At 39.2% G+C, this 133,092-nt stretch overlaps 5 protein-coding genes, 1 long non-coding RNA gene and 3 other non-coding genes across 19 annotated transcripts in view; 6 read left to right on the top strand and 3 right to left on the bottom strand.

Moving 5' to 3' along the window:
- The first annotated feature begins 12,728 nt into the window (after positions 1–12,728).
- On the top strand, positions 12,729–16,407 carry LOC136773175 (uncharacterized). 5 transcript variants are annotated; one of them, XR_010822577.1, is made up of 9 exons: positions 12,730–13,029; positions 13,106–13,563; positions 13,652–14,425; positions 14,507–14,743; positions 14,816–14,952; positions 15,021–15,244; positions 15,420–15,504; positions 15,578–15,942; positions 16,018–16,407. It is a non-coding gene; the product is annotated as an uncharacterized lncRNA (long non-coding RNA). The 5 variants fall into 5 exon arrangements; XR_010822578.1 differs by having other exon boundaries at positions 12,729–13,029; positions 15,021–15,504; positions 15,578–15,924; XR_010822575.1 differs by having other exon boundaries at positions 15,021–15,504; positions 16,058–16,407.
- Positions 16,336–27,509, bottom strand: LOC136773174 (protein shisa-5-like). 3 transcript variants are annotated; one of them, XR_010822573.1, is made up of 7 exons: positions 27,081–27,505; positions 26,128–26,284; positions 25,601–25,731; positions 24,473–24,589; positions 24,271–24,396; positions 16,730–16,798; positions 16,336–16,652 (listed from the first exon to the last, which is right to left on the bottom strand). XR_010822573.1 is itself a non-coding variant. In XM_066726599.1 (6 exons), the coding sequence occupies exons 1-5, from the start codon at positions 27,151–27,153 to the stop codon at positions 24,317–24,319; spliced, it is 558 nt and encodes a 185-aa protein (XP_066582696.1). In that variant the 5' UTR covers positions 27,154–27,505; the 3' UTR covers positions 16,336–16,798; positions 24,271–24,316. The 3 variants fall into 3 exon arrangements, 2 of the variants coding, with proteins under 2 accessions (XP_066582696.1, XP_066582698.1); XM_066726599.1 differs by having other exon boundaries at positions 16,336–16,798; XM_066726601.1 differs by lacking the exons at positions 16,336–16,652; positions 16,730–16,798 and having other exon boundaries at positions 23,850–24,396; positions 24,473–24,586; positions 27,081–27,509.
- On the top strand, positions 17,181–23,540 carry LOC136773172 (guanine nucleotide exchange factor subunit Rich-like). Of its 3 annotated transcripts, none has more exons than XM_066726596.1 (10): positions 17,181–17,353; positions 17,695–17,955; positions 18,036–18,143; positions 18,208–18,363; positions 18,433–18,747; positions 18,803–20,924; positions 20,995–21,277; positions 21,358–21,827; positions 21,890–22,253; positions 22,352–23,540. In XM_066726596.1, the coding sequence occupies exons 2-10, from the start codon at positions 17,821–17,823 to the stop codon at positions 22,677–22,679; spliced, it is 4,281 nt and encodes a 1,426-aa protein (XP_066582693.1). In that variant the 5' UTR covers positions 17,181–17,353; positions 17,695–17,820; the 3' UTR covers positions 22,680–23,540. The 3 variants fall into 3 exon arrangements, with proteins under 3 accessions (XP_066582693.1, XP_066582694.1, XP_066582695.1); XM_066726597.1 differs by having other exon boundaries at positions 17,181–17,955; positions 18,433–18,538; positions 18,671–18,747; XM_066726598.1 differs by lacking the exons at positions 17,181–17,353; positions 17,695–17,955; positions 18,036–18,143 and having other exon boundaries at positions 18,331–18,363; positions 18,443–18,747.
- Positions 27,510–27,817: 308 nt separating the features above from the next.
- sturkopf (lipid droplet associated hydrolase sturkopf) lies at positions 27,818–29,520 on the bottom strand. Of its 3 annotated transcripts, none has more exons than XM_066727086.1 (4): positions 29,329–29,520; positions 28,877–29,253; positions 28,625–28,816; positions 27,818–28,555 (listed from the first exon to the last, which is right to left on the bottom strand). In XM_066727086.1, the coding sequence occupies exons 2-4, from the start codon at positions 29,180–29,182 to the stop codon at positions 28,121–28,123; spliced, it is 933 nt and encodes a 310-aa protein (XP_066583183.1). In that variant the 5' UTR covers positions 29,183–29,253; positions 29,329–29,520; the 3' UTR covers positions 27,818–28,120. The 3 variants fall into 3 exon arrangements, with proteins under 3 accessions (XP_066583183.1, XP_066583182.1, XP_066583181.1); XM_066727085.1 differs by having other exon boundaries at positions 28,877–29,226; XM_066727084.1 differs by having other exon boundaries at positions 27,819–28,555; positions 28,877–29,226; positions 29,311–29,520.
- Positions 29,521–29,746: 226 nt separating this feature from the next.
- Positions 29,747–29,819, top strand: TRNAF-GAA (transfer RNA phenylalanine (anticodon GAA)). Its single transcript has one exon. It is a non-coding gene; the product is annotated as a tRNA-Phe (tRNA).
- Positions 29,820–29,913: 94 nt separating this feature from the next.
- TRNAF-GAA (transfer RNA phenylalanine (anticodon GAA)) lies at positions 29,914–29,986 on the top strand. Its single transcript has one exon. It is a non-coding gene; the product is annotated as a tRNA-Phe (tRNA).
- Positions 29,987–30,077: 91 nt separating this feature from the next.
- On the top strand, positions 30,078–30,150 carry TRNAF-GAA (transfer RNA phenylalanine (anticodon GAA)). The gene has a single exon. It is a non-coding gene; the product is annotated as a tRNA-Phe (tRNA).
- A 1,679-nt stretch (positions 30,151–31,829) lies between these two features.
- Positions 31,830–86,412, top strand: wge (winged eye). The gene is made up of 20 exons (XM_066726670.1): positions 31,830–32,897; positions 65,457–65,672; positions 66,057–66,182; positions 66,866–66,874; positions 67,675–67,959; positions 68,042–68,377; positions 68,975–69,199; positions 70,770–70,934; positions 71,088–71,396; positions 71,678–71,773; positions 72,204–72,485; positions 73,563–73,717; positions 74,639–75,376; positions 75,555–77,422; positions 77,497–77,764; positions 77,845–78,054; positions 78,136–78,861; positions 78,933–79,576; positions 79,654–80,176; positions 80,270–86,412. The coding sequence occupies exons 2-20, from the start codon at positions 65,477–65,479 to the stop codon at positions 80,480–80,482; spliced, it is 7,374 nt and encodes a 2,457-aa protein (XP_066582767.1). The 5' UTR covers positions 31,830–32,897; positions 65,457–65,476; the 3' UTR covers positions 80,483–86,412.
- Positions 86,413–130,311: 43,899 nt separating this feature from the next.
- Positions 130,312–133,092, bottom strand: part of LOC136773620 (uncharacterized) — a 21,651-nt gene continuing 18,870 nt past the window's right edge. The window contains exon 6 of the mRNA XM_066727408.1: positions 130,312–133,092. This exon is cut by the window's right edge and continues 1,745 nt beyond it. The gene's annotated coding sequence lies outside the window, so the exon portion shown is untranslated.

The raw sequence follows: 133,092 nt of genomic DNA, 5'->3' as shown, positions 1-133,092 counted from the left end.
CTTGTCAAATCTTTTTGGTGAAACATGCGTATTCTCCCAATGACATAATACAGTTGACAGAACTTGTGGTGCCAAAGGCATTCTTATTACGAAAGGACATTTCATACCCATTGCAATTACCCACATATAGTGAACTTGTGGAATAACTCAGAATTTTTATTCGAATGCAGTAACATATTTTATCTTATACATTGTTCATATATTTACTGAAAGAGCTATTTTATATTCTGGACAAACTTGTAAAAATATTTTGGTAGTATAGTATAGCTGATATCCTTGTAGTGCAAATTAAGTTGGTAAAACTTTTCATTTTAACTGGTTAAACTTATCAGATTTATTTGGTTTATTTTGGTGATATATCCCATTAATAATACCTCTACAGCACACTTGACTAAAAGTTCTCTTATAATCTTATTTTAGTCATCCAATTGACTAAATTATGTTTAAAAGATATCTTTAAGTCATTTGGTCCTGTATGGGTATAGAGGGAACAGAACTTGTAGTATGAAATGAGTTTTTAGTATATGTTAGAAATAGTTTTTTTAAAACAAGTGTCCACAAAATTCTAATTACATCCTCGTTATTCGGTACTGGAATTAAAATTGCAAATTGCTTGTCATTTTCTCTGTTCACGTGTTTATCCGATTGAAAATTCATTACATATCTATCAGTAAAAACAAAAACCTTTGAAACTCATCATCCCTACAGGCTTTTGCTGAGAATAATATATTTATTATCAAGAGCCAATGAGACTATTAAAATTAATAAGATGCTATGATACATGAAATTTTCTGTGGATGGAATTGCTTCATTCATTTTATTATGAATCGCCTTAATATGTAATAAACATGCGTCATAAAGTGTTTACAAATTGGTTTTTATTAATTTTTTCAATACTATTAGGCTACACTTCTAGAATAATTTCAGAATTATTAAATACAGGATTTTTCAACTGAACAGGCTAACACAGGAAAGGATTCTTATCATTTATCAACCAATTACTTCAGAAATTTGGACAGCATGACTCGATCAGTGTGCTGTATTACATTATGCGGTCATAAGCAGGGAAAAGAGAATTGCACTTTCTTCCGTTTTCCACGTGATCTTCAAAGGTTAGGGGATTAATATATATATATATATATAGCATGACCTAAAATTATGTAGAAAAAATTATCCAGCTTTTCAAAGCGTATAATTCCTAATGGCGGATATTGGCGCACGATTCATTAATGATAGACAGAGAAATGCATAACTAACTTGTTCTTCCCTCTATCATTCCTACTTCCACACGCAATGAAATATTTTCAATTGCTATTCTAACAATTGATGGACTCAGAGTGAAAAGGAATTAGGGTACTCTTTTTTCTAGCCTTTTTTTGAATTTCAAACATATACACACAGTAGTAGGTTTATTTTTACCTTTGTTGAATATAACACAGTTAATATTTGAAGGTTTCTGTATGTACATGTGAATAAGAGAGAGGGAGGGAAAGAAAGAGAGAGAAATAATTGCACACTATCTTTCTCTTACTCTAATTTCACCGATTATTACATTGATAAAAACATGTTGCTTATTCCGCGAAGCTGTATTAGTGAAGAAGAAACGTAACGAGCCGCTTGTTCACTTCTTTATGTATCATCAATCAATGATACGCCTATTGATTTTCATCGCGACTCTTTCGCTTTCGGACACTAGATCACTTTATTTGACAGTCCCTGTGTACAGAGGGGAAGCCATAATATAGGTTTTTGTGAAAAAATCTGTTCAATGATTCCATCAATTGAAAACGTTATCTCTATGTTCACAGTTCTAAATGTGTCCCTTTAATGTGACTTTCTTTTTATTTTTTGCCATTAATTATTTGAATTATAGAAAGATCTAAATGTAGTTATTCCTTTTTTTTCCTTTTTAAATGGACATCGCTAGCCTATATCACACATTCCTGTACCATATCTCAAGACCTTTCGTAAACCCTTCTATTATTTTTTAATTGCATTCAGTAGTTTACTATATATTTCAAATTGAAATTGCATGCAGCTGTAGCTTTGAGCGACATAGCATGCCTGCTCGTTACGCATATACACTCTGGGAAATTGAATCGTTCCGAAATGTCAAACGAAATTAAATAGGCCTAAGTTAGCTGATGGACAAGATTTTTCCTCGTTGCATAGCTTACCTGCTATACCACCGAATCCCAAGCAATAAACAGAGGGCAATAAACCGACCGAAAATGACTAACCCTTATATACCTACACTCGAATGATCAATCAAAAATTCTAATTTTAATATTATTAATTAAACATTTTTAAAACTGTTATCAATACATTGCTTTTATTTTTAAGATGAGAATGAGCCTAAACACGAGGCTAATTGGACGATTATTTCTGTATTAGATTTATCTTGCAGTTCTCGAATTAATTAAATCTAATAAAACTTTTTTTTTGAGAAATTTAGATAGGACTTTAAAGTATTTACGCATATCTTTTAATTACATATATATTTAAATGAAATAAATGTTTATCCATTATTTAATAATATTTTTGTACATAATTTATATTTCGCCCTTTCTTGAAGGTTGAAAAATTCCTATTTTCATTGACATCGTATTAACTCCGATAATTGTTAGTCGATCCTTTCTGCTATTTTGTTTTATATATATTTTAATTTACTAAGTAACACAAATACAAAATAAAACAGAGTTTCATTAGAATTTAATAAAATATGAATTATATATATATATATATATAGGATACACCTAATACAGAAATAATCGTACGATTAGCCTCGTGTTTGGGCTCATTCTCATCTTAAAAATAAAAGCAATGTTTTGATACCAGTTTTAAGAATGTTTAATTAATAATATTAAAATTAGAATTTTTGATTGATCATTCGAGTGCAGGTATATAAGGGTTAGTCATTTTCGGTCGGTTTATTGCCCTCTGTTTATTGCTTGGGACTCAGTGGTGTAGCAGGTAAGCTGTGCAACGAGGAAAAATCTTGTCCACCAGCTAACTTAGGCCTATTTAATTTCGTTTGACATTTCGGAACGATTCAATTTCCCAGAGTGTACGTGCATATTATAGACCTATATACGTACAATTTTAAATTAATAGGTCACATAAAGTTCTGAAAGAAATTTGAAAAAATAATAATGCGGTTTTAATAATATTTAGAAATAAGAATACGCAATGAAATAGAAAAGTCTGTTCCTCCAGGGCTGAGAGAGATAGTGGTTAAAGCATGAAAAGAGACTAACTTCAAGCAGCACATGCAGAGTTCACAGAATAGAGTTAACTAAGATTTTAGTATATATAGTTTTTTTAGAAATTTTAATCAATGACACTATAATATTAGTCACTTTGTCAATATTTAATTGTTTTCTGCATGCAATATTAGTGTTTGTACTTTAAAAAAATTCATTATGATTACTAAATTTTTAAAAACAGATGCAAAAGATGGATACAAATTGTTGGCAATGAAGACCTAATTTGCTTACCCATCAGTTTCCTTTCAAGAAGCCGCTTTGTTTGCAGCTGTCACTTTAATGTTACTGATTATAAATGTACGCAAGCTGGAAAACGACTTGTGAGCACAGCATATCCGATTGTACACGGGGCACAATCTTTAAGTGACGAACAAGTAGCAGAGTTCATAACAATTAATTCAAATGTTGTTAATGAAGGTAACTAGATAATTTTGAAAACGTTAATAATGTAAACTCATTAGGGTAAACAAGAAGTATGATAGTCGCGAATGTAACATTAATATTCAATTGGTTTACTGACGTAATTAAATCTGCTGAATCATACAATTTTTTTATCGCTTTGTACATCAAATGTTAAATAAATTTATCGTAATAGCTCATTTCGGATGAACAGAAAATTAAATTGACTGTACAAACTTATGTCAAATAACTGAACGCGAACATTAATAATACAATTTTGTCCTGTCTTTGCCTTCTCTTAATCTTTACGTTATTTCTATTTAACTATTTCAAGTAAACAATTTCTTTGCGCATTCTTAAAGCTGCTGAGATACCACTTGTAAATACACCTGTAAATACTGACGAAGCTCCTTTGTGTGCAAGTCGAATTTTGCATAATGAACCTTCCACATCATTCATAAATTATAATTTGAATGACAATCACGAGCCGGTTATTACATATCCTGAGGTAATTAACAAATGGTTTTTTATATCACTGTGTACCTTTGCATCGGAGGTATACATGCATGCGTATTATATTTTTATTTATTCTCATACACATACAGCACTTACAAACTAATCGTTTTTAACGCTTCATTTTTCCAAGGGATGTAGTCTTTTAAAACAAAATACTGAAAACTACAAATTACTTTTTATAATAAAGAAAAATCAACATTACAAATTCTAAAGGTACAAATATTCTATAGACACGGCTGAAAGAGCCGTGGCTTTTCTCGACAATATAATTTGGAAAAACATACATTAAGCCATCTTAAAACCTAGCAATTATTAAAATTAAAATTTTAAATCGACGCTTATTATCTTTCTTTTACAATGCGTTGGTTTCAAAATAGTCCTAACGTCATTTTCTTCAGTATCAGCCAAAATTCCTGTCATAAAACACTCCGAATTGCTTAATCTATCTTTACTTTCTTGTTCGCTGTTTGTACACTCCATAAAAATCGCCCAAAGTCCAATCTGTATAGATTAACCGACCTGTTAGCTTATAACCATCCTGGTGACTTGCTATAAGCCCCTGCCAAACAAAGCCACTCGCCCGATTTCAGTTTGTCTATTGAAAAAAAATTTCGCGTAATTTTTATACAAATTTTCAAAATTTGTTCTCCAAATCCCCGATTAACCTGTCCTGATCACTTATATAATAGTAATTGTTTCCTTGTCAGCACACGACACTCGCTTCCGTCACTCTTACAATCTTTCCTTCTTGGCGCTTTCTAAATTAATCTCCACGTTAGCGCTCATAGTCGAATGATTCATAAATTATGGTGCCAAATTTCGACCTTAACGCGAGAGGCTTCTATAGTAACTGTCATGTGATACATAGTAAAGATATCATTTAGTCATGTGGATGCTGTATGGGTTTTCACTAATATGTAAATATGAACGCAGGCGTTAATTTTTAATCTTATATAATAAAAAGGAAGTGATACTTCATAATATAATCTCCATTTATTTCAATAATGCAAATGCGTCACATACTATTAATTTTAACTCGACCTTCTCGAGACATATACATTTATGAAATTATTAATAACCGTATTCTGCAGAAAGTTGAGAGTAATATGATTGAAAATACGAATACCAAGAGAAAGAGGCGACCTTCAAGTATGTGAATTATATTTCGCTTTATTTGTTTGGTATTATTTAAGAAGAATTCTGCTGTTATTAATAATAATTACTTTCAATTTATATAGATTCAACTGAACGATTGACAATAAAAAAGGTGGCACAAGACGCGGGCATTTCGTTAGATACGCCACCCTCTCCGAAAACTAAAATACTGCTAACGAAATTACGAAATTCGTATAATGATTTTTGTGTAATGCAACAAAAGTATTTTGACAAAATGAAGGAATGCGAAGAATTGAAAAAGAAATTGCAAGACCAACCTTCCTATGGTAATATAAATTCTAAAGCTCTTCGAGAAATAGTGTCAATGAACATTCATAACCAAAATCGAAACATTCATGGACGTCGTTACGGAGAAGGCGAGAAAATGCTAGCTGTTGATATTCAGCGTCGTAGTAATAAGTGCTACACATTTTTAGGTAATACCATGATATTGCCCGATAGAAAGACCATTTCTCGAACAATTAAACGTTTTCCTATAAAACCAGGTAAAAATGATATTTTATACAATGCTATTAAAGAGAATGTAGCTAGGCTAAGTAGTTTAGATAAAGTTTTTGTACTTACAATGGACGAGACATGCTTGAAAAGAAGGTTGATTTACACAGAGGGGATGGCCTCCGTATCCGGCTTTATTAGTGGTAAAAGTGATTTGGTGGATCATGTTCTCGTATTTATGATTCAAAGTATAAATACCCCAAGGAAACAGCCTCTGTCGTATTATTATTCAAAATCGGCTATGAGTGGCGCAGAGCTGGAAACTTTATTGTTAATTACCATAAAAGATTTAATAGATATGGGCTTAACCATTGTTGCTGTTGTATCCGATCAAGGAGGTCCGAACAGAAAGGCCTTAGCTAACCTTGCGCGGAAGACAAACGTTCATCAATCAGGGAATTTCTTTACAATCCCAAATTACGACCATAAAATATATATAATTGCAGATGTTCCACACATTATTAAAACTTTTGTCACATCTTTAAGGGGGAGATATGAAAAATGGTTGAAAGAGCACCCTTCTTCTACTCAGGGTATTAACATTAAATCTCAATATCCTGGCAATACGATACACTGGGGTGGGAAGATTGGGTATTGGTCTGATGTTGTAAAGTTATTTTATACATATTGTCAGGGTAATATGACGAAATTAACAGAAGACCATTTATTTCCTTCCTCAAGGAGTAAGATGAAGGTAAATAAATCTGCTCAGATAGTCAGCAAGTCAATAGCAGAAAGTTTAAGAGAAATGTGGAGTAACGATCCTGAAAACAATTTCACGGCAAAAATTACAGCAGAAATATTTGACGAGATAGACGAAATGTTTGACTCTATTCTTGGTAGTAGTAGTAATGATAAAAAATCTAATTCGACCAGAGCTCCAATTTCTGCGACGTCCGATCATATTCGTAAATGGACAAGCTATAGATTAAAAGCAGAAACTTTAAAATTTTATCATTATGACGGAAGTGCTGTAAATACGCCAACACCTAAAGTCTTGCTAAGCAATTTATTCGTTTTTCATGATTTATGGATAGATTTGCAAAGATTGGGTTTTCAGGAATTGAACCTTCGTTACTTAAATCAAGATCCTTTAGAAAATTTGTTTGGTCTTTTGAAAAGCGAGCAAGGCGACAATAACCATCTTACCGTTGCCCATTTTGAATTTGCGTGGCGAACCGTTTTACTCACAAGATATTCAAATTTAAGAATCGATGGAACTAATTGCGAAGTAGATGGCATGGATCAATTAGTAGGCTGCGATGACTTGTTAGGCAAGCGAGATTTTTTCAATGACCAGTTTGCACAGGATATTCCTGCTGCTGGCGTTGAACATGAAATCCAGGTAGATTATCCGCAATTACATATCGATGAAGATGATTTAGATGATTCTTTGCGAGATATTCTTGGTTTAGATACATCGCAAGAAATAGAAAAGTAAATATAAACTTGTTTTATCAATTTATACAAATTTGTTGAATGTTTAATTACAACAATGTAGTACATTGAATCACAGTATATGCTATAGACACAAGAATTGAAGAATACAATAACTTTCTACATTATTAAGAATTTTTCAGAATTCTGTCATCTACATGATGCTCGAGTTTTTCTAAAAGGATTTAGAGACTATACACGGTGTTACAGCAATGATGCTTAATATTTCAAAGACACATTCTTCAGGCCAAACTGGGACTAAAAGTCCAGTACTCTAATATTCTTAGTAAATAATCAGTATATTGGTTCTGAATATTCTTTTATTCTCTTATTTAGGATTTAGCTCAGATGCTCTTCCGTCATCCTCAAGAATGTGTCTTTAAAATATTATACATCATTGAAGTTACACCATGTTTTAAACCAAAATTTTGAAACCAATACTTTCGAATGTATACAAAATTGTATTTCTTCATTTCTTTAAATACCACAATATTGTTTTTACGAAGTATACTCTGGGAAATGTAATCGGTCATAATATAATTTAAAGGTCCCTAATTAGCTATTACATATCACTTTTCCATGTCTCGTTATGTTATGTAGCAGTTGTAGCATGGAGTCCCGTGGTATAATCCAATGGCAATGAACCGATCGAAATTGTAGCACCCTTATAAACCAGTCATCCAATGCCCAATCAAAAATTTTAATTTTTATAATATTAATTAAACATTTGTAAAAGTAATATCAATAGATTAAGCGTAATTTTAAGGTGAAAATATGCCCAATCACGAGGATAACCGGACGATTATTTATATATTAGTGGTACCTTACAGTTTACATTTTATTATATTATAATGAAGAAGGCTCTGAATTTTCTGCACATTTCAGCTTGGTTTCCGAGAGCGTTGTTAAAATATCTCTGTCACTCTTGTACCCGTGACGCATTGTAAGGCGACCGCGAGACAATTGACCGAAATCCAGGTACGGTTAAAGAAAAAGTTAGAGTGGTGGGCAACGACAAGTTTCTAATGTTTGAATTTGTTTGTTTTGCATAATGTACTATATTTAAAACAACAAATTATAAAAAAATTCAAAAGGGTTACACCTGACCTAGAAGGCTCTATTACTGGTGCTTCTTTTTAGACTGTTTACCCAATATAGACTTACTCCGCTTAAAATTATGTAAATGTAGAGAATAAACGTTGTGACACGCTAACTGCTCATGACGTCTATTAAAGTCGTAGAAAATTTTTAATTATAATTTCCATTAATCGAAGCTTATACATACTTGGAAGTAATGATATATAAGTAATTAATAGTAAAAACATAATTTACTTTTATCGGATACTAAGCCAATTTATATTACAATCAAAAGTTCTCAATGTTGCAGTTATAAAAAACAATACACATATCATCCATGAATGTTTATTAATTAAACCTCAGATAAAGTAGCATCCAAAATTTCCTGTAGAAAGATTTACCATTATAAATAAGTAATGCTCGAAGAGAATGAAGAAATTAATAAATTATATTCCTTTTGGTCCTATTCCTGCGGAACAACTTTTTTCTCTCTATGAAAACTATTCATAACAATTAGTTGAAGCTGAAATATTTGCACGTCAATGTATTTTTAGTATTATGTGAATTAGATAAGAAAGTTTGGTACAGACCTTCGCTATGTACGTGCTCTTTTAAAACATTTACAATTAAGAATGTAATGTTATAAATCGTTAACGCGGTTATATCTATTGCTCCTCTTATCAATATTACTATTTTCATTCTCAATGAGCTTCTCAGCAAACTGTATTTCCACAACAATTTGAAGCATGATCATTTGTTTGTCCGTTAAAAGGAAGGCTTATCCTCATTATTTATTGTCTAAAAATTTCTAGCAGTGTCGATGATCCAACAGTTAATATCACATATGACGAAGGCCCCAGTAGCAGAAGGTTTGAGAACAATGTTCTACCACTTACTGTATACGACTATCAACTATTACACGATATTAAAGCACAAATTATGAGGTACTTTCAAAAGAAAGCATGTCCTGCTTGTAAGGCTTGTTTATTACGTGGCAATAAGTTGAATGATATTATAGAAGCTGGAATAATTATAATAAACCGAAGAATTTCATTACATGACATATTTGTCTATTTGCGTTTGAAAACATTCATTCTTGAAGAATTTTCTTTTGACGAATGGTTCATCTGTAAGAACCATGAAATATTATTGAAAGAACAATTATTACATAAATTATGTGTAATTTTGATACAAAAGGAATGTAATAAACGTAATAGAAAATTAAAACATGACGAAGAAGCGTCAGCAGCTTCTAGAAAAGTATGCCAACAGATGGGTAAAGCGAAAAATTAATGTTTTGAAAAACTTGTCTCGCCCTTGATTTTACAAACACATGAACTGTGGGATTATTATTGTACATAAATGACTTGGATTAGTATTTAACTGTCTTTTCCGAGAAAAACATTAATTAATTGCAATGGTTTGCAAGACTGTCTTCTTCTATTCTTTTAGTCCATTATGGTACTTTATTTTTGAATCGAAAACCAATGTTATCAGAAGATACTGCAATATACTAATAATATTAGACGCTCCGAATTGCTTTTATGCTTTTCTCAATTTCTTCTTTCGACGTTTTGCAAAAAAGGTAATAAATTTAAATATATATATATATATATATATATATATATATATGTCGAAGAACAGACCCTACCCCGATTCACTATTTTTACATCCGAACCATTCTGCTAAGTTTCGAACCGTTCGCATGCCAGAACGATAGTAACTGTAAGTCAACCCTTCTGTCTACAGTTCATTTATGTTTCGTATTTCTCCTTTGTTAACATCCTATTTCTTTATGAATTGTCAAGCCTAGGCCTCATTGCTTTATTCAAAATTCCGCTGTTCCTTTGAAACATTTATCTATCTTTAAAGTCATTCCGACACATTAATAAACCTTTTATTTGTTTTCAATCTATCTTAATAGAAATTTCTTTAAATACTCAGTTCACATTTTCGGTGAATGCCCTTCCAATTTCTCAATAAAAATTTGTTTCTTCGGAAATTCCTCCTGAAATGCATTGATTACTGATTGCTGTGTATAATGTGAAAAAGCTAACTCTTCGATATTTCGAAACGATTGAGTAGCGTGTCTGAATGAAATATTCCACCTCCACAGTTGCTCCGATCCAGTAATATGCGGGGTTAGGCCTCATAGCGTTGACTCATCGCGCTATGGTACCTACTCTTCGTATCTGGAGGTACCGGAGGCTAAATGGTTCACAATCCATCGGGAAATGGATTTTGGGCCATGGAATATACGAATGGGATTCACTTTTCATTAGCCACCCTTGTGACCAGAGATTCGTAAATCGGATCATGAATATCGCCAAAATATCCATGCATTCGTTTCTGGTTCAACAGGTGCGGGCAATAAATGACAGTGAATATGAATGAATCTTACAAGTGTGATACTTATGAATGATAGCATTTTTTATTGCAATGAATGGCATAGGTTATCAAGCAACTTGAGCAATAGCATTATAGGAGTGTTTTCCCATTAAATAAATAATGCATAACATTCACCACGCTTTACCTAATCCAATAATTATCACCACGCAATAGTTGCCTAAATCTCGCGCTTGAATAAGATAAATCTCTAATTCCCCTCCTTATTATCGTTAATTTTTTTTTATTCATTTCGTAGACATAACGACCATCTTTTACGTACCTCAAGTATAAAGAGTTAACGTTCCATCAACCCCGGTGAAACGTGTGAAGACATGAAAATGTATCAACTAATAAATCTTCTTATTTCATTTAAAACTCCATGGATAATGGATACCTTGGAATAATTATGGAAGGAGGAATGGCTCGTAGTTGTAGCATCGTCAAGGAGTCAACCACGTTCAATCGCTATTGTAAGCAAATAGCATGGGTTTTTTAGTTGGTAGGCACTGTTTAAAAATAGTGAGTCCAACACTACCCTGAGGTGGAACACCCGTCGGGCTGGTTCGTAAGTTGCCTAACCTAGAACTAACTTGAGGGGTGTTATATCCATCCCAGGGTGTCCTAGGAGGATTTTTCCCATGTAAAAAAAAAAAAAAAAAAAAAACAAAGGAGAGAGTAATAAGGTGCCATTACACGGCGTGTGGGGTGTGGAGTATCGCGCGGTGTGAATATTGCCATGCCATACCTATCACACGGCGCGGCGATTTAAATATACATTTTTTATTATTAAAAGTAACAACAATAAGGAAAAAATGCTGTAAGTTCGTGACAACCTTAACGTCCTTTTTTTAAACAATGAAGGGAACTTGCATAAGAAAAGTAGGTTTTGTAACATTCTCAAAATTTCGGCACCAATTTCAGGATGACAGAAAATTTATTTCATTTATTTCAACCATACTATCTTCTACACCATTAAATAGTGAAAGCTGCGCGTAATAATATTCATGAGTGATCGTGACACCCTTATTATTTCTTTTTTAATTAATGAGGAAATGCTACCTATCTCGTGTTTACCCTTAAAAGAGCAATATTAAAAATATAAGACAAAAATATTGAAGCCTCATAAAGATCTTCTCGAAGTTTTGCCTTCCTAGGGCATTCACCGGATTGGTATGCATGAAGCATTTCCTCGTTACTACAAGAAAAATTGACACAAACCCTTATAAATATTATAATGTTAATTTTGCAATTTATTGTGTCACAAGAAAATGTATGTTCTAAGCTATCTTAAAAATGCTTTTCAAACTTCCAAAACGGTTAGGTTTCAATTTTACGGTGCAAGTACCCTTTTTCGTTAAAAAAATAGACGTCACGAACTTTTATGATTATTATATCGTTATTTTCATAATTTTATGGGCTATAAACCTGCATGATTTAAAAATGTTATAAAGATTATTTAGTATGTTAAAATAATCGAAAATCGGTGAAAAGTAATTTGACGGTTCGCAAGTGCAGTTGTGCGATTGCTTTTTATAAAAGGCGATCTTGCTCACCCATGAAGCTGGTAATAGTAGACGCTCCATTATCGCTATTAGTGAAATGAGAAAGGATAATACTTCTTGATTCAATTTTTCTTATTAACAACGAACAGGAATGTTAAAGCTATATAAGGAGTATATGCAATTGATGCATTTAGTGTAGCTTGAATATTAGAGATGCAGAAAGGTTCATTCATTCTTTCGTAAGACCGAATCTACTTTATCAAAGAATTAACAGATTTTCGAAATTTATAATAAGTTTTCGATATATTATATAATATTTTGTGGCCGAAGCAATTGGTTCATAAAAATAAATCACTGTTAAGAATCAGATATGGGCTCCTTAAAAATACGAGCGACTGCGAGTGACTATATATGCTTGCGAAAGTGAAGCCAAGATGGAGGGGATAAAGGGATAAATTGCTGGGCCGCCATCTTGAATGTTGATAGATATCATATAACACATAATAGGTCTGTTCTCGTTGCCTACACTTTTTACACTTTGTGCACTTTTTAGGGTGTCAACTTATACAATGGACAAAGACAGAAATACGGAAAGTGTAGAAAGTGTTAAAAGTGTAGGCCAACGAGAACAGACCTAATGACATATATATATTTTAGTTCAAGAATGAATCAAAATGATTTGTGCAGAAGGAACTAAACGTTGGATGGTGGATTAGGAGTAACATATTTGTTAGAAGATATATAGAAAAAATAGCCATAAGCAGCTTTCCAACGTAAGCAAGATCCATTGGACACAGCAATTTATCATTTAGGCATGAAGAAGAAAAATCTTACTCGGGGTCTTTTTAGGAATTAGAGAGTCAAAAGAATGACAGAATTCTTTGCTAACAATTTTGCTAAGAACCACTGGAGACAAACAGCTTTAAAGAATAACGTTGCTTTGCTTGGGAAGCAAAGATTTGAGTATGCAGAAACATTTTCCTTATTAGCAGGGGCATTGACAAATGCCATTGAAGTTGTGTGAATAAGTTAAATAACCTACAAGTTGCAATGGTGCTGATGAGGCTTTACAAGGATAATATAGCATCTTTAAATTTAAGAAAAGTGTTGTACGAGGGAATACTAGGATGTGAGAAAGAAAGAGAAAATCAGGATATGCCAAGGCCCATACAGATCTGCCCTGCATAGTACGGTGCTTTGGATTTTAAAAAATCATTCTGTTTCTCTGAATACACTGTTTTTAACCAACATTGGTATGATGTATCTACAATACAACGATGAATCTAAAAAGCCTTATGACAGAATAGGTAAGCAACGGTGTATCTCTTAAATCACTTTCCTAAAATTTTTTTTATATTATATCTTGACTAATATTTTGTTTTCACATTGATTCAGCAAATCCAAACGTTTTCAAATTTTATGTATCTTTACATATGCACTCAGTGCTACTCAGATAATAAATTAACCTCAACAACACAAGATAAAAGGGAGGGTCATTCTGTAGTAATTTTTAACTTTACTTATGGTATTGAAAACAGAAGCTTAGGCCAGATAAATAGTGAATGTTGGAAGGTAGTATTATGCCACTGGTGCAACAATTATACTTTACCACTGCACATACCCTCTTCAAAGCTGGTTATCCTGCTCTAGCATTTGAATTCTTATCAAAATTGCCTAATAAAGTAATGGATGCTAATAGAGAGGACAGTTTGAATTTGTATCTTTCCTACTTAATGCTGCTGTTATAATGTGTTACTCTTATATTATTAATCTATTTTAATATTCAATAACAGGCATTCTTAATGTCCCCAGTAAGATCAAGGTACAGGGTTCTCAAATTAATACTGGAATAATAGATTAGGATATAAGCATTACAGAAACTACTGTCGAAGGAAGTCATAATAATGTTAACAAGATCCTCACTCACAAAACTTATGTCAATCTGTTATTTTTATAAGCATTATTCTGCATTCTATGTAGATTCATGGCAATGAATAGATTGGAGCACACTTGCTATTGAGTGTGGTAAAAAGAAAGAAGATAAGCTAGTATTAAACTAGGACGATGATCCAGTTAATAGTGAAGATCCCGATCTTGGAAGTCCTCCTTTAACAATGAAGATGGATAGAGGAGAAATTGGTGGAAGCATTAAATATATTGGAGATGAAGGTATTTTTGTATTTTTTTCGTTAAGTTAATTAACAAGCAGGTATATTATTCTAATCAATTATTCTTATATTCTTATTTTAGGAGAAGCTAAAGAAGGTAATAGGACAACTGGATATCATGACACAACAGCTGTAATTTATAGCCTGTTTAAAAAATCTCATGGAAGAATTGTCAACATTATCAACTGGATTTGAGGTTGACAGCGAACAGTTCAGATATCAACTATACATGGCTTGAACAAGCAGATGATGTTTTGAGGCAGCTTTGCAACAACAGCACAAGCACTGATAACGATGCTAACAATGTCTCACAATGCAGGTCTTATATCATTTTATTATGTTCTCCACTAACTTTCTATAAAAGCACATAATACTTTATTTTACTTTTTAGACGATGAAGCAATGACTAATGATGAACCTACTTATAGGCCTAGAGAACAACCAAATTTACATGAAATTCTTGCAGCAGAAAAATTAGATTTCGAAGCAAAAGTTCAAAGAACGGCGAAATGAAAAAGTGGATAAAAGGTAACTAAATAGCCTTTTAATAAATAGAAAAAATTTAAACCATTAATCATATTCGATTTATTCCATAGCTTAACGAAACGTCATTAAGAACTTTATTGTCATATTACTCGTTACACGAAGCATTCGGTGGTGGTTCAGCTTCTGTAAGAATGGAATAAGTACTTTTATTTTAAGAATTGCAACAGGAAAAGACTCAGCAACAATTGCTTAGCTCCCTACAACGCTACCTCTATTTAGCGCCAGTGTGGCTTACAATAAAACTATGGTCACTGACCCAGTGAGACATTTGCAAGTAAGATATTTGTTTACAAATCAATTAGTATCCTTTTATTGATTTTTTCATACTTCCTTTATCCATTATTATTTCCGGTTTCTGGCGCATAATATGTTACAAACACTGGTTGAACTACGAAATGCACCTATGCCCAATCGAAATACACATTATTCTGAAATATTCACAATGAGAGATCTTACGGTTGCACTAAGTGCATGTATCTATCAATCACTTAGTGACTCTGGTACAATTGTGATAAAGAACCATGAAACGGACAGGTCAGTATTCCAATTTAGCTGATAAAGTTAATTTGAGGATTGTTAATAATTTATCTCTTCTGTTAAACATAAGAGCAATCTACCAGCATTTGTAAACGTTAAAACCTTTATGGGAGGTCGTTTAATAGTATCGTATAGATACCACAGACGATATTTAACAGACGACGGTGTTTATATTAACACTTCACCTGAAAAATGGTCAAGTATCACGAGTTTACGTGCATTTCTAGCAAGAGAAAAAGATGAAGATACACCAAATCTAAATATATTTCTTTGTGATTCATTCTTCGCTACATATATGAGCCTGTTTATGCTTTGGCTAGCTGCGACACTCATACTTTACAGATTAGTTGGACAGCATTTTGGCAATAGCACTTGATCTTGCCTATATGGCAGTGACATAAAACATTGATTCGAGTGGCAAGTACAAATAATCAGGTCAATACTTTATCATTTTCCTCTTTTAATTCTTTTATCACTATAGTAATATGCCTTTATGGTAAAACTTTTCAGACTGCTGTAACTGTAATCAATAATTATTCTGCTACCACAGAAATGATTCTACCACTGATACTACTGCTACTGGAACTATGGCAGTCAAACATCATATCGCTTTAATAATGCAATACAAATAGATGAAGGTTCGTTTGGAGTACTTTGTGGCTTTAACTATGGGACTGGAAATAAAATTTTGTTGGAAGATAGTATTACACCAATGGAATTAGAATTATTATTGAATACTGGAACATTCGATTGGGTTATTTTGCATATAAGAACAGCTACTGAATATATTTATAATTGTATAAACAAAACTTTATTATAATATTTACATGTGAAAAAAAAGTAATTCTTAATTATAATATTTATATGAAGAACAAAAAATAAATTCTTTGTAACAGTCATGTTTAAATAAAAATATTATTTACTGGAACAATTGTAATAAATCTGGAAAATAGAAAATGTCATGTTATTAAAAGGCTAAATTTTATATACTATAAATATATGTCAATTTATAGTCACAAAATAAAGATACAGCTATACTATATATATCTAATTGTTAATTGTTATGTAGATTGAAGTTCCTTTTACATATCTATTTATTCTTTTTCCCTTCCAGACTATTGTCGTCCTTTCTCTGCCTCCTACCTCTTCTCAAAATTGAAAGAAATAACATTAAAATGTTAAATTTATTAAACTAAATATTATCAAACGTTAAAAATATTACCAGCTTTTGATGCTTTAGCTACTACATTTTCTTTTTCGAATTTTTCTTCTTCAGAACCAATCTGGAATTCTGAAACCAAAGTAATCTGTTAAATTTCCTCTTGTACCTATATTTATATAATTTTATATTATCTTATTTCTTCATTTTGTCTTCGTTTATGGCAGTTCATGGGATTTTGCAATCCACAAGACAACATATATATATGTCATTTATGTGCTATATCTATCAACATTCTCAAGCACTGCTACCAACTTAAATACAGTATTTTCTTCGAATTTAACTTTCTTCGGTTGGCTAAGAATTGCCTTCGGTACAAATAATTCGAGCCTTCGAGGCCTGAGTGTCCAGCCCCTGGTGAAGACTAGTTCCATTCATTCCATTCTTGATCATTCCATCTCGTGTATAATAGATTAGAAATCTTTTTTCATATTTCCTTTATTAGTTTTAGGCATAATTTTTGTGAGTTGATATTTTTATAGGCATAATGCTACGTCATGCTAAAAATTTCAATATTTTTAAAAAATTTTTTACGAGTTTATGATTAATGTAAATAACGTACACTATTGTATGATATTGAATTTTATTGTAGGAATTTGGTAGAGAAAGTACGGAATGATCAGAAATGTATGGCTCCAATTTTCTACAGTGTATATACATGGGGTTTATTTTTTTAACTACTCTACTGAACTAGTATAATTATTTGAAATAAGACAAGCATATGTTTTTTAATTCCAATTTATTGCATTAGTAACTTTACTCCCCAGGGCAGTTAAAAAAAATAGACCCAATGCCAATGTTTATGCATAAGACCTTGCTGTTTAGATCATTGGATGGTTTTTGTTTCTCCCTCCTAGCTTTATTTGCAATATATGAACGAGTTTATCGTCTTATCGATCGTCACAATCGAAGGACGTGGACAACGAGTAACTTCAGGCAAATCTATAATATAAAATTTTTATTTTTAGGTTATGTCAGTTAGAAAATGTTTACTTGTGTCTGTCATAAGCAGAAATGTACCATCTCGAAAAGTAGTAGTTTGAAAATGTTGGAAAAATGTAAGGAAAGGTAGAAAGTTCACGATTATTATAAACATGTTTTTCCCTATTGGCTGGCCTCGCGTTTTAAACGCGATGGAACCAGAGAAAATAAATGCAATAGTTTGTAATAGAGACAAAATGTTGTTTGCTATTTTGACAACTAATTCCTTAACTATTTGGTACTGTAAGGTATAGTTTGCTTCCATTTTTTAGATAAATTGAACTTTATTCTGTAAAATTTGGTAAACCAAACTTTTTCTTATCCCCAGCCCTGTGTTCCCATTGTATTTAACAAACGTTCTCCAGAATCTTTGAAAAAATATGGTGAAAATGTACTAGTACAATGGAGGCCTGACTCCAGTATGCTAGTTATAGCAGTAAGTAAATATTGTAACAATTGATTGTATAAATTTCATAAATTAATGTGAACCTTTGTTTCAGACCTCGGACAGTTATTTACTATTTTATAGATTGTTAGATTCAAGTCCAGTTGGACATGGCTTATATGAGCAAAAAGACTCTCCAGTGACTAGCTTAAGACGTGACAGTGCAGAACTATTTATTAAAGAAATAATTCCTTCTTTAGCTTTAAATTTTGTAAGAAATTTTTCAGAGTTATCTTATAATTTTTTTGTAAAACACATAATTTTTCAAGTATTTTAACAGGAAAAATTAGCTTGGATAGATGGAGGAATTAGTTCACTGGTTTGCATACGTGATGAAATGATGGTTGCTACAAAAACAAGTCATGTTATTAGACATAAATGGGATGGTACTGTAAACAGAGATTATTCTTTAGATTTACGTAGAATACCATTCAGTCTAGATCAACAAATTTCGACAGTAGCTGTACCATTAACAGAGAGTAATATCTATATCACTGACATTGAATATTCTCCTTTAGTCGGTGGATTTGCTATTGTTCTTAATAATGGCAAAGCTGCATTTCTTACTGCGCAGTCTTTAAAATTTGATCCAAACGTAAGTGGTATTGTTAGCTTCTCTATACATTTTTAAATAAAGCAAATTCTTACAGCAAGTTCAAGGAATTTGGGCAAAAGATATGGATGATGCATCCTGTGCTGCAGTGAATCATAAATATAGACTGATAGCTGTAGGAAGAGAAAATTCAGAAGGTGTTGTCTATTATGTGGATGATACAACAGGAGGCTTAGAAATATCTCACACTTTAAGCTTATCATCAAAGGATTATCCTGGAAAACCGGGAAGCGTTAAGTGTCTCAGATGGACCCCTGATAGTTGCGCTATTGCTATGGCATGGGAAGGAGGTGGCTTAGCAATATGGAGTACTTTTGGCGCTCTCTTATTATGCAGTTTAAAATGGGATTATGGCCTCAGAGTGGATTTGAGTCACGACAATCCTCTTTATATTCACACAATGGAATGGTCTGCTGAGGGTTATCAGCTTTGGATGCTGAGAGAATCTCCTGGTCCTTCAATAATTGAAGAAAATGGTAATGGAACTGATATATCGAAACGATCTGTTATACAATTGGATTTTGCGAAAAGTCCCTTGACAGTGAATCCCTGCATGGGACATTATGGTCACTTATATCTACAGGGTGAAGACAGATTATATTTAAATGTTGGGGCTGGTGTATCGGCAAATACAACGGGTTTTCATTTGGCGAATGAAGTATCTGGCGATTCTGGAATACAGACATTAGCAGGCTGCAAGCAGTGGCTAGTTGTACCAATTCCTACAGCATACAGTGGGTCTAACTGGCCAATTAGATACACAGCAATAGACAACGAAGGTTTGAGTATCGCTGTAGCTGGTCGAGCTGGTTTGGCTCATTATTCTTTACCGTCTCGGAAATGGAAACTATTCGGTAACGAAACGCAAGAAAGGGATTTTATCGTAACAGGAGGTCTATTGTGGTATAGAGGCTTTTTAATAGTAAGCAGCTATTTTATTCTTGAGGACAAAGATGAAATAAGGATATATCCACGAGACACAAGGCTCGATAATAGTTACGTGAGAAGCGTCAGAATGACATCTCAAATTCTTTTGTTGAATACGCTCAAGGAACGACTTTTAACCTTCTGTGCTAACGCTCAAATCAGTATCTTCGATATGACGTTAGAAGGTAACGAGGGAACAGGAAGCATAGAATTAACGAGAATTCAAACTGTGGATATCAGCGGATTATGCATCCATCCAGCCTGCGTTGTCAGTGCAACTTTGACAACGATCAGAGCTGAGACTGCTGGAAGCCATCCTCATCCCGAGAGTTTGTTGCTTAACGTATCTGGCAGACTTTTAATGGTACAAAGAGAGCATTGTATCGACAACTCTGAGGTTCTATTCACGTGTGGCTCTCCTACGGTACTAGCATCCTGTGTCGAAAATGTCTGGGTTCCTTGGAGATCTCGAAGAGACAAACCGCATCTAACAGAAGCTTTATGGTTGTTCTGCGGGGCTCACGGAATGCGAGTATGGCTCCCACTCTTTCCACGAAATCATCAAGAGAAAGCTCACACCTTTATGAGCAAACGAATCATGCTACCATTCCATTTACGCATTTATCCACTAGCTATACTTTTCGAAGATGCAATACTGCTTGGAGCGGAGAACGATACAGTTCTCTTTACATCCGATACAAACTCACCATTCTCTCTTCCATTCAGTTTATTGGAGCTCACTAGTCAGGTTTATCTTCACCAGATTCTGCGTCAGCTCATTCATAGGAATTTGGGCTATCATGCTTGGGAAATAGCCAGATCTTGCTCCGCTCTGCCATATTTTCCTCATTCGTTGGAGCTTCTTCTTCACGAAGTTTTGGAGGAGGAAGCCACTAGTAAAGAGCCAATTCCAGATGCTCAATTACCTTCCGTTGTGGAATTTATTCGAGAATTTCCTGGAGTATGGGCCAGAGCGGTTGTACAGTGCGCGAGGAAAACTGAAATTGCTCTTTGGCCTTATTTGTTTTCTGTTGCTGGACCACCTAAGAAATTACTACAAGATTGTTTACAACGTCAAGAGCTAGACACCGCTGCGAGCTATTTAATTATTTTGCAAAATCTAGAAGCTTCCAGTGTTAGCAGGCAGCATGCTACGTTATTATTGGATGCTGCACTGGAGCAGGGAAGGTGGGAGCTGTCCAGAGATCTTGTTAGATTTCTTAGAGCGATAGGTGAGAACAAATAATTCTAACGTTTGCAGATAAATTAAATACTATATCATTTTTATATTTAAAAATCTAGATCCAAATGATGTGGAATCTCCTCGGACTTCTTGGGGTGGAACTGCAAAATTAGGAGGTCCTTCACCCACGCCACCGCTTTCACCACACGAGGACGATTTGTCCTTGGTGTTAGGCACGATGCAAGTTTCACGTAGTAGAAGCTATAGTACAACAGCTACGCCTAAAGTTCAGCCTGAATCCAAAGATATTGCACCGTCGTCCATGTTGGAGAAAACGAGAAACGTCGTTATGAGGCGAAAAAAGTCCGTGCCCACTGTTAAAACCGAAAAAACTGATAGCAAGTGAGTTTCAGCTGCAGTTTTTTTAGTCATTAAATTATTTTTGTCCTATTACTAATTGCTTTATCGCATTTAATTTCCAGGGAAGGGTCCGCAGAAGAATTTTTCATTGACGTAATTTTACAACGGCATGCGAGACGGTTGCTTACAGCGCGCAGATTAGCTGATTTAGGAAGATTTTCTGCACGTTTGGATTTTCATTTAATAACCTGGCTAGGCAGGGAACGCGATAGAGCAGCTAAAATCGATGATTACGTTGTGGCATTGAAGGCTGTACACGAAGATTTCATTTTCCCTTATCCAGTGTTATCCTTACCCACTCTACAAAAATTTAGAAGGTCCAGTCTCACTTCTCTGAGATCTTTGCGGTCGGTGAATCTTGAGAGTCCCGAGGAGGAAGCGATCAGTCCAAATTTCGCAGTTGATTTGCCAGACAGTGGATACACTAGCTTACCCAGTGGCAGACCTTATACTGCTTTAGTATCTCCCGTTGCCAGCTTAGAAACTCAATTTCCGGCTGTCGAGGCAAAATTAACGCCGAATATATTGAACGGTAAAATTATTCCGAAGATGGGTGGAGTATTATTAATTTAACATACAAATTTTTAATTCCAGACACGATGAGTGTAATGAGCGATACAAGCACAGTATGGCGGGACGACGCTGAGTCTATCGTTGGTACTGGGGTTGGTACTGTTTGTTGGGTTTCTAACAATGAAAATACTGAGCCAATCGAAGTCCATGCAGCTTCAACTTGTGCACCGATTAGCCGTGCGGAAGTTCAACTTCGTTACTTGCTACAATTATTCCTAGAAGGTGGCTGCTTGGGATGGGCAGCAGTTTTGGCAGCAGTTTTGCGAGACGCGCCTGCTATGGCGAGAACGGTCAGAGCTGCTCATGCTCCAATGCAAACCTACGATTCTGCCATTAATTTAAGAGATGGTCTGGTTACTTTGACCAAATGGTCAAACACCGAATGGTGAGTATTCATTATGATATCTTGCTAAAGTTTTGCTCGATCTACTGTACTTTCAAAAATTGTATATAAATTTCTCATCTAATTTTTTATGATACCAGCTTGGGGTACCGACCGTTTATGTCAAGCATTCAGAATCAAATTTCCTTGTTGAATCGATTAATCGCAATGAAACAGCAACAGGAGCAGGAACAGATTCTTGAAAGTCCATCGCCGAGTCCAGCTCCATCAGCGAGCAGCAATCAACGGGGAAACGCATCCCGATCACGGCATTCATCGATTAGCCACGCTTCGACAACTGCGCCGCTTGAAGAAGAAAGATCACACGAATCTATCGTTAGTAATGACGACACAGGGTTTCGAGGGAGCTATAGTAATGCTAGTACTTCACAAAGCACCTCACCACAATCAAATTGTATTATATCTTAATGACTTCTTTACTGCCTATTAGAAAATTCCAATCTTCTCTTCCTACATTTAACTTCTCCTTTAAAGAAACAGCCTTATTAATTTTATTATTTGTTTAATAAGGCTTTTGCAGTGGGGTAATTAATTTATGAATAAGGCAAAATAATTGGTAGCTTAGATATTCTATTAAAACAATTTTTTGAAAAATCATCAGCAGAGTGGTTGATTAATATGTTATTGAAAATGTAGTAGAAAGGTTACTTAAAATATAAGCTATGCTACGACATTTGCCGATCTCTAAGTTCGATATTGTACATATTGAAATTGATATAACGTAGGCAGTTTCAAATAATTTCTGTTTTTATTCTATAGTCAAAGTGAATAGAAAATTTGTTAAAAAAAAGGAGAAAATTTTACACACTTTTATTTTATGCTAAATATAAATTTGCTGAAAAATAGATTAAAACAAGTTTTAAAAATTAGATATTTCTTTCAAGATCTTTCCATTTTTTAAAATTTCGTAAGCATAAACCAAAGTCTTTTACCCGACCTACTCGATGAAGTTACAAACTTTTTCGATGAAACTAGTCTCAGTATTTTTTCTTATAAAGAATTATTTTCATAAATATACACGCGATGTTTTTAAAGTTATTTATATGATATATTAAAAAGGTGCCAAATGTAATTAGGATATTTCGTAATTCCGTCACGAAGAAAGATATTATTGATAAAATAAACTGACAAACATTAAGTTATCAATCTATTATTATAGTTTTTAGTTGAAATAATATTATTGTATAGATTAAAAATACTATTTTAATTACAAGGATGAAATATAAAACAATAAAAATCATTGGCCAATTAAGAAGAGAATCAATTTAGGATGCATTGAAAATTGATGCCAATCAATGTGTACTGTGTACGATAATAATATTAATAGTAATAATTATTTAGATGAAATTTAAAATGATAATTATCCAATTATTTATAAATTGTAATATAGTTAATTATAAATACATGTTATATTTTCCTCTAAGTGATGTTGCATTTTGTTTTGAAACGTAACTTATATGAAAAATTCATTTTTTTTTTTTAAGATGAAGTACTGTTTTCAACATAATCTGTAGTAATCTAAATAAGGTAAGAATATAGTATTGAAAGAAGGTAAAACATTTTTCAAAGCTTATGAACGTTATTTTACTCTTATTTAATCATTATTAGTAATTTATTTCATCTTATAATACCATATAAATTAACCTTGAGGGGATCGGGGTGATCACGTATGTAATCAGTAATAAACGTACAGTTTGCATTCACCGTATAGACTACATACCTATATGTATAACATTTACTTCAGAATATTAGTAAATTTATGTATAAAACGCCAGCCCTCTGTAGGTTAAATAGAAATGGTTTTTTATCAAGTGTAAATATTTTTGCAGAGAGTAGAAATAAACGTTATGTACAAATACATGAAAAATGTATGGACATTAGAAAGTAAGAAAATATTATTTTGTAGTTTTTTTAACGTGCCATTAGTGTGACACGAAATTTGTTGCGCATTAAGTTAGCGGTATAATATTCGCTTATGTAAGATACTGTAACAACGTACCTTGCAAAAACTTCGGAGCTGAAAAGTTTATTTAAAAAAGTAATTCCTAACTGCGATAATGCGGATTGTACGGAGACTGTTGTGTATACGCTTCGTTGCAATATGGAGGAGGCGCTACCGGCATACCTAAGATATTTTATTTACACATTGATTATAACTTTAGGAAAACTGTAAAAATCAATATTCGAATTTAATTAATTACCTGATGGATTAACCGGGTAAGGAATAAATGTGTTTTGGTTTGGTGCACTGACATAAGGTTGAGCTTGGACATTAGGCTGAGCTGGCACTACGCGAACAGCTTGAGCTCTCTCAACTTCTGAAATAAATGTTTCAACGACAGTTAATTTGAACAATACTTCTTAAACTTTCGAACAATGATGAATATGCACGGTAGTTTGTTTACATACAATTAATTCCATTCTGTCCTGTTTTTTTCTGATTAAGGAACTTTATTCATAGCAAATTAAATAATACAAAACATTACACATGTTCTGCAAGAGTAAAAGGAGTTTGATCCCTCGCATCTGAGGTCGGTCTGCACAAAGAATGTGCTGGTTTTACAAAGGAACTTTTGAAGGATCAAAGCCTTGAGTTAAAGAATACATATATGTATATCATGTGCGTAGTACATACAAAAATAGAATTAATTAATCTGGCATTACCCAACAATACAAAAAGTTACAATAACAGCACAATATTTTAATCTTACATTTAAACTTTAGGAATGTTTAGATAGAATGTTAAGTTTTTATAATATTATCACTACATATATATTGTTACCATCCAGTAATCTGAGCTTTTTAAATATTCAGATTTTGCAAGCACTGTATTATTTCTTTTAAATACTATTAACATGTATAAAATATGGGGGCGTATCTTCAAGCAAATACCGAATAAAGTGTTTCTATAAGCGAATGAGCGTGAAAAATTAAAATTGCGCAGTTTTATCAGTATACTAGATAAAACCTGACGCTCAAAAAGAATCCATTTGCCGCACGAATGGTTCAGTCAAAATTCTTGAGCCTTCTCGGAAATTTTGGTAAAAAGGAGAAACTCTTTGGCACATTTTGACATTCCAGATGAGCAACAGTGGTTGTTGTAACAACCGATGATCGCGGTGAATTGGATTCAAGCAAATGATGGTCCTAAAATGAATTATATGACAGGATAATAAATAATTATGCGAAGACTGTTAACAATGGTGTCTTTCATTAGCAAATGCCAGAAATTTTTTCTGTTCTTACTTTCGCTCTTATAGTATTTTATAGAGAGTGTGAATTTAATGATTCGAATGCTAATCTTTAAACACACTGTTGTCTCAACTTACTTCCATAGACGACTCCAGGGTTACGTCTACGGTACCATGGACAGCAGCGGCAGCATAAACAGGAGACGCAGGCAACGATTATCGCTACAATTACCGCTATTGTCACCACCACAGGAAGAACAATTCCAATTCTGAAAGAGAAATTCTATTCTGTAAAAAATGACTTCTCTCGAAAGAGAATCGATAATAAGCCGATTATATATTTATTCGATCGCTTATTTACTCAATACTTTACGCCAAAGTTATTCAAACAAGGATTGGACTTAATTAATTATATTAAAGGATTGAATGAGTTTGCTGCTGACTAAAAACCAAGCGACGGCGATAAAGCACGCATAGCAGCAAATCTAACGATAACAGTTTATACTCCACATAACTAACACTAAGAAATAAAGGTTCATATGGCTCGTATCGTTTTACACCACGATAGCATATCGAATAAACTCACCGGGATTTTATCTCGTCAACTTTCGTTTGAAAATCAAATATTATCAATTTAATTTCTAATATTATTAAATAATTCTTACCCATTTCTTAGAGTATATTCGACTATGTCGCAACATTCAAACTTCTCACGCTCAAAATCGTAGCAACAATAGGATTTATCGTTAGAGTCAGTTAGTCCCGGGCAAGAGTTTACTAAATCATCTATGAAATTTCCTTTTTGGAAACTACAAGAATTTCCTATAATAATAATTAATTAAAAATTATTAAGAAATCATTTAATCCACTTTATTGACATATTCTTGATCATTGGACTAATTAATATTGCACAATGAATTTTGTCATGGCATATCACATGGCAAAAATTTGTTTGCAAAAGTTCATATAGGGTGAACAAATGATTTGCGATAAATATTTGAACTATAGAAAATATTATTTTATAACAAAATTCTCTAGGGGGGGGGGGGGGGGATCAATATTTATTTCCTAAAATTTAATGAAATTTATGAAAATTCACAATGCACTAACATTGCATCGGTAACTGTAACAAATTTTTACCGCTTCTGTCATGATAAATAATCTTTGGATTTTTTTATGAAAATCAGACGGATAAAAATGATTGTAAAAATTCGAAACACAGGATATTTTCAAATATTAGTCTATATGCAATTTTGAATAACTATTTGTATTTTTTCGCAAGATTCAGGTTTTATACTAATGATCTTTCTTCAAACCATATTAATAAGATTTTGTTATTGTTTTCATCAGAGTATTAACCTATTGGTATCTGAAATGAAAATAATAGCGTGTGAGAACCACACAATAATAGTCAAAGTTATAAACTCGAAAATTATCAATAAATAAAATTTTAGTGGTAAAACATTTTCGATTTGTTACAGATTACATAAAGATTTTTTTCAATTGAAGTCCGAAATAGCGGTTGTTTAAGAATCAATGAAAGGATTTTTAACTGCCAAGATGTGTATTATTTGTAGTCTGTAGATGCTTCAAATGAATTTTGTACATAAAAACTTACTGTGACTATAAACGAGACCAGAACAAAACGCTGCCAGGAAGAAAAATGTGATTTTTGCATTGAACATCGTCATTTTTTACTAATCAGATTTTCAGGTTAGAATAACTATTAAACTTTTATTCTGATGACAATGTAACTACTTGTTGTGCTGCCGGACGAACCACTTCTGTGCAGTCAGCAGTGTGCGTATCACTTTCTTTTCTTCTCCTACCGACACACCAAATCAAGTCCTAGTTCCTACTGGTTCCTACGTCCTACCATCACACACACACAAGCTATAATTTAACTTAATTCCCTCACACTTTAGAGAACCTTAAAGCGCTCGGTCAAACTCATCTAACATCATAACACAAACACACTTTGAAGCTTTGTGCCTGTGTGGACTGTAGGGTGTCTGTGTGCGTAGTGTATGTAGTTTATAAACACAACGAACACAAATACTAATAATCTAAATGACTAATCACAGTTCTCAGAAAAGCCAGCGATAAAATGTTTAGTTGAAATTTCCACTAGATGTCGCTAGATGTTTCTTTTTTCTCTCTTTTGTCACGCACGGCTACGCGGGCCACGGCGCGCCAAAATGATTCACCGCCATAGTCATTTGAAGTGATGTTCCAGCTATACAATTGTTAGGAAATCTATTTATTGTTAATCATTTGTTTGTCATAATCCTTCAACAAAAAAAGTTTAGAAAAAAAAACAAATAACAATAACCTAGCAGGTATGCAAGAAAAAACTTTTTTAACCTCTATAGATACTTTATTGTTTAAATCATGTAAAATTGTATAAAACCATATAAAAAGTATAAAGAAATTTCTAATAACTGTTTTAAGTAACTCTATCCACTATAAACTAATATATTAAAATAATTAACAGTATAATTTTTATGTCCGGATATTGTATAATACAACCTGTGAAGAAATTTAGTAGCACAAAAATATTTTCTACAATCACCAGAGTAGATTTATGTAATAAAATGAAGTGGTATATTAGCTCAGATAGAATAATTACATTCAAAATGTACTATTCATTAAGCATTTTTAGGCAGTTGTTATATTTCTATTAATAACGTCAGCAACAATATGTCCCATTTCTTCCTCATGCTTTAAAACAAATGAGTGACTGATTCCTTTTTTACAAAGTTCAGCTTCTACATTAGGGTGATCCTTTTTCATATTCTCATAATAACTAACTGGTGTCCAACCATCGGTAGTACCATAGTACATCCATATCTTATTTGCATTTTGAGATATTAAATCATGATCCATATCCTTTACTCTTGTCATTTCTTCCTTTGCCAATCGAAATACTCTAGTCAGTACATTTGGATTAATTAATGTTAGGACTGCATTGATACTTTTTGCTGGTATGCCAAAAAATATACCATAAAGTCTTACGCAATAATATTGAAGAGAGATTGGCAAAAAGGAGAAGAGCCAAGCAAGGTATAAAAGACAATTAAATATTCTTCTTGCCTGTATTTATATTGGAAATAATTAATCCAATTCTTAAGGAAATTAAACTTTAATTATTTATATACTTACAATACTTGTTAAAAATCGTCCATTAGGGCTTTTAGCCATATGCTCTATTGTGGGAAAAAGCAGATAGCATTTTGCAATTTTATCTCGCACGATTGAATCTTTTAACAAGTTTATACTGAACCAGGCTCCAATGGAATGTCCTATGAGATGAACTTTAGCATTTGCTGGTATATATTTTTTGATAAATTCAGTCTGATAGAAGAAAAAATGATTAAATACGCTGATTGGAATATATAATATAAAATAACTAACCTTGTGCTGTAATTGACCAGTCATATCGTAATAATGTTTGCCTTCACTGTCTCTAGGCATGGCAAGCAAGAGCTCACCAGGAGGTTGTACATGTCCAGCATGTCCAACAATCCAAATTGGAATGTCTTCTGAAATTCTTGACCTTATCGCCTTAAGAAAGCCTTCATAAAATTCTGGAACTCCAGGATTTCCTGGAATAACGAGCACTATATCTTTACTGCCTTCTGGGGCAGTTTCCTCAATCCAACGACCTTCTGCAATAACTTGAGTTTGCACTCCGTTACATTGAATCATAGCCTTCTTCATTTTTATCAATTTTTTGGTAAGGTTAAACGTTCCTTTTATTTATACTAAAAATAATTAACACTAACAGTTACCTTTTAAAACAATAAAACTATTTTTAATTAAATAAATTAATGAGCAATAGAGCTTACAATAATTAAAAACTTTACCAGATGTGCAATCAATTTGTTGTTACACGAGTGTCAGAATCCATGCAAAGCGTCAGAGATAAGCGGTGATTCGCAATAACGTTATGTTTTTTTATTTTAAACTTTAACCATTGTACCTACCGAAAAATTACACTTAATGACGCGGCACATAAAAACGCTTTACGCTCCTTCCTTTCCGTTCCATTACTCTTTGAATAAAATATGCATTATTCTTGCAATAGAAATTTACATTACCGACCGAACGCTATTTCGCTTTCACATTCGTCTATTAATTTTTATTTTTTCTCTTTTACAAGAAACTGATACACAAAACTAAATGAAACTTTGCAAAAACAGAAGCGATATAATCTTTTTTAAATATGTTGATAAATGTTATATCGTGCACACTTGTAGAGCTAAAGAGAACAAATCTTTGTGCGCCGAAATAGCTCAGTTGGGAGAGCGTTAGACTGAAGATCTAAATGTCCCCGGTTCAATCCCGGGTTTCGGCAAATTTTTTTCCATCTGCATTTTCCAGCTCTTTTATAGAAAGGCGTAAAGTCGATTGTTAAAAGTCAGTCTATCAAAGACTTTTTACAAATAACGGCCGAAATAGCTCAGCTGGGAGAGCGTTAGACTGAAGATCTAAATGTCCCCGGTTCAATCCCGGGTTTCGGCAATACATTTTTTAAACTCCTATCAAATTATTATTAATGAATCATTCATTATTTGCGGAAGGTAAAGTTACCCAAGTTAAAGAGAATTTGTGCGCCGAAATAGCTCAGTTGGGAGAGCGTTAGACTGAAGATCTAAATGTCCCCGGTTCAATCCCGGGTTTCGGCAGTCTTTTTTTTTTTTTTTTTTTTTTGAATCTTTCATATGTTTTTTTTAAATTTATTTTACTTTATTAATGTTTCTTTATTATTTATTTAAATTTAATATTTATTTACACCGTATCAATTTTTCAGAAAATGTCCATGATTTATGTACTTGGAGAAATCGAGGAACTGGAAGGAAACAAGTACCACAAAATTCATTAAATGTTCAAACAGGTAATATAATTATATTAATAATTGTTAATAATAAGAACAAAAAATCATGTCGTCAGTAAAAGATATTTTAGTATTAGAAATATAGAATTTTGATAAAATAATGAGATGGGACATAACGTTTTTAGATGTGGAGGACAATGATAGTAGCACGCCATTTTGGTAGCAAATCTTCAGCATCGGCAGAGAAGACGCGGAGTAAGCTGGAAAAGCTGAAGGGAGCGGGAAGACAGAGGTAGGAAGATGGCGGAAGTGTAATTCGAAATATGAAGCTATCCCGTTCCCGCTTCGATTGGAAGTATAAGGAAGTCTCCTTTGCGCCAACGGAGTCCCAATACTCGCTTGGTGTTCCGTGAGTGCGCAGAGCGTGTGCGCGTGATCATCGATGGTGTCGGCCGTGCCGAGTTGGTACTGGGTAGGCGGGCCGGTCGAGGAAGCCAATTCGTGCCGGTTGATATCGCATCACCATCGGCAAAAAGCACGCACCTCATTTCCTAGCATAACCGGAGGGAACTTAGGGTGGTGGCCTCCAATCGTTTCCACGCCCGCCCCCTACGTCATTTCGCTTCACCATCTTTGCGCTTTGTCCCGAACACCCTGTAGTATGTACTACAGTACTATCGCCGTTCCAAAATGCAAAATTCCCTTCAAAACTTTGACCGTCATTGTCATAGATAACGATTAATCAATCGAGCCATGGAGGTAATTATCAGCACCTTAATTTGACATATTAATCCTGTTCCATATGTCAATAACACGATTGCAGATGATTCCCATTGACCATTATTGTCTCTCTAAACTGCCCCTCTATAGCTACGGATTTCGGAGCAGGTAGTTGTTCAAGGTCCAAAGGATCCTTTTATTAGTGTTATGTATACTAACCGCTTAGAAAATTTATTGTATGTAAAATGTATAATCCTAACCAAAGACTTCATTGTGTGTAAATGAAAGATCAGCGATCGACGATATTTCACATTAATTCTATAATGACGATATAAGCGCGGTTTTACTAAATTGGAGAAACCGAAAGCAATACTGACAAGTTGAATGAAAGAAAATGATTTACGAGTGTTTACATTAATTTGTATATTGACAAACAGTGAAACGTGATTCGGGTAAACCGTGCATAGGAAATGAGCATGTTGATTGGTTAGTTGCGGTGAAGAATTTAGAATGATGTGAAAATGATAAAAAAAGAAGGGAAGGTTTTGCGTAGTGAATTTTAGCGTTTAAAAAGAAAGTAGAAACTGAGGGGGGGGGGGGGAGAGAGAGAGAGAGAGAGAGAGATAGAAGGAATCTTGGTGTCGTAAAGTGTAGAAAGCTAAATGGGCGAGGCTGGAAGGTGGAGAGAAGTGAGAGGCGTACCAAAGGGTGTGGCTGCCAGTTGGTTGCTGCCCTGGGAGGCGTTCCAGAGAATGATCTTGGTGGAAGTGGCGGGGGCAATAACGAGGAAACGACCGGGATGCAGTCACAATCCAACCGTCCGACGGTGAGCACGTTGAACCGCGTCGCGTTACCGGCCAAATTTTTCTACCGGAAATATTAACGCCACGCAGTAACTTGCTTAGTGCAAAACCTCATTGACAAGTACCACCCCGATACATCAATTTAAAATAAATTCGCATCTAAAGCGTGAATTTCCTAAGACAGAAGCGAGATTAAAGCCCGATTTTCCAGCTCCGTCGGCAGTGCGTACATACAAAACGAGTTGTAGCTGATAAAATCGTGATGTACACCGAGGTGAGGCTACTCTTCGGCACGAATAAAGGATTAAGATTGTGAAATTTTGTGCAATTTTGTGGAAGAGGCAAGAACAGTGAAGCTTTAAGGCCGGCCGGCGCCCGCATTAAAGGGAATATCTCCAAAGCTGGTAGACTGCTCTGGAACATCCGCGGACTTTAATTTCCTGTTTCAAGCAGTTTCATGATTCTCTTGAAAAATACAGTGATTTTCCCTGTCACAGTATTTTCCGAAGGACGTCTGGCAATTTAAGGAGATGAGAGACTGTTGCAAGCTCTTAATAAAAGTGAAAACATTTGGTGTGCTTTTCACAACAGTCGATAACAACAATCGAAGATGTAGCTTACAATGAGACAAAGGAGCTGGCCGAGCCTTCCTCGGACAACAAGGGAGACTCGCGTGCTTTTTTCTTCCCCCCAATATACTCTACTTTAACACAACAGAAACTCTATTGACAATAACTGACGCGATATTCCTCCTCCGCGATTGTACGGAAAAGTCGCGCTTAAGGAAATAACATCGCCTCTGCTCTTCCCTGCCTGGATTAATATTCTTGTGCAGTGCAAAGCATGAATTACTGCATCTCGTTGTGTACAGTGATAGAAAAGTGATGGTTTCCTTTGAGAACAAAGGATCGTCAGCTGCGAGATTTCAGTGAGCTTTTAATGGATTTGGATTTGGTCTGCAGGAGCAAAATGGAATCTTAAACGTGTCCTTCCTGGAGGTCCTTCGGGATGTTCGAGCCCTAATTGAGGCTACGCGTCCGCCTAGTCTTCACAGTGGAGTTCTGCTTGATTGCTGGTGAGACGATAATATTTCACTTTCATTACAATAAAAAGCAAACATCATCCGTTATTGCCGAGGGTCTATAAAAGCCGGGAAATAAAAGTACGCGTGTTACCTCGACTCCGATTCTACAAAATGATGTACAAGGAATCTATTATATTATAATATCATTGCACAGAGGTTTGAAATTAGTAAAATTGGATTCTTGCCGATAGAAATTAAGATTGAAAAGCGGGAGAGCCCTTCGACGACTTCCGTCGGTAAATTGTCGTCGAGTCGATGAGAGCGTTGTCGAATAAAAGACACCTTTGGGAATCGAAGCGGTGCTTTAACTTAAGAATAAACATTATAGGCACGAGAACGATTGTTGTAATTTGAATTTGTACTCCGTTAGTGTCTACTGGCGAGACGCGTGCTACGTTGTTCCGTCTGCTTTAGCACGGAAATGGACGGAAATCACGAGCCTTTGTGGAATCTTGTAGAAACACCTAGCCCTACCTGCTCGTTTAATCTCTATAGCTTTTGCTGAACGTCAGTATAATTATTCGATAAATATTGAAGAGCGTAGAATCATAAGATTTACAAAATTTAACTTTTTTTTTATTACTTTTCCTCTTATCATCTTCAATTAATAATTTGACATATTTCAAGTGAAATTTACACACGCGTTTCTGTAATGTAAGTATTCTTTAAAAAAATTATTGACTTTACATAACGAGACACAAAATTGTAATCAATGTGCGTTTCTACTCTATAATTTTATTAATTATAATGGTGAATCTCTGATGAAACAACAAGCGTAGTGTTTGAATACAGTCTGCTGTAACTACCACAGATAAAAACAATCTTTTCATTCGTTAGAATTCTATTAACCGGCGAGGGGGCTGGGGACTATAAACAAACTTCGATTCTTGGAAATCCGAAACATTTCATGCCACTCTGTTCGAAAAATTTTACGCGCGTGATCTGATTGAGTAGAAAAACTTTTCATTGAACAATATATCTATTGATATTATTTATAATATAATTTTGTATACAAAGGTGAGTATTTTTACTATTTTTTTTTATAATACACTCTTTAATCGATGTAGCGTGTTGCAGCAACAGCTGAAAAATTATAAAGAAAATTCTTGAATTAATATAGTTTAATAAGTTTTTCGTTTTAAGTCATTTTTTCGCGTAATCCGGATAATATTTATTTTTCCATATTTATAAACAAGATCTCCTCTCGTGTAACTTTCACGTGAAATATCAATGTTCTATTTTGCTTTTGCCCATGAATAGCTCCCTCGCCTTGTCTTTCACGCTTATGCATGCATGTGTAGAAACCGCAAAGGTATGACTGCGTGTGTGTGCGTGCACGAGTACTCGTGTAACAACTCGAAGAACGGGTTATGAAGTTACGAAGGTGTAGTATATGTATATTATTCTGCATGCTAATTGTCTGTTTTTTTTCTCAATAGATCCGGGAATTTCTCAGAAAAAAAAAAATTAAAAACAGTCTTGCCTTACTCGAAGTCCAGCAACAAGACGTGTTTTTTCTTTAATTAATCATTGAGCATAATCGTTAAATAATTAATTACGAAACGTACTATCATCCCTTATATATTTCCCCCTATTACTTCATACCAATACAGTACTCCTTATCAAGCATGCACATCGTTCACAATATAATTAAAACAAATATTTACATAGTCGAAATTTCTAAATTTGCGTAAATAGTGAAATAAATAAATAGTGATCATTATATATATACATTATTATTATACAACAACATAGAGGAAAATATTCATAAAGTAGTAGAGAAAAATGTAACGAGAAGTAAAAAACGAAATTCTCCTGCACGAAAAATAAAAGTATAATGAAGAGGATTGGTAGAAAATAGAGTAAGCGGTGTAATTATAGAATGTGTACAAAAAAGGGTAATTTAAAGGAAGTTGAACGAAGCGTAGTAAAAATGGGCAAAATTCAGGCTTAAACGCTATAAGAGTACCAGCTTGACGAATCTCACGTGTTCGAAAATAAGAAAGCAAGAAAAATAAATGATGTTTGGTATAGCTGCAAGACCGACAAAGTGGAGCATCCAAGTCGAATTTGTGCCGATGACGCACAGAAGGTACACGATCTTCGTTAATTGCACTCTCGCGGGTTGTAATTGGTCCGATAGAGATAGGAGAGGGGATGGAGAAGGATATCGAAGAAAGGAATGATTAGGAAGACGTGGGGATAAATATCATTAACTCGGTAGGAGGAGGTGAATAAATAAATCAGCGCTTCTGATTAGAAAAGAGCATAGGCCGGTGTACAATGATTGGTCGAAATTTCGCAATACAAGGCGCCAGGATTGGTCGACCGGTTCTCTCGTTTCGCACAAAGAACGAAGAGAGGTCCGTTTCGTTCTCTTACATCGGCGCGGCCTCTTCTCTTCCAACTCCGACTCCACTCTTCTACTAGTCACGTCCTGGCCCTCTCGGCCCAGGTATACAGGCGTATAAAAGCCCACACGTACACTCTGTACACAATACCCCCTACAACCTTAACCTCGTACTCACACAAATATCACCTCTATCCTTAAACGTGCAAGACTTCGCATACATTGACATTTTTACTTCTACGTTACCTTCCATTTATTCCCCTCACCCCCCCCCCTCCCCCTCCCCACCCTCTTTCCACTCCTTAACCTCGCTCCTTGTGTATAATACATATGTATATATATACGCACGATAAAATTCTTTACGCGACTGTATTGTGTGTACAGGCAAAATCCTCTTTCGCGCCCATCGGACTGCATTTAGCATTAGAATTAAACAAAGAAAAGTGTTTACGCTGCAGAAAATCAAGCAAAAGTTGTTTGGCTAATATAATTTTGTACACATTATAGATAGGAATGATTGTAGAATATACTTTGAGAAAGCTGTTTATTGTTTTCTCGTACCTATACTATTTTCACCTTCTTCAGCATTTCTCTAATTGTCTTTTTATGAGCTTCGTTGGTTATATATATGTATGTGTGTATACACATATATAAACTGAAGTAAATAATAAATTTCGATCGGAGAAAAACTGTGGAGATGTCACGGCTTTCATTTCCATGCAGACCTGACGTAAGTGTCGTTTCCTGCCTGCTCCCCGTTTGACCCGGACGCAAAACGACTAGCCATTTTTTTACGATCCACTTTGGTCTCTTCACACCCGTCCTTCCTAATATCAAACGACGAAGAGTCCACGCTCATTTTTGACGGTTCTCCAACTCCGAAAGTTTAGCCGTTTTAAGAGTTCCATTCGAGGTTCCCTTTTGTTTCGGGAGTAACCGGAAGCGTCGAGTACAATTTTTTTTCCATCTCGTTTAGGAGGAGGTCGAGTTTTTCCGCCGGTTGCATGGTGCGAGCTGAGAATTTTCCGGCATTGCGTTGGTCTCTTCAGGGTCAAGGCCGGCGACACGCGGGGGCTTAGGATATACGCATTTAGATTCTTGGCATCCGACAAGCCCAGGGCCACCTCGACAAATGTCGCTCCTTGCGACAAGCTCCGTTCTAACTTTTCACTTTCCCTCTTTTTTCTATCCCCCCCACCCCCACCCCCTCTCCCTCCTGCATCTCGAGCCCTAACCTACGACGACCACCTCGCGACGCGCTCGATCCGAAGGCATCCTCCTTGGAGGGAAAAATAAGTTTGACGAGCGTTTTCCGATAGTGGATTAAACGCTGAAAAACTGACTCATTCTTCAGCCTGTTGGCCGTCAATCACCGAAGGAGCAAACTTTCTCTCTCTTCTTCTTTAAGACCCTTTTTCACACAGCGCGATGCGCTTTGCTTCCAGTTGTGATCCGTGGCTATATAGCATATATACACATTATATATCTATCTCCCCCCCCCCCCCCCAACGCACTCTTTCCCCGAAGCGTCGAGCAAAAGAATTCTCTCTCCCTTTTCATCTGGCTTGAACAAATATACCTTAAACTAACCAGCCATTCCCCAATAACGAACCGATTCTCATTTTCCACGAATTCTCTCCTTCGTTTCTCGGACGCCTCCTGTTTCTTATTCCCTTGCTTTGTTTTCGTTTTCCTTTTTTTCCCCGTAATACTGAGGAGCCCTCGGGGAAACATTTCGTGGCACACGAGTGTATTACTAGGTCTTCGAACGCGTCAGAGACTAATAGTCGCCATTTCTATAAACACGAGACAAATGCAAGATTCTTTTATAATATTTACACGAACTTATCGTCTATTTACGTGTTTGGGCGTCGGTGACGCTCAAGCTGTTCTCTTTTTCTTCGTCCTCTTAGGGATCAGTGATTATTTGGTCCTATAGAAAAATAATTAAGATATGTATGTATATATATAATTTTTATTTTCTAATATATAAGAGATAGAAAGGAGGGGGGGGGGGTGATTCCTAGCAACAGCCCGTAATTATTGCCAATGCGCATTTGTCGGCCATATACGTTTCTACTCGGCCTTAATGGAACTTGAAACCTTCGCGTCGTCGGTGGCGTTGGTTGCCTCAATGTCATGCAACAATCGACGTGCAAACACCACTTATCGGGAAATCCCCCTTTCCCCCCATCTCTCCTTACTCCTCGATGGAGATATTTCCGCATTCAATTTTCACAACCGAAATCTCTCGTGGTCGCTCGCATTCATTTCCGGTCCTCTCGTTAATAAGCTTTGAAAGAGAACATCGGGTGGCTCCGAAAGGATTCCAACGGCGAATAAGTGTCGAGTGAATTCGGAGGTGGGAGTGACTGGAGTATGACGTGGTTGGTTTCACGCTCAATTTTCTGCTCAAATTTGTTGTGGCTCTTCGCGCTCATTTTAGCTGAGCAAGTAACGTGCGAATTTGGTTGGTGGGGGGGGGGGGGGGGAGTTGGATATGACGTAGTAGTTTTAGTTTGGCGTTTAACTTTGAGAGAAAATTTGTCGTGGTGTTCGTATTATATATCTTTCGGTTTGTTTAATACACTCTCGGAAAGAGTGCACTGGATGACTCCGAAAAGGATCTAACGTCTAGTTTGTTAGAAACGAATCCGAAGATTAGGTGTAGGAGTATGACGTGGTGTCTATAATTTTGCGTTCAATTTTCATCGATAATCTCAGTCATTTGCACTGGTTATATTACTAATCGCTGTAAACTTTGAAGGAGAGACTGTGCACGTGGTGCAACATGGAATTCGAAAGCATCGAGAAATTCGGAACAGAATCTCGCGCTGAGTAAGTTATAGCTGAGAATTCCCTGATGAGTGGGGATAACGATGACGTCATTGGTGACGAGCGAGCAAAGACTGGATGACGCTCTGGCCATGGAAACACAATGAAAATCGGCTTAAAGTCGACACTGTCTGAAATGAGTTGAACTATAAAGCTGTGTCCCTATTGAGCCGATCCAAAATATTTGTTCCGTGTGAATAGAGCTTAACGTGGAAGAGTACATTACACAAATTTGTATTTTATTATTTTATAACAATTCCGTGCTAATAAACATTGGATTATGCACTTGCGTGAAGTCCTCTGTCAATTTACAACCATAATAGTGGATTAAAAGTAGTCCATTACTGTCGTTATATATATAATTCTACAATTTTTGTGGAGTGTAGCACACACATTTATAACGAAAGGAGACCTGCTCCGCGTATCTTAAATGTTAAGCGCTTGAAAGGTAGAAAAGAGACTTCGCGAGGTAAAAGTTGTAAAACTAGCTCGGGGATATGACGAAGTTCTGGTTTAACTTGACGAAAATCGAAAAAAATAAAATGAAATCGATGAAGAATATTAGTTACTGTGGACAGAGCTTTAACGTGGTTTTTATCGAAAGGAGTCGCGAGTTCGACTCATTCTAAATATTAAACGGTTGAATGGAGGAAAGAATAATTCTCAACGTAAAACATAGCCGAAGATTACGATCTATTTGTGATGGAGAACGCGAGGAAAATCGAGAAAAAGAAAATCAATTGGGAATGTCGATTCAGTGTGGACAGAGCTTTAACGTGGAAGAATAGCATAGGTTTTTAACGGAAGGAGTCGAGCTCAACGTATCCTGAATGTTAAACGCTCGAATGGTGGAAAAAGAGAGTTCGCGACGCAAAACTATCCCGGGGATAGCACGCAGCAAGCTGCTTGAAAACTTGACGAACATGGAGAAAACTTGGCGAGGCGAGTGTCGTTAACTTCTCACGAAAGTAACTTTGTCCCCCTCGAATTTCCGACCACGTGACAATTTCCCACATCTCGCTGTATCCAAGCAGATTAGCCGATGCTCTAAAGCGAGTTTTTGCCGAAACTCTTCTGCAATTCCGATGACGATTCGTTTTCCAGTAATTCGAGTAATTTGAGATACGAAAATTCCGAAGAGTCCGGAGACTCGCGTGTCGTGTGAGAATTGGCAGGTGTACCTTACTCCCCTATATATATATATATATATATATATATATATATACCGCAGTAACGATAGACTGTTATTATTCGCTCGCAATCAGCTGAAAATTACTAGGATAGTATATATATACGATCTGTGTTAAAATTTATTCTATCGCGACGAGACTGTTTCTTTGCAAATCCGAAGGTTTAGAGAGAAATTTGATAAAACGACGAGTTTAATTGGATAATCCGACATATGGGACACAGTAGGGATAATAAAAGGATTAACTTTTAGGGATGAATGGATAGAAAAGTAAAAGGAATCGATCCTGATTGCCCGAGTCTATAGGACGAGACGTAAAATTACAGCGATGGCGAAGCATTTGATTGGTCAACGGATGAAGGATATCGGCTCATCGTAATTGCGACGATTTCATTGGCTGACCAAAGTCTAAATAGGAAAATTATGGTCATCGGACGAAGCTAGGCTTCTCTTGTTTCTCTTATATATACATATATGTATCAGGAATACACGTGCGAAGGGCGTCGTTCATGAATAACGGTCAAACCGGAAACGAGCGATGAGCCACATTACTCGTTCGGTTCCGTTTTACCACTTTGACTCTGTTCAACTGTTTTATTCCATTTCGCGCGTTTTCGTCGCTTTTCTTTCATTTTTCTATCTTATCGCATTTCGTTCATTCACAACAATTTTACTCGTCCACTTCATCCTCGCCTTCGTTCCGCTCTATTTCGTTATCCAATCCATTCGTTTAATTCCATGGAACTTGTATGTACGTGCACTCCTTATCCGTTCCGTTTCAACTGAAAATCGGGGTTGCTGCAGGGGAGGCAAGAAGGATGGTTCTGAAATGCAAGATGAGATCCTCCGCAGTAGATTGCGATCCGCTGCGCTCACGAGGAGTCGTAGTTGGACCAGCGGCTCTCCTCTCGACACGCTCGTGCTCCCCCCCCCCCCCAGCCTCCCCCAGTCAACCAGAGTCCGAGAAGCCTGGTGGAAAACTGAAGAAATATCAAACTGGTCGATCCCATCTGGATCACGAGTCCTGACGAATTAGCAGGACCCTCGTCCGGGTCCCGCCAACCAATCATCTCTCTCGATCTCGAAAAACCACGAAGCGTCGCTCGGCCACACGAACGATTCCTCCTTGCTTGCCAGCAAATCATGCGTTTTTACGAAATTTGCCGACCGTTTAACGAGGCCCCCAATTGCCACGCTCACCGAACGCCGAGCATCGATCTCTCAATCGGCCCCGACGTTTCGTTTCTCGCTCCACGAGCTAAAAACAGCCCGAGAGAGAGAGAGAGAGAGAGAGAGAGAGGGAGCGAAAGAGAAAGAAATTGGCCGGAGAGAAGGACACGTGTGGCCCAGTGACGGTCACCTCCCCCGCGAAGGTCCTCGAAAGGGCGGGAAAAAAATGGAAGAAAAAGAGTCCATGCTGATAGGCGAGAGAGTGCGTGAGAATGCGCGAATATCCGTGTTACGCGCGTAGGAATGCGCGCGGGCGCGCGTCCGGAGGCGCGCCCGAGTGTGCGCGAGTGTGTACGTGTGTGTGTGTGAGAGAGAGTTAACGCGCGGCTCTCCTCTTTCATCGGCTTTTTCCAGGCCCGGCGAGCACGGAAGAAGCGACTGAATGCGAGGACTGGTAAGAAAAGAGCGAGCGAGGAGAGTAGGAGGTGGATGGAGGGGGGGGGGGGGGGGGAGGGAGGGACGAGTTTCCACGCGTGAACTCCACGTGGTGACTGGTCCGAGTGTAGCACTCACACACGGTCGAATCACCAGCAAAACGCGTCCGCCTGTATACGTGTGTGATACGTAACTACGACCACCCCCATCTTCCCCTCCCCCTTCGCCACTCGAGCAAACGAGGAATATTCGCGAGACTCTCTACCGGTTTCTTCCGTTTGTGTGGGTGGCCAGACCATCTCTCACCAATACACCGCAATCTTCTCCACGTGTGAGACGAATACACGCGGTGTATCGGCGTCTCTCTCTCCCCGTTCACCACCCCGTACCTATATTGTGTGTATCTGTATATATATATGCAGCCGAACCCAATCGACGCGGCTCGACGAACGAACGACCCCCTCGAACCTTAATCGCGTTGACTCCTCCCAAACCTCCCTGCGTATCCGTGTATTTAGCGTTACGTCAATGCGAGGCTCCTTTTTCTTCCCTTTGGCGAAGCAACAACCTTCGGCTCGAATACCTCCGTCGATATTAAAGCAGGATCATCGCTGTCTTTTAACTTCCCTTCGGATGGCCCATTCTACCAATTACCGTCATCCTCGAGCCATCCTGTTAAGAAGCTTATTGTTTTTATACGACCATTCATGGATTATATACGTTGAACCGCTGCAATCGCCACTGAAGCGCTAAGAAAATTCACCAATGGTTCAGTGCACGTTTATCGCACGTTCCTTCCATCTACCATGTCCTATAAACTCTCTCCCTTTGTCCACGCAACTCTTTCACCTCGGAAACCCTTCGATTCTTATCGGGCCTTTTTTTCCTCCACTCTGCCCTTCAACTTTTTTTCAACGATTCGACGAGCTCCGAGCTCCGATAGACCCTCTGCCGTTCTCCACGCGATAACCCACTATGTAGATATATATGTGTATATGTACACTATACAAGCCAATGCCCATTTTCTCCGGAGGATTTTTTGCCAGGCAGAAACCCAAGTTTCTATAACTCTGGATAAATAATGTGTCCGAGGAAAGTCCGAGAGGAGAAACGTTGGATGGTTTAGAATAGGAAAAAAAGCTGTAAAATTCTGCAAAGAACGCTCGAACGTCCTCTCAATATACTGGCAACGTTCTCGAGGTTAATCGCAGTTTTTCTTGGAAACGGGAGAGTTTAGAGGGTACTGTAGCTCGATAATTCCAGGAGATAAAATTGGTTGAGCGAATGAAATTGTTGCGATTTTCCGGTGAGCGTTGATTGGTGACTTTTTCGAGGTTTGGCAGAGAGATAAGGTGGATTCGGTGCATGGAGGAGAAGGGTAGGCGGAGCGTCGTTGGAACGATAAATAGCGGCCGTTTGGAGGATCAAAGGACCGAAGTCCTCGCGGGGACGCACTAACGAACGATTGTCGATGTACTAACGAAGGAAGAAAACCGAGAGAGAAATATCGTGGAAGGGAGTGAGTGAGTGCGTGCGAATGTGTCTGTGTGTGTGTGCGTGTGTGTGAGAGAGAGAGAGAAACCGCGCAAGAAACCGGGAAGCCTTATAATCCGGGAGATCTTTACTACCATCCACTATTTTCTATATATATATAATATACACAGTCAACGTTGAAAGCGGCTTGCGATTTAACAGAGGAAAAATCCAATCATCGATGTTGGAAGCCAAAGTCAACTGTATATACATGTTCCAAGCGAGGCGCAAGTGTTTGAGAGGTTACCAAACTAAAATCTTATAACCGGAAGAAAACGTCATATCGCGCGACGGATGAAATCGTTACAGTTGATACGATATTAATTGTTTCGTGTGGCAGAGCGGAAAAGCTCCTTTGATGGGAGCTTTAAAGGAGCATCGGGTTAGATTGGCCGATGCGCAGGTTAAAAGCGGTTAAAGCAGCCAACTCGGCTATAGTAGTTTGGTATATACACACGTATGATACGTGGTATATACATATGTAGTCAGGTATAAAGCAGACACGCGCATTAGCGAGCTGTCCAACGCGTTGCTTGCAACGGGGTGCTTATCCCTTATCAGATCGCGCGTTAAACACAGGTGCGAGACGCGTTCGCTGCCTTCTAACAGCCACTCCTCTCCTCCACTTCCTTTTTACCCCCCCCCCCCCCCCCTATCTAATGGAATTTCACAAGTTTTCCCGCAACAGGACCACGCTTTAGCCCGGTACACATATACGCACATATATATATATATATAGATATATATATATATGAATATTCTTCGCAAGCAGCTGAGGGAAAATTTTCCAACGGTCGATATACGGTGGCGGCGCGATTCGGTCGAATGTGCCACACACGATTCTCGTACAGGCCATTTCGCTGCCACGCAATTACAGCTATGTCCTGCCTTGTCAGATTTTTCCGGAAGTTGTGAGCGGGTGTATATAGGCAGCATGAGGGGAGGATGAGATCGGTGGGAGGAGAAAAAGCGCGCGTGAGATTGTGCGAGGCGAATCCCTCGCGAAAGGAAATTTGTGGAGGTAGGAGAGAGCAGGAAATGGAGACTGAGAGATAAAGGATGATGGAAGGAAAACAGGTGGAGGTTCCATGATTTATTAATCGATACAGGATTGATTTCTTTTTTTTTTTTGCGCGCGAGAGATTTCACGGAACGCAGTTGGATTCGGAATGGATATAGTTAGACGGGCTGAGTATATCTGACTATATTTAATAAAACTTGTCAGATTTAACGGATTGACTATGTCTGATTATATACAGGGTCTGCCAGTTGAAATAACTCGGAGATACAATACGATTGCTATCTCTGTAATTATAAGAGATGTTAAAATTTTGCAGAGGACCTATTGGAAACTTTAGCACGGGCATTCAAGAAGGTCTCGTGCAAAATTTCGATAACTATAATGGTTACGGAGATACACGTCTACTGTCATCTTATATACTCTAGGGTATTTTAACTGGTGAATCTATATATATATAACCTAGATTGTTAGACGTAGGAACAGACCATATATATATATATATATATATATATATATATATCCGAGTATATCTAAACCCAATTGTCAGTTGTAGAAATTAACTATATCTGACTATATTTAATCCCAATTGTCAGAGATATTGAAATTGGCTATATCCGACTATGATATCCAATCGGAATAATTAGATATTCAACTAGATCCCATTCTAATTGTCAAATGTAGGAGTGGACTATATCTAACCACAATTACCAGATTTTCCAGCTACATCGAAGCCTAATTGTCGGATACAGGAAGTGACTATATAGGACTGTATCGAATTCGAAATCGATTACCGCGAGAATCGCCCCTTCTTTCTTCCTATATTCCACTCTTATCCGACAGTGGAAGAATTTCTCCTGGCAGGCTGAGAGAAAAATGGGCTTTTCGAATAAGACAAATTTCCTCGAGTCTGGCGAGAGAAGCGCGAATGCGTGGGAGAAGAAGGAAGTTGAAGAAAGGAGCGAAGAGTCTAACGATTGAATTTAATAATGCTTTTAACGAGCAAGACCATGCACGGAGGGCTGGGGAGGGGGAAACCTATGGGAACGTAGAGGAGAGGAGAGAAGAGGAAAGGAGAGAAAAAAGATGGCGCCAGCGAGATACACGCGTTTCGCACGCCACGTTCTCTCGTCGATGCCTCGATCCAAGATAAGCAGCCGCTGCTCGCAACTAGGTTACTTCTCCACGTTCTTGCGCCATTTTGCTTAATTGCCCCAAGAACTTCGTACCCACCAACCGCGAGCTTTCCATTAGAAAACTATCATTTTCTATAAACATTTTTTACCCACCATTCTATACAATCTCTATATACATTTATATATTTGTGTATATGCTTCATACAACAACGTCTACGTTTCGTTTAAATTTTATCTTGAATTTCGAAATGTTGAAGTTGCGGGATGGAAGGTTGGTTCAAGTTTAATTTTCTTGAGAATTTTTATTGGACTTTGTGGAGAATCACTATGTAATATTTGGGGAACTCGAGACCCTCTACGGATCGGACGCATGCAGGGATGTACGAGAGAGAAGCAAGAAAGAAAAGCTCGTACGTCACTGAAATTCGTCTGCTTGTCAAATATACCGAGAGTTTCTCATTAGAAAATTATTATTCTTCGGATATATTTTACACGAGCCAGTGTTTCCTTCAGGATTTTTAGGTAAATGTATATAACAGATTGGTTTAACTTTTTTCTTGAATTCGAAAATGTTGAATTTGAAGCCGGAAGGGTGGTTTAATTTTTTCGTGAATTTCCATGGCAGTTGGAAAAGAATATTATAGTGCGATATTCTGAAAGTTTGAAAACTGCTATAAGCAAATTAAGCGAGACAAATGGATATGGATGGAAAGAAGAATGAGCAAGCTCGTGTGTATCTCTAGAGTTTTTCATTAGAAAACTGCCCTTTTCAGCTATGTTTTATTCGCGATTCAGTAGTCTATATACATAATACACATTGCAGTTATAGATGAATGAATGGTTTGATTTATCCGTGAATTTACATGATAGCTATAAAAAAGAATCATTGTAATATTTTGAAAGTTTGCGAATTCTAATATAATCAAGCTCTATATATAAGACAGGTATGAATATAAGAAAGAATAAGAGTAGGAAAAAAAGCTCGTACGATAACGAGATTCAGCCACTCGCTTAAATACCCCAAATTTTCGCTTAGAAAACACTCATTTTTCAGGTAATTTTAATCTTTTCTTTAACCTTGAACATTTAGTCTTTAATATAAGCCGAAGTTGGAAGGATTGAGTTGCAAATGGAAGTCAGGATGGTTCAGTTTTCTCGTAGATTTTCATGGCAGCTGGAAGAGAATCACTGTGTGATATTCGGGGAGTTTGAGAACCGCTACGGGATAGATAGGGATGGATGGAGGGAAGGATGAGCACAAGAGAGAGGAAGAAAGAAAAGCTCGTACGAGACCGAAGGCCGTCCGCTCGTCAAACGTCTCGCGCGCTTAGTAATTCTTTCTCAAAATTTTATTTCATCCCACTAAGAACGCGCGTGTTTCCCCCTCCCCCCCCCTCCTTAACAACCACCACATCTCTCTCTCTCTCTCTCTCTCTCTCTCTCTCTATCCTTAGCTACGAATCGCCCAACTTAATCCTCTCCGCACGTGTCATTTGCCAAGCTGTCCATTTTCAGAAAATCAGGCGAGCCGAAATTCTATAATTCATATTCACGATCCTTTCCCATCAATTCTGAGCCTCCGATCAATTAAAAAATGATGAGAAACGTTGGAGGAGTGAGTGAAATATGATTTACAATGTAATCTATAACGAGACACGATAGGATTTAATTTGAAGACAGCGTTGGGCCGGGGCTGAGAGGATGCTGAATGAGAATACTAGAGAATAAAGAAATGGGATGGAGGAACGAGAGAGGAGGAGGAGGAGAGAGGGGGAGGGAGAAGGGTTTTTGTATTCAGCCTCTGGCATTTTAGCATCGTTTGACTCGAGAGATATCCTTCTTTCCTATGCGCACCCCTATCTCTTTTTCTTCTTGTTTCTTCGACTCTTTCCTCTGCTAGTCATCCTCTTGGTGCACCGTCTCTTTTCTTTCTATTCTGTTCCCCCGCCCCCTTCTTTATCTTCTTACCTCACGCGACGTTACATCCTCCTGTATATAATTTTTGATCGTTTCGTAATACTCGCTACCTCGCTTTGAGACGATATTTTGCCTCCCCCCCTTTCTACTTCCTATCAAGTAGCTGCAGATCCACTTAATATTCACTCACTCGATTCATCTCCATCCGAGATTTTCACCGCTGAAAAATTGTTATTTCTTCGGTTGATTCGATCAAAGCTTCTCGAAGACGGAAAAGATCTGTGCCGTGTTATGGTGGTTCGTCTATGACGGGAAAGCTAGAGGGAGAAAGATACTGCAGTTAACCGAGCGAAAAGAGAGCAAACTATGGAAGAAGGAGAGTGAGGAGGGGGGATGGTTTTTATGGCTGCCCTCTGGCATCGTGCAATCGTTCCAAGTCAGAAATGGTTTTTCCTCTCCCACACTCCATCCATGAAACATTGAATATTTCATTAAAGCTGCAGCCGGGGATTAGTCAGTTCACGGATAATATATATATAGATATATATCGAAAACAATTTCATCTATTCACCATATGTGTACCGATGCATTCGGAAAATTAGAAGTCGCTCGATGAAAATAAACAGTGATCCAAACGTTCCGGACGGAGAAAAATTCGCTTATATATGTATATGTATAATATAATAGCCGGTCATTGGTAATAACGGAACGTGCGCTGTGTGTTTGGGGTTCCGGACAGTGTGTTTGCTTACGTCTCTCACGTCTCGAGTGCTCACGTTTTTCTGCATGCGCTGACCCGTAGACAAAATATTTCACGTGTAAACATTGATGCAGCGTCCTCTACACCGATGCACGTACCATAATAACCTCGTGATAAGAAAGAGTCGGGACGGACGTTCGGAAATCATTGGGAAACGCTTTATTTCCACTGGAAAATGCCGTTTGGCGAATTTCCAGGGAAAATCACGTGGACGAGTGCGTGTGGCATTGAATGGAATTCGAGAGGAGTTGGAAGGAAAAACTTGAGTAAATAATTAATAAAAGGGATGTAAGATGGGAGTATGTGAAAAATGCAGAAAGAGTTGGAAGGGGAGCAAGAAACAGGGAGCAGAGGAAGAAACGTGAGGAAGCGAGAAGTGTGCATGGGGGAGGGGGCAAGGAGGGGGATGTTTGAGTAAAAGGAGCGAAGGAGCGCGCTCAAGTTTTAGCGTCTCTCTTCCTCCAGCTAAATCTCTATCTCTGTCGGAAACTCGTTGTTAAAGCGGATAGAGCGGAGGCCGTCTGGCACGGGGAATACGCTTAAGAGAGCTACCAGGCCAATACGGCATATCCCCTTTAGAGCTTTGTTGCCTCTCTCCCCTCCCCCCCCCCCCTCTCCCCCATCCTCACTCTCTCCCACTTACTCCCTCAAATATCTTTCATCTTTCTTCGATACAACCAGTCGCTTAATCTGTAATATATTTCGCCTCCTCCTCTCTCCAGCCTCCTAGCTCTCCTTCTCCGTATCTTCCTTTCCGTCTTTCTAATTTCTTTCTGCCCCCTCTCTCCCACTTGTTTCACGCTCTTTCTTCCTCAGTCCCTGTGAGATCGAGTGCTTTCGTCCCTCCTTCTAGCTCTCTCAGCGAGAGCATCCTGCACGCTTCCTATGTATCTCTGGCGTCATGCACGCGGGGACGGGACGCGCACACGGAGCAGTTCCACCCATATTCCTTCGTTTCTCCGCGTGTGTGTGCACGCGCGTGCGTTTGTGTACGTACGACAGACCGGTGGCACGTAGCCCAGCGTAGCTATATAGCCCAACCTAACTCTTCCGTAACTCTGCCAGCATCGACGAACAGCTCGGTTTCCTCTCGCGAGCCCTAACGAATCCACTGGGTTGGCCGAGCGTCTTTCACCCCTTCCCCCCCCCCCCCCCTCTTATTCAACTACTTAATCGTTTCTACGGATCTTCCTACTTCCGCAAGAAAAACACGAAACGAGCGACATTAGCGACGAAGCGTGTGACACATATTGCGCAATAACGCGAAGTCTACGCGATCGCGTAGTACTCTTAAGCGGGTCGAAGAGGGCACTGTGAGAAAGTGGTGGGGAGAATGAAAAAAAAAGAAACAATAATTTCAGCTGCTCTCTAATTTAACATCCCTTTTTTTACGACCCCCCCCCCCCCCCTCCACATACCACTGCTCTCGGAGAACATAGCTCGTCCTCCTCGTCCCTCCCCTCGAAGCCGCAATAAATTTTTTAACGATGTTTGAATTTTCATCCGCCGACCGATCGATTTTAGCCGGACGGGCGATTAATATAGGAATCCTGAAAATTTCACACACTCTGTATTGACAGCGAGGAAAAAAATTCAGGCGAACGCGATGAATTGGTAAATGTGCACATAATGAATGATATAAAGTTATCACAGCGTCGATTGGATGTTTCGACGCTTCCTTCGAGCGTGCATTTTAAAAACGAATCCATCGCGTTTACGATTATTCCGAGGAAAGTGATCGGTCGAATGGGGAGAAGATCTCGCAACGCGAGTGCGGATCGTATTGGCAGGGGAGATTCGCGTAAAGGATGAATCGCTGGATAATGAGATTCGCTCGGCATAAAGTCGCGTCGATTCCGATTGGACGTTTCAACCTATAGCTATCTATTCGTGCATTTTAAACTGGTGCGTTTACGAATATTTGCAGGGCCTTGGGGGAGGCAGGAGGAAAGAGGCGAGCTCTTGACGAGATTGATTAATGAAATTTTGGGTTAATTTAAAAGACTGGGAATTGGGTGAAAATGATGGATCGGGAGGGATGGTGGATTGGTGCTTTGCATGGTTGGTTGTGGTCCGCGCGTCTGTCGGTCGGTTATCGGCTTAATTCGGCCGATCCACGAGGGGCACTCGGGGTACGGTCCGATGAGAGTCGGCGTATAGTCATCGCTACAGTATAGCGGAGTGGACTGTGTCGGGGATGGGCATTATGGGCCTTGCCGGTTTTTATGGGACAGAGCACAGAATGAACCATTAACGTGTGATTGTGGTGGCAGAGGCCGGGCGGTCGCCGCGGCAGCTCTAGTCCGGCCGAAACTTGACACCGTGATCCCGCCTTGTGCCAAGGCTAGCTTCCACACCATAAAACGTAGTCTCGACCCGTTACAACAACCTTATAGTGTGTATATATATGCATGTAGTATATATAGGTAACCTCGTCTCGCTTCGTTACAATCATTTTTCCCCTCGTTTATACATCTCCGCCTTCGTTCTCTCCTTACTCGAGATCGGCCACTGATCGTGCATATAAAATTGTATATGTTATCTACGATTCCACAGCAAAGTTGCGCGAACCTCGCTTGGATAAGAGCTGCCAGGACTTTTGTGCCGGTCGATCGCGTACGTTGCAAAGCGGCAAACTTTTCCGCAAAACGACCTTTCATGCTGCTTATTCACCACCCGTGTCCGTGTGGATTTGTTTCATCGATTCCAGCAAATGGATGAGGTGGGTTTGAATATTCGAGTGGAAGGTCTCTAGTACTTTTTTCTTCTTTTTTTTCTTCCTTCGAGTTTTGTGACTTGTTTTTATTTTTTTCTCTTCCGCGAGTGGTAAAGTGCGGTGGCTGATAATTAAAGCGGACGAGCTGACGGGGCAGAAGGAAAATCGAGTTGAAATACCGCGTGTCAGACGCTGTGTATGTGTGCGTATGCGTTTAAGAAAGAGAGAGAATTTGTAAGAATCTTGCAGTGACACCCGGTATAATAAGAAGCTTCGGTTAACTGACAAAAATTATCCTGACGTTTGCCCGCTACCAGCCAGGTGTATATGTGTGTGTGCGTGTGTGCGTGTATACTTCTGTCATTATTTGTCCTATGAATAGCGCATTATTATTGTTCCGTTGTTCCTTCCTCTCGGCTGCTTCGCGTTTGTATTTTTATTCAAATTTTCAGTCATGCTTCGACTCGAATGAGCTTTTCTATGCCGAGTAAGATTTCTGCGATGTTTTGGCTAATGACGTCAGCGTCATCTCGACAAACCCATCAACATCACGTAGAAAAGTTTATTTCTCCATGCGTGAAACCTTTGGATAGTCCCTCATTTTAAACGTGTCTTTCTTTCTTTCGTTTTTATTAAAATAAAACACCTTGACGATTTTATTGTTGAGAGAGAGAGAGAGAGAGAGAGAGAATTGTGTTATTTTAAAAGCTGCGATTAAATTTTTTATCGATCAATACGAACGGCTGCAGCGTTATCAAGCATTTATATAGCCTTATAAGAGAGCCAGTCAGCGATTGGACAAAAAGGGCAAGGGCGCCTGAAATAACAAGACATTCGAAAAGTTATCGAAGAAATTAGCGAGCTCTGCAGAGAAGTTTGAACTTTGGTCAAACGGGCCATGTGACTCGTAGACTAAACACGATGAAATTTCGCAAACGTGTTGCCTGTCTCCGCACGTTTCGCTTTATTTAGGATCACTTTTACCCTCGCGATTTTTTCACCCTACGACTCTTCCTTTATTCCTTCCTTCCGTTCAAGCGTTACTTTAATCAACCACCAGATTCTTTTGTAGTTTTCCTGCTTTGAACTCGCCAAGAAAACATTTTTAACAATGCCCAATAATGATTCAGAAAAATTGATCAAAAATTGTTAATGACGTCGGAGAATTTAAAAGATTCAATTTCCATCAACGGGAGCTGATAAAATTGCTGAGCTTCTCTGGCTAATTGAACGTTTCTCGGTGAATTTTCGACGGATCCTTTCGACACAAGGAGAAGGAATAAGCAGGTGGTCTTATTATAATTGTAAAGTCTGTAAATTTAAATGATATTAAAGATTTTTATTCTCGAGATTTCTATTCGAACAAATCAATATGCTTTTGATCGCAATAAGTTATAGATAGGTTTGACAACGACTTTTATTTTTTAAAAGTCAGTCTTCATTGTATGTTAGATTTTTATCATTTATATTCACTCGGCTAAACAATCGTTTTCATTTCTATGTTTATCAGTATCATTATTTTAACAAAAAATGAAAGAAGTTTTTCCGGCCTATATTTCAACTTGATATTGTATTATTTCGTCAAAAGCTGGTAATCCTAGTTGCGGTCGAATCACATTAAAGACGTTTGTTATACAAAGTTATGAACACTTGTTAAACGTAAAAACTATAAGTAACTGAAATATATAGAACATTCGCATAATAAAATAATAATAAAAACGTCATTACTAATATAATCCCTTTGCGGTAACTCTTAAAATTCGAATAAAAAATGTTACAAATTCTAGTAAATCTGAGTAATATAATTGTAAAAATGTTTCCCTTGCACGCTCGTTTGACTTTAGAGCCTTAATTACAAGAATCACCTTAAGACTGGCCAGTGTTGAAAATGTGGAGCCCTGTACAGGTATAAGTATATACAGGGTCTTTTCCTAACAGCGGAGCATAGAAGATTCGTGTTAGTTGACTATAGCACTCGGAATGATGGAATCTGAGAGCGCTGATTGGTCAATATTGCGTAGTACCAACATATAATAGGCCGTTACCAATAGTTGTATAGGAAAAATGAGATTCATCCGCCATTTTGGTGTGGAGAAATGTTTACATGCTGATCGTAGCAGAAAGAGGTGTAAAAAGGAAAAATGTCAAATGTTGTCGTTACTAAAGTAAAAATTGAATGCTTTGAATGAAAATGAAGATTATTCGTACTTTCCATTCATTATTTTCAATTTTTACTTTAGTAACCTTAGCATTTGACATTTCTCCATTTTACACCTCTTTCTGCTAGGATTAGCATGTAAACATTTCTCCACACCAATATGGCGGATGAATCTCATTTTTTGTATCCAACTATTGGTAACGGTTTATTATCTGTTGGTACTACGTAATATTGACCAATCAGCGCTCTCAGATTCCATCATTCCGAGTGCTATAGTCAACTAACACGAATCTCCTATGCTCCGCTGTTAGGAAAAGACTGTATATATATATATATATATATATATATATATATAAAGTTGGCTTTGGCATGTAAATACACAAGAAGGAGAGTTGCGCTAGCATTAAAATTTTGCATATTTCCCCTTCCACAAGCTGCATTTTATCTCTTGAAAATCCACCACGCTGTTTTTCTCCCTTTCCGAGAAATACATCGATTCTAGTGCCAAGGTACGTCGCGAGGTATTATTACACAGACTCGTAACGAGCGATCGATAGTGAATACGAATATATAAATCTCTTTCAATCTTTATAAATATTAATTGCGCCTATTCGAACGTCAGTTTCCATACTTTTAGCGGTGCTCCGCAGCGATGAAAAATGATTGACTCGAGAATCACGCGGAGGAGAAGGTTCCATCGGTGAGGATTGGCTGCTGCTTTGGCAAGAAATAAATGGCGAACCGGGTAATTTGACAGTTCTCGGTGTCGCGCGTCGACAAACCGAAACGGCGCACCGCTTTTCTTTGGTTTTCTTGGCACTCTTGGCAGTTCCCTGCTCGATGCACCAGACGCGTCAGCTTGTTTAGTCTGAACGTCATTACTACCCCCCCCCCCCCCCCTCCCTTCTACGTCTCTCTCTCGCTCTCTCTCTCTCTCTCGCTCAGTCCAACTCCTGGTGAATTCTATTCGCGGAGGAGAGGCTACCCGGGTGCCACGAGAATATTTGTCCATTTATCGTACGTGGAAGAAAACGAGCAGAGAGGATCCAAGGACGAGTATTGAATTTCGTTAATTACTGTTAGAGTCTCGCGTGTTTAAGGGTCTCGAGTGGCCAGGGAGGGGGGAGAGCACTGGTAAATACGAATGGGCAGTTCAGGGTGTGACGCGAAATGAATGCAGCAGGCGCCATTTTGAAAGGGTAAAGCAGCCGGGAGGTGTGTGTGGATTGCAAAAATCGTCGTTAAGCATCGGTTGCAAGGACTCTCTAGCTAGTCTCTCCCTCAACCACGCTGCCATTTCTGACTCCTCCCTCTCGAAAAATCCCCTCCTCTCACCCTTTCACCCCATCTTTGACGCCAACAGCGAAAGTATGTCCTATACGTCTTTCGATCGGTTCTCATCGGACTCGTCTCGGTTCGACCTTTTCGAATTATCTTTCTTACAATTATTTTCCAGCCTGTATATAACATGTACGTGTGCATATATATACTAACAATTTTCCAGGAGGTTTCTTTTCGATATTACATCCGTGTATCCTACACCAACGTTTCGAAAGAGACTTAATGGATGGTACACGATTCTTATTGTTCGCTGGCGCGAAAGTTGGAGAGTACTTTGAGACGGCGTCGCGAAATATCGTGTAAATGGGCTGCATCGGTAACCTTATAGATTTACAGTGATTCGCGCAGAGAGAAATCTCTCGGCAATCCTCGCAAATCCTTTCTGGATCGCAGAGTCTCTCCGCAAAGATAAAAGACTGTGATTAAGATTGGAAAATGACGTTTCGAGAGTCTCTCGGGAGGAAAGAACGAGATTATCCATTATTGAGCAAAATTTCAGCTATAGTCGGGAGCTTTTTCGAGCGAGGCGTTTCGTATAAGGAAAATGAAATTAGAGGGGATCCTGTGGATCCTGCAGCAGCGTCTGGGATCAGCTCGAATTCCTCCAAGACGGTGACTCATCGGTTCTTTCATATTTTATACACTTGACGCGTTCGTCTGACGGACTGTTTGGCCGAATGGCGAAGCGTCGTAACGTATATAGGAATGGTGTGGTGGGGTCAGCGAAAAGTCACGTGTTCCCTCAAGCACCCCTAACGTTATTCCGCACACACGAGTGCGGAGCGCACGTGTCACGCGGTGCTGATTCCACGCAGAGAAGTAAAATAATGTGGATCGTTCGGGAAAATATCTGAACACTTTGGTCCCTTTGGAGAATTGAAATTAATATAATTGCTGTGTTATTATATATATATATATATATATATATATATATAGGTATAGGGAAGACTCTGGAGGGGCGAGATTTTTCATGGCGAGTGGAAAATTCGGATTTTCCGAGCACCCCGTAGACGAGGCGGGTTGTTCGCGTGTGTTGGTGATACGGGCAGGGGGTGGGTTGCCTAGCGACCAGCTCTGGCAGCTCTGCAACCCCTGGACGAATTGCCCGACCACCCCCACCCTTCGCTTTTCCCCGGCACAGTTGCCCCCTTTGTTTGCCCTAGCCCCGAAAACACAAAGCTTTTCCGAAATACGTCGATGGCAGGAATTTGACGACCCCACGAATCTCAAATTAGGTCCATGCTACATTCGTTCCCCACATTTTCCAATACGTCCCTCCCCCCTGCCCTAGGTCAACCCTCCGACTTTTAATCATAGCTACGTTGCTTTTCCATTTCTACTCTGCTCTACTTTTCTCTGCCTCCTCCCCCCCCCCCCCTCCTCCACCCTCTTTTCTTCTCTCGCTATGCCACCAGTTGCTCTCATCCTCCGAACGATAATCCGAACGAGAAAAAAAAGTATAATTCCATGCAAGGGAAGAGAACTCGCGCGTATTTCGAGAAAGTTGCGTGCGTTCGAGAGAAACGCCAAAGTCGCGAGTGCCAAGATTTCTGCTCGGTTTTTCCACCACTTTTTTGCTCCGTCGAACCTCTCAAGGATCAAGGATCAAGGATTTTCCGCGAGACTTTCACTCGGCGCGCGAAGAGGAGCGGCTTGAAATGCGGTGCGTAATCCCCACCTTGGACTCCGCGCAAGGAGGAAATGTCGCTCGACCAGCCAGCGATATAATTTCTCCGTCGAGTCTATTTGGTTTATGGAAATATTGCTTGATGAACGTTCGAAAGGGGACAGGATTCCTCGCGTTGAAGTGTTGATCCTTCCGAGGGTTGAACAGGGATGTGGCAGGTCCTGGAATGTCCAGCTTTAAAGCCCCGGTCTCTTCGTTCCTCGGGACCCTCCAAGAGTTTCTCTCTCTCTCTCTCTCCAACTCGAATCCTCTTTTCCCCTCGTCACGCTTGGGGCTCTCATTTCCCTGAGCACCATAACGGACCAACTTTGAAAATCCCACAAAAACAGGAAAGGTTCAATCAATGTAAAGAGATGGGAGATAATGGGACAGTAACTGACATCGATTTAAGCAAATGGGACACGATCGTTGCTGAAGAGTGATCAAAATTGTGCCAAAGTATTCGAATGAGAGTCACTGAGAGACACACGATCCTTCATAGGGAGCGGGGCAGAGAAGGAGACGGTTGACTGAGTGAGTGAGTGAGAGAGAGAGAGAGAGAGAGAGAGAGAGAGAGAGAGAGAGAGAGAGAGAGAGAGAGAGAAGGTAAAGGTAGGAGCAACAGGGGTTGATTGGATGAAGCAGGATAAGTAGAGGGTACGTAAAGCGTAGCAAGCCAAGCAGGACAGAGATAGACGATGCTATAAAATTTTATATAAATAAAGTACAAATTAATGATGATATTATACAACTTAAAATCCTTCGATAAACAAATATTTTCCTCTTTTGATTTAAATCCATGACAACTGTACAAACAGATTTAAATCTTCTATTTGTGCATTATTAAAAAATTCCACGAACGTTCGCAGCTTTAAAATATAAATTTGTTTTATTAATTTGCTGGGTTTACAAAAGTTATGAACCATTTTACCGTGAACCTGTATCTTTTTTATATACACTGTATGATACGCATAGAGTGAAACAAAGCTGAGAGGGATAAGCCGGGATGAAAGCTGATAGCACGAGATGGAAGGTGAAGAAAATACGAGACGGAAGAAAACTGAATTTGGTGTGTGCGGGTAGCTCTCTCTCTCTCTCTCTCTCCCTCCCTCTCTCAGCCAGGCATAACCGGGCGCAAGGACCGCAACGAGCCTATAACGGCGAATCCCGTTTGGTTCTCGTCAGGGACCGAGAACATCATTCTTGCCTCTAATCTTTTTGCCAGCAGAAGCGACAGAGAGCGAGAGAGCGAGAGAGAGAGAGAGGGAGGAGGAGCCTCGGTCCAAATTTTCTCTCGCTCTCGGCACTTTATTGCCCTCTCCTAACTCACCGAAATTCCGTCCCAAACACTCGTAAACATCCTTCTGCCAACGATGCACCCAACGATCCATCTGATCTCTACTTTTAAATACGCTCTGTGCTTGTATATATACGAATTGTATGTACGTTTTATTTGTATTTATCTGTCCTTTCCCCCTTTCAGCCAATGTTCCTAGACCATTCTCCGATGCAATCGTCGAAATAAGATGGAGCTTTCGTTGTTGACGCTTTGTCTCTCTCTCTCTCTCTCTCTCTCACACCAACGATCAATCGTCTGTTGACTCAAGTGGACAGTTAGCGAGCCACTGCTAACTCACCAATACATTTTAACACGCTTTCCCTCACCTCTATCCCCCCTCTCCATCCCTCCCAATAGAAAATAACACTTTTTATTATTTCTCGCCTCGATCGAGAATCTTGGTAAATTCCGAACGAGGCGTGGATGTGTGCAGGAGAGACCGAACCAGCCTCTATATATATATATATATATATACATACAATTCTCACAAATGCACACGGTTAGCTTTTGCCTCGGCCGAGCGCTATTGTGTGTCCAAGGCTGTGGTCAACAGGCCATCCAGAAATTTGGCCGCGCTACCCATTATTATCACAACCGGTTATTACTTCACCGAGAATCCCTAATTATTACTTCCTTATCTCCAAACACTCATCTAGCTCCCCCCCCCCCCCCCCCTCCTATCGGTTAACGCGAACTTTGGCAGCATCACTCGTACAGCAATTGTAGCGGAAAGTAATCTCGCGAATTGCCCTAATGATAGCTGTAATAAAATATAGAAATAATAGTAATAATGAGATTGGTTTCGGTGGTCTCTCTGCACAGCATAGCTTACTATCCGGGGCTCACGTTTTTCCCATCTCGTCCGGGCCTGGCAGGATGACCAAATGCGTGCGCCCGCGCAAGAGTTTCTGTGTGAGCTTCGTGGATGAGTGTGCGTCCAAGGTTGCGAGCCTCTACCGCGGTTAGAAAGGACCTTGGCCGCCCCAGGAAAGACTATACCACACGAGGAAGAGCCTTTCTCCCCCCCCCCCCTTCCATAATGTTATTTTACTACGCGTTAAATTACATAATTCCAAATTTACTTAAATTTACCTCATCAAACATCAATAGAATCTCAGCTTGAAACTTTCATCACTGAAAAGAGATCAACATCGGTATCTTCAAAGTAAAACTGAAACGGTTCTCAGAGGCTTACAGACGCTCTAATAAGGGACGACTCGCTAAATTCCCTAGGTACTCCATTAACGAGTAGCCGTGTATATGTGTGGGTTTTGTAAAGGAACCACCAGAGAGGGATGTGGCAGACCGCTTAATAATCCTGATAAAAAATGTCAACTATATACGTTGCAAAAAGATTTTTGTTAATATATTAAAGATGTTAATGATGGTCTGAATTTTTTTTTTAGAAATATAGTTATATTGTAGAAGAGAGAGAGAGAGAGAGAGAGAGAGAGAGGGGGTGGGGAAGGATTTGGAATGGTGCATTTAATTCTGGCACGTGGATCCATCGAGCCAAGAGAGAAAGAGAGAAGGGTCGGCTCAAGCTGCCAGCAATTGCTGCCAGTTTCTCCCGTATCCTCGTATAAAGGTACATCCATACTTGCCCTTTTTGCTTCGTACTCAGCAAACGAATTGAAATAGAGAGATTAATGTTTGATACGCGTCACTTTATTTTCGTATAAAAACGGCCAAAAACAATATTCTAACGCATCAAACTTGCAATGTTACATCAGTAACATTGCTGGAAGATATTGTTACTTTGTAATATTTTAGGAATATTACTACAGGTTTGATGCTATGTAATATTATAACTTTTCGTTCAAATGAATATTCAATTGTTTTTTAGCAATGAAAATTAGGGGATAATATATTTGAACGTGTCTGTGATAACCTTAGCTCGTTCGATTTGCTGAGGACTAACGAAGAAATGTGATCGCATCTTAAAATATTTGGCGCGTCCTATTCGTCGTAAATCTCTCAAGTGTGTACGCACCTTAACAGCGCGTTGCACGATACGGACGGATCCAGCTGTGTTGGTGAGAGAGGGATTCGTGTACGTGTGCCAGTACTGGCAGTGTGTTGGTAAAGCGAGAGCCACGGGGTGCTTCCGAGCAGAGATAGGCTACCCCTACCCGAATACCCGCCCTCCCCCTGGGACCTTTTCCTTCCAGGAAAAATGAAAATCCCTCTACCCAAGCAAATTCGCACATGCCAAAATTTCAAACTCGATGCTTTCTTCAGCATTTATAAACTCTTATTTTTCTCTTCTTTGTTTCTAGTGGAAAAACTATCATCCTAGCTTTTCTCCAAGCTTGCTGGAAACTTGTAATTGTTGCAAGTATAGTATATCACGATTTAACTTGGAACAACTGTATGAACGGTTCTTAATGCGGGGAGTTTTAATCAGGATAAAAAAGTTCAAACGATTTGGAAAGCTCGTTTAAAAAGTTACATGGTATCTCTCGTTTTAAAAACATCCGCAGCCCAACTCTGGCATTTCGCACCGTGCTATGGATAATTATTGAAAATTTCTGTCGATAAATGTTTAATTTGCCCTTTAGAATAGCTATAGGATTCACGATAAAACTTTTCTCGATATTAAGAGGCAACGTTGGAGTAATAATCTATTTTTCATTAAGCTCAGTTTTTTTAAAGGGCTGGACGTATTTTCGAGGAGGATAGAGTTTTGTTAGCATCGGTATTGTATAGTGATATAACTTCGTCTAATGAGAGAGAGAGAGAGAGAGAGAGAGGGGGGGGGGGGAGAGAGAATGAGGACCTTTCAGAATTTTTGCCTTAGGAAAAGCAGCCCGTTGTTCGTTTCGGCGTGGATTTAACGCCCAGAGGAGAGGCATTTTTATTACGATTTTATTACGAAGGCAATAAAATCTTTAGACGATCCCTCTCACGATGGATGCTGTACTTGTGCTTGTTCAGTCTCGTGTTTCGCAAGTAATGCTACGTTCCGCTCAATCATTTCCTACAACTGTCCCTGCGCACGTTACTACCTAATAAATTCCGTTCGCCGTTTCACTATTAATTATTCTCCTAACGTAATTAACCTCACTCGTCCTTACATTCCAGCTCTCTTCTATCTTCAACAAACCTCCTTCGTTCATTCTCTTCTTCTCATGCTTCTCTCGGGACTCAATTTATACTTGATCCACTCTAATATAGTAAACTTCCTTGGCTGCTTCGCCAATCTTTTTGGCTGCTTAATTCTATTGCTGAGAGAATGTTTAAAAAGAGTAGTAAAAGGGGATAAAAATCCTTTCATTCAAATAAATATTTACGTTGTTTTAATAAGCGACTGATTCAATTAAATAGAAAGTATTTGAATAAAAATCCATTTAAACCATTATATTGATATCAAGTAAATATTTGCTTACGACTATTACAATAAAGAATTATTTAAATCAACTAAATTTTTTTTTTCACTGTACAAAAATATTAGTAATATTAATATTTAAGAACATCACACAGTAGCAGCTGGTATGATAGTAACAATGCAGAAACTAAAGGTACAAGAAGGTGAAAGAAATCAGAAACTAAGAATGTTTGATATTAGAGGAAAAACGAAGCATATAGGAGCTTTCGCTGTGTCTGTATATTCGTACGTGCACGCACATCTTCTCAATGAGCGTGCATGTGTATATAGGAAATAAAGAGACGCGTGCGTGTCCGAGGCAGATATTCTCCTATCAGAAACGACTGTCGTTATCGCCTTTATCAGGACGACTGACACTCTCTAGTCGTCTCGAATGATAAACGTTCGTAAAACTTACTCGACCTCTATATTCGCTTCTTTCTCTTCTCCTGCTCCTCGTCAAAAACCAAATTTCTATATATATAGTGTTTTGGTGAAATTGCACAGAAAATGGGATTCGCTTTGTTATATTGATCATCCAAACTGTCTGATAAATACGGATAAGAAGAACGGGTTCTGAATGGTGTCTGGTATATCGATTGAATTTTCCTTTATTCCCCACATCGAAGTAGAATTTCTTAGCGCGAAATGTTTATTTCGCGTGATGATACAGTGAATCTTTTAAGAGGGAGAGATATGGGAGGGTGTGCTTAGAAGCGGATGTAATCGTGATGGGCGTAAAAGCATGTCCAAAATTTGTTGATTCACATAGATTCCCTTTGTTGCTGCTGATCGATGGCGATGAGTTAAAGGGAATAACAGATGTGTATGTAAGGGCTTTCTTCCCCTCCCCTCTCCTCTCTTTATCAGCCCCACTCTCTACCACACGCACGCACACGCTTTTACCCTCCCCCCCCCCCCCCTCCATTGATGTATAAATATCAGTCTATCCGTCTATCTCTATCTTTATGAAACGGAATTCCAGCCATGCGATATCGCTCAAACTCTACGTTAGACTCTTTGTCATGCTGCCAGTAACATTAACCTGTCTCAATTCCTCCATGAAGCAAATCGCCCCTTTCTTTTTTTTATTCGTTCCCTCCCATTTTACAATAGGCTCCTATACCAATTACTCCTAATTCGGTTGGAGATTCTTTTTTTTCATTCTCCCATTTTCCATTTGCTACTATATAGTCTTCTTCCTTTCACGTTTTACTAATTTAATTCGTTGTAACGCTATATTGTAATTGCATTTTTTTGTTAATTTTTTTAATTAAATACAAGTAGGAAGAATGAAGGTGTAAGGAGGTTAGACAATTTTTACAAATTTTTGCTAAAGATATATAACGTTTTTTTTTATCATTTTTCCATAGTAATTTATTTCTATGGCTAATCGAAGCGAAAGAAGCGCATTATTATCGGATTATCCAGCCATATCTTGATTCGTTCTTGAATAATTGCAGGCCCTAAAGGCCAAAGCACCGATTTGTTCCCGCTGAAAGAATCGATTACGATCCTTTACTTTCCCATATCTTCCGAATATTATCAGTGGTTACCCATCTCTTCGTCAATCCCATCGACGCTTCGCGCATAATTAACGGCAAATCATCTGCCAACAATAATTTTCCTTAGCTTTTTCTTTTCAAATGTTTCTATCGGAGTACACGTTATTACATATACGTAAGATTTCGAATCGCTATTTATAAGATCTTAATACTTGCTCGGTCCACTACTAACTCATCGTTTTCGTTCCAGCGATTTATCACGTAATTATACTTCACTCCCGAATTAACTCGAGCTGCAAAAACTAATAAATTATCTCAATCAACATTATTTTCCAGCTGTTTGGTCTCTATCTTTTGCTTTCCACGGTGAACACAAAACGCTGCTGCATATTCTGCCCTGTTGCTTCACAGCGATAATTTATTTACCAATCACCCAGTGTTTTCTCGCGCTTATCCAGGTACGACGAAAACTGTGGTAGACGCTTCTTTCAATTTCACGTTCTCTTCTTCCCAGTATTTATGAGTTTCTGCGTGAAAATTGAACTCGGGTACATTTTTTTGTCTTTGCAAAGGAGTTTTCCAGCGTTTCGATTGGATCGCGAGGGCCACGGGTAGTCTACGTATCAAGCCTGTCAACTATATGAACTACGAGTGTACATTTGTGCTAAAGAGATTGCTTCAAGGCATGCCAGCCTTCTACTTTCCCCATTTTCAGCCACAATTTCAATCTCAACATCAATTTCTGTGTCTCGTAATTTCATCGGATAACCAGTGGAATGTTTTTTCCTTTCTGGTTTCTTCGCGTCAGGATACTCCATTGGATCACCGGATCAACCCTCCGTATTTCTACGAAAATCACACTTTGAGAGGAGCAAAAAAGTTTTTGGCAAAAAAGTATAGTTGAGATGTAATACACACTTGTACATATAGAGTTAGGTTTTGCTTCTGAACAAAGCCAATTTGTAGAATGGACAGTTTAGTCCAATACTGCAATGGTATAAGGTAGACACGGGAAGATCAAGTTTTGGGAGGAACGAATACAGGAATTGAACGAAGAATGGATTCATTCTTGCGAAATAATTCCATTATTTTACTTAAGTATCGTGACGCGCTGACTAGACAAGAGCTGTAGTTACAAATGTTTTACCGTCGACGTCGTCGTCGTCGTCAGCTGTATATAGCTTTCATTAATATTCAGAGCAGCCAGTGTACTGACTAAGCACGCCAACTTTTCTCTCTCTCTCTCTGCGTCCATTATTTTATGGTCTTCCTTTAAGAAAATTCTTCATTTCCTCCCACATGTCCCTCGTAAAGTATGTAGTTTTTTTTTATCGAGCTGTTGAGCAAATTTAACTCTCCTCTTCAACCCCCCCCCCCCTTCTTGTCTTTCTTCTTTATAAATTATTTTGATTTCTTTATTAAATATTATAAGCTCCCTGCTTAATTTACCTACAATCGGATTTAACCTGTTCGGTGGTTTTAATTTATGTCTCCTGCTTCTCTCTCTCTCTCTCTCTCTGTATCTTTCCGGCGCGCGCGCACAGGCTGTCTAAAGCTCACTCGTTCTATCCTGACATTCGGTCGATATGCTAGAGGGTGGCTCCAGCCAAACTGGCTGTCATTTCCATCGTGCCAACCCAGACTCCCCCCCCCCCCCCCCTCTACCCCTATAAACCCAATCCCCCACGAAGCAGTGCTGCACAGTGGCCGATATTATGCTCCCGAATATTGCTGAGAAACAAACGACCAGTTGCAAAACTTACTCGCAACTTTTATCAATAGATTTCGAAATAAGCTCCTCTTTTCTTTCACTTTCCCAGAATTTCCAGGACAAAATGCTCTTTCTGGCCTCGATCATTGAAATGTAAATGGCAAAAGAAAACTGAAAGCAGAAAAATAATAAGAGCAAAAGTTGGAGAAATGTTGGGCTTGTTTGATTCGTTGGAATCAATTAGTTTGGACATTGATCTTTCTTAGCAGTATATATGCTCTCCGAAGAAGGTTTTAGGTACGAGTAGAGAAGACGGCACATTAAATTTCTGACACAACAATGGGCACGGTTAGACAAGTGGAAGTAGTTCTAGCTCTCTGGACCTCCTCCTTTACTTGCTTCCTCCTGCATACGAAATAAGTTTGTCGAGGAATAAGAAATGAGATAGCGAAAAATGGTTGTTTCTTGATCCTCCCTCTTATTCTTTGTACAATCTCTATCTCGGAATATGAAATAAGTTGCACTTTTACTACATTCTTTTTCTCAATCATTATCCACCCCTCCCCCTTTTTCTCTCTCGTAAACACATACGAATATAAAATGTTCGTTAAGAGAAACTAGAGATACTCGTCACTTTGCACAGCTTAAAACATAAAAATCCTGTGTTTTTTTTCCAGGATTTGATCTCGAATCACCCAGGACACGATTTATCCTGGTTTTCCTATAGGGATTAATCCTTTCAGGTAGAAAATAAAATGTGCGAATTTTCAGTGCGTTTAGCAAGACTCGAATGGATCGAGGCAATTTTCAATGCGTCGTTGCTGCGTTGCTGGTAAATAATACCGATCGTTTGGACTGCGGCGGATTCTGCATCCGCTTCAGAGCCTGTCCCCGTGTTCCGGCCGCACCCTTGTGTATTTAAATTTACTACGCCATTCACGTTTGCGCCTATTCTAGCCCACTCACACTCACCCACAGACGTTTTCCACGCAATCTTTCGCTATTCTACATACCTCTGACGCTCATTGTTCTTGTAATGTGTTAGTATCTATCTTGTGCTGTGAAATTTTAAGAAAATCCTGGTAAAAATGGGGGAAAATAATATTGTATCTATCAGTTGGTTCAAGAGAAACTGCAAAGATATAACGTATATAATTTTAAGTCTATGTAGTTTTGGGAGGAAAGCGAGCATAGAGGTCTAATTTGGAATTTTCATCATTCTCTTGCATCGGTAGCAAGGCCAGAGTTCCTCCCGCAGGACAAGTTATGGGGGGAGGGGGGTGGAGAGAGGAGAAGGGAGAGGGTGCTTCGGAGAAACAGGTTTCAGGTCGCCAGTGTACGAAGGGACTCCGCGGAGCGTGACCACTTGACGATGTGGCCCGGGCATCAACTTAACCCCCCCCCCTCTTCTCCCTTCCACCACTTCCCCCACCAAATCACCATTTTTTAACCATCCACCCATGGAAAATGGTCAACAGGTGCTGCTAAAAATTCCACGCCTTCAAATTTTCTTACCACGCTTCGACTCTTACCCGAATCGTTTTCCCTCGATTCTTATATTATAACAGCTTGGAGGAAAATTGAGCTTTTTTTCTCGTAACTCAAACCTTTCCTCTGCCATCGTGAATCACGAAAATTATATGATTTAGAAATTCAGTCGCTTGAAGCCGATTATTAGAGGCACGGAAAGGAATCCGATAAGTATCGGTTACGTCGGGACGATTCGATGAAAATTATTAATAATTGTGAAACGTTTCATTAACGGGGAGCAATGCGATTGGAAGAAAGATCCAAATCGAAGGAGGCGAATAGCGTTTTCGTTTGTTTTACGGTGGAAGGGAAAGTGGTGGACATTGAATGATAAAATGCGAGACGGATAACGCACAATTTACGTTTATGTGTACGTCTAAAAGACAGTGTATTACGCCGACCGACCTGTTGCTATCACGTTACTCGGCCAGCCACCCCTTTCATCCCCGGAAGCCCTTCCTTCTCTATCCCCTCGATCTTCGATACCTTTTGTCTTTCTCTCTCCTAACTTTCCACCCACTTTCACTATAATTATACTCTCTTCTACTTTTACTTTATCTACGATCACTGATATGCCTACACAATATTATTGCAATATATAATAATAAAACAAAATAATAATAGCAGTATATATTTTACAACGATAAGTTTTATCACTGCTTCTTTGTCTCATTTTCGAACATTTAGAGTGCATTGAATGAGTGACTGAGAAACGATATGAAAAATTGTTGGTCGAAACTGTTAAAGATATTTATATATATTTTAGTAGGTTTTTTGAGAGTATTTCGAATGAGAAGGAGAATTGTGCGAGAGGGGAGAAATTATGGATGATGATTTTTAAAGTTTCGCCTTTTGGTTTTTTGATTGATTGCAGCCTCGGGAGGGGGTGGTCCGATGTTGGTCCCTCCCGTGGCCCAAGGTGGAACAGGGGCTCGTCCCTTAGGGGATTCTGCTGGCCGGACTCAGCAATCCGGCCCTGCAGCGGCTGCTACCCTCTGGCCCCTCGCACCTGCTCAGCCCAATCAGCTACCGAGTCAACAGTCTCAGGCTACGCCACCCCTCGCAGCTACCCCTGCACCGGCTCATCAAGGTAAATCATCTCATTTGCATTATTCACTCTACTCATTATACACATGCACCATAGTATATCAATTCCATCTCTTTTATACCCATGCATCACAATCATTCGCTACATATAATCGCTTCATCTTTTACTCTCTCTCTCTCTCTTTCTACAATTTCGAACATTCCAATAAACCATCTGGTTACTCTCATTTTATTCATCGTCATATATCTCTCTCCATATTTTCACTTTCTCTCATCTGAAAACGTGTAATTCCATTCACCGAACAGACCATCCCTGTGATTTTTAACCGATATTCTTTTCATTCTATGACATTTAACTTGATTCATCCATTCTATCGAGTTTAAAGCTCCTTTTGCTAATCTTCTTTTTTCCCCATCGCTGACTCAGGTGTTAACCGGTACGGACTGTACTCCTTGTTTCCTGGGGGTGGCGGGGGCAGTTACGTTGCAGCTACCCCCGCTACTCCCGCGCCGCCAACCCCAGCCAGAGCATATCACGCAACCACTCACAAAGGTAAGTCTATAGTCAATATTTTCATGGACCAGGAACAAAATTGCAGTCCACCTCGTTCACCTGCTGGCCTAATCAACGCTAATTAAACTCGACATTCTCCTTCAGAAATTATTCAATTTTAATCGGCTTCCCCCTATTTCTAAATTAATTCACGTTTATACTCACGCTGCTACGCCCACGCGTCGCTCTTTGCTCGAATTTTGTCCTTGAGAGTTCTCAAGCCCCCTAGAAAGTTTTTTTCACTTCGCCAGGACAATGATGCAATTATGCAATTAAAGGAATGAATGAGGAGCGAGCGAACAAAAATTGGTCCAAATGGAGAACTTGACCCCTCGTCGTCCGCTTTGCTCCTTCTCGGCTACAAAGCTTTTGGATTTGATATTCCTCCAGCCACGGCTCCCCCCCCCCCCCTCTTCTACCCCATCCCTGTTCCTTACCAATCCTATTGTCCCAAGGTGTAATTCTACACGCTCTACCGGATCCCGAGGGAGCTCGTGGAATAAATTAAAATCCGAGAGTGACCTCCTCGCCTCATTACAATTGCTCCTAACTGAATCTCCAGACTCCTTAGAAACATGTACTATATATATATATATATAAATTTATGTATGTGTATGTACGCGTTACCATAAGTTTAACAGTTGAAATAATTTATCTCAAACTTTCATGCTTACTCCGAAAAGAGAGGACAGGTAAATATTATTCTTGCATTATAATAATACAATATCTCAAGATTGATAACGAACCAAACCGTAGAGTATATTTATCAGCCAACTTTTTATATTCGCGAAGAATATAACCGATACGATTTTAAGTATAAATCCTGCGTCGTAATTAATGAAGGAGAGAAGCAAGACACGAGATAATCAATAGGCATTATCATTTAAATTTAACCAAGATACACAGAGAGTTGATCAGGGCTCCATCCAATTCATTATTTGGAGAGATTGAGTCGCAGTGGTTTTCGTTGATTTTTCGCGAACCCATCGCCGCGCTTCTTGTGCTTCGATACAGGTCGTTTTTTGTACAACTGTGAACGTAAAAGCCACGCCCTCTGCCCCCTACTTCAGTCATTGCTCGATTAAAACGAATCTGCATAGATTTTCCATTAATTCGACTCAGTCGAACGTTCATTGCATATTAATCGATTGTGACGAGAAACAGTAACGCGATAAATTTCGATTCGCCCGGCGGCCCAACGTTCGGACGGTAAAAGAGATTTAGAAAGGGCGAGAAACTCGCACGCTTTAATATTCATACCCTTTAAACAGTCGATGCGGCATTAATAAACAGTACATTGGAGTAGGTTCTGTCGATGATTAGTAGCTATATATATATATATATATAAACGGTTCTAGGGTGTTTTAAGGGTTAGCATGTATGGATTTTTGTATATAAGAAGTAGTTGGGGGTGGGGGAGGGTGTGGATAAAACGGATGTCCGGATGCGAATGGACTAGGATCGATTAACGTGTTGTTGGGGGGTCCTTCAGTTTCAGAGAGCGTGTTCTCGGCGGCAGTAGGTGTGGGGGTAGGTGGATACACCTGGGGCGCTCCCACGCCACCCCCGGGCTCGCCGTACAGTCCAGTGCCCGTCACTCAGCTGGAGCTTCTCGCCAAGAATCTCGCAAGCTTAGCCCCATCCGGACAGCAGGCCCTCAGCCTCCAGAGTGTTGGCCTCAACGTCGGCGTCAACAGCCTCCACCATACCACCCAGCATACCACGCAACACACCCTCAACCTTGCCGCAGCAGCTGGACTTCATCATCTTCATCATGGTAATCTCATCTTCTTCCTTTAATCTTCTTTATTTTTTTCTCTTCGCACACCGCCTACTTTATTTTTAACACTCTCTTCCAGGAGGTCTCCATCAGAACAGTTTCTCGCCGCAGTTGTCGCTGGTAACTAGCAACGCGCCGACTCTGACCATCAACGGCTTCAACTCGCCGAACTCTAACGGAAGCGTCGTACCGACGACTGGAGTACTCCTTCAGGAATACCAGTCACCGACGGGGTCCACGGCCAACTGCCAACTCCCCAACAACTCCATTCTAACTCAATCGGACACCAACAGTCTGCTGCAGCAGCAGCAACACCCTCCTAAGAAACGAGAGGCCTTCCTGCCTAGCCAAGGTCAGCCGGTCAAATTGGAGAACAAGTCCTCGAGACAGCCATGCATCTGCAGAAACAGCACCGGTTCGTGCTATTCTTCCTGCAATCTTCCAACTTCTGCTTCTTCGTGGTCTCCATCGAAAATTTTATACAGAGCGGAACACGCGGGATGATTAGCATCGCTGAGCGATAAATCATTTTTTTCTTTAATTGCGATGGACGACCTTGAACTGTAATAATGGTAGCGGTTGGGTTGATCGCGCAAAGAGCGGATGGAAGTGTTTTGCCTGGTGTGAAAAGTGGAGGGAGGAGACTTACGCAAGGTTCTACACAACTTCTATATTTACCATTCGAGCCATCCTCCCTCCTCTATTCGTCTTTCAACCGCCACCAATCACCGTCCTTCTCGACGTTGCTGTCATCGTTCTTGAAGAACGTCTGCTTCGCCAGTTTTACGCTTGGTCCTCATGAATCACTCCCGGTCACCACGTGGCAACTGCGAGAACCGGTCTCTTATAAAATCTTATTCAATTTCATATCCACTGCTACCATTACAACAGTTAATTTCTTCTTTGTTAAAATGAGCTTGCTTCTGATAATTATATATTCATTTTTTTAAACCATTTTTTAAATCTTCTCTTGGTAGATGAAGAATTAATGTTTTCTATGGGAATATCTTAGGTAAGACGAAAGTCGTGCATTCGGATGCAGGATGCAGCAGGACACTTCCGGTTGTGTCGTCCTGGAACGGGCAAGATAGCGCTAGTAACAATGTATTGAGCAATGGAGTGGTGAAACGAGAACCGCTGGCATCGGTTCCTTGCCAGGTAGCCGAAGTCTCCACGTCCCTTCATGCTACCACCACCGCAGTGAAAATCGAGCCTGTACAACCAAAGTCTGAAAATGGTAAGAAGTGCTCTCGTCAAGAGGAACGATGAGCTTTTTCTTTGTTCGCTCGAATGCCAAGCGTGGAGAAGACGCATGATGAAAGAAACCAAAATAATTTACCGGTTGTTTGAGTAAGCAGCCTATATGGCTTCGGCACTTCAATTAATTTCTCGCGGCGAGATATGGTGTGGTTTTGTGGTGAAAAAGTTTGAGAGAAGGGGAATGAGATATGGCGGAACCAATAGGGATTTTAGAAGGGCAGCCCGGCCCTTTTCTCCACAGTACGGAGGGTGCTTTTGCTAAGAACGTAAAATCTTGCACCCTCGCCTATCCTCCCTCTATGTCTCGCACACGTATCACGACGAAGCACTCGAATTTTTAACGAAAATGAATGGTTTCTACGCGATACTTCATTTTCATATAAAAAAACACTATCTATAACGTTTACAAATTTTTCTTCGGTCAAAAATTACCTTTATTTTGGGGTTGAGAAAAAGCAGAGATTCGACTGGTTACAAATTTTTTGGCAGACTTTTCACTAGCGATTCGACGACTAAATTCCCAGAGGGACAAAGACTGTGGGATATAATGAACGAATCTAGCCTGGTGGAAGATATCGAATGTCAAGATGCCCGATTTACTGTCGTCTGCCATGAATCCTTCTGTCGCTAGCGGAGTGCCAGAAGTTCTTTCGCTAGATCTAACAAGTCTAACACGCTCGGGGAGATACGGAATTCCTGCTGACATGCCAACATTTTTCGCTTCCTCAATAATACAATCTGCTCGAAGCTTCTCCGCGCAAATTTCGAGTCTCCTACTAATAGACACAGTCGATACTCAATTTAGCTTTATTTCAATTGTCCTCCTCGATCGTAAACTGGAATCCTCCAAGAGACCGTGGCATCGGAAGAAGATGGATAGTTGGAATTGCTCGAGAAAAGCTGACTGTCTTTAGTAAGCTATATATTTGCTGAAATTTGTCCAGCTCGTGGTAATGCAGCGTAACGAAACGAGTCACAGGAGTATATACGAGGATAGTATAGGGAAGGTTGCATGTAGTACGGTAATGATTAATTAATCTGTGTATTGGTAAGGTGCGAGTGAGTGGGAGAGAGATAGAGAGAGAGAGAGAGAGCGAGCGGGGGGGGGGATACACGAAATTGTCGAGGGAAAGGCAAGCAAGAAGGCAGCAGGCAGGCGGCCTCGTTAAGTAGGAGGTGCGTGGCACGCATGGCGACGCAAACACAAGGCGGAGCTCGAAAGAGTCTCGACCCAAAGCAAACAGGAGCGGCAGTCTAGCCGATACCAGTCTTACTCACTCACTCAACTAACCAGTCCTCTTCTCCGCAACGCACTCTCTAATGCTCTTCTACGCACCAGCAACACGTAACTCCACTCCATCCACGCGTGTTACGTCACTCCACTCCCTCCCATCCCCACACACAATCACGATAAACCCATAATCTTATATCACTCTGTGCCTTTTTGCCCCTCGTTTCACGAATCACCCGCAAAAAAGGGTAAAACCGATGAGACTTCCGTCATGCAGGAGTAAAAGAAATGTACAAAGAGAAAACTCTCCTTTCAGGTATCGTGGTATCAAACGCAGGAGGAACAGGGGGGATCCCGGTAGGAATCGCCGTGGCTAGGCAAAGGCTGCAGCATCAAGAGACCTCGTCGATGCGCAATGTTTCCCTGAGTCATCACACATCTCATCATGCCAGTTACCATCATTTCCAACCGGACAGCCTCGGTAAGCCATGAACGTACGAGTTTTAGACTGAAAATTGGTAGTTTACGGAGAGAATAAGTGCGGGAGGGGGGAGGGTTAGACGTAACATATATAGGACGCAGAGAGTGGAGAGTGGATTGGGCCCGTTTGACCGTGTGGTTTTATTTGTGGCAGGTTCGAGCACGGCCATGGCGGTAGGCGGCGCGACCCTGGTGCATTGCGGTGGAGCTGGAGGGGAGGATAGAACGGGACCGTCCCACCTCGCCATTCCCTCAGGAGCGGCGCTGGCTGCTTCCTCCATGAACGCGCTTAATTCCGGTCTCGGCTCGAGTCTCAATTCCAGCTTGAATTCCAGCCTCGGCAACATAGGGGCGGCAGCCGCTGCGGCGGCGAACGCGGCCACCGCCACCGGATGGCCCCCAGCTACCCTCTGGCAGTACCCGAACGCCGCCGCGGCGGCCGCTGCTGCTGCCGCTGCAGCAGGTCAGAATCTTCCTCTTACCTTTCTCTCTCTCTCTCTCTCTCTCCTACACTCTATACCTAGACTATTACACCCTCGTCTCAAGACCAAACCCAACTTTCACCCCTAATAAGACGCCTGCGATGCTCCGACCGACTGACATTTAACCGTACAGCCACATATTCGCGATAACTGAAATATTTAATGGCTCGGTGAATCCTCTTCCATCCCCTTCCACCCCCTTCCACCCCCTCCCACTTTGCCCCACAAGTCCATGTGGAATTATTTACTATTTAATTTGCAGCCATGCCGATGGAGCCTGTCGGATTCACGCAATTAGGAGTTGGTCAACTGGTGAGGGATCCAACGACTGGCCATCTTCTTCTCATCCGAATTGCTGGTAATTGAACAATGCTTTACCAAATGTACCGCTTAACCTGGAGATAAATTAAAAGTGTCCTCGTTAATCGAGCGCCAGTTCAAAGTGGGTCAATGGCTGAAAATAAATCCATTTGGATATCCAGCTTCTATTATTGCAACGACCAAACGAGCGCATCGAGAATAGCCTCGAGTCGATATTTTATACGAGCAACAATAATCTTATCTTGCGATCTCGCGGGGAGAAAGTCGAGTTTCAGGGCTTCTCTGGCCTGACGCAAACGCGCAAAGAAACTCCACTGTCACGCTTGCTTTTTCCAGAAGGCTGATTATAGGGGACGCCAACGGTTTCGTTCGACTCAGAAACGATCCTTGGATCGAGAATAATCTTTAAATAGTGGGCTTTTAATCCTTAATTTCTAACGAATGTTTGTTTACTTCTCGTTCAACAGAGCAAGCAATGCAGCAGGCGGTTGTATGGCCAAATTATTCGAGTCACAATGGTGGAAGCATAGGACCACCACCACCTTTGTTGCTTCCACCGCCACCGATACCACCGCCGATACCACCGCCACCGCCACCATTACCGCCAGCACAACCACCGTCTCTTCAGCTATTGGGAGACATCGGTGGTGCTCGATTGGTCCTCACCGAGAGCAAGAGGAAGCAGCAGAGCAATTTACCGATTGTTAAAATCGAGGCAGACTGTGCAGTCAGTCCTACGACCATCATCAGTAAGTCGGAGCGAAGCCTGTAGACATCAGCATTTCTCACTCGACGATAATCTCCCACCCCTTTATCGAATGAATTCACCTCTTTCCTACCATTGACAATAATCAAATCTACCAATAAACGTTCTTCTCGTAGCAAAATCACGTGAGATCAGGCTCTATTGCTATACTTTTGTCAGTAGTATATTCCTTACTTATAAAAAAATTGGCTTTTTATTGTACATTGCAAGAGAGGAGGTGTCTGTCAAACTGTCGTTTATTGTATGCGTAGAGTATGTAGAGTCAATTGGCACTCCTGCGAACCGGCCTGTTAATTCGCAAACTGGCTTCAAACTTCCCATAATCGTGTTTAAAATTGATATTTGGAAGGAACTTGTGCTTTCCTGCTACAAATATCACTTTTATTAATATCATGATTGAAGAGACAGCCGCTTGGTAAAATTTTAACATTCTACGCAGAGTAATGTAGTTATAGATGATATTATTATAATTGCCCAGATCCTCCCATTATGATCATACTAATTTTCAAGATCCAATGCAATCTGTGGAATTATCTGTATAAAGAAATGCTTAAGAAGGGAGAGTCACATTTGGTCCATCTGACGTATACGAGGATGATTTTGTCATGAGGTCTGTGTAAAGACTTGAAAGATTTTCTATAAATCTCCCGTCAAGAATATGTAATGAACTTTCCTTGTTGAAATCGCCTGGTCCACTGTTTAGCCACGGGAGATGCAGGAGCTGGTAAGGTAGCAGTACAATTTCGATTCAATTCTTTAAATCGGATTGAGCCATTGGCCAATAACTGTATATAAGCACGAAACGAATTATCGATAAATTGCACGAGGGATTCCTCTTCAGATTTAAAGAATAATTGCTTCTGTATATGCAGATAATGACCTATGGTCAGCCGCTGGTCTGACACGTATCAATCGTCGTGTAGTCTTCCTAGAGTTGTTTCGCTAATATTTTTTTATTCATCTCTTGTTCAGAAAATATCGAGATTGTACATTTCATCTTGTATTTGTTTTCGCGACTCGTGGATGGTTGCTTAATGGCTTTTCGATGGTGCTTTTGCAGCGTCCACAGAATCGACTAAAGCCCTTCAGACTGTGACTTCGATGACGAGCACTTTGGTACCGGAAGCTCCACTCGTCAACGCCTTCCATTATTACCCCCACGCGTCGGCTCTTTTGCAGATCAGTCACACTGACCCAACGCATTGCAGGTCGCAGGTAAACCACTCAAATTTTCTACCTTTTTTTCTCTTCTCTCCACACTTATAAGTTTACTTTTAGTATTTCATCTCCTCTTGCTCTTTCTCATGACTCGTTCAACCTGTTCAATGTATTTCTTTCCTTTTTTCTCTTCACCTCGCTTCTCTGATCTCATATCCAGTAATGCGCCAGGAGATAATCTGCCAGTGTCCTTGCACTCTATGGGAAAACAGGCTGAGAAACGTCACTGTTAATTATGCCACGTTTAGGGCGCGGTCGTTCGCATAATGTGCAAACGTTATGGCACATTGTATCAATCATGCGCAAGCCTATGCAACAATTTGCATCGCTATCTGCATGGAAATTTCACGGATACCTTCTTCCTCCTCCTCCTCCTCCTCCTCCTCCTCCTCCTCCTCCTTCTCCCCGTTCTCATCCCTCCATTTATCCAGTCCCACACAAAATCTTTGACAGAAAAAATTCCACAAATAACTCTCCTTCTTTGGATATTGAGCCCCTTGGCAAAAAGATGATTCTTCGAATGATAAATATACTTTGCGGATTATTGATTAATGTAGTCTGAAGATATATGGAGCACGCTGACCAATCAAGAGAGCAGTGTTTTTGGAGTAAAGCTGTGCAATAAATTCACTTTAATCCTTGGACCAATTTTATTTTTATCCTTTCTTTCCTGATTCTTCATTCACTTTACTCTTCACCGACCTTTTTACATACTTTGCCTTTGCCTTCCTTTGGTATGATCGGCGTTAACCGGACTATGGCAGGTTCCAGTTAATTATTGTAAATCCGCTGAAATTTAAGGGGGAGAATAAAAAATGGAAAAGAATTAGAGAGATTCAGGAAGCTTTGTCGCTCAGAGTATGTACGTGGAGCAATAGTTGTGTGACGGGAGTATTGCAAAGACGATTGTTTGTAAAGGCTACATCGCCAGTATCCTGCCTGACGCCGCCGCCGGAAGTGACGACGATTCACGCTCTGGAAGGACCGGAAATGCCAACGATCGGGGTGCAGGATGCCTCGAATCAGACGGATTCGCCGGAAAACGAGGATCAGGATCCCCAAGCTACCGAGCTTTACGTGAAACAGGAGCAGAATCTTAGTCCGTGCCATCTTCAGTCTCAAATGAATGGGAGTTTGGCGGCCGGAAACCACCTAACCAACGTCACCAACATCTCCAATCTTACGAATTTCGAGATTGTGGCAGGCTCCCCGGAGAAGCTCTGCAACGTCGTGAGAATAACCACCACCACGACTACGGTTAATCCAGCAGGCTCCACCTTGAAGGTAGACAAGGCTGAGAACACGATAATCAACATGGCTGACTGTCCCAAGTACTCGTACAAGGAGTGCAGGAGCGTCACCTCTATCGACAGAACGATCGAGCACGTCGTCACGAGACGCATCGATCGCGAGAATCAGCAGGAAAGCTGCCAAGTGACCAACTCGCCACCACACGAGGAACCTGGGAACGACGTGTTCAGAGATGCCAGGCCAACCCCGAGAATCATCGAGATCACCGAGGAGAACTGCGATAGCTTCCATGAGAACCTCGAGTTCTTCGCCAGAAGAAGAGACCGTCATTTGGAGCACAGAGAAAGAAAAAGAAGCTACAGTCACGAGCAACATTTCGACAGGAGCCTCGACCATCATCCTGAGGTAATTTAACCCCTTCCACAATTGCAGTACATATGTTGCTTTTCAGGCATTCCATCATTTGCATTTAGTTTCTTATTTTTTGTTTGTCATACCTTCCTTTTTGCTTGTGTCTCTCTGATTATTGCACTTTGCTGTTTAATGTATTATACATTAATTCTTCTTGTGCTATACATTGCAGGATAACAAACCTGTGGAAGACTCGAAAACTCCCGAGAGTCTTGGTCTTCCGTTGAAGTACGATGGGACCTTCGAAGAAGCAGCGGAAAAGTCGGTTGATGAACAGAAGCCTATGATTTTGGTGGAGTCTTCCGTGGAAAGCGCCAATTGCGAAAGCTGCAACGATGCAAAGGTCAATTTGCAAGTGGAGAACAAACCGCAGATCACAGTGAAGTCATTCGATATGCCGAGTATCGAGTGCGAGGAGCCTGAAGCGGCAGCGGTGGTGGTCAAACAGGAGGCGGAAGAAAAAATCGATGATTACAGATGCGAAGCTACTTCGACCAGTGAAAGGACCAAGTGCACCGAGGTAAAGAAGCATCTGGACAAATTCCACCCTGGTATAGAGAACGTCGTTGAGAAGCTGAAGAAGAATGCCGCAGCGATGAAAGAGACTGCAAATGAGAAAATCGAGGAGCAAAGCAAGATCGAGGCTCCACTACTCAGGAGGGCCTCGGAAATTCAGCCAAGGAAATTGGAGAACGGTTTGAAGAAGCATATTCTGAGATCCTGTGAAAACGACAGATTGCTGCTATTGGAGAGAAACCGAGAACTCGAGAACGATACCGAAGTTTCCTCATCGGAGTGCTCGAGGAAGTATTCTTCGGGCTCCGAGGTCTTCTCCCCAAATTCAGTCACTTCGCCTCGGGATATTATCGAGTACGAGAAGCAAAATCTTTCAGGGGAGCTTCTCAATGATAACAATAATGACGTCAGAAGCAATAATAATAATATCAAAGTGGTCGATCATTTTCAGCCCTTGATCATTCCGAAGAAGGAGCAACTGTCTCCAGATTCTCGAGAATCGCCCAAGCTGTCCCACATGAAGTCGGTCGTCGAGCAGAGAAAAGTACGCGAAGACGAGAAGGGATACGCAATTGCGGAAGATGCAAAAATCGAGCAGATCGTGCAAAAGACGAGCGTCGATCTTAGCGGACTCGAATTACTGTCCAATAGCATCGAACAATTGGAGCACTTAAAACCGGAAGCGCAAAACTCCAGTCCAAACTTTGAGGAGTCTCCGAGCAGAGGCGAATCCGATAATCAGCATGAGAAGAGCAATAATAATAATAATGTTGATAGCCCACTGGGATTATTGTGCGCATTGGCAGAGCAAAGATTTATGGAGGAAGTGGCGGACAACGTGCCTAGGAAATTGAGTCTGGACAGTTCCGAAGAGATCTCGCATGCTGGCAGGCTTCTTTTAAATCTTGGCAAGATCAATCTCCTGCAGAAGGAAAGGAAAAAATTGGATAAGAGAAGACACTCCGCTATGGACGAAATATACTGCGAGCCATCCAAGAAATTCAAGACTGCGTATGAGAAAGAGGAAGCCGACATCTCCATGCACTATTATGACAAGTATAAGAGGAGAAAATACGCGCCAAGTATCCACGACGACAATGTGTTTCATCTAAATGAGAAGAAGAACATTGACTTTTATGGAGTAAATGGACATGACGACGACAACCCTGGAAAAGTCACTATCTTTCAAAGCTTCGACGATAAAGTGGCGAATAATAGCGTCGAGGGTTTGACAAGCGATAATGTTACTCTCGCGAGAAGAATGTCCGCTGACGAATGTAAAAGTCACGACTACAAGAGTGCTCAGGGAAAACTGGAGGTGAAGAAATATCTTGCTAAACGCGTCCACTCGGAGAACGATGCTGATGATTGGCCCAATATGGACGCGATGGAATTAGATATGAGGGTCAGGCTGGCTGATATTCAGAGGCAGTACAAAGAGAAGCAGAAAGAACTTTCAAAGTTAACTCCGAAGAAGGAAGAGAAGAAAAGTTTTGACAGGTCGCGAAAGAAGAGCTCCTCTAGGTAATTCATTATTATCACTAGTATATCATCCATTTACATCAAACAACAATTATTGCTTTTATTTCCATTCGTAGTTTGGACCATCTCAGGGTCTCATCCCCACACTCGGTGGAAGCAGAACTTTCTCCACAAATCTCACCAGCTCACTCTACCGAGGAATTATCGACTTTGACTTCAGATGTGACGCCAAGGTGTAATGCAAATTTGGTGAAGTTGGAAGAACCCAGAAGTCACATCAAATTACTAGATAGCATACCGAGCATTACAATACCAGTGCAATCGCCAACAACAGTGATGCCACTTAACAAAGTTTCGGAGGACGAAGACAAGACTCCTAGCAGAGTAATTATTTAACCCTCCAATTTTTCATAAGTGGATTCGCGTTAATTTTACTTTACTTTTATACTCTGCTTTTCATTTAGATGGACTATGAGACTGCATCCCCCGCTCCTACCGTTTCAAGTACGAGCTCTGCGTCCAAGAAGAGAAAGGTGGGACGTCCAAGAAAGCTTATGTGTACTTCTGGCAGCACCAGGCAACTTACCGAAACGATAGTAGCAAAAAAACCGAAGAGTAAAAGTTCTCTGGTTAGCTACTTGCTGTCTTCGAAAAATCGACATCTTCAAACTAAAGTAAGACCTCTCGAATCATTAAACATTTTCACGTACGAGTGCATGAATAACAAATTGGTTTGCAAACAAAACTTTTTTCAGTACGTTGGAAAATCGGGATATACGCCGCTGCCTTTCAAAACCAGTAGCTCCTCTTTGAAATCGTCCTCGAAGAATCACAAGAATGGCAAATCAAAATTGAAGCCCGTGAAACAGACTCCTTTGCATAACAAGAATGTCATCAGTTCGATCATTGCCGAGAAAGCGAAACTAAATCACGGAGTGAAACTTGAGAAACAGGCAGGTAGAGTGAAGCCTAAATTGAGGGCAGAGGCAAAGATGAAGACCTGGGAAGATGATGAAACTGCGATTGCAGAAAATATTCCACCTGAGCCAGTAGTGCCGGAGCTTCATTTGGTAGAGGCAGTGGAGCCAATGGAAAAAGCTGAATTTGATTTGGAAATTGGTAGACACGAAAAGTCGAAGAAGAAGAAACGAAAATCCAACTCGTCGTCGCCCAGTCGTCGCAAATCCAGTGATCACGATAAAAAAGAATCTAAAAGACGAAAATCTTCGGAATGCAGGGAATGTAAAGAGTGTGCTAAAGCTGCAAAGGCAGAGAAGCTGGAGAGTATCGTCAATAGGTGCAAATTAACTGCTGCACATTTGGCCATCGATCAGCTCAGAGTTCTCACTGCAATGGGTGGATTATTTTATGCTGGTAGACTCAGCGCTGTTCAAGCTCCCGACGTTTATGCCATCACCCTTGATGGAGAACGGGGTAATAGGCCCCACATTCATTCCAGGGAGGAAATTTTGAGGGATGCTGTAAGTTTTCTCATGAAACTTTTTCCTAATAAAATGTGCACAATCTATAATCTATTTATTTTTCTTTGTAGATCGTGGAGGTATGTCCAACTTCGACGAAAGAATTACCACCAGGTACGAGACTCTGTGCATACTGGAGTCAGCAGTATCGATGCTTGTATCCAGGCACTTCCGTGGAGCCTTCGGAACCAGATCCAGAGTTGGATGAAAAGTTTGTCAGCGTTGAGTTCGATGATGGTGACAGTGGAAAGATTGCTCTTGACGATATTAGGTTGCTACAGCCTGATTATCCAGTGGTAGAGTACGATCCAAATCCTCTGCTGTCTTTGGGTAAACGTCGAAGGCAAACATCCGTATCTACCGATGATAAACGCTCTTGCGGTACCAATCAAAACTGCATCTCTTCGAACGGCATCAAAGCAGGATCAACGTCTCCTGTAACAGCAAATTATATCTCATCTTCGGATGGGAACAAACTGGATCAACAGAGGTCAGATGTCGATGCTCAGGCTCAAGATGAATACCGGGAGAGAAAGAAGATGAAGAAACGTAGAAGGGATAAACTGAAGAGGCTCCAGGAGATTCAAGAAGGGAAGAAGAAGCATAGAAAGCACAAGTGTTGCGAGGAGCACAGAAAGCACAAGCATAGGAAACACAGGAAACATAAGCATAAACATAGCCACCATGGCAATCATGGTGACAGTAGTCATATCAGGTTGGTTTAATCGTGTTTTAATGATAATAGCCTAGTTGGAACGCTTTTATAGAATTCTGACCTTATCTTATCTTCAGCAGTGAGGATAGCAGTTGCGGTCAAAAAAGCGAGGAGGAGCCTACCAAAGATATTCCTTTGGTAAATAGCGAGCTGCCGGAAGTGACAGATATTGAAATTAAAAAGCAAGATGAGGTTGTAGAGGAACAGGTTGAAGAAGTTGTAAAGGAGGAGAAGGCTGAGAAGAAGAAGCCGGATAAAAAGACGAAAGCTCGTGAACGACAAGAATCTGTCGAGAGTAGGAGCAAAATTGCTGCATTTTTACCAGCCAGGCAATTGTGGGGCTGGGCAGGGAAAGGATATAGGAGACCAGGTGCTAAAGGCAGGGCAAAGAAGCAATTTTTCAGGGCGATTCAGCGTGGAAGTGAAACTATCCAGATTGGTGATAGTGCTGTATTTCTATCAACTGGCAGACCCGATAGACCTTACATTGGGAGGATAGAATCTATGTGGGAAACTTCAAGTTCCAATATGATTGTCAAGGTCAAATGGTTCTATCATCCCGAAGAAACTATGGGCTGCCCGAAAAACTTAAAATATCCGGTAATTTTTCTTTCCATTTTATTTTAAAAAACTTATAATACAATATAATGATAGAAATGTATGAAACTTACTTGTATATTTATATACTACTAGGGCGCCTTATTCGAATCGCCACATATGGACGAGAATGATGTGCAAACAATTTCCCACAAGTGCGAGGTACTACCACTTCAAGAGTACACGGAAAAACTTGGGAAAGAACCCCATCGATATTTAACCATCTATGACAACAACGACATTTACTACTTGGCTGGTTATTATGACCCGACTACTTATTTATTGACAATGCAACCAGGAGTTGTTTGAGAACAACTGAAGCTGATAATTAAGTTAACGAACGTTACTTAATTGTGGTCAGCGAAACTACTTGCGAAACTTAACTCTATGTGATGTTAAACTTGATTCGATGGTGCTTGTACGAATGTACACCCGAAGACTTTTAGGCACTGTGAATCATGGAACTCTATCAGTTTACGGAACAATCTTTAAGCATAGGCGGATCATCAATCCGATGCGAATAATGATTATTCTAATAAGAGTTGCATTTGGAGAATATATATATATATAACCGTCCTAGATTTTAATTCACATGGATATTTAAAACTAAAAGTTTTATAATATTTATGGAATGATCCTTTCTTCTTCTGCTGCTTCTTAGTGGAAAATAAAAGAATTCATAGAAGTAGAAAGGCTTTAATTAACAAGGCACAAGCAGTCGATTTTTTCCTTTAATTTTTGACAGTCAAATTATAAGAGTATAGATATCTTTCTCGATAAACTCTTGTGCCTGAAAAAATCGTTTATTATTTTTGCTTTGTTTTAATTTCTAGATACGTGGATAACTGTCTAAGTAGCGTAACATTAAGGCTAACTGAAATGAAACGTTTGAAGGTAAACTCGAGAACGTGAACTCGAATTCAAATTCAGTACAAAACTGATAAGAGTATAATTTGAGGGTGAAAAAATGCTTTGTACGATAAAGCAGAATTATTATTAATGTGAAGGCTTGTGCCTTGTGTAACGCTTAAAAGTTTCAAGATGAGCTTGGGTGGAATGAACGCTTATCCTGAACAATTTATTGCTTTCTGTACTTTTTCACAATAATCAGAAAGTAATTAGCTTAAGAGAGGAAGAGAGAGAAAGAGAAAGAGAGATGCAATACAATGAGAGTGGCATTAAAAAGAGTATAAACGACGCCGCAGGATATTCGGTACCATAGGTGACTGTAAATATTGTAAATAACATTGAGTTAATGTTAATAGTGATAGGCAAATATAATTCATCGACGATATCTGACACACAAAATATTGACTGCATTGGTGATATATTCACGCGTTGATGTTATTACAGTCGAATTTTGGACATTGTCGTTTTATCTGTGTGTACTTATTACACCTTTTGCAATTCCACTTGAATCTTGTTCGAATTCCATGAATTCAAAAGCTTCATATGTTTGACGATTTTTAGTTATGAAATATTTGAGAATGTGTTTTTTCATACTTAGAAGAAGAGCGCGCGGGCACGAGAGAGAGTGTGTGAGAGAGAGAGAGAGAGAGAGAATAAATCAATATTCTTTGATTGGATATTTGAGATATTGGAGCATCGCAATATAAAATTTGCTACGCTTATTGTTAAGGTTACAAGATACGGTACTATGTAATCCCTGAATCGTATACACGCGTGTTATTGTTAATAATAATAATCTAATGATCACACAGAGCACTTTGACAGTTAATTTTACGTTTAATTATTAAGTTTGAGAATGCAAAGTTATACTCTCACAATATTACGAATGAAATTTAAGAGTGACGATAACTCGTAATATCATCACTGTGCAAGCTACATACGGGAGTTATTTTTTACGAGACCACTTTATACTTACTTCTGAATTAATGGTTTCTTATAAAATTTTAGTTTTCGCTTCATATATATAATCCATTCTTTCGTATTTATACTTACACACTTATCAGTATTTTTCTTTTATAATGCCTCAAACTTAATTCTCCATTACGCACAATAGATTCTGAAAAAGAAACATGGTCTAATTTAAACAATTCTATTATAATTTTTCTCGTTTTTGCAGAAAGTTATACGAAATTTAGTCGATGGCAATTTTTTCCTTACTCGTTTGATTAGTTACCTGAGATTATACTCTTATATGATTCTTGCATTTTATTTCGATAATAGTTTACTGTCTACTTTCGCCAGGTAGCGCACAGTGCTTGTCAATTAATTTCTTCTCCGTACTATTTACTGATGTGAATAAAAGTTATAAATATAGAAAATTACTTTTGAGATTATGGCGATCAATAAATGATCCGGGGTAGCCAAGTACAATTTCTGACTGATACAGTAGACAAAACTCTCATCTTGCTAAAATTCTCTAATTAAAACTTGTAGATCTATCTCTTTCTTCCATGTAAATCTCTCGCTACGCGTTTCATCACCTCTAATTGTTATAACTAAATCTTTACCTGGTAAAAAAAAACACTCTCTCCTAAGAATTTTTAAATTCATTTTTTCAACAGGTGTAAAGTATGGGGAGGATGGAAATAAGTATCATACAAGAATTTAGTACAAATTCCGAACATAAATAAATAATCGAGATAGGGAAGGGAAGAAAGAAAAATAGGAAATAGAGATAAGTGATACGGAGGCTCTATCTGTGCGTGGGTGAGAAAATATTGCGTGCCTGAGAACGTTATTAAAAAGTACTTACAACGCAGTGCGTGTAAATTTTCTTGTACATAAGTAAGGAGAATGGAGAAAGGATCGAGGTGCAATGAAAGAGAACGTTATGCGCGCAAAATTGCTTAAGCTACGCAAAAATTATTGAACAGTTACAGTGATGCATTGAATAAAAATCTATTTATCGTTAAACAAACGAGAGCCATTGGTCATAATCCGGCCCTGTACAATGGTAATATCGGTAAAACCTGTGAGAGATACCAAGTTTAATTGGATTAATGGATTTTCAATGATATCGGGGTGAATTATCAGGTGATCGCATTGGGTGCTCCATGTCTTTCGTTTTTTTTTTCAATACTCCAACAATGTCGACTATCCCATTACAGTGGGCGTTTGAAGAGAAACATAATTCAATCACTAAGCGGATAGTACCTATATGAATCTATAAGTATAGAAATATAATTATAAATATATATACATGAACATATAAATATATTAGAGTATTTTTTCAGAAAAAGGTACATATAACGTTTAGGCTTCGTAGAGTTCTCGAAAAATCGATGATGCTTGGATGAACATTTTTTTTCTTCCTTATCAATTTTGAACAATTTCTCGAATCCAAGCAGACTTGATTTTCGGGCAGTCTATTTAGTTTTAGCAAAAACTTCGCCTGTAGATTTGTACATATGTACCTAATGTGAAACGTTCGCGTTCTCAGGGTCATTCTTCATAATGGAACCACAACCCAAGAGAACAAGGCAATTTTGTAAATACAATTCAGTTTTCCGGCGATTCGATATTCATGATAATTTTGTACATAGCGAATTTCATCTTTTTGCCTAGAACGTTTCTAATTTTTGTCCATTCTGCTGGTTTTTTCTTTCAATTTACATGGAATTGAGGCAAGTCTCGCGCATCCCAGTGCGAAGAAGCGTGCGAGGAATAGACGTGCGGTCTTTCCAATATGTCAAATTTTTCGCAGTGTACGAGCGAATGTATATTTATGTAATGAAAATGAGAGAGAGAGAGAGAGAGAGAGAGAGAGAGAGAGTGAAAAAGGGAGGGTGACAGCGAGAGTCAAACACTCGTAACTAGTCTAGTTTCTGTGTAAGGCTAGTATATTTAAGTATAAGATTGTAACGGGTACAAACAAACTTTTTGATAGTTTTCGAAAAATTAGATTCTTTTCTTTATACGATAAGAATCGACCAAATATCATATAGATTTGTCTACCTTTAAATTGTAGTAAGGTTCAGTTTTTCCACCTATTGGTAAAAATTATCTATTTGGTAAAAATTGTAAACTGTAATAAATTTTAATAACAATTAAGTTTAACCGTTTGGCTGCTGACGTATTTTTTCGGACATATGCCAAAACTGCGGCACTAATTGCGTGTGTATGGGAAAATATGTAAAACACTTTTCATACAATAAACTCACTTGTATTGCATTGCAACAACAAAAATGAAAAAATACCAATTGTTTACAGAAACTTCGCATTTTCAAGAAGAGCGCGATAGCGTTCCTCAGCAGTCAAACGGTTAAATTTTCATCATATAGATAAATGTACCAAAAGATATAGGAAAAACTGCAAAATCTGGTTTTAAATGTTTTGAAACAAAATTAACTTTGTTACATGTCTCGAGCTGTTTTGTTGCATTTTACGCAGTCTAGATACTTGACAAATGGAAAGGTAGAATTCCAGAGATCCGCTTTATCAACGGTTAGTTAGTTCCCGTTACAAGGTATACGTGCAAGTATTGTTTTAGCGCGATTGCTCGATTGGCAATGGAGAGTTCAATTAGAAATCGCGAGTATAAATATTATATATCTAATAAGAGTGATAAGAGACGATATTTTATTCTCAGCAATCAAAATTATTATATTTTCCTAACTTGAGGCAAGATGGGCACTGCGTATCGAAATCTAAAGTCTGATAAACAAAAAGATCACATAATATGGAATTCCGTTTATATATTTTCTTATGCGACTTTTATATGGCGATTGTGTAAGTGGGATTGTGATTGTTTGTACTAAAAAAAAGCGGAAATGTTCATGACAAGTATGAAAACATAAGTAAAAAAAGAAATATTCAAATTAAAAATTTCCCTGACTGGATCAGATCATTTGCCTTGTGTTACACCATTAACATTTGCGAACTAAAATTATTTTATTTTCTGTTTCTTTTTGTTATTCACACAACTTGCATGGAAAGTCTAGTAGAGAAAGAATCAATTTTGGTAAGTGAGGCAAATGATCTTGAAGGGGAATAACGAAATATTAGTATGTAATTTTGCGAAATGCGAAAAATTTATACCGCACAAAACGCACTCGTTAAGAAAATTATAATAAAAAAAGAGAAATGTAAGAGAGATATTATAGAGACGTATACCTCAATTCTGTGTAAATGCCTAAAAGGCTGATATATGAAACTGAAGCTCCGTCGAGAAGCGAAAAATGTCCAGCTCGGAGTAATAATTTGTATGACTGTGTCAAGAGATTTCCACATACACTAACTGCTCTAGCAAAAAAAAAAGAATTTCAAGTGCCAATTACTTATTTCAATTGCGATTACATATCATCAAAGTCCATTTTTTGTTTCTTCCGTTTCTACATCCATCAAGTAATTTTCTCTTTTCTTGCAAATTTTCTAAAAAAGTCTCCAGTTGAAATATACTTGTTACTCTAATAAACACATATTTATTTTTCAAAGATTAAACTGTACAATTTTCATGAAATTGGACGCGCTTGGAATTTCTTTTTGCAAAGAATAACGAGAAAAGAGGGGAGAGAGTGCATGAATACGTATGAATGAGTGGTGAAATTTAAAGTATTTCGTATTTCGTATTATGCTTCTAGAAGAATCAGTCAGCGTAATAAAGCAAAAATAGCATGTTGCTAATTTTTGCATATACCCATTGTCTAAATGTTAACAATTGATTAATGTTTAATTAGTTCTCGACTTTATCTCTCTGTAAGCCTAAATACTTTGACCAGTCGCAGACTTATTTGCGTAAACATGTATCGTGAGACCAGACGAGATATATGATATGCAAAACATTTTAAATACACTTCGTATACATATTGAGATGCATATACTATATATAAACAGAGAGAAAGCACGAGAGAAAGAGAAAAAAATATAATGAAAGAGTCGCGACGAGAGAAGTATACGCGTGACGCTTATTTATAAGGCGCATACTTTAATTTGCCCTAGGTCGAGGACGTATAAAATTCATTTTTCTCCGTAACTATAAGAAATATTACATAATTTTTTGCACGGCACATTTTTGAAACTCCTTTCTACTTAGGTCTAAACGAGTGTTTTGCCAAAATTTGATATCTTTCACATTTACCGAGCTAAATGAAGTTTTATGTCCACACTTAATGGCGAATTAAAGCATACACCATGTAAAGCGTGTGAAACATAAAATACGGCAATACGAAAAACGAAAGTGAGAATTTGTGAACACGTAGCGAAAAACTTGGACACATTTTTCTTGATTTATTATCAACAAACACTTTGCCAACAATAAAGTGCATATTAGATATCGAATTGATTCATTTCCTGAACCATTTTTTATAATTTTTATATAAAATTTGTAATCCTCCGAGATGTGTTTATATATTGACTTTTCCGAAAGGCATCGGATCAGTGTGTTCAATGCTCATGTTTGACGATGAGGAGAAAGTCACCTTTGAACCAGAAAATCTGTACTAGACGGACCTTTCATAAACTGATGGGAGGAGAGTGATTGGTTATTAAAGCGAATTTTTGTTCTTTCAGCTCAATTTAAGCTGTCGAGCTATCGATTATCGTTTTCGCTGCATCGTATATCCGTTGACTCGTGTAGCTATAAGCTTTTACAATATATTAATTTACATTGTTTCTATAAAAGAAGGAAGAGAGATTTTCATGGAGTTGCTGCAATTTGAAAGACCATAAAAAATTAGGCAGCTAGGCTTTTCTGGTTTTAAGAATTTCTCTTCTGGGTTCAGATTTAAATCTATGTATAGCACAGGGTGGATAGGAGTAGGGTGGCAATATTTGTTGGAATTCAATGGAGACGACTCTCAATGGATGATCGAACGAGAAATTGAAATCCTATCTAGTTTAATTTCCTAGTTCATAGTATTTTCCAATTTACCGCCTCTGACGGACGGTTTTTCACAAAGCAACCCTATATACTCTCCCAAATCAAATAATATTTTCTCGAATAGGAGAAAAATTGCTCTTTGACCTAATTCTTCGAGATTTGATGTTTAATGTAATATATATTGTATAGGAACAAATAATTGCAAACGGATTACAAATGATTATAGGGAATATAAGGCAATATTACGCTTGATCGGGGCAAATTTATTATTGCTTTACGTCTTTTTTATTATTTCTATTAAATCCATAGGAAAATCGAAGAGGACTATGAGAAATTTCGTTATTGATCAAACTGAAAGGGGTCGAAGCGATAAAAATTGTAATTTGACCGGGGTACTTTTTTTCTTTTAACACAGCGTTTACCCCGAATTACGCTAATTCGTGCGTGAGCTCGCGGAGTTTAGTGTTGAGCCACCTATTTCCGCTGTTCTCAATAAACTGGCATGTTTCGCGCGAGAAACTACACTTCCCTTTAAACTGCTTTCAGCCTCGCCATCATTCCTTAATCAAGGCTCGTCCAAAATATCGATCCAATCTCTGCACCTGGTCAAATATCAGTGCATCCAAGAATGAAAGTATTCGAATCTTGACGGCTCTCTCAAAATGTCCCCCCCCCCCCCTCCCACCCTCGTAAGTTAAACGTTTATTCTCGTATACATCGAAAAATGAGGAAGAAAGAGTACGATCTATATAGGAACTAACCCGTCCACGTTTATTCTGCAAAGCGCCCGAGAGGGTTAGAAAAATTGATTTTGCATAAGTGGCACTTTAAATAGAAAAGTGGAGAAAAAAGCAATTATCCTACGATAAAAATTCATCACGAGTCAGAAAAAAAGGAGAAATCTCGAGATACAGCGTGGAAGTCTGGCACTGCAGGAAATATTGCTGGGATTAGTACGGTCGATTTTTTTCAGACTGTGCGAAACACGCGAAACTTTCGACGAATATTCGCGTTACTAATCAAGCAAATCTATAGAAGTATTGCTGGTGGAAATGAGAGAGAATTAATTATGTAAAACTTCCACAATTATCTAAGTGGGGATCTTAAAAATTTTATAATTGGTGGAGGGGGAGGGGCGAGGGGGGACGATTGTTAATTATCATTAAAACGCAGCAAACGTATGGAAAAGGGATGTCGCGAGGGTGTACAATATCGATTCTTCTTTCTTCCGCTCTTATTTTTTCCTAAACACGCAATCTTCCGAGAAAGGACTGGAAACGGTACGAAAACACAGGTGTTCGACTGGGGGGTTTTTCCGAAGGTGGGAAGCAAAGTTGGGTAGGCATACAATACCACAATTACGAAGGGAAATCGCTGCCAATTTCAAGCAAGTTCGATATTCTCGGTCATAGCGGTACCTCGCGAATTTCCAAAGGACATGAACAGCCATGTGTATGCAAATTATACCTCTACACAACACTATACGTTTTAATTTAGAAACCACCTTAATCTATATAGAAATATTGTGTGCGTGTCTCGATAATTCGCAGAAAAGTATACCTTAAAGTTTGTGTAAGCTAAACGAGGGAGGATAAAAACGGTTTGAACCATATCATGGTCGGTCTGTCCAATGCTCTCCTTTACCACTTGATTTTACACGGGTCCGACGACCGGAGAATTAATTGACGGAAACCAAGCAACGATATCGAAAAATCCATTAGAACGAATTGATATCGGTCGGTGAAGAGGGTAGGGGAACAAAAGTGGGCGACTTTGGGTAAGACTTCGGAAGCCCTGGGTCCTCTCCCGTTAATCCCAGTTTCCTTGCAGGATTTCAGCCGGACATTTCCACGACGACGTTTTGCCCAACGAGAAAAGCCGGCTGGAAAAGCGAAGCCACGAAATTTACGGACGATATCGAATAACATCGCTCGTATAGATTTTCTCCCCCACTCCCCTCTCTACCCCTCTTCATCCTCTTCACCCTCACCATGCAGTATCTAAAACATGTACAAAAAGGTTAACCAATCGTAATTACTCGAGGCGAAACCATAGAAAATCCATGAAACGTATCGAGTTCGGCTTCCAAGGCACTCCATGTCGATCCGTTTTAATTTATTTTCTAAATTGATTTGATTTATGAAGAGAGTGAGGTAGATAGAGCGATGGAAGGGACTCAGCGGGAGTTTCCGGTGTTCAAGGGTGAAGGGGTGGCTTGGTAGGGAAAGAGAGAGGACTTTTCTGGGCGGTTGTGCCATTATTTTCCGTGAGAAGCACACTTCCATGAAGGTGCCCCATTATATTCGGTATCACAATAGAATTCGTGCGCAGCACCTTCGTGTACAAGCATCTAGCATCCCCTACCCTTACAAGCCAACACTCCTTCCTCCACCTCTCGCTTGTTCAGCAACGTCCTCCTTTCCTGCTCGAAGAAAAGCAGCCATGATAATCCATCCTTTCGTATTTTACACTTCACGTGCGCAGCGGCTCATCCACTTACAGCTCGCGAATGTTCCTACTTTTCTCTCTCGCTCTTTCTTACGTAAACCCACACACACACACACACACATACACAGACGTAAACTCTTAGCACCCACACCTCGATACGCCGCGTAACAACGACGTCCTTTCAAAATTCTTCCTTCCTCAATCATCCTCCCCGAATACGATCCTCCCCTCCCATAAATCCACTCGATCATCCATTTTTTCCCTCCCCTAATTATCAATCTTATCCCGTGGCCAGCAAAAGGAAATTTACGACCTCTCTTTTTCTACTTTTGCACTCTTCATCGAGGGCTAAATAAAAAACGAGGCAGCCTTGTAAAATTATTATCCGCGATTTGTTGTTGCTGTTGTACACACTGGGATACTATTTATCCTTGTTAAAAATTAATGCTTTTCAAAGTACTGCATTTATGTTATTTTCATAACGTATTTTTTATTCAGCAGATATACTGTATCGAAGTGCTTTTTTATCATTCGCACATGAAGCGAGACAAATAATAACTGTGCTTTTTAACAGGAAAGTTATGAAACAATTATGTGGCCAACATTTTATTCTTGGATGGACGAGTGAAAATGTTGCAATGTTCGTTATATGCTGGTCGGTCAATTGTGGAAACGCTGCAGAAAATGAGGGGTTCTCTTAGCAAGCATTTGAGTTCTTTAGTTTCTGATTTAAAAAAATTACCTGCTAACTTCACGGGAGAAATTCAGCCGATCATAATTCCCGGGAGTTTTAGGTTTAAAAATTTGTGGTAGAAATGGCATTTACCCTCCTGAATAAAATTTCGCTCAAATCAAAATTGTGCAGTCATCATTTGGACCAGGAGAAAATGAATACGCCCCAGAAACGAATTTTCGGCTAAAATTAACAACAGATCAACTTTACCAGGTGTTCTGCCTGCCAAATAAATCAGGGAACCGGTAATTACACTCTCGAATAAAGTTCCGCTCAAATCAAAGTCGTACAGTCATTCCTGTGGTCAGGGAAAAATAGAACATTCCTTAAATTTTTAGGCATCCAGACCTTCTGGTAAATGTGAAATTTTACACTTTTTAACCGAAACAGACTTTTCAGGCAGTGTTCTTATATAATGCTTTATCTATAAAGAGAGTGACTATACTATTTTATTTAGAGCAGAACTTCATTTTGGAGAGCGAAAAAATGCCAAAACCCCAACCATGTTTTTTCAAATCAGAATTCCCCGAAAATAGGACCTGCTTAAATTTTCCATGAAATTGTAGCAGATCATTGATTTAAATTATATTTTTCTTGATTTAATTATCAGAACAATTAATCAAAACTGTCATGAACTAGAAAATTTTTAATTTTGTGTGATTTTTAAACAACTGCAATTCTGTACCTCAGAAATATAACATTCCAACGAATTCATAATTATTAATAGACGCTTAATTCTAATTATTTGGTGCCAAAAATATCTGTGATAACTATATGCATCCTTCGAATTACTACCAGCTGAAAATTGTTTGAATTTTTCATTAGGTACAGAATTAGAGTTTTGTGCTGGTCAATGATACGTTTGTGAGGACTTTGTGTTAAAGTATCTAAAATCCCTTTGATTATAGCTGTAAGTTGAGAATACGTGAACATTGACGAGGCTGTTACCAAATCCCCATGCATCAGCTGTTGGCGTATTTGATATTTGCCCGCGCCAAACGACCAACGATACCAGTTACAATAATGATGCCAACTCCTCAAGTTTCCTCGGCTTTTCCAGGTTTCACTTTGCCGTTGGAAAACCGGGGAGAAATTAATCAAGTACCTTCACCCTCTCCCCCTAAATTCCTTTTTCAGGCAACTACGCGTAAAAATAAAACTCTCCTAGAAATTTAATAAGCAACGGCCAGTTTCATTGGCTCACTCGTCATTACAACTAATTACGTTCCAGATTTAAACCTTCGCTTTTGTTTTTCTTTTTAAAAACTCACTTCCATTTATAAACTCTTGCAAAAACTTACCCGTTCGAGCATTCAACGATTATTCATTACTCTGCAGCTTCTATGTATACTTGCCATCGAGACCCTAGACTGCGCCTCTCGGTGCACGTAGAATTGTCCTTTCGTGATGCTTTAATTGTAAAAAAAAAGCAGGAAAATGTAAAATGGAAAATGTATGTCGTAGGGTTAATAAATGTTACCGAGGTGAGAATCGATTATTTATCAGTACATGATACGCCGGCGTTAATTCCCCGTCTATTTTCGAACGGAGGCGTAATAATGCAGTACATGGGAAAGATCGATGCATTATCCAGCACGTTAGCAATCAACTTGATTACCAAGAGTGTTTCGTGTTATTATAGCATTATCGATAATCGATATCCATTTCGAACCAGTAGTTTTCCCAAATTTCATTAGAGTCATTTATGGTCAACCGATAAAACCAGTACAATACTAATAACAGTGGTATAATTTTAGTTTCGAGTTATCGGGGGTTTACTATGAGTTTTTGCCAATTTCGTAGGTTTTTTCGTGGCATAATAGTAAATCGGGAAGAAAGGAAGGGGCAGGATGTAACACGATGTGATTGGAAGAGTGACGAGGCCTTTTTTGCGAAAAGAGGAGTCTGATGTATTGTTGCGAGGAGGAAAAAGTATTATTAGTGAAAATCAGTGAATGTAAGGAAAAGAAGATGAGAAAAGGTTTCCCAGGTTTTTCCTTTGATATCTGCAGCTAGTCTTATTATGCGATGCCTTCTGGCAATAGTATCCGACACCCCGAGAAACTACAAAGCCTGTCGAGAAGATTCGATAAATGCAACTAATCTATTAAAGCGTTAGTATATATATATATATATATATATATATAGAAAGCTATATATAGGCTCCTTTCTCCATAGAGCCACGCTTGATCAGTTCTATTAATTAGTAACGCAAATGATACTTAAATGAAGCTCGAGGGCATCCCATCCGATAGGATTTATTTACCCTGGTGGATTTTTAGAGATAATAAGATGATGATGGAAGGGAAAAAATGAGAGTATTTGATGAGTCTCAAAGCTGCTCGTTTGTATCTGTCGAGAGGAATAAAAAATTAAGAGAGAGTGGGGGGGGGGGGGGGGTAGGGGGGGAGGGAAGGAGAGAGAACTAGCATATCCAGTAGATGCGGGCTGGCGTGTGTAAGCCGGAAATAACGTATCGCGTCGATTTGCGGTAAGCTACGATCTCGTTCCCCAGGATGAAGAATCCTGTATTTATTTTCGCCAGGACCACTGATTGATGCTCCCTTCACGAAGTTGAAGCTCGACTTGCTGACTCCGCTCACTTTCCTATTCTATTCTCTCCCCTCGCATCTCTCCACATTTTTCTACCTTGCTGCATTCTCGCCACAAGCAAAAAGGCAAAAACTCTGAATTTCCATTACTTCAATATCCATCCTATGAGTTTATTGGAACCTAATGCTCTTTTACGCTCTTTCCACAAAGCTTTCCCTCGAATGCTACCTCTTTTTTTTTTAGCGAGCAAGCAATTTCCGTCTGTAGAGGAATTTTTCTGATTTTTTCGCCTCGTAAATAATAAAACGTGAATTTAGTGATACCTTGCATGCTTGGGGTAAAGGAGACCAGCGAGAGGTTTCCGTTATAAACGGATGCATATGTCATAAGTGCTGGAAAATCAGGTTTTCGATTTCAGCGAGGATTCGCATATATATATAGTCGAGAGACGCTATAGGATAGAGGATGGAAAGTTTTTGGTTGTTGGGTCGAATCTGGTGCAAGGGATTAAAGGGACTAATGTGAGCTTTTTATACATAAGCAGACGGATGCGTCCCAAAGTTTAACGGAGGTTTCAGGTACCAGGAAACGTAGAGAGCTGATTACAGCTGCTTGATACTACTCCGCTTGATCGAGGATACCAAATCGTTCAAGCAACCTGTTTCTCGTTTGCTTTCCATGGTAAGGAACGCGCGCGTGTTCCTTTAATATCTTCCAATAAATATTTATCAAGCTCAAGAGCTTTCCCAGTTTCCACCCTTAATCACCAGCTCCCCTACCCGTCTTTCCCTACCGAACGCCAAAATTCTTCACAGAGAAATTCCCCCTCAAAATTCAGTAGAACAATCCTGAAAATTCGCTCAGACTGATTTTCTCATTCGACCAATAATTCGGAATCGACAACAATGTATACTTTATACAATTTTTCCAGGGGTTTTCGTCGATGTTTATTTTGGGGGTTCATCGATTAGAAAAAGTTATAAATAATTACACGCGGGCGCGCGTCGATCCATCGATTACAATTAAAATCCTTATCGGGAAAGGTGGGGGAGACGTCGGGGTTCGATATTAAAAATAGATTACGACCCAGTTTCTCCTGAGTGATACACCTCTCTATAAATATATATACACACACACACGCTTGCGCCAAAATAATCCAATATATATATATATATATATATATTTACAGATCGATTGAAAAGGAAAACGAAAAAGCACAAATGACTGGGAAAACAATGATTCTCTCCGATTTTCCAGCGTGGTAGTTGGAGCGCGTGACTTCTCACCGGTTCTGTTCCTTTCGTTCAGCCCATTTTTTCCGCGCCAATGTTCTTTCTATATAACGAGCAACCCTCGATTCAGGGGGTGTGTAAAAATAATGATAGTTTTCTCGGCTTCAGGGGAGAACGGGCGGCAGCGAAGGAGATCGAAGAGGGGTGGTTTTCTATCGGAAATGAAAAATCGGATGTCAATTAAAAGTGCGCAGTGTCCGATGCTGTACCGAGTGCTCGGGGGTGGTGGAAATTACGGTTGGAGTGGGGGTAGGTGTGAGGGGGGTGGCAGTGGCGATTTAATTGCTGGCCCCACTTGTCAACAATTCTACCGAACACGCCACGTTGTTGAGCCTTGAACAATCTACGAGTGCAATTTAATGCGAGAAATATTCACACTCGCACGTACACACACGTGCAATCTCCATTTCAGTGAGAAAAAATTTAATTCGGAGGAAAAGTATATTCTTATCGATGTACGAGAGAAAGAATGTGAAAGTAATGTACGTGAGTACACTCAACTTAGAGAAAAACACATCGCTTTTTTTCGAAGGACAAGAATCTTTTTGATGAGGGTGTAAAAAATGAAATTTAGGAGATTTCTCGTTTAGATTCAGAATTTTTCATAGATATAAGATTATAGAAAGTAGAGATTCCTTTGTTTATTTGTAAAATATTGTTTGGGTGAAGGGGGGGGGGGGGTATGGGGCTCTAGCAACTGCATCGAATCGTGACGCAGTAAACATTGGCGCAACGCGTTTCTCACTGCAGAATATCAGTGAGGAGCTCCTCTTATTCGAGTGTCTTTAGGCTGTTCGATTTGAGATTATATTGACAGTAACGTGCTGTTGATAAAAAGAGGAGGGAAGCTTTGTAGTGATGGAATCAACGGGAGCTTAATGCGTTTTCTCCTATCAAATTTGCTTGGAATATTGCGAAAGTCTTAAGGCTGCTCAAGTTACAATTATTTTGAAAATATTTGTACTTTTACAACGAGCAGAAAGAAACTTTATCGATACTCTGTAAACATTGGTGTAACGCGCTTCTCGGTATAGAATATTGTAAGGAATTTAAATATTTACTATATGAATAATACTTAAAGTCGAAATATTAATGAATACAGTTAAGTTTGTGTTTACATAAAAGGGGGGGGGGGGGAAGAGAGCTTATCTAACTAAAGATATAGTGATACAATAGACTGTCTGTAACGTTTATTACTCAAAGATTTGTTTGCGTTGTGATCTGAAATAATTTTTATCTTTCTATGATAATCTGTATCCTGTCTATAATTCGAAGAGATTTAAACTTAGAGTTTTAATTGTTTTCCAAGTTTACGACAGTACTTGAACTGATTTATATAAAACATATTAAATTTCTCTCTACAATATTATCGACGAGCTCCTCTTATTCGAGTGTATTTAAGCTGTGCATTTTGAAGCTATATTGAAAGTATTATGCCTTTAATAATGAGAGGAAAGAAGCTTTATCGATATGGAGTAAACCTGTGTATGACGCGTTCTTTCTTCTTGAAAAATTTGCATCCAATAACTCGAGCGTTCTTAGGCTGCTCAATTTGAAATTATATGGAAAGTATTATAATTTTGTTAACGGAAGAAAAGGATCTTTATCATAACAGAGTAAACGGGGGCGCAATGAGTTACTCCCAACATAAATTCAATGAGAAATTATTCGTGTTGTTTGAGTGTGTTTATACTGTTCAAGCTGTAATTATTCTAAACGGGGCTTTCCAACGCGCGTTTGTCGCTACACATTTTATTAACGAATTCGCGCTATTCCGGTGGTTTTAGACTGCTGAATTTGCAATTATTTTGAAACTATCATTCCTTCGACAATAACACGAAAGAAATTTTCTAGTAACAGAATAAACGAGGTATTTCTCGCAACAGAATGTAATTAAGAAATTTGCGGTTACCCCATCGTCTTTATGCAATGGAATTTTTATACATTTTAATAGTATCGTCTTTTGACAACAAGAGAAAATCAATTTTCCCTTGATGAAAATGAACGGTGGTATAATGCTTTTCCTGCTTAAAATTTCATTGAGAAAAATATATTAGTCGATTAGAAATTATTTTGAACCTTGTCTGAAATGTTCCTCGCTATACAGAGCGTCAATGAGCGACTCCTGTCGGATTTGGTATAATCAATTTAAAAAAAAAAACTTGTCACGAATTTTCACGTCTTTTGACAGTTGTAACAAAGAATATTTATCGCAACAGAGCTATATAAGCGCATATACCCTCTTTCCCCACGATTAAAGAGTGTGACACGTTTCACGTAGGATTTCATTGAGCGACTCTCGCAGCGTTCACGTTCGAGTGCCGCCAGTCGGTGTAGGCTGTCCGATTTATAATTTCCTTGGGGGCCTTGGGAGGTTTCCTCTCGCGCAGCCAAGTTCCGGAAGGCTGCAACGAGAATTTCTCACGACAGTTAAATCTTCCGGCGGGATTAGCCTGAGAAGCAACCGCGGTACCCCCCCCCCCCCCCCCCTCCCTCCACCCTCTTGAAGCAATCCTTACAGAACTCGGCTGGCAAGCCTTGCGGCAAGTCTGGATAGTCTGATCCCACGGGATCCTCATTGGCACGACTTGCCTTCTGATACTAAATAGACTAAACTGACGCAGAACGAGCGTAGCAACCGCGATTTTTCCACTTATCCATCCCACTCCATATTTCCTTTCTAATTTACTTAATCGAAAATATCAAGGCCCTTTTATCGTTCGGCAAGATTTCCAATTCGTTGTTTACGATCTTCAACTCTGAGCTTATACAGTTATTCCTGAACCATCGTCGTTATTCTCACCGATGCTCCGTGTTATTGCAGCGATGAAGCGAATTTTAAGAGGGATCGGGAGAAACTCGTGCGAGCAGGAAGTGAACGATAAAACTCGATAGGGATAGGACGTATCCGGTTTAGCGATATTGGCATTTGACCGTGTTTATATATATATAGTGGAGTCTGTGGGGGATTAGCAGAGTTTACAGGTAATATTGGCCAATAGCGAAACTGGTGGAGCGTATAATAATAATGGAAGCAGGAGAAGACTCTTAAAACGCGTGGCACGAGAGAGATTCGATCGGAGGTTGTACGCGATAGACCGTGCGTGAAATTAATTGCTTTGTCGTCGGGTATCGCGATGCAAAAGAGCATTCAAGCTCTTCGAGTTTAATGATTATTATCCGCTTTAAAGGATTATCATGTACGCCCGTTGTTCAAAGAGCCGCTGCCTCAAATCAACCTAATTGCCGTACCATGCCTCTTCTCTTACTACTTATTCTCTTTCGATGAATCAGTAATCACTCTTATATATGTCTTTAAATTTTTTACGCCTTCCTTTTCTCATTATTATTATACAGTACATCGTTCGATCCATTCTCGACATAACTTCGGATCATCTACATCTATACAACTAAGAGAAAGGCTTTGTATCATGCAAAGGAGCATTAGCGTGCGTTTTGAGAGATTAATGATTATTCCCCCTTTAAAGAATTATTTTATTTGCTCATTACTGAAAGAATTGCTGCTTCAAACCAAGCTAACTGCCTTGTTATACAACCTTTCTTACTACTTATTCTCTTCTGAACAATTAACAATTGCCCTTATACTTTTATACTTCCAAGTTCACTCTTCTCATTAATATTATAGCGAATCGTTCGATCGATTGGCAATTGGACAAATAATTTCGGGTCATGTACTTAACCCACTTTAGGGGTAAATATAATAGAAAAGGGAAAGGTATTACTATATAAAGGAGCATTAGTATGCTTCTTCAGATTAATAATTATTATCGTTATTAAACAATTATTTTCTTTGCCCGTTGCTCAAAGAACTGCTCCTTCGAACCAACCTAATTGCCATGCCAGACAATCCATTTTACCCTTTATTTTCTTCCGATGAACCAACACAATCACTCTTATGCTCTTCTACTTCTGATCCCACCCTTTCCATTAGTCTCCAAATTTTACAGTGTCTCGTTCGATCAAGGCACAGTTTGTGCGCAATTTTTTCGGGTCATATATCTGACATACTCTGGTACAACAATAAGGGAAAGATAGAGTTATAAAAAAACCGCAGTGTTTTTTTACTTATTAAAGGAGATTATTGTATACGTTAGTTACTCAAAGAGCCACTGCCTCAAATCAACCTAATTGCCAAGCTATACAACCCCTCATTCTACTTATTCCGTACTACCAAACCAGTAATACTTTTGCTTTTAATCTCTCACTCTGCCCATGGCTTTACAGTACCTCGCTCGATCGATGCATGATTCGCTAAATATTTTCAAAGCATGAACCAACCCACTGTACAATAAGCAAGCATAATAACAGTAAACGTTATACGCGGTGGAAAACACAGAATGGCATGGTAAAGTTAATTTAGTATATTCTATTTTTCCAACAAACCGTACTTTTGCCGTGGTCTGTACGAGAGGCCAGAGAAAATACAATGTGTGCAAAGACAATTATTATTAGCGGATAGCTAGAAACTAATTATCGCAGGCAGTGTTTGACCCACGGCGTAAACAATTTCATTTAATTCCAAGCCTCGGATAATATGGGCGCGCGTCCCGTTAAACTCATTCGTCCAGCCGGAGAAAACTTACTTTTTTCCCCTTTTGTCCTCTTTCCATCCCAGCGCGAGTAAAATACTTTTTACAGCGTGGAGAATAGAATTTCAGCAGAAAAAGCACGGGTACACTCTTTCCTTCCTCTCGCGTGATAAATTCTTCCTCGAATCTTGCAGCTACCCCCTAGCCCACTCAAAATTGAATGAAAAACTGAATTATCCGTTGAGAGTGGAAGAATTGTCATTGAAAAAAGGAGTGAAAATTCTTTAACCTTTGCTTTAAATTTCCATTTTAATGGGATATTTCGATTGGTTTAGTATTGAGTGTATTGTTATAGTAGAGGTTACTGATAGCTAGAGGCAATTATCTAGCAATATATTCGATAATAATCGAAATCAAAGCTTTAGAAATTTGTTGCACTGTGGCAGGTCATGGTTCGATCAGGTTTATTGCTTCGGGGGAGTGAATTGTGGACAGTGGCGAAATTCTGTTGAGTTCTCCTTAAAGAAGAGTGAGAAAATGGAATATGATGCGAGAGGCCACACAAACCGAGTTTTGTTTATCTAGTCTCTCTTCTGCAGATAATACACAGAGCTGACTATCAACAAACTTCGTTTTGCCTGGTTTAACCCCCCCTCCCCCAGCGTTTCCTCCATTAAGAGTCTTCGCTAAACTGTGCTAATGAGCGTGAAAAATTCAAAATCGTACTATATATATATATATAAAAGTTATACAATTATCCTATATATATATATATATATATATACAGTCTGTGAATATTTGTTCATTTGGTTATTTCAGGCCTGTGCAAATATCCAAGAGTCGAATCGATCGAAGCTATTCAGATTTTCTCATCTTACTAGCATTTTTATTCGATCCATAAACTCCTGGTGAAAAAGTTCATTTTCGCGTTAAACGTGAAACGTATTAAAGTCCGAGTTGGCGGTGAATTTGTCGGAGTGGTAAAATCGAATTAGTTGTTGGGCAGGGAGGGGTGTTCGAAGCGGGATATAGCAAAGTTGGCGGTAATAACGTGGAAACGGAAGAGCCGTAAAAGGTCTCTGAATACAGTGGCTGGGCCAGTTTTTATCCGCCACTGAAAGCCATTCCCGGTGTTTTATATCGCGCCCTTGGGAGTCCCTTAGAGCCCCACGCTTTTTCATTCGGTCTTTATCCAACGAACGACTATTTTCCACCCGTCCCACTTTTCCCTAATTGTTTCTTCCACAATCACTATGGAAAATCCAAAGAATACATCGTCGACTCTCTCGATCACTATTGGAATTATATATTTCCGTTCGCGCTAATTAATATTAATAATGTTAAAGGACATTAATTATTAGCATATTCTAATTTGGACAATTATCGACATACCTCGTTCATAATGGAGTCTCTGCTCAATTAATAGGTAATCAAGCATTGAACGGTGCGTTTTATAAAAATTACCGAATGCGAGGTCAGTGGGACCTATTGCTAAAAGGAAAATGTTTGATCATTGATAGATATATATCCTACAGCAATAATTAGTACTTTCCCGGTACCTTTTAAATTTTCTACGATTATCGAAATCCGTAATAAAATGTGTAACAGCTAAATGGGACGTACGTTCTATACAGAATCGATTCGATAATAACTTACATTGACTAATACGATTGTATATACGAGAAAAAAATATCGATTCGTTGGGTTCTTCTGTAGGGATAAAAATGAAATCTCGTGGCGAATCTTCCGTTCGCTCCGAAGAAATGAATTTTTGGTCCAATATTTGTTTTTATCTGGTTAAAAGTTTGCGCGTAGCCTGTTTAATCCGAGTCAGAGTTTTATCGATGAAATTAATTGAAAGCCGGGGACGTGATGGATCGAGAATCGTGTGTCCGTCTGTGCATTGGATAAAAACAGTTGGATAAGCAATCGAGCAATTTGTCGAGTGAATTAATTGGACTGATTAGCTGTTTATCTCCCCAGAGTGTAATTATTAATAGAGCGAAATAGTCGGGTAAAGTTGGTCTTGCCTAATGCAATTTATGATTTGCAGCATTTCCGGATGTGATTTGCATCCGGTGTATAGTATAAAAGTCAAATTGTGGATTTAATTAATTCATCGGGGGTCTCTCCTAGTACGGGACAACTTTTCGCTGGATGTAACACGCGCCAGGGAGCTATATTAAGCTGCTTTCAGTTTGCAAACACGCCCAGGGAATTCCGAAATCGATCCACCGACTCACTTGGTTTCACCTGGAATCCTCTCACCCCCCCCCCCCCCCCCCCCACGAGCCCACTCCACTCACCATAAGATCTCTTTAATTTATGCCATAGTTTTTTTCATGGTTTTTATTTTAGAATATTAAAACGTATTTGTGTGACATCGGCATATAAGGCGAAGTTGCAGTTATTGATTTACGGATATTGATGAATGATTGGTGTATGAGATTAAGTAGAATCTAGAATGTAAACGATTGACCGTGTCCCCGATTCCGAGGGGTCAATTCGTAGTGACGAAGAGAACGTCTTGAAGTCAAGTGATGTCAAGTGACATCGTACGACGTTCTCCTCGGCCAATCGCCGATCAGGATTAGACCGAGCCTCCATAATTAGCGTGAAACTCGCGAATGCGTTTTCTCTTTGCATTTTTCTCCTCAAGAATTCAAGTGCTATCTAACCTGACGTCACGCGTTTCAATTTCAATTGTATACATGTAACCAGATTGACTGATGTAATTCTAAGAAATAATACTTATCATTTTCTACTTGTTAGTTTAAAAGTTTTCCACGTTTTAAACATACCTCTCGTAGTCGAATAGTTTTTTATCAACTCCGTCCATGTGACCAGATCGATTAATTTATTTCCAAAAAATAATACTTATTATTTTTATTGATTAATTTAACTGACTTTCAGGTTTTAAGTTATTTTTCGTGGTCAACTGATTGTTTATGAACTGTAACAATATATAGCAAGATCGATTAATTCAATTCTAAGAAATAATATTTAGTATTTTCTGCTTTATTTGAGTGTTTTTCATGCTTGAAAGTTGAAACTACATTTCGTGATCCAATGGTTATTTTATGATTCCATATCGAATCGTACTTCAAAAAATTGTTATTTTAATAAAAGTCTTATCTACGAGATTTATAAATCCACTTGTGTAGTTATTTAGAATTCCACGATTTTCTTTTCTCCTGAATTTTTGTGGAATATGATAATACCTCTTTTTTAATAGCTCGTAATTATAAGAGAATGGAAATGCAGCAATATGAATTTGGGTGGGGAGAGAAAGTTGGGATTACGGTTGATAATGATGGGGAAGTGGTAAAGAGGAGTCCCTTGTTCTTCGTTGGCTAAAATTGAGTCCCACGGGATGAGTTCGGGGGACCGTATAGCTACTTGCGCTTTTCGCGACTCTATGTTGGAGAATATGGGGGAGGATGGTACATATATGCTAAATCTTCGTAACGCCCGCCATGCATCACCGTACAGCTGGAACGATGCAACGCGTCGCAATGTTGCGCTCCCCCTGAATTTATATCCCAACCGTCTGGTTGACAAAATTCAAATTTACATTTTCCACACTTTCCGTGCTCTGAAATCCCACCCCTTTTTACCACCCTTCGTACAGTAATATTACGCAGTTCCTTCCCTGAAAACTCTTTCGATAATTCATCTCACTAAAATTTTTAAATTATCGCCACTAGTTTATTATTTTAACATTGGCCATAAGATTCAATTTGACATGCATTACTGCACGCAGTCATAATCGTCAGATTTAATCAGCAAGTATCGCACTTTGCATTAATAACAAGAAAAGATTTTTATAGGCTCTTCTATAATTTCACTTCGTTGAGTAGAGAGAGAGTAGCATGATATAATTCAAGCTTTTCGGACATATATGTTTCAGACACTGACGAGTTAAGAATAATTATAGGAGTAATCGTGAATAATAAAATATGATTTCCTCCTGGTTTCAAAAATTGTCAAGATGATAAATATTCCATTTTGAAAATTTGATATAGAAATGATACAACAGTCCGAACGAGAGTTCTGAATACAATTGTCGAGTTAAGTTGTTTCGGCAAATCAGTTTATTTTACAAATAACAAGCTATAACCGCTGTCCCGAATAGCCAGGGCCAAGCTGAAAGCTCAATTTTCGCCCAACCAATCCAACGAGCTGAATCAAACCGATTATTGGTCAGCTTTAATTGCCTTGCCAAATGTCAAATTATTTCCCCATTCCGGTAGACCCCATTGGACGAATGTATTGCGAGGACCAGTGGGACACAATCGTATGATAAACTTCAATAAGCCTGCACTGGAATTTTGCAATGTCCAGTTTAAAAAGGTCGAAACCGTAGCGGATAGCGTAGAATAGGAGGGAAACGTAATTATTTTTTAATAAAAGCAATAAAAACTCTGGAACACACCTTAGGTTTTGATAAAGTTCAAATGCAGATCCAAACTTATTGGTATATTAGATTGAACAATTTTGATAAATTCAAATATATGGGCATGATAATCGGGCTGGATAATAGAAGGTAGATCTAACGTTAATTTGGCCGAAGGTGAGGGGGGTTTGGTGAAAAAAGCACAAGTAAATAGGATAATATGTATGGAAATTTCATTAGAAGCTGGGCAAAGTATGATAGAATTACCGGTGTGTGTATATACGATATTCCTTGAATAGAGGCTTCTCCAAGATCCTGGCAAACCTTTATTTCTCGTATGATAAAGGGTGAAGGGAGCTTTCTCAACAATAGCCTCGCTTGTCTGTCCACATGAGTGGACAGTGGATGAAATTACCCTCCCCCCTCCCTCCCTCAACGGGATCGATTACCGTCATCTGCCGTCAAGCTCATCCTTGCATCGAGACGCTCTTTATTATTAACCTGGCTATACCACATCTAAATATACAAGTACGACGCGAGCTTCTCGAAACCACCGAAAATTCAACCTGGAAATGCGGAGCTCGACGAATAAATCGAATGAAAACTTGCGTCGAGATTGGAGAATTTCAGATGGAAATGGAATAAATACGTTAAAAAGTAGTGATTGACGGTATCGCAAAGTTGCGTGCTGGATAAACATTAGTGGCGTGGGAGGGGTAGCCTTCCAGGCGATTTAATAAAGGACATTTTTCCCCCTCGAGCCGACGAAATAAATTCGGCACGAAGTGCGAACAGTCACGAATGACTTCGCCAAGTGGTTAATACCCGGTAATCGTCAGACGTCCCCGAGGAGTAGGAAGGGATTTTTGTTTACGGTTACCCGGCCGTTAATTATTATCATTTCACTTTCGCGTGATTCTACAAGCTCGCCATTCTCGCATTAGCCTGCCCCCAAACTCTTTAAAATCGAGCTTAAAAATAACTGGATGATTTATCATATGATAAAATCGTGAAAAAAAAAATCATGCGCCCTACTCCTCTCTGCAGGATCTGAAGCAATAACGCGTAGCAAAAGTTATCTCGCGCTACAGAGTGAATATTATTGGAGTTTGCGAAAAAATATTTGTCGCCAGTTGACAAATTCAGTTCCGGGGGTCAAATATTTAGAGGAGCACAATCAGAACAAATTGCTCTTGTAAATTTCATCGGGCAGTTGGAGTTTCAGCAGGAAAATTGAAGGGTGGATTTCAAAGCGAAGGAAAATATAATTAGCTGTCGTATTCGTATACGGCACGGTTGAAAAGGTACCGAGCTGTTTTCCAGAACCCCTGAGCTTCAACCTGCCACACCTGTTGCTCCGAAATACGCGGAAAGAATCGCATCCGGTTTTATCGGCCTGGCAGGATTCGCGTGACGCCGGAATGCCCGAAAAGGTAAAAACATTTAGAATTCCGTGCTTCCAGGTCGCCGGAGACAAAGCAATCAACGCGTCTCTACAAAATTTCACTCCATTCCGTGAATCGAGGAAAGTATTATCATTGAGTAATCCGGTAGTAATTGAAGCTTTCAATTATAACGTTACGAGATATCGATACGTACTGCCAATGGCTCTTCTTTAATACATCCCATCGATTTTATCAGTTTATATAGTAAATTAGGAGTGACGTTTTAAAAAGTATTTTTAATTATTTCCACTGCTGCATTGATACTTTTACAGATAGTGTTTGGTGAATATTCTAGTGGACTGGATCATATACGTAAAATTTAAAATAAATTTATTTTTATTCGGGTATTAAAAAATCAAACGGCTTTTCCGCTTGGTGAAAAATCGTGTTTTAAAAAGGTATAGGACATTGCGATGGCTCAAGTTTTCTTTTATAGATGTTTTATTTTATTATTAATTGCAGTGCAAAGTTGATTTTCTTATTGACACCACTCAGCGAATATTTGAGTATATAACGTTGTTTGAAATAGTCTATTTTTAATAAATGAAATCAAATGTTCATATATAACCATTAAAAGGTTAAAGAGTCTTTTAAAAGGGTATCTTATATGCAAAATGTTCGATAAAATATTGCTTGATAAAAAGACCGAAAAAAAACCGGTTGGATGATTCATATTTCCGGTAACTGTAGATATCTTATTTTCTGATAATATTATTAATTGTGCAGACTAAGGCAAGATATAGGCGAGAAAGAACAGAGCGAGGTACTAAGAAATCACCAATTGACAAATTCTCCAAGCAATTCAGGGTAGCAACAGGTAAGCAATAAGATACGAGTGACGCGAAACTACTTTGTTACCTCAAACTACCAACGCACCAAGCAAGTTCTCGGTTCCACGACTAATCGGGTTACAATTACATAATTGACACTCGAACTTTAAACTCGCGGAGTTACTAATTGCTATATTATCAAAGAAAATATCGTTCGATCCACGTTGACAATAAGTGAAAGCTCATTCCCTGAAAAGCTGGAGATCGGTTTTTTACTTTTTGCTCTCGCTTTTAATATGAATGCATTCGGTGTTTTAAAAGGTTATACGATATTTCATCGGACGACCCGAGTTTTCGGCACAGCAGGAAGCTTTTGGCAAAGCAAAACTAATTGTTCGTTGGAAAATTGACGGTTAAACTCGGAGCTTCCAATATAACTGTCGATTATCCATAATTAAATAACCGATGGAAAGTGAACGAGATGCCCGGATGGAATTAATTATTTGGGCGTTGATTAATTGTAATCGCTGGGCTAGGTCGACGAGGGGGGAAAAAGTGGAGAAAGTCAATATTTTAAGCCGAGCGGAACGAATCGGAGCTTCGATCTTGGTTTACGAGAATGGTGAAGGCTTAATATCTCTCTCTCCTGGAGTTCAGCGTTTAATTAAAGCATAGATTAACCGCTTTGTTCGGCTTTCCAGTCGTGAATAATCCGTTCCGAATCGCAATAGCGATCAGCTTCTTTGACATTTTCAGGAAATGAAGACGAGTGTTCTCCCTTTTCGTGTCTTGATTACGAATCTGATGGCTGACTAGGAGCAGTTTCTACTACTTACACCGATCGAGTCTCCCTTTTTCAGCGTCTTTAATGCAGATCCACTTTTATTGACCGACCGGAAACGGATTTTACTACTTTACCAGAACTTCTGCGAGCGCTAGCTAGCTAAAAAAGCAAGGAATAGAAGCTCCAAAGGGATACGGCCAATGATAAATCATCCAATCGTAGATGGATTCATTTCCGCTGATTAATAAATTAAGCTCCTTGCGTGTCTCTATTGGGCTTTCGTACGGGTCAAAACGATACCGGTGGAATCGTCAGTCGAGGGAGCTTGCGTTTCGGGTAATCAGGACGGAGCTTTTTCGAGGAGGGTTCGGAGAGGAGAACGATCTTGCAAGCTTCTAAATTCGCGATTGTTGAACGATCCACGTTCAATTGTGGCCGAGCAAGGGAACAAGCTCGATTAACTGGTCGAATGGGGCTGGCCAGGTGAAGCTTTCCAAGCTTTCTCGCTACATCACACGGAATTACACATTGGTTTACTAGCGCTCGAGCTGCAAGCTTTCCACTCCGTACTCGCACGAAGCCTGACGTTCCACTCCGCTCTAACGACTTCCGTCCGTTGCAATGATCGATTGCCCGACGATTATCGTTTGTCCCTCGAGCAATTAAAACTGTACAGCGCTGGCGTTCCTTATATTGCAACCTGCCCTCATTTTGCCCATTTTTTCAAGCCACTGATTAGAAATTCATTTCCTGCAATCGATTGGATTTGATTAATTGAATCCTGACGATATTCCGCAAAGCTTTTCGTCCAGGATGGCTCGTGCACATATTTACCAGCTTTGCCCTGCTGTGTCCGAGTTAAATAGCGGTGATCCCTTACTTGGAGGGGCTTTGGCTAGGAGATCGGGGATCTCGCGAGGACAAGCTTCGCTCCTCTTTGACATAGAATCTCGAAATCGATTTAGGACGAGGTTAAATTGCTTTGCTGGCACCCTCCTGTTGTGTACGTGCTTGCACTTAGCTGGAAGGGGCCGATTTATAAAGGGGTGGCTAGCACTCGAGGGTGGAATAACTCTTGACGCCCTTTTTCGCTTTTGTTTATTCGCCCGCCCCCCCCCCCCCCCTCCCCGGCAGGAAACTTTAACGGAACAAGCATGATCGGTGTTAGACACCTTCTTGTTTGGCTCCTTCATTGCTGAGTCCTGCCAGTTTCATCCAGTCCTCCTCCCGCTTTGTCCGCATAATGAAAGCTACGACATTCTCTAGCTATAGCTCATCTCTTTAATTAATTTTCTTTTCTCCTTCTCCATATTTTTCTACTGCACTTTTGCATATAGCATAAGGAAGACACGGGGGATGAATGTTTAAAAGCTCGCAGAGAAAGCTTCTTCGAATTTCGAGATAGTTTGTGGTGGGAAAGGGTGGGCGCGCGCGTAAAGGTGATTATTTGGACGTGATAAAGAGTCGTGTAGGTACGGTACCGGGAAAACGGGAAATGTAACTAAAGAGCGCGGTGGTTTTATCAAGGTTCGACGCTTTCGAAGCGTTCGGTGGTAGTTAACCGCGAAACCGGAACAGAATTCGACGTGCCGAGTGTACGAATACCACTCGAGTTTTCTCGTAATCTCGTCCAGGGGTGACAATTGCTTTTACGTCAGCGAAAATAAGCTCCGAAAGCTCATTGTGGAAGAAAACCCCTCTCCTTCCCCTCCCCCTTCTATCGTCAATGCATCTCCTGCTCCATTCTTGGAAAAATAAATACCTGTAAAATTCTCTTCCAGGGATTTATATGTACTATATATATATATAATTTTTATTCAAGCCTCGGGGAGTTTCTATGGTACCTACCTTCGGATAAGTTTTTCCTTTTCTCCAAAGAACACTCTATCATATGGATTATTAAGGAGGTTAAAGAAAGAGGGATCATTGAATATAATTTGATAGTGGTAAAAAGGGAAGCAAGTCCTTTTAGGAGCTCTATAGGAGTGACCGCGGAATAAGGGAAACTTTATGCATTAACCGACATTAGATTTTACCGTAAAAACTTGCAAAGACAGTCCTCCTGCTTGTGATCCTTAAGGAGACTATACCCGCAGGGTCGTCCATTACAATTTGAATAATTCAAGCATCGCGCTAGAGAACTTGACGTTTCCAGCTTGTCCAACTCGATCAAATGCATTTAAATCGTCGGTAAAATTCATTCTCCGTCTCTCCGTAGATTTAATGTTTAAAAAACAGAAAACCCTTAACGCCTTGATCTTCAATGGACAAACAGAGTACTCGCGAAATTTTCAAACTTAAAAACTAAAAAATTCTGATTATCGGATCTAAATAATTAGGTACGTTAAAAGCTTTTCTGCGTAGTTAAAGGGAGAAAGAGGAATGGAAGAAATTAAGAATGAATTTTGGATAGTGAGAGAGGCGATGAGAAATGGAAGCGTTTCCGCCGGATGATAAAGGGGGTGGAGGCGTTGTTGCTTTGGGATGGGGAAAACAATTCTTTTTAGGAATTTGCGGGTTTGTTGTTTTTCGTGAGAATCGACGAGAGTCGAAGTCGCAGATGCGAGGCAAGTCTGAGCGTCGCTACCATGTAAAGCGGCTTAAGAGCCCCCCCCCCCTTCCCCCTCACTCTTCCTCTTTCATTCACTATCTCTTTCTCCCTTCGGTAGGCCGGTAAGTTATTCACGATATCGGAGCTTACACAAACCACGCTTCGTGAAAGCTCTCTTTCAAGCAACGTGAGAGCTGCGTGAGATTCACTGGGCACGATCATGAATACTTGAATCGATCCGTGCGTAGAGATTCGCGGTTTCCCCGAGTACCCGGCTCACCCACGTAAAACTACTTAAAAGCATCCGTCCCTTAAAAGCTCATTCCCAGAAATTCCCATTATTCTCGTTCCTCGAGCTCTTCTCGCATTGTCACGCCAGCTTTTTCTCCCAATTTCACTCGGTGAGACGTCTCTTATCAATCGAGCGAGAAAACTTGCGAAAGTATAATTCAAATACGAGGACATTTTTCAAGCTCGGTGTACATTAGAATTGTTTTCTTTCTAAATGCTATTTATTAGTTGTATATTATATACGAATAAAACCTGTGCATTATTCATCAAGTCACCCCTTCCCCCTCTTTAGATTAATCATTGGACAAAGTTTGAGGAAGGAAATCAATTTCTGTCACAATGTTCAGAAGAGGCGCGCTTTTTCGGTTTTCGAGGAGGTCCTTGAAAGGGTAATTAATGCTCCTTGAAGCAGCTCGTTAAACTTTAAATTAGCGTCCTCCTCCTGCAGGACCCTGACACACGAACGCTAGCTGGCATAGCTGTGTACGTGCTGACCGGACGCATAAAGGGAAGGAAAAAAAAGGATAAAAAGCAAGAGAAACACCAATATTACCACTCGACAGTCCTATTGGCCCATTACCAAAGTGCTACTGTTCCCCATTCGTGGCGTGGAAACTTTTGCAAGTTTTCTTTAACAAAGTCCCTCCAAACTTCAACTTTATATTAAGTAGGTATTACCGGTATGTTTGCCTTCCTCCCTCTCTTCTTACTTTCTCCTGTTCGCGTACTCGGGAAATTGATTAAATGTTGGAAATTGCCGGGGACATTCGAAGGAGATTAAACCGAAATGTCAACAATATTCCGCGCTGGATATTATCGTTTCCATTAAGGTAGATTTTTAATGAGAGTTATATTGTAATACCCATGCGGATAATAGCGGATAAAGAATGGAGTTTTTTCGTATGTGTAGAGATGTTCGTCTGAATCGCACTAAAGAATAATCCAGCAGCTTTCTGATTCCACAAAATACAAAGCCTGACATATTATCTTGCTGTACTACTACTTAGGAAATTTTTTTCAATTGCGTAAGAGTATTGCATAAAAGGAATGAAAGATTTTACCAGAGAAACCTAAAAAAACTTTCAAAGGTTCTCTTTCTCCAATTTTCTGGATCATGAATATTCTTTACCCCGACTAAGTTCATAACTCGCTTCAAAGCTCTCTCCATACGAGAATTAAAGTTGGCCAAATGGCAAACGTACGAAATTAAACAGATGACTTTCCAAACGGTGAAACGCCAAGAAGCGAAGTTCCAGGAAAAATTATTTTTATTCCCCTTATTCACGAGGACAGTCGCGCAATTTAAGACTTGAAAAACTTTCCGAGACAGAATAAAATTTAGATCAGTTTCCAATAGTTTTTCATTAACACCGATTCCCAACTATTTTTATACTTAAAGATAAGAGCGCAAGTAAATTAATAAATAAATCTTGAATTTTTAATGGATAAAGGCGCTTAATCTGTTAGAAATGTTTAAAATAGTACGATGGATTTGCAATATTCCACTCGTTACAATAAATTTATAACGCTGAATTATTAAATTTTTTCTTTCAATTCTTAATTATAGTGACCATTACGAATCTCCATTATATAACAAATTGCAGTAAAAATGTTACCATTCGCTCCGTTATTTTTAAACTAATAGAGAATCAAAAGATTCATCATGATATATCTGAGTATCTCCGAAAATAGAATTTATAACGTCGCGCCAATGCAAAAAACTGTTATTCAATCAGGTTTCACAGCGAAAAATTTATACTCGATATTTCGCAACTCGGTGGGTAAGTTCTCTGCATTTTTCGATCTCTCGAGAGGGGAAAATGCGTAAATTAATTTCGCGCTTCGAGATGCTGCTGCTGCTGCCCCTTCTCCAACGAAACAGAATCGCGAAAGAAAAATCCTATTATTCCGTCACTGGAATTTTTCGAAAAGGAAATGCTCTGTCGCAGCGAAGAAAATGTATACAATTAACAAGAGGAAACACTGGAAAATTCGTTGGTGATTCGATATCGAGTTAACTTATCTTTAAAGGCGGAAAAAGTTGAATGGATTATGGAAAGTGGGATCTGCACCTATCTCTAACACATTCAAACAAACTCTTAAAACAGTTCAGCGACCAATGCCGGCTGCTCGCGTTAAATTCGTTTACACCTTGACCACTTCACAAATTTATCGCAGCATCGGGTAGCTCGCCTAACGACCGTCCCCCAGAATTTTATAAACGAGCTGCGTCTGGTATTTAACCACCCCTCGCCGCCCCCCTTAATCTGTTTCTTTTTTCCCCTTGTTTCAACTGTGCTCCCAGCGATAAGCTTAAAGCTCTCCTCACGCTCGAATCGATTCCCGAAACTCCATTAAACAATCGGCCATTTCCACGCTTGATCAATCATTGTCACTTACGATTGAAAAAACCAATTTTCAAACGATCGCGGAATCGTAAATTTGCTTTGACGATGAAACGAATCGTTGGCAGAGAGGCGTTAATCCATTATTGTTGAAAGTATAGGAGAGAGAAATTTATGACGTTATAAAATTCGATATTTAAACCTGAGAATGTCGGAGATTCGAGAAAATTTTTAAATTTGGTCAGTTTTCGGTGTGAAGGGAGCTTAAAGGAGTGCTGGCAACTGTGCCGGAGCAGCCCCGGTGAGCCACAAAAGCGAGTTAGCATCGGTGATATAGTAATAACTGCGCGTGTCCACCCTCCCTCTCCCCGCCCAACCCCTCTTTCCCCTGACTATCCTTCCCAACCTTTTTCACCCTTCGAACCTCTGCTTTTTGTCCAGCTCGCGGCTTTATCCACCACATTCGCGGCCTGGCCATCTAGAAAAACGACAGTAGATCATCGTTAAGTTATTTGCGACTGGTTCAACGAGCACTTTTCACCCTCCAGTATACTCCACCCAATTTAGTTAGCTCTTATAAAATTATACCGTCTAACTTTTAATTTTCTTACCTCTTCCACGCAAATCTCTCGTATCCTCTTTTGCATTTTTTCCCCTCATCTAGGTCGATTCGTATAGTGGAGAAAGCTTTCCACTTCTGCGATATTCTTCAGGTATTCGCGTTGAATTCTTTTTTCGTCCCTGTCTTAATTTTGGCCATGAAAAGATCCTTGCTAATAATCGTAGTCTTTAGCGAGTGATAGCAGTGGAATAACAATAAGTTTTTTTATCGTCTCGAAATTTTTCGTTGACGACGCAGCATAGTCGCAGAGTGGATATGGGGAATAAAGGGTCCGTATAGTAGCTCTTTCAGCTAGTACCTGAAATGTAGTGTTTTTTTTTTTTTTTTGTAGAATTTCCTGTTTCCCCCGCTTTCAGTTATTTGACAAAAAACGATACCAGCGCAGTGCTAACGGTACAAACGAAAGTAATGTCCAAATATTTATTACCACTCTCATCCTCTATCTCTGTTTCTCTCTTTCTCTTCCTCCACTTAACTACCTAGGTTGATTTTCTACTATTTCGTGCTCGAAAAATGGTTGATATTGCAAATATTTGCCAATAAAACTGACCAACAGCGGCCCTTTCTAGTGAAATGTCCCGAAATTGTTTTTTCAGTCTCGATTCGCGCATGTGAGATTTTTTAGGTAATTTCACCATCCTCATCTCTCTTTGTCCGTTATGAGAAATTTGCGCTTTATTAAAAAAATCTAATTAGAAAATTTTAGTTAATTAGATTGAACGAGGTCAAGCATGGGGACAGACTCGAATGCGAAAATTACGACATGGACAATGTAGCGAAGGTCTGTGTCGATTCTAATAAAAAGCTCGAGCTTGCAGAAATGGGATTACCGCTGGCGGAAGGCTTTTGTACGTTTCGTCCATTTACTGCTTTGTGTGATTTTTTAAACGACCAAGTAATACGAGTAACGCGAATGTGAGAGTCGAATCCCACTGGCGTCGGTCTCTTCGAAGGAAAGGTCAAAAGGAGACGGCGTTGTGGGAGTAGTTGAAACTGGGTTAAGAAATTAAAAACAACTGGACAAATAAAATTCGTGGTTTCCGTGTGTGAACAAAGCAGAGATTAGGTAAAGAAGGACATGAGTCGTGGCAGTGGAAAATAAAGGGGAGGTGTACGTGGAAAATTGTTAACAGGGTGAAATTGAGTTTTAAGGGTAGAAAGAAAATTTAAAAAATTGCAGTAAGATGGGGGAGGGGATGGGGTATGGAGGGATGTGTGTGTAAGAGAGAGAACGAGTGAGAGGGAGGAAGGAGGATGAAAAGTAGCCGAGGGCGAATTTGTTATAGGGGATGCGGAAGAAAGGGATGGGATTCGCAGCAAACAGAGAGAAGCCGAGCACGTAGCTTGTTACCACTTGTTTATCCACTGCAGCATGTTCCCTGCCAGCCTTCGTAACCTGCCTCTCCCTCACCTCTCCCCATTAACTCCAGAGCACCAACCCCCTCCCCCCTCCCTTTGCTTCTCTTCGTCTCTCATTAGAGCTGCATCTACATTTTTGTCCCTTACTAATCTTTCTTCTCTCTTTTAATTAATATCTTATTCCATCCACAACCAGCTTCTGTTTCATCCACTTGTCATTCCTCATCGCGCAAAAGTCCTTATCAACGATTATTTATCGGAAAAATGCCAGATATCCCCATCCCTACGAGGAAATACTGGCCTCGTTATTTTTCCAACTACCATCTTTCTCAGTGTTCTCCAGATGTTTCCTACCTTTTTCTTGCGCAGGATTCATCTGACAAATATTTCAATTGTTCCTTTTTCTTTTTCAGGAGTAGAAATTTAATTCGACAAAAGCGACGTGCCTCCACTGCCTCCTTCCGCCTGTTTCTCGATTTCTGGAGGGGCAGGTATGTCTCGACAAAGTTTGCGGGAGGCTCGATCGAGTCTCAAGAGTGGCGAGGGTGGGAACTTTGAAGATACACGTCTTGGAGGGTATTTGAAATATATTCCCCGTCGTCGAATGCAGGCTTTTATCGGTTCGTTAGGTGCATCCCTTTCCACACCCCCCCCCCCCCCCCCGGCCCATCATCGTCCAAAGGGAAGAAGGGGTAGAGCACTGCAGTCAGCTCATAACTGACTTCATTTCCAAAGGGAAGATAAATGTTAGGTTTACTCCTAAAATCCACTGCAGATTCCGGTAGTTTGCCTCCCTAGCAAATTGGCCAGAGTAATTTTTACTCTAATCAGTCTCGTTACACTGTCAATTAATACACGTAAGAAGCCCTGCATGATGAACCATTCTTTATGCATTCATTTTACCTAGGTTTTAGAAAAGTGGAGCAAAGCAATTTATATACAAGGTAATAGGTACATTAGTTTACTCTCGTGCAAGGGTACTCGATTTTTTTAGGGGATGGATTCCTGGATGCTGCTATAAGGGCAGAAAATGCTTGCTGAGGGAGATTACAAGATTATTTTGCAATAGTTGGCAAATAGGAGGGTGGCGGAAGCTGTTGGAAGGCGTGTTTCTTAAGGTAGCTAGGAGAATAGGTACAAGATTTATATCGTGGAAGGACTTGGCTGGAGATATCGGGAAGTCTTAAATTTTCTCGCGAAGGATGCTCGCGACAGGCGATAAGGAAAGGGGGCTCAACTGCCGTGTGACTGGATGTTCCACACTGGAGAGGGTAGAAATAATTTTTTTACTTTACGATGTGTTTAGTGCGAAACGTCGAGCTCACGATCGAGATCGCGTCATTTTTATCGTCAAATACCAACTCCCCACCCCGAGATCGTCGCTTCTACGCTAGCCTTAACCCTCCATAGGTACCCCATTTACGATGAGTTTTTCAACCCTCATTTATGATTTTATGAATCCAATATCCACTGCCTATCTCGAATGTTTTAATGAGGCTATTAATTATTTATGCCGCATATAGCAATAACGAATCAATACTATAGGACACGACGTTCAAGCGTAGACGGAATAATAAACTAAGCTTACGATGGCCATAAAGCAGCGCAGACTTTTCCACTAATTAAATAAAAGATGGCAGATTATTATAAAAGTTGTGGCAGCTCGTTACTTCGACCGAAAGAATTCAGGGAAATGGCACTCTCTTCGGATTACAAGTGATTCCAATCAATAATAAATTATATAAACTGAATCTTCGATTATTCCAATTAAAATAAGCCAGTAAATGCAAAAATTGACAAATGAAATCAGGAATTGCACGAAGAACCGTGTTAAATATTCAACACGTGCACCCCAGTAAGAGCAACAAATATATAAGTTTGCATAAAAAGAATGGTGTTTGCATTTTCCCCGGATAGCGATTCGGGTTGCAGGGGGATGAGATAAAAGTGAATTTAATTGTGGGGGAATAGCGGACGAATTCTCAATTCCAGGATAAATTTAAGATTTCAGGAGGGGGTGGGGGGGGGGGGGGGAAGTCCCTAGTTGATTTACAAGCCCTGGCAAACATTTTACGAGGTACGAGTAAACCTCAGGTAAGACGCTAATTCGATTTGCCTAAGCGCCATTTTCCATTTTATAGATTCGAATTCGGGCTATTTGGCGTCTGGCGCGGCTCGCCCAGCTATTTCGCGCCCCGCTTAACGACCGAACGTGACTAGACGGTACCATTCCACTGAGAAACCCGTGAAAACTTGAAGGAAATAGTCGCGGACTCGAGTGTTTCTTCGCAAATATATATTCGGTGACGAAAATGTTGAAAATGGGGTGAATCAGCAGAGTGTGGTGAAGAAGAAGGGGTGGGGGTGGTTTCCTGAAGGACGTTGAAGTTGAAAAGTTACGAGAATTAAATGGCCAGGCGTCTTTTCGCCAGCATTAACATCTCTATGAGGGGCCAGCATTAAGCAGATTGGAAGGGGGATACTTGCTAATGTTGGCCATATTTTAATATATTAGTCAGTGATGAACTCCCTGTTGTTCCACTACTGGGAGCTTTCTCTCAATGCATTCAAATGCGAAATGAACCAACCAAATGGAAATGAATATCAGCGCTCCTTATTGCGATTAACATTTTCTTTTACCAATATAACAGTGATAACAATGACAATATCAATAACAATGATGCCAGTAATAACCACAAGCGAGTGCTCGAATCTCAGAAAATGTCAGCGATAAAATTGAATTTTTCTGCCATTCGAAAGCTCAGGATTTTTGTTTTCTTTTTTATACAGAACGATCGTGAGTATCGATGGGCAAAGATGACGTTCGACGGGAGTCAGCTCTGAGTGAAATGGAGAATGTGATGGGAACGTAATGGAGGGTTGGTAATTGGAAAAGGAGATCCGACAGTGACGCAGCTTTCAGGAATTTAAACGGTGTAAAAAATTTCGTCTTCCTGGCAAATAGAGGAGACGTATTTGTAACCAGGCGAAGTAGACGAGTTTAATTCAATTCGAGTTAAATGTCAGTTTAATGACAATATCTGTCAGCCTGATCCAATAAACAGAATTGCTTCTCTCGAAATCCCTCACTCTGGCCCCGGCCATAACAAAATTGGGAAGAGAAATCATCAACCCGTAGCTCCCTTTCGACGAAAATTCCAATCCTCTCGACAATTATTTAAGAATAGAACGCGCATGGTATCGAAGCAGCACGTTTTATTCCCAATTACACGTACGTCACTTGCAGTTTTTCCTCGCTATTGCACGTCACCGCAACTTATCCACTGTCCTCCGTCCTTATACTCTCTCTTCTTTTTGTCATTTACGTCCTTGCCAAGCATTACTGACTAATGAGATTTTTACGTAATTAATGAGAAGAGCGTCCTACAAGTATAAATTATGCACGAGTCAAGAGAATAATTCGCACGTGGCGAATCTCGCGCTAACGATGAATTATTCTGATAGAAAGGAGCTTTTTTCCCCTTGTCGCTATTAACGAGAGGCTCTTTGTGGCCTTTCTTCTCGGAATCTCCTCTTAGACCATGCTTATTTATCGCAAATATTCTCAGCAATCGCATAAATGGTCGTATTAACATTTCAAAGGTCCACAGGGACATCTTTCCAGGACGAAAGGATTGAATCATTGAATGGGAATAAATCTAGGGAGATTTATGCCGGTGAGAAAGTATTCCCGATGGCATCGCGGTCGGACAGATGGAGAAAGGGTATGGGAGCAAGCCTGGGATTTTAGAAATCGACGTCTGAACCGATAGGGTCTTTCCCTACTGGGCGTTTGTTTCACTTTGCCCAGCAGTGGCTGACTCGTGCTACTTAAAATAGGACCTTTCCGCGAGTGGAAAAGGTCGGGTACAATCAGACGTAGAAATTTTGACGATAAAACTGAAGCTGGCAACGGATGACCGAGCTTTAAAAAGTCCAATAGGATCTAGAAGAATGGTAGGATGAGAGTTAAATTGAAGCTCGTGTCTGGAGAAGCACGCGAGCAAGGGACGGCTACAAATCGCGAAAATTTAATCCGAAATACCGCGGTTGTCCCACAAGCTGACAGCAGTACCTACCAGTGCAGCCACAAAGCTCAGCTTTGCTTTGCCATTGGCGAGCTTTCGCGTATAACGAGCTTTTGCTCATTCCAAACCGACTCTCCAGCTCGCCAAATTTTATCTTTCGAAATAAAATTCAACAGAATCCAGATCGAGTCTCGATACATAGCATCAAATTAATGAGAAGAACATTAATTAGCAGCTTCTAATGGAAAGTGACGCAAGCTTGATTAGGCTACTGTTTACCAATTAGGGTGACGGAATGATAATAGTTGATTCTCGATGATTTTGTTGAGCGAATATTCGCTAGAGGGTTGATCGGGGTAAACAAAAGTGTTATTAGTGTCAATCATACCGGTTTAATCCGAGTAGCTTAATCAATGCTACCAAGTTATTATCGCGTGATGTTATCGCAATTACTTCGATTATTATATTTTATGATACATTTTGCAAATGTTTCCCAGTATAGGAGGTCTCGATCATAAGCCTCCCGGCCACAGAATTAAAATATTATAGAAAAAAATGAAAACCCCGAAGAGTTATCCAAGAGATTCGAGAGAGGTAGGATGAATTTATCAAGTGCTTTATTAAATTCCGGAAGGTCGAGAGATTGTGGGGTTCGCGGGGAAAGGAATAAATTGGAGTATACTGAGCAAAAGGTTTTAAGGTGGAGCACGAGCAGCAGATTGTAGGATTCGGTTGTTTCCGGGGTGGGCGCGTGGACCATTCTGTCATAGCGAGCGAACGAAACAACCGAATTACATATTACTGTAGGGAAGGGGCAAGTGGGAGCAGCAGACAGTTATAGCATTGCGTAACTGTATGGCTATAACAGGAAACATTGAATTTTAACGCCACTTGGTCGGCTGTCATTAAGCTCATTCAGCTATATTGCGAATTCCACGAATCAGTATTATCGAGTTCATTTGGTCAAGGAACGCGTCTGCTTGTGTTAATTCGACACGCTGCTGATCAACGCAGTCACTCATTTGCCGAGCAAGCAAAGTCACACAGGTAACATTAATTAGTTGGAGTAATCTGGCTGTTGACGAAATTTTCAATGCGAGTCGACAAACTTGCTTTATTGCAATCGATTGACACAAATTGTTGGGCGAATCTCAGTAACTATCTAGATAAAGTTTATCATGGAACAAATCTGCTCGTATCAAGGTTGTGGCCAAACGGGACTACTCGAGAGAACAGTGAAATTCTAAATATTGCAAAATTAATTGAATCACGCTTGGAAACTTTACTTGCTATATTAGTAATCTTCTATTTTAGTTTTTCAGATATTCGTTCAATGCATTGTTCGTTCGTCGTTAGAACAGAGTTATACATAAGTAACGTTAATTAACGGTAATTCGTGCATAGCTCGAAATGAGTTGAGAAAATCATATTCTATATTTATAATCGATCAGCAAGGGTGATTTGACGATTACCAGTGTTGTAGTAATATATAGTGACGAAATTCAATGGACTTGGGCGATAAATTAAATTCAAAGTGATCCCCGACGAAGAAAGAGCACAGAGGGAGAGAGAGAGAGAGAGAGGTAGGGTTTATGAAATTGATCAAGGAACGTTAATGACTGAATTAGCTGGAGGGATTATCGCTTGAATTTTAACGACCGTAACTGAAATATTGCTGGCAGAGTGGAGCAAATCGAGAGAGGATTTATTCGAGGGGATTGACGAGTAGAATTGGATGATACGATTGTTAGGCAAACTTGAATGGGAAGGGGTGGAGTGGGGTGGTTTGTAGAATGAGATAAATCGAGATACGTCGCTGATATCCTTTGCTCGTCATCCTTCTCCATCGTAACCGGAAGGGAAAAAACCGAGGATCCTTGCCCGAAGGACATGCGACCGATCGATATGGGAAGGAAACTTTTATTTCGTAGCTAACTTCACTCACCTCGATTTCCAAACCGCGCGAAATTGTTCCAGCGATTTCGTAGGCAAGAAAGTCCCCCCCCCCCCCCCCTCTCACCCTTTCTCGTTCCTTCGCGAGATTTACAACCGACAGATTTTATCCACGCTCACGCCCAATTTGCATGAAATTTATCCTATCCCCGCGCAGGATCCTTTCAATGATTAACGACAATTTTTCATAATCGAACAATTCCAAACAGAGATATTCAATAATAGTTTCCGTCGTGAAAATTTCAATCGTAGCCCGGTTGTCCCGTCTGACCGGATCAGTTTTCAGTTTCCGCTCAGCGAGCGAGCGAGCGAACGCATTTACGATGCCGAAGCCTTTGCGAATTCGACGATTTGGAATTATCCATGCGTAAATTTGACAACGACGCGCGAAGCGTTATTAAAAAAGAAAAATGAAAGAGATTTATCAAGGCCCGATGAAAGCGACAAACTTTTCGGTTCAGCGATATGATTTGCCTCGACCGGTTCGTTCATTGGTCGCGATGATCTCTCGATGGATTTGTTACAAGACTGCCGCCGGTATTACGATTAAAAAAGTTTCGAATGGAAAGAAGACGCGGGACTCGTTTATTAAGTCGGAGGAGAAATTTTTGCTCGAGTCACGTGGTTCGCGTGGTATATATATGATTCAGGAGAGTTGTGGGAGCGAAGCTTGGTTTCCACGAGACTCCATACAACTTCCAAGGAGGTTACTTGCTCAAGTTTCCCCCTCCACTTTAGCCTCCGACTCCGGCACATTGTTCGCGAACCTACATGGCCAATAAAAGCTCGACGATTCCGAGACGATACTTCCAAGCTTACGCGAAAAGCTCCTATAGTTGGCAAGAGTCCTGAAATCAGAGATCTCTGCAGACTGCAAATCCCCATCCGCCGAAGGGGCGCCCGCGCCCACGCCCCCCAAGCATCACGGAAATGCGCACACGACCCCCGGGCTCTACATTTTCCAAGTGCAGCTACCTACTGTTTCAAGAGCGGCTTGTACAATTACGTGGCGTATCGCGATTTTCAAGCTCTCCACTTTTCGAATCGTGCAGCACGCTGCCCAACTTTCTCTCATCCGGTGGGGCTAACTGAAAAACTTGCTCATTTCTCTCCCCAATGAAATTGAGTAACATGAATATTAAACGAAATTCTATCCTTTAAATACACCAGACTTTTATTCACAAGCGATAATCCAATCGATTCTCTTATACATTTTTTAACGGATCGATAATGATTAAATAATTTAGTTTATTTCACTCAATTCTTCCATTATTTTTCTCATTCTTGGCTCTCTTAGTCTCATTATCAACCTCGTTACTTTCATGCACTTGCCCATTTCTACTTGGGAAAGGCTGCAAGCTCTTGTAATCTTCCCACTGAAGATAAATATCAATCAATGCCGACGTTTGGTTATCGGATGATACAAATAAAGCTTTTATTCGATAAATTGCATAGAAAATTATTGCTGAAGCCGGAAAAAAGGTTCGTAACTTTCCATAAATTTTTTCCAATTCATCGATCATTTCTATACGAACTTTTTAAATCCCGTTAATATCAATCACTAATCGCATGAAGTAGCGCGAAATAAATTTGTCCGTCATGATAATGCAATATTTTACTAACATTCCCTTCGTAATCGATAATTGTTCGTTAATTGAAACAAAACTGAAGAGATTTAATCAAATTTTTGCTTATTAGCGAGCACCAGTAGTTATAGCAATTATAATAGAGTTTAGTGAACGGACGAGGATTCAGAAATGGCGATTTCAAGATGCTTTATTAAAGCTAGGAACATATGTTGCTGGCTTTGGTCGGTGAGAAGCAAGGGCGAGGGGTGAATTTAACGTTCCGCAGGCTCGCATAAATCGACCCCCAGTTGTCATAGCTCTTATACACAGCCGCTTGAACGTCCCTGCTCTCGGATAAAGCGGATCCTTGCGCAGTGAAAACACTTTTCCTGAAACGTTCAGAAATTATAGAACGCAATTAAATTGCTGGAAATAATAAGTTCTTCGTTCATGAATAGCGTTATTCTTGGAGTCTGGCGTTCTGAAATTTCTATGCACCACTGGCACGGTGTCCTTTGTACAGCCCACGTTTGTAACCACGAGAGCAAGTGCATAAATAATTGTATCGTGGACAAGCAACAAGATTTTCATATTAATAAATGCTGTCAAGTTTTAAATACAGCTATATTTATAAATTGATATAATTAATAACTCGATAATAAAGAAAAAGACTGCAGTTTCATTCTTGCAACAATGATGCACGTTTTCAACTCACGTGAATAGTTAAAGGTTAAAGGTGACAAGGGTGAATCGGTGTTTTCATCGAACCTCGCAAACGTCCCTTCGTTAATTCTTGATGAAATTTGTCTATTTGGAAAATTTCTTATCCGAGCTGTTTGGATATACGCGAGTTACTTGGGAGTCGGTAAACACGTTTGGCGAATTTCTGGCGTGTCCCATGGAGTCCTCGCTGCGATGGGGGGGGGGGGCGGAAAAATCCCACGCAAGGACTAGCACGAGTGGGCTAGATGATTCTGCACACGACCCCTTCTAACGAGCTCTCCCAAGCTTTGCCTGTATACTATACTACACTTGTTGCCAGAAGGCAAAGTTGACCCACTTTGATTGCCAAACATTTTGATTCCTCGACGAATCAGTGGCGGAACGTGAGCGAGATTATTGTATACTGATCGTGAGACTATTTCGGAAAACACCGAATTGGACCGATTAAATTGACCGTATAGTGTGTTCCGCGAATAGAGTCGTGGAAGCGTCAAACAGAAAATCAGGCGAGATACAAAAACACGCAATCTGGATTTTGGTGCTACGCGAAGAGACGAATGTCCTACGTAAAGCTCGGAAGGTGAGAAATGAATATTTTGAAACAATGGAGGAGATTAATCAAGGCAAATAGAAAAGGCTTGGTATAGATAGTGGACGTTTCGACTATTATTCACGACTGATTAATTTCTACGAGAGTCCACAGAGAATGATTTACACGCGTCATCACTCAAATCTGGAGAATCGCTTTGCATGCACACACAAGCCACTTGGCCTTTGGTCCATCGATCGGCAGTTTCATGCTTGATGATCCTCTGGCAGCAAATTTTCATGAATAACGACATCTGTGCAGCCTGCAGTGGCAACTAGCTCTATCGTCATATTTATATATACGCGTCCAAAATGCTATCCTAATAATTCCTTGCATGCGAATGTGTACGCATCTATAAACAAATCAGAATTTTCTCTCATTCCGCATAGGAATAATTTTGCCAACATTTCCAGGGCTATTTCACGCCAATGCAATGGTGGGGGAACTGTTCGGTTCGGCATAACGCGTGACACGTTCGTGGCTGACGTCGTAATTTCACACCGCGTGGCTTCCTTACGTAATGCGAACGGCACACGCGATTTTGGCCATTTTTGTCCGTTCTCCGATTTCACGCATGCCCACAGGAATCCCTGGGAATCCCGCAGGACACGCGTCTCACACGCTGACAGCTAAATATCTCCGGGGATAAGCCGGCATTTTTCACATTTCCCCAGGGTGATACTCCCTTATCAAAACACATCCAATGAAAATATAGATTAACAAAACTCTCCTATCGTTCATTTAATTATCTTTAGGAGCCCAATCAAGTTTTGCAGCAGTGCAAAGCACTTTGAAGCATTATATTATATATGTGAATCGAGAATGAGAAATATACGTAGATTTATGTTGGATTTGCGATTATGTGAATGCAATCATTCGTAACGACGAAATTTCGGAGTTTTTGGGGCCGACAAAAGTTACAACGATTTGGGAAATTTGAATCCAAGCGAAAAGCAGACCCATTGGAAGAGCTTTTTAATCAACGCAATCTCTCAGGCACCAAAAAACTGATCGGGCTAATGCATCTGAATGAGCAACTACATATTGACGCATCCTCTGCTCTCTTTACTCCGTAAGCCAAGGATTTGCTGAGAGTTTGATAAAAAAAAACGGAACGGAAGATTTTGCCCAGTTCCACGCGTGCACCCGGTTACTTTATTGTATTTTGGCACAAAAGAGCGCATGAAAGGAGTGATATTTGACTCCCTGGGTCTTTCGTTGAGTCACTTTGACTAATTTGCCATCTGTCTTGAATCCCTAGCATGCGCGAGGAAATTTTCAAAAAGCCAAGAGAATTGAAGTATTAAATTTGTACGAAAAATCATCTTTGGAATCAATCGGTGGCAAATTTTAGCTTTTGGTTTAAATTAAATTACTCGATATTATATATAGCTAGCCCCTTCCTATTTACTTCCACTCTGAATCACATTACAGTACAGCTACCACTTTTTTGTTGGTTTCTTCTTCGACGACCTATTCTCTCTACTACAAACCCATTTATTTTTCCATCTTCTCTTGCTCGACCTGACCGAACTCTCCGGACCATCGATCCTACCAACAAACATCCTCGAGAGTTCGTCATTGTCATGAAAACTACCCTACCACTATCAGCCCCACCCCACCTCCTCCTACTTCTCTTGGCTCAATTTATTTTTAAGCCTCTTATCTCGACGTTTATTGGTCCCACGCTGAATTTACAGCAGTTTTTTATTCCACTTGCTAATATCGCTAAGAACACTAATCCCACCCTCTCACCGATTCCTGAACGAACCATTTTTATTATTACACATTTAACAGATAATATTCGTTTCAGAAATTAATTACACCTGCTATCTGTCTATTTCCATGGATGAGTTTCAGGAATTTCTAGAAATTTCTCCAATTCGAGTGATTTGCCGTGAAAATTGAGCTTAAAACACAGGCTTTGTAGTGCTGGAAGTTGGGAGCTTTCCAGTCCCTTTTTACGAACTTGGATTGATAGGATTTAATATTGGCAGGGTAGAAACACAAAAGGCATCTTTAACTAACAAATTTGCCGGGTGAAATGGATCGGGGAACATGTTTTATTTTCCTGAGAGAAACAATAGAGATAGATGTAATAATGGAGAATGTAGGTTGACAGCTGATAGAAGACATTAAAATTCCAGGATCCGTATACATAGATACGTCGAGATTATCGTTGTGCTTTCTCCGTTAAAGCTGTTCAATGGGATAACCAAAGTGCTTTCAATCTTTATGAAACTTTTCAACCTCACACTTTTGGGAAAATATTAAAGTTTTCTCGTAAAATATTTAAGCACTCTAATTTCGATATGGTATAGAAGTAGGTTAAATCGAACGAGAGTATATATTATTGTTAAAAGGATGCCTAATTTATTTCACAGAACTTACCTATATAACGTTTGCATCAAAACGATTCTTATATATATATATATATATATATATATGTAGAGAGAGAGAGATCGACGTCTCTTATTCCTCCGGATTGCAGTTTCCCTTTTCGCCAAGGAATATCTCAGCTTTGATTTTAATGCTTCGGTTTGTCGAGTCAACGTGAAAATGGCAGGTATTTGAAAATAATTTACAGGCTTTCCAGAGGATTTTCTAGGCAGCAGGATTCTTCCACTCGAGGAAATATAGAAAAGCAGGGAGTATCCGGGAGGCATCTGGGATATCAGGATCGTTACCCAAGCAATCCATGCGACAAACCTTTCGATGTGTAAACACCCCCGTGTGTTTCAAGGGGGATGAAGTTTCGTGTTTCAGCGACTGACAGACGTTTCAACGACAAGCATTCCGTACCACCTTCAGTCGCGAATCCTCTGGACGGCTTTGACTTTAATAAACTGATAACGTCGTACCAACTGTTTGCGAGAATTCGAATCATCGAAAAGCTCTTTACCTGGCACATTGAGAAAATACTCGATTTGATTTCATTTTTTTAAGCAAAAGCTCCAAGGTCGGCAAAATATTTATTTCACCTTGACACTTTTAAAGATCCGAAAGAGAGACGCGTAAATAATCCGAGAGTTACCGATGCTTACCTTTTCACGCAGCCAATAACAATATTTCACTCGACACGGACACCCCTGCAAGACTGTGGGAATCAACATAAATATTTCCCCCGTTCGATGCCTTCATCCGAGCTTCCACGATAAATTCACGAGTTTTCAGATTTCGATATGCTCCCTGAGACTCGTTCGGTGCATCCCCAGACATTCTGCACGAGACTTCTCGCAGAATTTTTTGCAAAATAAAACTCGCGTTCAAAAAAGTACCCAAATCTCTCGTGAAATATATACACTAGTATATTTTATATATGGATTGAGGGAGATGGTAAAAGTCCCGCGACGGGACTTTTCCGCCGACACAAATAATTGCGGCTGAGAAAAGTTAAAAAAAGATCGAACTTCAATAATGAAGAGTAAAATATCTGTACAGGACTGATCAACTAAAATCGATAACTAATAAGGAAAATTTTAAATGAAACATAGGGTGGAAAGTTATAGCCACGCGGAGTGTTATGCCGAAGGGGCTTCGAATTTCCGCTGTAAATAAAGCTCGCAAGCTCCTGGCGTCCGGTTTAAATGTCGACTGATTTAGAATCGCCTTTAAATTTTCCTACGATGTTTTACGTTACTCTCGCTAACGAAACACGCAAGGATCTATCGCGTCTGAAACGATTAAATCCCTTTGCAAATGCCTATGAACCTTGCGAATAGAATAAAAAGAGCTAGGATTGCGTTATTCGATTATTATTATTATTGCACCGTAAGGTTTTTTTTAAATACAGTGGAATAGGTTCGTCGAAAGTGGGAAAAAGTGGTAATCGTGGAAATAATTAACAATATATTCGAGAGATATATTGTTGTTGAATGTTGGAACATTTAAAAAACATCTATCGAATGATCGGAGGTATCATTGAAATTGGAAATCGGTACCTTCGTAATAACGCTAATGCATTTTCCGTTAGCGATACCCTACAAAGTCAAACGAGATTTTACGCCGAGAGCTCAGATGTAATTACCTAATACTTTTTTCAGCTTTCCTATTTAACCTTGCTGGCTCGGGAAACAACGATTGCATCCTGATTTATCCAATCGGAATCTTCAATATCCAATCTTCAATGTAGCCTTAAAACCTTCTCGAAAATTCTCTCTTACTCTTCCTTAATTGTTTATGTTATCCTTTTTTTAGTTAGAATTCCAAGTAGTTTTTTCTGCTTCTTTGGACAGTCATAATACAGTTTTAGGTTAATCGGAGAGGAAAGCGGAGATTTGGACTAATGGAGGTAATGAGAATTAATGTACACGTGTGACACACGTTGGAGTTGGAAAGCTAAAAGGGCAAAGGATGATTTAATAGGATTCGAGTACCCTTTCCTGTCCCCCCGAGGACTTCGCCTCGTAAATAAAACGACTCGATGACGTATGAATATTCCCAGGCATGGTTGCGCGTGCCGTGATTCCCCCGAGTGCCCTGCGTTCCATTTTCAGTTCTCTCCCAATGCACAACGCTGTTACTTTCATTCCCAACCACTCCTTTCATAGAATTTTTCCGACTTCGATAATTTTCTATCAATCGATTGATTCTCCTTTTTCAAGAGTCACGAGAAAAGATTCTCTCTTTCCCCCTTCCCTTTCTAAATCTTACAGATCTGTGCTGTTAAAAATAATAACAATTAGTAGTACCCATTTTTAAAATACTTTTGAAATTTTTCCTTCAACTCGAACTACAAATGCTTACTACGTATCCAAACACGATATACTGTAGAACGTTATAATAGGAGTCTGAAGGCTAATGATCCCTTCCGAAGAGATTTGGTAGCGTGAATATTTTAATTTGGTAAACTCTCCATTTCCTTCTTTTTTTTTTTAAATAAATATTAAACTGTTCGTAGACTATACATGCTTTACAACAAGAAATAAAATTAGCCAGACCGTACATCAGGCGCCAGCAAGCAGTCTATAATTAATACGGAGTGTAGGCGCGCCGGGAGTTTGCGTGCTTTTGTCACGTGGTTCCGGTATGCCCGTGTAAAGTACATCCGGTAATTCGTTGAAATGGCCATTCGTGTCCTACGGGAATCACCTCGATCGATCCTGGACTCGAATTAAATTTGCTCGTCTCTTGAATTTCGTTTCCCGATCGAGGAGAGAAGATAAAAGAAAAATAATAATAAAATCAGCCTTAAATTGTGAACTACGTTCAAATCGCGAGGATTGCCACTCTCGACATTTTCCATTTTTTTTTTCTTTGATTCTCTCCTCCTGCAGACCATGCAGTTTTCCAACGAAAAGACTCATCGGTCGATTTTTAAGAGATACTTACAAAAATATCGATACAAGTATATACTTTTACTTTTATTAGCTGCATACTTCAATTTTATTTCATTTAAAAATCAAAACACGCTTTTCTTCTGCGGCCTCTTTTCCTATATTTTATGACCGATGCTCCTACGTGCAAAAAATGATCTCGAAATAGTACGCTCTCTTCAAAGGAACAAGATTTTTCTTTTATCTTATTCTTATCTAATCTGACGAATTCTTATATTCAGATTTAGTAAGCATTCGTTGAAGGATACCAAAAAATCGCAATAAAATTGTTAAGTCCCCTTTGACTCAAAATAATATGTCTATACTGCTCTTTATTGGTCTCGCTCTTAATTACGGCTGATTAGATTCTACTTAACCTGCTTTCATTCTTTTGATTAATCTTATTTTGATATTTGAGTTTAATTTGGATCTCGTCTCGCTATATTTGTTAATGCAACTTGTATTCTAATCTCGGGTTTCAGTATAGAGGAACTTACAGAATTCTATTAATTTTGTGTGACAGGGTTAATATTTAAAGCTTTGAATTTAGATGTACCATACCATTTCTATTTTCAACATGCAGATTAGCCATTTAATTTTATTACATTCCTGCAGACAAAAAACTACAAATATTTAAATGAGTATAGGTTCGTATTACTATTTTGATCATCTCAAGTTGAAGTCCTTATAAAAGAGTGAAATAAAAGAAAACTTCGTTGTTCACGAAAATAAAGTAACTATGAAAATATTTTATTTTATCTTGGAATAGACAAATACTCGGAAAATATAATTCTGACCTATAATAATTACTTCTAATTTTCAAAATATTCAGAATAAAATAAGAAATTAATGTAGCCTGATTAACACTATTATGTGAAAAATGAGACGAATCATTTAATAATATAAATATATAATATAAAAATTGGATTACGCTTATAAAAATTGATGTACAGACAGGTTTATTTCTACCCAAACGAATCTATCTTTATTTCGTGGATCTCTCCAAAAATTTTCATATTAATATAAGCACTGAACTGTTTAGACAGATAACCAGTTGAAATGAAACAATAGGAGCTTGAAATATCAATTCGTTTTTAGCTTGTTTCTTATATATTATCAGCACTGATAATAATAATTTTATATTAAATATAGGTTAAATTAAATATTCAACAAGTTTTTATACAACGGATTAAAACCAGAAATTGATGAGAAAGCGTAAAAAAATGGTGAAAAAAGTATGGAATTATTGATAATCGAAACAAAGTAATTAGTATGTACATATATGTATATATGTCTAATAAATTTTGGATGACGAGGGTTTAACGAACCAGTGTAATAAGAAAAAGTACGTGTCGCGATGCTACTGGACGACGAAGAAGAAGAGAGAGAAGATAATACCGAAATCAATGTGAAAATTTCTAAAGTTGGATCTCGGGGCAGATTTGATTTAAAGAATCGTCCGTTTTATTAGGCTGTTTCTGGACTCTCGTGGGAAACGTTTACCTACGGGAGAATTATCTCACATCGAAACACGTGGCTCTCGGAATCGCTCCTGCCTTGTTATCACTGGTTATCCAAACCAACCGTTCCGATTCATTATCTTAAGCAAGCTGGAATTATGAGGATCAACATTGACACGGAGCAATGATAACTTGACGATATAATTGGCCAAAAATAACTTAGCCTGATGATAATGAGGCAAATAGAACTTTTGGCTTACTTGGTGTTTGCCAAAATTAATAGGAAATAGGACGAAAATGGGAAGGTTTGAAAGAGAGACCCGGGACAACGTACCGAGCTGGAGCATTGTCATCGGAGCTGTTGCAACAATTGGAGCATCGGTGATAATTCGTACGGTGGTTCCCGTAGGAATCGTGCTGTGCAGCAGATGATTAACTCTAGCGACTTTGTCCCATCGAATTTACCGTAGAGTGGATACTGGAGAGGGGTCGAGGTGCGAGGGGCGTAAAATTCGACGGATGCCTTCGTCTCTCGATCATCCTGTCGGATCCGTTGTAATACCTGCGGGATGATCGTAAATTATCTCCGGCGTAGATACGCTCGAACGTGCCGAGGAATATAACTCAGGTATAAACCGCGCGCGGATAAATTCCGATTCTATCCCTTCGATTCCGCAGGAAGAGCGCGGCAGTCGAATTTTTTTCGCACACCACCTCGTTTCTTAGCGGAGCCCTTTTCTCGATGCACTCGAATCTCTCTCGATACCCAGATCGATCGTGCGAGTTATCGCCGCGTGGGACCTGCAATCCTTGACCAATTAGATTTTATATTTGCTTTATCGTGCGCGAGAATTTCGTCTGGATAGTTTCAGAAATTAATTTCATATCCCAGCAATTATCTCGAATTACATTCCCAATTCCATTAGCGAGCTTAGATAATTAGAGAATGACTCCGTACCGTATTATAGGTCCATTTGCCAAGGATCCAGACGTCACCGGTCCCACCGGGCTCACGTAGTGATAATAAAAGTAAGTCTGTCCTATACCGGCTATACCCAGCCGGCACTGTTAATCGAGTTACTTTTAGCTTGGATTCCCCGTTGGTTCGTTATAAAGTTGCCTGATCAACGCTGAGAGTGTCCATGAAGGAATCATCGTCTGTTAAAAATTAAGCTCCCCACTGTATTTCTGTCGGAGCCTGGCAAAAATCACGAATAAGAATGATACATTAGTGACGCTCGAGAGTGAAGCAAAAATTAACCGGTCGCTTGAAATTTTTTATAAAACTCTACATTTTTGAGCTTAGTTTACCCGACAAATTTACACGGCGAAATATCTATCGAATATATGGCCCGCTTTAATAAAGCTTTTGTGGATTGATAAAACAAGCTGAAACTTAAACATATATTAATTTGGTTCGTCAAATAAAATGTAGCGAACAAACATCATGACGAAGCATGGTTATTGTACATAGTACAATTTCTCTTGTTGTATTTTACTATGTAGAGACAATAGGTGAAGGGAGCAAACATGGACATGGATATTCGGAAAATGGGCGAATTTAATGTTACTACAATTTAAAGAAAAATAATCGTTTCTTTATTGCGAATGTATTAAGTTATCTTACAATAACTTTCAAGCTTGGCTTGAAACACGACGTATTTACAGAGCACTTTTCTATATTACAAGTAAACATTTTTTTGTCAAAATCGTTATTTCGTTGTGGCCTACAGAGCATTGACTTTTCTCCCTTGGTATACAACTAGTCTGATATTGTATTGACCTTTACTACTGGAAACAGTCCTTTCTCATTGTTTTTAAGAAACCTTCGTGATTTTCTCATGCTCCACGTCAACAGACTGTTTTTTACCAATGGAATTCCTACAGTCGTAACTCGGACTTTCTCTCAGGACCAACACAAAATAAGGATCTTGCAAGCAGTGCCGTTTTTCTCGCCAACGACACGGTAATACAAGTTAAAAAGGTACGAAAGAACTTTTACATAATAATACTACCTTGTCAAAAACCTCGACTGGCGATAAATGAACATTTTTAATAAATAAACAAACAAATTCGACATTTTCTGTTGTACTAGAATATTGACACTGTTCAAATTAAATCTAGTCCTAACGAGTCTATCCATCAAATGAATTTCACTTGAAATTCTTAAGGACGTATCGGACAAAGTCTTTAATCGAGGTTTAATCTGTTAAACTCAAGTTAACAAATAGTTTCCGTTACGCGAACTATACCATTTTGCTCATGGTTAGCTTAACTACGTCTGATTGATATGGCTCTTAACGGGTAGTAATGAATAATAAATTTATCGTGAATCACACGATTTTTATGAAATTTTCAAATTAATTGCCTAACTTCATTTCAGTCGGTGAATTAATTTAATCAGAAATTTGACGCCAGCCGGGACCAAAATATCAAAACCGAAGCGCATTTTAGCGCTGCCGCAATCGTAAAGTGTACAAATCGAGTTTATAATAATAGTCGTAATTATGTAAATTATTTATACATACATGTACGCTGAGTGAGTGCACTCGGTGGAAATCGCTGGTAGCGCGGATAACTGACGCGTTCAGGTGATTGTTTAATAGCCGAAATATAACATTTAATATATATATATATATATATATATTTATATATCAATATTAAATATGTTTAGTATAATACATATATCGTGTAGGAAACTAAATTCTTTTCGGTAACATATATCTGAAGAGTATAACTCGTAACAATATGGACAGAGTTTGCACGTATGTTTATTAATTTTTGCGAGTCGTTGATCTCCATCGAGTATCCCCAGTCAAACGATGCTTCGACTCCAATTAAATCTATGACTGTCACGAAGGAACATTAACAGCTCGATTATAAAAACAGGAAGCATCATCACTGAAGAAAATCCATTGAAGCGCACAAATTAACGGTACGATCACAATCAATTATATCACGATAGATTGAACAACGAGTGACTAAGAAAGCATTTCTCTTAAACCGATTGTGAATCTGTGCGCTCGTCAAATGTATTTCCCTCAATTATGAGGAAGTACATACATATATGCAACAGAAAAACATCTGTCGAGTGAATTATTTTAAATCGATTAAATTTAATTCAGTGCAACGATAGCTCGAAAATCTGACAACGAGCCAATAAATCGATTAAATAGACTTTTCTCTATATGATATATATGTACACAGTACAAAATTAACTAGGACCTTCCCTCCATTTACCGTCGTTCTTTTCGGAACTTTTTTGGCAATGGGGGAAGAAGCTTATTTATTATTATTATTATTACTTTTTTTAGTCTTAAAAATAATCCGAGCGAGTTTGCTCCGCGATGAATTGTCGCCCAAGTTCAAAACTCGAAGCTTTCGTTAGATGGCAATATCTCTCTCGGATCTCTATTTCCTACATTTTCTAAAACGCACGATTCGCGATGATCCTTTCATCCGTACTTCTTCCTAGATCACGCGACTCTCACTTTCATCGAGACAAATAAATACTATCGGGAGAGTTGCGAAGGATTGTTGGTAAGCTTCAACCCGCCTAGAATTTTGATAAGATTTTTCGATCCTTCAGCTTTAACACTGCAATCCTTAAAACTCCCTTGCAATACTTATTAAAATCTATGTTAAATAAATGTTCATAAATAAATAATAAAATTTAAAATAGAAATCTGCGTTACAAACTAAGTTCTTTTCGCACCAAGCCTGACGAAGATAAAAATGATGGCAAAGACGTAGCGAGACATCGAATAAGAGAAGTTGTTGTGTTAAAAATCCTGAGGATCTTTCGGTGGCAGCCTGGCGTTTCCCGAGTGTTATTAAGTTATTAAGTTATTCCCGTGCACATTTATGCGAGATAAAGCGACGTTGTATTCGTAGTTTCCTGTGGGAAACACAGCGAATTACACCCGTGGGAGCCTCGCTGCAAATCATTCCCGTTATCTCCTTATGTTTTCATAAATAACACTAGCAAAACGATATCTATGGGGCTTTTCATGTAGAAATTTAATAAAACGCTAAGGGCTCCCGCGAGCCCCTTTTTCCCCAGCAATCATTTAATAACTTTCTCAGGCCAAATATCCTGCCTCCGGAATAACGACTGTTGTACACTTTGATTTGTCAATGTCACCGATTGTTCGACTATTTATACCTGACTCCGGGCAGATGCTGATAAATTTAATGGCTGCATTGTATTTGTTGGAAGAAAATCGCCAAAGGTGGTCGAGAGATTCGTTCGGTAGCTATACGCGAACCACTAAATTTGTAAATAAATTGCAAAGTGCCCGGCACGTCGGTAGCCTGTTAATTATTAGTGGTGGTGGTGGTGGTAGGAATTGAAACT

Source organism: Prorops nasuta, unplaced genomic scaffold (assembly GCF_024137725.1).
Source record: "Prorops nasuta isolate Cenicafe-Biocafe unplaced genomic scaffold, Cenicafe_Pnas_1.2 PNAS00005, whole genome shotgun sequence".
In the NCBI taxonomy this organism is placed as follows: Eukaryota; Metazoa; Arthropoda; class Insecta; order Hymenoptera; family Bethylidae; genus Prorops; species Prorops nasuta.
The sequence above is the reverse complement of the archived record's forward strand: the minus strand, read 5'-3'. Positions and strand labels throughout refer to the sequence as shown.

Excerpts from the sequence above, each read along its gene's own strand:
- LOC136773172 (XM_066726596.1), top strand. The coding sequence starts at position 17,821 with ATGTTTTTCCCTATTGGCTGGCCTCGCGTTTTAAACGCGATGGAACCA. Across the intron at positions 18,144-18,207 it reads CCAGTATGCTAGTTATAGCA|ACCTCGGACAGTTATTTACT; the intron begins GTAAGTAAATAT and ends CCTTTGTTTCAG. Across the intron at positions 21,278-21,357 it reads ACCGAAAAAACTGATAGCAA|GGAAGGGTCCGCAGAAGAAT; the intron begins GTGAGTTTCAGC and ends TTTAATTTCCAG.
- LOC136773174 (XM_066726599.1), bottom strand. The coding sequence starts at position 27,153 with ATGACGATGTTCAATGCAAAAATCACATTTTTCTTCCTGGCAGCGTTT. Across the intron at positions 26,285-27,080 it reads TGGTCTCGTTTATAGTCACA|GAAATTCTTGTAGTTTCCAA; the intron begins GTAAGTTTTTAT and ends TTATTATTATAG. Across the intron at positions 24,590-25,600 it reads CCCTGGAGTCGTCTATGGAA|AAGTTGAGAGAGCTCAAGCT; the intron begins GTAAGTTGAGAC and ends CATTTATTTCAG.
- sturkopf (XM_066727086.1), bottom strand. The coding sequence starts at position 29,182 with ATGAAGAAGGCTATGATTCAATGTAACGGAGTGCAAACTCAAGTTATT. Across the intron at positions 28,817-28,876 it reads CTGGTCAATTACAGCACAAG|ACTGAATTTATCAAAAAATA; the intron begins GTTAGTTATTTT and ends TTCTTCTATCAG. Across the intron at positions 28,556-28,624 it reads GACGATTTTTAACAAGTATT|GCAAGAAGAATATTTAATTG; the intron begins GTAAGTATATAA and ends ATATAAATACAG.
- wge (XM_066726670.1), top strand. The coding sequence starts at position 65,477 with ATGTTGGTCCCTCCCGTGGCCCAAGGTGGAACAGGGGCTCGTCCCTTA. Across the intron at positions 70,935-71,087 it reads TTTCCAACCGGACAGCCTCG|GTTCGAGCACGGCCATGGCG; the intron begins GTAAGCCATGAA and ends TATTTGTGGCAG. Across the intron at positions 71,774-72,203 it reads TCTTCTCATCCGAATTGCTG|AGCAAGCAATGCAGCAGGCG; the intron begins GTAATTGAACAA and ends CTCGTTCAACAG.